The sequence below is a fragment of the Bufo gargarizans genome, chromosome 4 (genome assembly GCF_014858855.1).
Source record: "Bufo gargarizans isolate SCDJY-AF-19 chromosome 4, ASM1485885v1, whole genome shotgun sequence".
Classification (NCBI taxonomy): Eukaryota; Metazoa; Chordata; class Amphibia; order Anura; family Bufonidae; genus Bufo; species Bufo gargarizans.
This window is the reverse complement of record NC_058083.1, coordinates 287,683,368-287,827,546: the sequence shown is the minus strand read 5'-3', so window position 1 is coordinate 287,827,546 and position 144,179 is coordinate 287,683,368. Positions and strand designations below refer to the sequence as shown.

At 43.3% G+C, this 144,179-nt stretch overlaps 2 protein-coding genes across 4 annotated transcripts; one reads left to right on the top strand and one right to left on the bottom strand.

The window, feature by feature from the left end:
- The first annotated feature begins 11,481 nt into the window (after nucleotides 1–11,481).
- Nucleotides 11,482–20,168, top strand: SESN1 (sestrin 1). 2 transcript variants are annotated; one of them, XM_044290150.1, is made up of 10 exons: nucleotides 11,482–11,726; nucleotides 12,821–12,886; nucleotides 13,080–13,280; nucleotides 13,419–13,601; nucleotides 13,725–13,961; nucleotides 14,396–14,543; nucleotides 15,083–15,192; nucleotides 16,314–16,504; nucleotides 17,896–18,040; nucleotides 19,127–20,168. In XM_044290150.1, the coding sequence occupies exons 1-10, from the start codon at nucleotides 11,622–11,624 to the stop codon at nucleotides 19,211–19,213; spliced, it is 1,473 nt and encodes a 490-aa protein (XP_044146085.1). In that variant the 5' UTR covers nucleotides 11,482–11,621; the 3' UTR covers nucleotides 19,214–20,168. The 2 variants fall into 2 exon arrangements, with proteins under 2 accessions (XP_044146085.1, XP_044146084.1); XM_044290149.1 differs by having other exon boundaries at nucleotides 11,484–11,726; nucleotides 15,080–15,192.
- Nucleotides 20,169–28,515: 8,347 nt separating this feature from the next.
- Nucleotides 28,516–126,217, bottom strand: ARMC2 (armadillo repeat containing 2). Of its 2 annotated transcripts, none has more exons than XM_044291401.1 (18): nucleotides 126,121–126,217; nucleotides 124,022–124,291; nucleotides 109,726–109,798; nucleotides 107,699–107,861; nucleotides 103,190–103,364; nucleotides 96,953–97,017; nucleotides 81,177–81,275; nucleotides 72,028–72,203; nucleotides 69,899–70,001; nucleotides 67,463–67,686; nucleotides 66,707–66,852; nucleotides 54,468–54,567; nucleotides 48,395–48,713; nucleotides 44,732–44,854; nucleotides 43,657–43,770; nucleotides 29,731–29,863; nucleotides 29,118–29,278; nucleotides 28,516–28,904 (listed from the first exon to the last, which is right to left on the bottom strand). In XM_044291401.1, exons 2-18 carry the CDS (start codon nucleotides 124,255–124,257, stop codon nucleotides 28,750–28,752), a joined length of 2,565 nt encoding a protein of 854 aa, XP_044147336.1. In that variant the 5' UTR covers nucleotides 124,258–124,291; nucleotides 126,121–126,217; the 3' UTR covers nucleotides 28,516–28,749. The 2 variants fall into 2 exon arrangements, with proteins under 2 accessions (XP_044147336.1, XP_044147337.1); XM_044291402.1 differs by having other exon boundaries at nucleotides 81,177–81,272.
- Nucleotides 126,218–144,179: the final 17,962 nt, after the last annotated feature.

The following is a 144,179-nucleotide window of genomic DNA, read 5'->3' as shown; positions in this document are numbered from 1 at the left end:
ATTTTTAATTTAGGTCTGCAGGGCGCTATTGAGAAAGGGCTGCAATGCTTGTGGGGGACCTCGCCTTTTTAAGGCGCGGCGTGTGGGATTATCGCTCAGCTACAGCTGAGTGGATCGTGTTTTTTAATGGTTAATGGACGGAGTTTTAATGGTTAAATTATTTATGCTAATTTATTGAGTAATAATTTTGATGGTAATTTATTGGTAACCCATAATAAAGCATTGCGGCCTTTTCATCCAACTTTGAGTTTGTGTCGTTATTATATCTCGGTATTGTTAATTATAACGGGGTTTATTGTGTGTAGTGTGCCTCCATGAATGAGCCCTCCCCCAGAGCGTTTAGCTTGGGGGAAACATGGGGGCACATACACATAAGGGGTTAATGATAGTTTTTATGTATTGCTCCTTTTTCTCCCCCCCCCCCCCGCCTTTTTTATTTCTTCAGGTGATTTTACCTCAAGATAAGTTTACCTGGTGAACCGGTTCTGGCTGGTTTAAGGCGGTCCTTGGCAAGTTTGACAGGACCCTCCTGATTGGCTACGGCAGTTGCTGGGGGAGAAATCCGTCAATTTGATTTGACAGGGAGAAAACGGCGGGAAGCTGGCACCTTTATATTGCGGCATTCCGCTGTATTGAGGTGCCAGTTTAAGAAGACTGTGACCTGCGCCCGCCCTCCCTGATTAATGTTTTATGCGTATTGTCGCGTGCTTTATTAGTGGGAGTTATCGCTCAGCTACAGCTGAGTGGATTGTGGTTTTTAATGGTTAATGGACGGAGTTTTAATGGTTAAATTATTTATTTATTTATGCTAATTTATTGAGTAATAATTTTGATGGTAATTTATTGGTAACCCATAATAAAGCATTGCGGCCTTTTCATCCAACTTAGAGTTTGTGTCATTATTATATCTAGGTATTGTTAATTATAACGGGGTTTATTGTGTGTAGTGTGCCTCCATGAGTTTTTATAAGTATATTGAGCTATAGACATACTTATAATCTCTATCATTCATTATGGTTTTCCCAAAAATGTTGGCTGCCCATTATTTTGGAATAAGTTGTCCAGAAAAAAGCTAAATTCTGGTTGGCAAACCTTTTTACCGGGCAAGAAGGAAGAGGAAATAAAAAAGAAGTTGACGGGGCAGAGCAATATAAGAAGAAGTCTAAATGGTCTGACCACATGCAACAGGCCATGCCTCCCCCATGGCAGCCAACTATTTTTCATGTGACCATCAGTTGCCACAGATGGGCGTGGCCTGTTGCATGCAGTCCGCTGGACCACTTGGTATTGCCCTAAAAGTTCTAGGTCTTTCATATTTTTTAAAATTCTTGTCAGCAGTTTAAAAAACAATGTTAAGCATTGACAATGCAGAGCTATCAAGGCGAACTAATGTGTGTAGGTATCTATCATATGATTTCCCAAATTGAATGTAGTCTGCAGGGCAGAGAACTATTAGGCCCCTTGCAGACGAGTGTGTCCGGATTAGGTCTGGATGCGTCCCGGTGCATTGCGGCAAACCCGCACAAGTAGGTACACAATTGCAGTCAGTTTTGACTGCGATTGCGTTTCGTTGTTCAGTCTTTATCGTGCGGGTGCAATGTGTTTTGCACGCGCGTGATAAAAAAATGACTGTGGTACCCAGACCCGAACTTCTTCACAGAAGTTCAGGTTTGGGTTTAAGGTTGTGTAGATTGTATTATTTTCCCTTATAACATGGTTATAAGGGAAAATAATAGCATTCTGAATACAGCATGCATAGTACAATAGGCTGGAGGGGTTAAAAAAAAAAAATAATAATAATTTAACTCACCTTAATCCACTTGTTCGCGCAGCCGGCATCTCTTCTGTCTTCTTTTGTGAGGAATAGGACCTTTGATGACGTCACTACGCTCATCACATGGTCCGTCACGCACAACGAGGAGCATGCTGCGATTTTTACGCAACGCACAAGTGATGCGTGAAAATCACCGCTCGTGTGCACAGCCCCATAGAAATGAATGGGTCAGGATTCAGTGCGGGTGCAATGCGTTCACCTCCCGCATTGCACCCGCGTGGAATACTCGCCCGTATGAAAGAGGCCTTAAGGGGTTCTTATTTGTGTTCAGCACATTGCATATTTGTAATAAAATAAATCAGTGTAACGTGCTAATACTGTTTGTTGCATTGGTCGTCCCTAGGTTCAGTATTAACTGTTACAGAAAGCGGTGTTTTACAGCTACAGTTTGTCTGTAGGCAGGAAAAGTGAATACAAGGCTGATGAGAAGTCTGGTTTTCCAGCAAGCACCAGTTACATTATTTGGCAAGGAAAGGATACACTGCACACCCTTCCTCTGCTGCTCGAGTAATTGACCTTCTGCACAACTTTAGCATGAGAGCAGAATGAAAGGGAAGCACCTTTGGTCTAGTCAGGATATCTAACCCGAGCAGCCATCTAGGAACAGAACATATACCATGTGTTATATTGGAAACCAATTTTGTATGTTGTTTATTCTTAAATGAAATAACAGTGAAAGGTATTTTTTATTTATTTTTAGCGATGGTCCACCTGTCTGTTATACTCATGTAAATGTGGGCACCAGCTGGTTAATACTTGCTCACATAGCTTAAAGGGGTTTTCATTTGCTTGTCCCTGTGGTAGGTCATCAATGTGTGCATTTGACCACCACATAATTAGCAGAAAAAGGGGTCGCGGTGCTTGTCTGAACCCCCACTGTCCATGCAGTATGCAATTCAGGACTTTTCTCATCAATTTAGCTATGTCTGGTACTGGAGCCTCTTCACTTGAACCATGGATGAGAAAGTGCTGTGTTGCATACTGTAGTAAGGAGCAACGGTGTGGAAACATGTGTTTCAGACAGTTGATCTGTTGGCGTTTGACGGTAACTGTACTTTCAGACAGCTTTGCATAAACAGTAGTATAGACCGTGATTATAATAAACTTTGTAATATATCTTAACATAGAAAATGCGTTTGTTATAGAGTCAGCAGCTGTTTAGCCTCCCCCAACTTGCTCTCTGAAATGTATGAGAAATCTGTAGTTATACAGTGATAATATTACAAAGGGATCACAGGTTTCATCTTTCTTTTTATACACCCTAAAATATTATTTGCTTTTGCAGCTGCTGCCTGACATTGAGTATGGCTGCTTAGGTCACATGTAACCAGAATACCCAAGCCCTATTCTTGCTCTATATTTCCCAGTTTTCACATCCACAGGAAGAAGGGAGATAGGGCGATAGGATTCGGGCAGAGTCGGATCCTTCCCTGACTTAGGTATCACCACTACTATGGCCTCCCTCATTGAGGCGGGTAACACCCCCCACTCTCCGTGCATCATTAAACGTTTCCAGCAAATGTGGAAGGAGATCCTCCTGATATCTTTTTATAAAATTCACTTGGTAGGCCATCAGAACCATCCTAAGTTCCTCCAACTCTATGGGCTCATCCAAATAGTGAAGTGATTCTGCCGATAACTTCTGCAGCGAGATACTGGCAAGGTACGTCCTAATATTGCCAGTCTACCGTGAGTTTTGACCTATATAGTTCCCTATAATAGTTATGAAACTCATCCGACGACAGCATTCCCCTGGCAGTTTTAATGGCCAATATTCTAGATGCCCCTGATTGTGAACGGACCACCCTAGCCAGCAAACTCCCCGCGCTTTCTCCCGCCTCAAAATATCTCTGCTGCAAGAAAAAGCATTTGTTGTCCGCAATTTGATTCAAATGGTCCTTTAATTTACCCTGTGCCTCTTTCCACTGTACTTCCCTATTTGGGGATGGGTCTTTTATATATTCCGCTTTCAAGCTTTTCACGTCTTTCTGCAGAGTATATGTTAATCCCCTAGTTATTGCCTTTTTCCGTCTAATTTTTTGTATATAGAGACCCCGAATATAGGCCTTCATGGCGTCCCATACAGTTCCAACTAATGCTGAGCCTGTATTATGAAGGAAAAATTATTTTATATTATCTGTAAGTGGGTCCCTTCCATCTAGCAGATCAATCCAAAATGGATTAAGCTTCCAAATACAAGGGCCACCACGCACATCAGTTTTTACTAATTGTATTTCCACTCGAATAACCGAGTGGTCCGACAAGCTACGTGGCAGATATTCTATCAGCGATATATATGGCATCATTTCCAGGGATCCTACTGGCAGGTCAATCCTGGATAGTGAGCCATGCATCGTTGAGAAGCTGGAGTATTCTCGGGTATCAGGATGTTGAATTCTCCATAGATCATGAAGATCCAACTCCCTCAGTAATTTTGCCAGCGAGGTCTCCCGCACTCCTCTCGGGTGGACCTTTGGCCACTAAAGCCATAACCTGTTTGAGAACTATACAAGAATAGGGTGGGGGTATATATATCGCAACAAGAAAGAGGGGCCTTTTGTAGATAGAACATTGCAGACAAACAAATCTTCCATCTGGGTCTATATTAGTATTATAACATTCAAAAGGTACGGCCCTGTGCACCAAAAGACTGACCCCCCCCAGCATGAGTAGAGAACGTGGAATGGTAGGAGTGTGAAATCCATGGTTTATGTAGCAGCCTCTGAGAATCTTTGGTTAAGTGTGTTTCCAACAAGCACAATATGGCTGGTTGACAACTTTGTACAGCTGTAAACACGGCTTGCCGCTTCCGGCTATCTCTCACTCCCCTATAGAATACAGCACATTTTCTATATTTCCCAGTTTTATTCTATTTAATGTATATTCAGCCAGGGGTGGACTAGGAATTTAAAGTGGCCCTGGAAAAAATACTAAAAGTGGCCCCGTTTTGTAGTTAGGTCCAAATTGATGGAAGGCAGGGCCAGCAATACCATATTGTGGCACATTATACCACCCCAACAGAGCCAAATACCACAGTACATCACAAAATACTGCCAGCAGCACAAAATACATACCCAAAAACTTCCACTGGCCAGCCAGGCGCCCCCCAGGGACATCGGCCCACCGAAAATTTCCCTGTAACGTCTATGGCCAATCCGCCCTGGTATTCAGCCATACAATTACTGTTGACTATGTACATTGCTTTACATTATCAACAATAAATCTGCCATGTCACCATGCTGCCAGCTTATCTAGGTCTTTCTGTAATATTTGACAATCAAGCTGGGTTTTACATATCCTGTTATCTGCAAAACCTGACACTTTCATTTCAATCCCATCCACAAAATAATTGAGGTTTTCTGAATGTTTAATACTGATGACCCATCCTCAGTATCTGGTGGGTGTCCGACTCTCGGTACCCCTGCTGATCAGCTGCTTGAAGAGACACTTCCTAGGCCAGTGAGATCACATTTATCAGTTACATGGCCTAGGTGCAGCTCAGTCCCATTCAAGTGAATGGCGCTAATCTGTAATACCAAACAGTCTGTTAGGGCTCCTGCACATGGCCGTAGTTGTTTTTGCGGTCTGTAAATTACAGATCGGTATGTCCTGTCCTCTGTTAGCACTGCCTATTCTTGCCAACAAAACAGACCAGAATAGGACATGTTCTATTTTTTTTTTTGCCGGCCCTATTGAAATGAGTGGGTCCACATCTGATCTGCAAAAAATGTTGAATGGATACGGACCGAAACTATAGCCGTGTGCATGAAGCCTCATACAGAACAGTGCTTGATAAGTTGTGAGAAGGCCACGGCACTCACCAGAGCAGCCTCTTCACACAGCTATTCGGCAGGGCTGCTGGGAGTCAGACCCCCAATAATCAAATACTGATAACCTATCCAGAAGATAGGAATATGCCCAATCCAAAGATGCACAGTTTATAGTGGCCAGACTTGAGTATAAGGCATCAGTATTAAACACTCAGACAACCCCTTTAAAGAGAATATGGCCTAATAAAGATCCTTGTGGTAACCCACTGCTGACTTTAGCCCATTTTGAGTATGTACCATTTACTGTACAACAATACGCAGTTCAAACATCATGGTTTTATTCACCAGACAAGCTACGTTTGCTTGAGAAACAGAAACAGAAAAAAAATAGCCATGCTTTCAACTGCATATTGGACATGGTACTGCAGTTTTTCCCTTATACTGCTAGTTTAATGGGGCTCCCCAGGCTGGAGCCTGAGACTGTGTCCACCCAGAGTGTTTTATGCTCAAAGGATATACACTACTCACAAAAAGTTAGGGATATTTGGCTTGTGGGTGAAATTTCAGAATGAACCTAAAATGCACTCTAACTTTTACAGGTGAACTTAATGTGGCATTCTCTAAATTTCTCAATGCGCACGTCCAACTGTTCAATGTTTCAGTACTTTTTGCACAACTTGCTGTTCTCTAACGAGCTTAACAGCAAAATTCACAACAGGTGTTTGATCCATGAATCTCCCAATAAATTTCCTGGTTCAATTATAATTGGTATTTAAATACTCCTCATCATGCTGTTCACATTTTAACATCATGAGACCAAGACGGCACCTAACAATTGATCAACAGTACCTCTCCATTGCGAGGCTTCAAGCAGGATGTTCTCAGATGAGTGTCATCAGCTGGTTGCAACAGAGATACAGAAAGACTAGAAGAGTCACAGAAAAGGTATAGAAGTGGACATTCTTTGGCCACATCCCACACTGATGACTGTTTCATTGTGAACAACAGCCTACAGAACTGGACGATGAATGCCAAACAACTCTAAGCACATTTAAGGGAGGTGAGAGGCAGCCAATTGTCACATCAGACCATTCCTTACTGTTTACATCAGCGTGGTCTGCATTCTAGACTACCTGCAAGGGTACATAAACAGGTGTCAACATCTTGCATGGGCCAGGGAGCATCTACGCTGGATGAGGGACCAGTGGGCCTCAAGCTGTTCACTGATGAAAGTCAATTCACACTGAGAAGAAATGATGGCCGCCAATGATGTTGGAGATGTCAAGGAGAGTGCTATGCATCAGCCACTGCTGTCACCAGATGAGCCTTTGGTGGTGGTAGGGTTACAGTATGTCTAGTCAATACAGAACTGCCTACACTTTGTAAATAATACAGTGACAAGCCCATACTACTTGAATAACATAATTAATCCAGTCATTGTGCCTCTGCATGAACAACACAGGCCTACTATAATCTTCATGGATGACAATGCGCCAGCTTATTAAGGTCACATCATTAGGGAACAGCTGCTAAAGACTGGGGTACCTTAAATGGAGTGGCCTGCACTTTCTCCAGACCTGAATCCCATTGAAAACCTATGGGATCAGTTAAGTTGCCGTGTAGAGGCTCGTAACTCTATACCCCAGAACCTCACTGACCTGAGGGCCACCCTTCAAGAAGAGTGGAATGCCATGCCTCAGTAGACAGTAAGTCGACTTGTGAACAGCCTGAGACGACGTTGTCAAGCTGTAATTGATGCTCAAGGCCACATGACAAGTTATTGAGACATTGACATTTGTGGGGGTATACCCACCTCTGTTGTTGGCTTTTGTTTCAATAAATTGTTTGAGATGAGGAAATCACTATTGCATGCTTCTACTTAAATGCCCTACTTTCTTTATATATTATCACTATAGTGTGAACTTCCATAAATTTTACCCGAAAGCCAAATATCCCCAATAACGTGTTGTACATGGGGGAGAGCTAGTCTGCAGAGCTACTACTCTTGCGCAGTTTTCACCAAAATTCCTTTCAGTGAAGCCTACAATGGTGCATGTGCTGTAGATGTGGAGATGTTAAAATAGATATGTCAGGGATATAGCGTTTTAGACACTGGTCTTAATAAGGCCCTGTGTTGGATCCGCTGAAGTAATGTAGAGGCACCGGCTCATGCCATGCCCACTTTTTTAGACCTGGCGTGAGTGGGGAAAAGTCGCAGATTGCGCCGCAAAGTACATTTGCACCGCAAACTGCACCAGAAATACATATTATAAATACATAGGCATATTTCTGTTTAATAAATGACCCCCATAGTTTTCAGCGTATTCTGAAACTACAGACATACTCAGAAGAAGCAAAGCACAGAACCAAGAGACTGGTATAAAAAAAAAAATCTGCAAGTTGTTTTACTAGTTATGACTTTAGAGGAATACAATGTACTTTACAGTTTCATCTTTACCTGTTATTTTGTCATTTTTAGCCACTGTACTTTTGCTATATTTACAGCCATACTGAAAAATGCAGTCGAATAACCAATTCCTTCAGATGTTTTCTGTTTCATATATATAATTGAGGCCAGCACATAAAAGTCACGCAGAGAAATGACACTCTGGAAAATGCATAGAGGTGTGAAGAACAGGAAGTCAGCTGTTATGGGGTGGTAAGGTTTGACCAATCCAGAGTGCATTTGATGTCTTCATTATTTACTTGGTGTATGGGTCATGTTCAGACAAGGAAATATGTAACCAGCAGTTGACAAGATGTTTGCACAGTGAAAAGTGACTCAGGATTGATTAATTTGTGATACAGTCTACAAACCAGTTATGCTGCAGACAGTGTAGGGTTATATTTGCTTCTTGATGAACTATATTGATCTAATGATGCCATTCCTGGTCAAAGCCCTGAGGTCATCTTGTCATTGTCTCCAAGATGGACTTGAAGAGGTTATCCAGAACCAGAAATGGATTGTCTATCCTCAGGATGGTCCACTGGTATGAGACTGGTGGAGGTCTGACTCTTGGGAGCATTGTTTACCATACTGTGGCTCCATTCTTTTGGTAGTGGCTGTGTGTTATCCTGTAGCTTTTTAAATGTCCAGGAGTCAAATATTAACCACTTCCCTACCTCTGTACGACTATATACATCGGCTGTAGGGTCTTTAAAGATGAGGGCCTGAGCAGAGGGGGTGCCATAGCTGCCTCATACAACTCCTTGGATGCAACTATAAAAAAGTTATGAGGATCAGAATATGGCAATGCAAATAAAAAAACATAAAAAAAAAAAAATATATAAGTATTAAAACACGAGAAAAAAATAAAATAAAAAAGGTGGTATTGCTATAATCATACTGACCCATAGAATGAAGGTCACAGGTCAGTTTTATGGAACACAGAATGGCATAAAAATGAAACCCAGAAAACTGTGTTGGAATTGCATTTTTTTTCAACTCCCCTTTGGATTTTTTTCCAGCTTTTACTGTATCATATGTAATATTAAACAGTGACATTAGAAAGTACAACTTATCCCACAAAAAACAAGCCCTCATACAGCTATGAGAATAGAAAAATAAAAAGGTTATGGCTCCAGAAAGGCAGGGAGTGAAAAACGAAATTGTATGGTAATGAAGCTGTTAAAGGTGTTTTCTGAGATTCTAATATTGATAAGCTATCCTTAGGATAGTGAAGGAGAAGCTGGAGTTGATATGTCGAAATTAACTTTATCATCAAGCATCGGATACAAAGTATCCCTTGAGAACTTTATCTTTATTCCAAAAATTGCTGGGTTTCGAGTTTTAAACCTCTTCTTCAGACATAAAGGACGGTGTCCTTTGAATCGCTGTATCTTGCTGCTTGAGCCTTTTTTTTCTGTAAATGTTCACCAGGTAGTAATAAAAAGAAGAACTTCCACACTAGGCTACATGCACACGACCATGCTGTGTTTTGCGGTCCGCAAATTGCGGATCCGGAAAACACAGATGCCACCCTTGTGTGTTCTGCAATTATAGAAATTCCTATTCTTGTCTATTTTTTTGTGGGGCAACAGATGTAATTTGCGGTCCCCAATGCACAGGCAACATCCGTGCGGCGGCCGGGATGGATAGAGACCCATTAAACTTGGATGGGTCAGTGATTGTCCGCACAACAAAAAAATAGAACATGTTCCGTGGGGTTCCGTGCCTCCGTTCCGCACCGCAGCTCCGGATTGCAGACCCATTCAAATGAATGGGTCCGCATCAGTGATACGGCCATGGCCAGGCAACGGCCGTGTGCATGAGGCCTAACCCTTAGGCCTCTTGCACACGAACGTGTGGGCCCTTGGCTGTGCTGCGGGCCGCAATGCATGAACACTGACCGTGGGGCAGCCGCAGTGTATTGCGGACCCATTCACTTTAATGGGTCCGCGATCCGCCCGTTCCGCAACAAGATAGGACATGTCCTATCTTTTTGCGGAACAGAAGTACGGGACGAAACCCCACGGAAGCACTCTAGGTTCTGTTCCGCACCATTCCGCATCTCCAGATTTGCGGACCCATTGAAGTGAATGGGTCTGCATCCGTGATGCGGAATGCCCACGGAACACCGCCCGTGTATTGCGGATCTGCAAATACGGCAACGGACAGCACGCGTTCCTTGTGCAGGAGGCCTTAGGCAGTCTCCTTATTAAAAACACCTGGGTTGAATGGGAGGAGTGCTGACACCAGGAGAGAAAGCAAAAAAATAAAATTGAGGGGACGGAATGCAAATATACCAATCTGTAGAAAAAAAAGACACGGATTGCACATTCATATGCCGTACTGAGCTTTTCAGATCTGTCACATGATCACGCTGGGGGGGCCTCAGATCGTGTCACCTCCAGTGAAGTGCGAGTGTCCCCACGTGTACAAGTGTTTTTTGTTTTTTTATCGCCAGCACTACCAAGGGTGGGGTCCATTATATTTTTATATATATATATATATATATATATATATATATATATGTATTCTATAGGAGCATATATGCTACTGGGGGCTCTATAAGAGGCCATTTATAATACTGGTGGCACTATGGGGGCCATTTATAATACTGAGGACACTGTAGGGGGCCATAATCCATAATATATACTGAGGGCACTTCAGGAGTTTGGATTTAAAACAAAAATAGCCAATGACTCATTTTTAACGGCCATTAAAAACAGATCGACGGCCAGAAAATGGATGCAATATGGCTGTGTATTTTTTTTTCACTGCAGTGTGAATGAATGAGCCCTAACTGTAAAGACTGTGGTGGTGTGTGGAACTGACTCCTATGTGGTAAAAACAGAAATATAAATGTGACAGAAAACACTACCCATTGTGTAAAACAAGGCAGGGTCACTGCGCCTTATGTGCTACCCCAGACCCAGAATATTAATATGTTCTGCTGAGGCCACTGGATTAGGAATAACGCAGTGTTTGTAGCGTCGGTTGGCAGTGAGTGTCGGTACTTTTTAATTTTATTTGTATGGGTGTGAGGTTTTATTTTTCCCATTACAGACAAGAGTTGCTTTTCATCCCAGTGTATGTGCCTGGAGGAGGGCACGGTCGCCAGCACACCGGGGTACAAGTGTGTGGTACAAGCCCACGGCTCTTTCAGCCCTCAACGAGTTAAGACAAAAAGAAAAAAAAAACTGTTTGCAGAGCCTGGTGTTTTTCAGAGCATCTTGTTTTTCACAGCCTGGATTCCCGCCCACATTACATCAGGCTGGCCGAGACGCCCGCCTCATTTCATCAGTGTCTCCGAGCCCTCCTGATTGGCTGAACCTTTAACGCTAGGTGCATTCGCATTGGTCAAGCGTCCCATGGGGGCGTGCCTGGACGCTTCGTCCCGCCCCGCCAGGACTTGTTTATGAAGCTGAGTACAAGGCAGTGTTCGCTGTCTGCGCTGCAGAGAGGGGTGTGAGAGGCTCAGCTCTGCTGTACACGTGATAACAATAGATACGGCGCTGACATTGTTCTCTGCGCAGTGGAATACCTGTGCAAGCTCCGTCCTTTGACAGTGCGTATGTGTGCCACCATAATAACGATGAGGTTGTCACCGCGGGCGGCTGCACCAGTTCCAGAAATCATCTGCAGTCACTGCAGCGGAGTGTGCGACAACAAAGTCAAGGTGAGCGCCCGTCCAGGAGATGATGCCCGCTGTGCTGCGCTACCGGACCGACTTCTAGCAGTGTGCGATTCCGCATGTAGGGTGCCGTGCAGACGTCGCTTTCTAGGAATGCGCACATCGTCCCCGGGATCGTCGCGGCCATCTGCCTAATCTCTGCGCCTCATTGATAGCCAGGCGCCGGCCATTCATTCCCCTTGGATGAGGCGGTCGTCAGATGTCGCAGTGTTTGCACTAGTCCTCTGATCTATACAGGCTGGCTACATGGAGTCCGCTACTTCTGCCTGCTGAGACATGTAGGGGCAAGTCTGGAGAGGGAGGGGGGGGGGGGGGGGAGGGGTTCATCAGGGGCATTGGTCTTAGGACGAGAACTTGCACTGGCATGAACTGGTATCTTGGCATGCAGCATCATAGGTTCCCATTGTAAATAAACATGCCCGACCTTGTACTTTGGTAACTCTCCTGTATGGAAGATTGTGCGCAGGTGGTGTAACCAGTGTAGAGGAGGTTTGCCTGCAGTCCCATGTAAGAGCACAAGGGACAAATACTTGAATGGGTGACATAAATTGGCGCTGACTGATGTCATGGTGCCGCTAAGGTATGAGGAGCCTCAGTGATGCATTGCCTCTGCAGTAAGCAGCGGCTACCTGCTGGGAAACAAAGGAATGTTTACAGGGGAGGCACTGCCTGCTCCTCCGAGTGTGCGGGGAAGACCCGGTATTAGATTCCCCCGTACTACACCTGTATGACGGAGCAGACGGCCACTGTATAACTACAATGATGTGACATCGCAGGGTCCCTCATACTTACCTTTATGGCCACTAAAAAGTCAAGTTGGCTCCTGAAGTTAAGTATTTTTATCCATTATTGGTCATTATGACAGTCATGGTAAACATATCTGGACAATATTTTAACTCGTTAGACCACGGTAAATGTGCTGGCATATTCCTTTTTCTGCTCCATCATAAGGAATATCCCATTTCCGTAGGTCCGCCATTGTCCGTTCAATGAGTTTGGCAGTGATCGGTGAATGGACCTCTATGAAATGGTCAATTAAAGTCTCATCAAGGAAATAATACTTGGCTTGTTTCTTCCAGGAATTGGGTATCCGAATCCCTCGCCCTGTAGGTCAAGGGCCTAGCAGATACATCCCCGAGGAAGAGGTTGGTGTTTTTTTGTTTTTGTTTTTTCTCATCTTGTAATAAGTATCATTCAGACAAGTAGAAACCTGTATGTATTGATCTGAGAAGACTTGTAGGAGGCCTCCTCTGATGTATTGGGCATTGTTATGGATGGTGGTCTCTGCAGTCTGGTTTAAGCAAACAGTCCAACCTTATACCGTTTTGACATCTACAGATTCTACAAGCTGGGATGGAGGATGCAAATATGCACACAGTGTTTGCTGATGCTTTTGCAGATATGGGTCGCCTGGATAATATCACCCTGGTGATGGTTTTCCACCCACAGTATTTAGAAAGCTTTCTGAAAACGCAGCATTACCTGTTGCAGATGGACGGCCCTCTACCTACTTGTTATCAGCACTACATAGGGATTATGGTAAGTCCTCATCAGATGTGCCAATGTCCAGACTCCATAGTCATACCCTCTACAATCCTGAGCGTGTATGAATTCCAGGACACAGGGTTGTTTAAAAGCATGTACTGACAGCAATGTGTCTGTCGCTCTGTCTTCCAGGCCGCGGCCAGGCATCAGTGTTCTTATCTTGTTAATCTTCACGTCAATGACTTTATTCAGAGTGGAGGAGACCAGAAGTGGTTGAATGGTCTTGAAAATGCTCCACTGAAGCTCCGTAATCTAGGAGAGCTGAACAAGCTGCTGGCACACAGACCTTGGCTGATCACAAAAGAACACATTGAGGTACATACTTGTAGGCTCCTTTGTATCAGGCTGGCACTGTTGGCTACAAGGCTTCCAACCAGTTTTACACCATCTATTGGTGTAGAGTGACACATGTATTTATATATTTTTGTGTGTTTGCAGCAACTGCTCAAAACTGGAGAGCATAGCTGGTCTTTGGCAGAGCTGATCCACGCAGTCGTTCTTCTTGCTCACTACCACTCATTGGCCTCCTTCACATTTGGCTGTGGCATAAGTCCTGAAATCCATAGTAATGGTGGGCACACTTTCCGTCCCCCATCTGTCAGTAACTACTGCATTTGTGATATAAGAAATGGCAACCATGGAGGGAATGAGAGTCGCCAGAGAGCAGGAAGCTTGGTAAGTTGGCTAGTTGGACATGTCAGAGTTTGTGCATTGTTTCTAGCCACCGGTCTAGGCCAATATAGTTTATATGCCCCATCACGAAAAAAATTACAACTTGCTGTTCTTTATGGCAACCAGTCAAGATTTTCCAACCTTTGGTAGCTTTGCCCTGGGTAACATGAGTGTTTCTGTATATTAGTGTCTCTGTAGCGCCCATGTTGTCTATTGGCACTAGAAAAGGTTCCTCAGTATCAAGAGCCAATGCATTTTGGAAACCTTAATGATGTCACCTATAGTCCTTTGGCTAGGATACATAGATGTGCCCACTCTCAAGATAAGTCCTGTATAAAAGACTGGAGGCAGTTTCTGGAAAAACAATATATATAGTTGCATATTTAATGTAAACTTGATGAATTTAGATGAACGGGTTTCCTATTTCTTCTCTATAGAGCTCTGATTCTTCTTGTGAAGTTGAAGTTCTTATGGAGAAAATGAAACAGCTTCAAGAATGTAGAGATGAAGAAGAAGCGAGTCAGGAAGAAATGGCTACACGCTTTGAAAAGGAGAAGACTGAGAGCATGCTCACTTTTGCTACAGGTAGGGCAATGCCTGAAAGATGGGCACACTGGACGTTTATGTGACAGTGTGTCCTATGTATTATCACAACACGGGCAAGTTAAAAGGGTGTTTTCCTCTTAGACTTCTGGCATATCCACAGAATATGCTATAAATGTCTGATGCAGGTTTCACCTCTGGGACTCGGCACCTGTCTTTACAATGAGGTCCCCAGCTGCTGCATAAGTGAATAGAGATGTGGTTGGGATTTCGGATACCCGTTGTGCTATGCTGCTTTCATAATGCAGATAGAAGTGAATGAGGGTTCGTTGTGGTAACAGCATAGAACCGTGAGCTCAACTGTTGTTGTATTTCTGAACACCTCTCTGGTCACTCATGTGACAACTAGATGCCCAGGATGGGGTCGGGTAACTCCTGTTCAAAGACTGTGGCGAGTTCCAGAGGTGGGTCCTGCGTCTGTCAGACATCCACAGGACATGCCCTAAATGACTAAAATGATAAAAACCCTCAACAGTATAACCTTGGCCCATTAGATGATTGTCTGTCATTCTCTGTAGAAGATGAAGATCCCCCTCCAGTTAAAGAGGTCTCGAAACATTTTGAAGACACAAGTTATGGCTACAAAGACTTCTCTCGCCGCGGGATGCATGTTCCCACATTCCGAGTACAGGTAAGTCCTCTATATAACCACCCTAGAGGGGTGTATCCTTTAGAAAGGGCCATCTATCGATTATATATTGGATGTACCCTATATGCATGTTTTTTGATACGGAATTCTGTTTGGTAAATCTATACGACGACACATAAGTGACAGTCAGTGTGTGTATACTAACCATTCACCTGAATGGCGATGAAAAACAAAACGTGGTGACAAATACATAGACATTAATGAGATCTGTCATGAACTGCTTTATTTCCTTAAAGCTACAGTAACACGACCATATGTGTTTTGCGGTCCGCAAAACGTGGATATCTGCCGTGTGAATGTAGCCGGCCCTATGATAGAAATGCCTATTCTTTTCCGCAATTGTGGACAAGGATAGGACATGCTCTATCTCTTTTGCATTGAAATGAACGGGTTCGCACCCGTTCCGCAAAATTGTAGAATGGATGTGGAGCCAAAAATACGGTCGTGTGAATGTAGCCTAACAATAAACATACTGGGGGTCATTTACCATGGCTCTACGCCAGTTTTCTGGTGTAGAAAAGTCACAAATGTTTGCGGGGGAAAATGACTTTTTGGCTTTTTCCAAAATACTTGGGAAGAGGCTGGCTAAGGGCCTGACTTTTTTAACGTGTGTCAGAAAAAAGGCACGCATTACACCAGCTCAGTTCTGGCTCGCGGACAGCGGAAGATGCAACAAATGTACTAAGAGGCATGCGCCACTGAATAAATTGGGCAGATCTTCCTCCAGCTGGCATTTTACTAAGACTGCTGTGTGAAACACCAGAATTAATACATGAGAAAAAAATAGTCTCGGGGTACATTGAGAAGGGACATATACAGCATTCTACAGTTCCAGCAAAGTCTTTGAGATCTTAAGAAATCTGATCTGCCAGGTTTATTGACTTCTAATGCAGACTTTAGATCCCCAGCATGTCAATTTATGGTACATATTTCCATCACATTTTTCGCCCTTTGCAGAGCATAGAGGGAAATCTGTGGCAAATCTGCGTATTTGGAAGCATATACGCCACCAATATAAGCAGTGGGGGGGAAACGCATGTCTTTTTGGGTCCTAGCCTAGTATAAGTGCTGCATTATAATTAAACCATGACTTTTATTTGCAGGATTTCAGCTGGGAAGACCATGGCTACTCCTTAGTTAATCGGCTTTATCCAGATGTGGGGCAGCTACTAGATGAGAAGTTTCACATTGCATATAACCTTACTTATAACACCATGGCAATGCACAATGATGTAGATACCTCAACACTGCGGCGGGCCATATGGAACTATGTGCATTGTATGTTTGGAATAAGGTGAGAGATTTTTCTGGTATATCCTTCTTGTGGCTCGTAGTAGTTGAGTCACAGGCAAGAATGAAGAAAATGTAGAGACCATATTTTAGGATTCAGTTTTGTACTAAAGCCAGTTTTAGTAATAAAGGGGTTGTGCCATTAAAAACACTTCTCTCATCCAGATAAGAGATGTGTTTGATCATGGTTGGCCCGATTGTCGGAGCCCCCAGCTATCACGAGAACAGGGGTCTAGAAGTGCCGCCGGACTTAAGGGAGCAGTAGTACGCCTGTGCTTCCTGCTCACTATTTTTTTTTATTTTTTGTCCGGATATGATGCTGGTGTGTTGTGGGGGAAAATGCGCGCTTTTTTTTTTTTTTTTTCTGCTCGAGTGCTAAACATTGTAATGCGTTTTTTTGCACGCGCCTGAAAAATCGGCATGTTTGGTACCCGAACTTCTTAAGAGAAGTTCAGGTTTGGGTTAGGTGTTCTGTAGATTGTATTATTTTTCCCTTATAACATGGTTATAAGGGAAAATAATAGCATTCTTAATACAGAATGCATAGTACAATTGGGCTGGAGGGGTTAAAAAAAATAATAATGAATAATTTAACTCCCCTTAATCCACTTGTTCGCGCAGCCCGGCTTCTCTTCTGTCTTTCTTCAGGACCTGGGTAAAGGACCTGTGATGACGTCACTGCGCTCATCGCATGGCCCGTCACATGATCCATCACCATGGTAAAAGATCATGTGACGGACCATGTGATTAGCGCAGTGACGTCATCACAGGTCCTTTACCCAGGTCCTGAAGAAAAGACAGAAGAGAAGCCGGGCTGCATGAAGGTGAGTTAAATTATTTTTATTTTAACCCCCTCCAGCCCTATTGTACTATGCATTCTGTATTCAGAATGCTGTTTTCCCTTAACCATGTTATAAGGGAAAATAATAATCGGGTCTCCATCCCGATTGTCTGTCTCCTAGCAACCGTGCATGAAAATCGCATCCGCACTTGCTTGCGATTTTCACCCAGTCCCATTCACTTCTATGGGGCCTGCGTTGCGTGAAAAATGCACAAAATAGAGCTTGCTGCGATTTTCACACAATGCACAAGTGATGCATGAAAATCACTGCTCATGTGCACAGCCCCATAGAAATGAATGGGTCCGGATGCAATGCGTTCACCTCACGCATTGCACCCGCGTGGAAAACTCACCCATGTGAAAGGGGCCTTAGGCCCCTATCCACAAGTGTTATTAGTGGCACAACCCCTTTTAATGATGCAGCTTGAAATGCCCATCCTGATGTGTATGATTGAAGCAGAAGCTGAATTGCCTCTATTTTGATAATTATGTGATTTGATGTTTGTCTCATTATGCGGTCATCCTGATATTTAATTTATTATTTTTATTTACAGGTATGATGATTATGACTATGGAGAAATAAACCAGTTACTGGACCGCAGCTTTAAAGTTTACATAAAAAATGTGGTGTGCAGTCCAGAGAAGACAACTAAAAGAATGTATGACAGCTTCTGGAGGCAGTTCAAGCATTCTGAAAAGGTGAGCCATGGTGAAGGCCAGGCGACTGAGAAGAACATTGCTGCTCTTTCTTATATTGGACACTTTACAGCTTTGTAAAACAGAAATGTATTATTTTTACAGTAGGGTAGTGTGTTATGCTAAGTTCTAGATCAAGCTTGCTGTAGTGGCCACTATGGCAAGGCGGTCCACGTTAATGATTGGTTTGAGCTTCATATAAGGCTCTATTCACATCACATCTAAAGGCTGTTTTAAACTGCCAGATTTTCGAGCGCCAATGGGTCAAAACACATCCATCAGTACTCGTTTGCACTGGCCTGATTACACGGGCCGATGCAAACTGAATATGGGATTGCTACCGCAGTCGTTCCTCCTGTATTCAGTTCTATTGATTTTCGGCAGCACATCCATGATTACACGAGGAGATGTGCTACCGATAATTGGGCATCTTTGATCCGGATGAAAGATTCCCATCTGTGACCAACATGGGCTGCTTGATTATACGGGCTAGTTATAGAAAACGAGTTTCCTGATTCATCTGAAAATCGTACAGTCTATTAGGGCCGAGGCTTACATCAGTCATGTGTTGGGAATGTTCACTGACGTAAACCTCGAACAGATATTGCCATTGGCCACAATGTTTGAAAAAATGTATAGTGTGCAGTTTTTTTCTTTTTTTGTGGTGACCTACTCTATAGGATATTGCAGTCTACTGCATTTTCTTTAACAAAAAAAAGGCAGGAGATTCATGCTGATGAGGCTACAAGGACCAATAGAGGTGTCCAGCATATGCACTGGGAGCTTTCCCTGCATTTTGACCTAACCTAAAACATGATTTAAATGTAGCCTAACATTGGAATGGCCTAATATTATGCACAACTCTGCTTTCTGGCTCTTAAATAGTTAAAGCAGAATACTTCTGAATTATCACTTACATTGTATGTGGCAGGGGCAGGTTTATGCTGGGGAAAACACGACTCATAGATGTATACACATTGAGAATATTTAATGTGTATGTTTTGTTGCTTGATACTTATCTTGCTCTATGCTGCAGTGGATGTTTTATGTTGTCGCTGTAAACCTAACAGTTTTGCCTTGTTTCACCAGGTCCATGTTAATTTGCTTCTTATGGAAGCAAGGATGCAAGCTGAACTCCTTTATGCTCTGAGAGCAATCACTTGGTATATGACCTGACTTCTCTGTCTTCAATGACCCACAGTGAATGTTCCACAGGGAAATCTGTCTGGACTGCCGACTTCCCTTGCCTTTTTTGGTAGCTACCTTTTTCAGAAGTCCATTGTGCCATAATTCCCATCATTTCAGCTAGTTGGTTTCCAGTGGGCTGACAGTTGAATGTTGTGAAAGACATGTCGCCTTGCAAACCTGCAACTCGTGAACACACACACAACACTGCTGGGTTCCAGACCTGTGTGTTTTTGCAGTGATGGACTCTTTGGAAGTATTGCGGATGGACTGGGAAACGTGCTCAGTTTCCCACTAAGGACTACAGTGGTGCTGCTCTCCTGGTGACAAGATGCGGACGTTCCCATTAAGCTAAATAAACGCATATGGATACTGCTACAACCTGAGCCTTGTTATAACATAGTGTGCATTCCCATACACTTGTGCATGTCTTCTCGCCACATACAGCAATTCTCAAATCTCCAACCATAACTTGCAGATTTACAGCTAGATCACTGGCTGCGTATATTGCTGTACAAAAAGCTGTGAGATATTACATTTGAAATTTTGTCTTCCTTTAAAGTGTGTGTGTGTATATACATATTTCTCTTCACGCTTTAAAAGTCTGTTCAATATTCTGTGACTACAGGGAATGTGGAATACCTCTTGGTTGTGGGGTGCACACTTGGGAATCACGCTGCTGTGCTCTGACAGCAGTCAGGGTAGAAGGATGCAGTTGGCTTAACTGACCTAGTGATTCACTAGTCGTTCGCTGCTGCTGAAAAACACCCGCGGTTTACAGTTTCAAACTTGATAACGATGTGAATGTTAAATGAAAAAGTAGTTGGTTTTGGAAAACAATTGTATGGAGGGGTTTGTATTACAGAAGTTCAAACTGGTAAATATCTTTTGACGCTTTTTCAGTATTATTGGTATTTTCTAAATAAAAATGAGAAAAAAAGTAAAATGTTTTGTATTCATTTCTAATCCACAATGGCTTCCATAAAGGAGTTGTGCAGGGGTTTATATTGATGACCTGTCCTCAGTATAGGTAATCAATATCAGATCGGAGGGGTCCAACACTTGACACCGCTGCCAATCAGCGGTTTTGAAGAGGAGGTGGCGCCCTATGCAAGTACTGCTTACTCTTCATTATAGTGCGCGTTGTCTCCCTTGCAGCAGTGGTGTAGTACAAGTACTCACTACATTAAGTGATGAAGCGAGTACTTGTAATTTACACCTGCTTTCAAGATGACAGGCAGTGTAATGAAGAGGAAGTAGCGTGTGTAAGAACCCCGCCAATCAGATATTGATGACCTATCCTGAGGACAAGTAATCAATATTTAAAAAATAATAATACTTGAATTAGCCAGGGCATCTATCTGCAGGACATTTGTGTTTACATGGATAGCTCATTAATTGCAGTGGGCACCAGTTCTCTTGTGGTGGCACTGCAGGGGGACTGAACATTTGCTGCTGGGTTTCCCCATATACAGGTGAAATTCAAAAAATTAGAATATAGTGCTAAAGTTTATTTCAGTAATGCAACTTAAAAGGTAAAACTAATATGAGATAGACTCATTACATGCAAAGTGAGATAGTTCAAGCCTTTATTTGTTTGGATGATTATGGCTTGCATCTTATGAAAACCCCAAATTCACAATATCAGAAAATTTGAATATTACATGAAATTAAGGCTGCATGATATGGGAATTTTGTGCGATTGCAATTAGGGGCCCTAAAAACTGCGATTGCGATATTTTAAAGGAATTGTGCTAGAGGTCTATTTGCTTGGATTTTCCCATATGATCCGCTGACGAGGCTGGGTATGACATAGTTGTGGGGGACCTGTGGAGGGCGCTGTTAGATGGGGGACCTGTGGAGGACACATAGGGCCATGAGGGGGGCCAGCTTAAGACATATAGCCTCTTATGCTGGTCCCTCTCATGTGTCCTAAACTGGGCACATAACTGCCTTTTGCGTGTAAAGTGTTTTTACGTGTGTGTGTGGGTGAAACAATCTCTCCTAACAGGTCCGGCCTCTGTACTCACTATGAATGCAATGCACTGCAGCGAACTGACGTCACTTAGTAACGCTCCTGCTTCCTGAAGTGGGAGGAGCGTTACTAAGTAACGAGGTGGCGCGATTCGATTGTTTTTTCGATTTATTGTGCAGCCCTACATGAAATCAATAAAAAAAAGATGTTAAATAGAAAAATGTAGGACCTCTGAAAAGTATAATCGTGCATATGTACTCAGTATTGCATCAATTACTGCCCCAATGTGGCATGGCATGGATGCCATCAGCCTATGGCACTGCTGAGGTGTTATGGAAGACTAGGATAATTCAATAGCAGCCTTCAGCGCTTCTGCATTGTTCGGTCTCATGTCTCTCAGCTTGCTCTTGGCAATGCCCCATAGATTCTCTATGGGGTTAAGGTCAGGCCAGTTTGCTGGCCAATCAAGCACAGTAATCCCATGGTCATTGAACCAGGTTTTGGCAGTGTGGGCAGGTGCCAAGTCCTGCTGGAAAATGAAGTCACCATCTCCATAAAGCCCTTCTGCGGAAGGAAGCATGAAGTGCTCCAAAATCTGGTAGACTGCTGCGTTGACTCTGGACTTAATGAAGCACAGTGGATTGACACCAGCAGATGACAGGGCTCCCGAAATCCACGCAAACTGTGGAAACTTCACACTGGACTTCAAGCACCTTGCATTGTGTGCCTCTCCATTCTTCTTCCAGACTCTGAGATTTACTGAAATAAATGAACTTTGCACAATATTCAAATTTTTCGAGTTTCACCTGTATTACACCTGATTGTCGATTGGTTCTAGCAGCCACACCCCATGTGATAATTTTGTCATCATAAGACTTTTCTAACCAATGGCGATTAACAAAAGCAACACACTAGTTAAAAAAGACTGTTTAATGAAAACTCAATGAAAAAACAGCCCCTAGTCTTAACACAATTTTTTTTGTTAAACTCTACATACACTAATATTTGCTTCTGATAGTGGATTATTGTACAGCAGCGGCATGAAGCGCACGGCGTCATAGCAACCAATGATACCGTGCACTCCTGCTCTGAGGCTGATTTTCTGCTTCTGAAATAGCCATTTACTAGCTTTTTTTAAATGTATTTTTCACTTTTGCATATGTATTTTGACTGCAAAAATGTAAAAACTAAGCCCCAAAAGAACACTAGCTCATTTAGAGAGTATTTTCTGACTGTAATCGACTAATGGGAAATATGCTGCATAAAGCACTTCCATCGCATGGACCTGCACAGATGCATGTATCTTTCAATAAATTTGTTGCATCTGATGCAAGCAGGGAAGAGAATAAGACTAGCGTGTAAATTCATATTTTTTTTTTTATAGATCTCCCTGTACTTATTTTTATCACAATTTAAAAAAATATTTTTAAACAATGATGCATATTTTCTCTGTACTTTGAACACACTTTGCCTAAATCAGTTGTACAGATGAATAGAACACTTAATATAATAATATATTATATATATTAATATAAAATGAATATCTTAGAAAAAAATGCTTCTCTCTCCCCCTACCAGCACATTCCTCCTCCCCTTTCCATTCTGTGGGTAGCATTTAATCCAGGGTTTCTCAACTCTGTTCCTCGGGATCCACCTACCAGTCATGTTTTCAGGATTTCCTTAGTATTGGGCACGTGATATATAATTTGTGCAGTCATGTTTTCAGGATTTCCTTAGTATTGGGCAGGTGATATAATTTGTGTCCATGCATCAGGACTTACCACAGATATTCATTCTGTGGGATATTCTCAAATGCTGAACGGTAGGTGGGTCCCGAGAACCAGAGTTGAGAAACCCTGATTTAATCATATAAGTGAACTGACAGAATGTTAGTTTAGGAGTTGGGAGAAAGGCATTTTTCTATGAACAGATATATATCAAACACGATTGAATGGCTCAAAATTCGATTAGGTCGACAGATTTGATTCGGTTCTGAATCAATTATACCTGAAAGTGCTCCAATTGCCCTATAAATTTGTGTGTGACATTATGAGGTCTAGGAATACATTTTTCCAGCTCATCCCTCATGACAGCACAACAGGAAGTTGTTTGCTCTTTGACCTTTTTGGGACAGTAAACAGAGAGGTTAAAAGGTCCCTCCCACCTCCACCCACCAGTGTTCTTCCTGTCCCTACAGGGGATAGACGCAGAGAGGTTCCCTGCTTTAGGCTGGGTTCACACTTGAGCGTTGCGCAAACGCGCGTTTTACGCGCGTTTTTGACGCGCATTTTTATGCGCGTTTTTGTAATAGTAAACGCGCGTTTGACGCGCGTTTGTGTGATTCACTACAGTGTCCTATGGCCACAAACGCCCCAAAAGTCGCTCATGTACTTTTTGGAGCGTCGGGCGTTTTACAGCGCGATCGTACGCGCTGTAAAACGCCCAAGTGTGAACCATTCCCATAGGGAATCATTGGTTTCTCCTTGTTGAGCGTTTTACAGCGCGTAGGAACGCGCTGTAAAACGCTCAGGTGTGAACCCAGCCTTAGGGTTGAAGAGATTCTACAAGAACTTTCAGGGCCTAAGGGTACTTTCACACTTGCGTTGTTTGATTCCGGCAGGCAGTTCCGTTGCCTGAACTGACTGCCTGATCAGGCAAAATGTATGCAAACGGATGTCATTTTTTCTGACTGATCAGGCATTTTTCAGACTGATCAGGATCCTGATCAGTCAGAAAAATGCCTGATCAGTCAGAAAAATGCATTGCAATACCGGATCCGTTTTTCCGGTGTCATCAGGCAAAACAGATCCGTTTTTTTCATTTTTAAAGGTCTGCGCATGCACAGACCGGAAGGACGGATCCGGCATTCCGGTATTTTGAATGCCGGATCCGGCACTAATACATTCCTATGGAAAAAAATGCCGGATCCGTCATTCAGGCAAGTCTTCAGTTTTTTTCGCCGGAGATAAAACCGTAGCATGCTACGGTTTTCTCTTTTGCCTGATCAGTCAAAACGACTGAACTGAAGACATCCTGATGCAAACTGAACGGATTACTCTCCATTCAGAATGCATGGGGATATGCCTGATCAGTTATTTTCCGGTATAGAGCCCCTGTGACGGAACTCTATGCCGGAAAATAAAAACGCAAGTGTGAAAGTAGCCTAAGACTGGGACTAGGATAGGGGGGGTGTCCGGCCTCTCCTTCCAGGTCTCGAACAGCCTTGCTAATACCTCTCGAGGTAGAGGTCCCTTAGCAGCCCAGAACCCACCTGGCGGAGTCTGAGCCTATAGGTGGGTTCTCTGATGGCCTCCTGTTGTGCGGTCATGAAAGAATCTCTGGAAGCTGAATTACCAGTAATTCTAATTTATATACAGTACAGACCAAAAGTTTGGACACACCTTCTCATTCAAAGAGTTTTTTTTATTATTTTCATGACTATGAAAATTGTAGATTCACACTGAAGGCATCAAAACTATGAATTAACACATGTGGAATTATATACATAACAAAAAAGTGTGAAACTGAAAATATGTCATATTCTAGGTTCTTCAAAGTAGCCACCTTTTGCTTTGATTACTGCTTTGCATACTCTTGGCATTCTCTTGATGAGCTTCAAGAGGTAGTCACCTGAAATGGTCTTCCAACAGTCTTGAAGGAGTTCCCAGAGATGCTTAGCACTTGTTGGCCCTTTTGCCTTCACTCTGCTGTCCAGCTCACCCCAAACCATCTCGATTGGGTTCAGGTCCGGTGACTGTGGAGGCCAGGTCATCTGGCGCAGCACCCCATCACTCTCCTTCATGGTCAAATAGCCCTTACACAGCCTGGAGGTGTGTTTGGGGTCATTGTCCTGTTGAAAAAAAAAAAGATGGTCCAACTAACTAACCATCCCTAACAAAATTAGGGTCACCTACTTTCTTTCCCTGTTTATTAACCTTTTTGTTGTCCCTTATTTCTAGTAAATTGCTTATTTTAGCAACTGTACAGTAGGTAAGCATACCTAATGTAACTTGCTACCGTAAAACTAGAGCAGCATATAACTGTTGTAATGTAACATCCTGATCACCCCCCCCCCCCAATAGATGAGTGTTAATCAGACCTCAGATCAGACCCCCAATGGCTCAGATCAACCCCCAAACCTTTAGCCATCTATCAGCCCCCCATGTCAGCCATTAGCCCCTCATGTCAGCCATAAGCCCCTCATGTCAGCCATCAGCCCCCATTGCAAATAAAATAAAATAAACACTTACCTCTCCTGCTCCTGGTCACCATCGCAATCCTCTTCATTCTGCTGTCGGCTGTGTATAGCGGCGCACAGTGTGAGGTCACAGAGCGACCTCACGCTGTGCGCAGCCCTGCACAGCCGATAGCCGAGCTGTGGACCAGGAGAGTACAGATCCTTCACCGCTTCCTGGTCCTTCTGTACTAATGAAGCGCTTCCATAATGGAAGCGCTTCATTAGTACAGCGTTAAAGACTGCCCTGATCACCGCGGCCCGGGCAAACCATCTTCCAGGGCCCGGTCCTGGGCCGCGGCCCGGCGGTTGGGGACCGCTGTGAGACAACAAGAAAGCGATTCCTCTTTACTATGTTGGTTCCATAGCAGGGACACATTGCTAGTAGAACATTCTCATGATCTGTCATGCAACATGTTTTTCAGAAATGACCATGTAAGGGTACTTTCACACTTGCGTTTTTCTTTTCCGGCATAGAGTTCCGTCACAGGGGCTCTATACCGGAAAAGAACTGATCAGTTTTATCCCCATGCATTCTGAATGGAGAGTAATCCGTTCAGGATGCATCAGGATGTCTTCAGTTCAGTCGTTTTGACTGATCAGGCAAAAGAGAAAACCGCAGCATGCTACGGTTTTCTCTCCGGTGAAAAAAAACTGAAGACATGCCTGAATGCCGGACCGGCATTTTTTCCCATAGGGATGTATTAGCGCCGGATCTGGCGTTCAGAATACCGGAATGCCGGATCCGTTGTTCCGTTATGCGCAGACTGAAAAAAAGGTGAAAAAAATTAATGCCGGATCCGTTTTGCCGGATGACACCGGAACGACAGATCCGACATTTCAATGCATTTTTTCGACTGATCAGGATCCTGATCAGTCTTACTAATGCCATCAGTTAGCATACATTTTGCCTGATCCGGCAGGCAGTTCCGGCGACGGAACTGCTTTGCGGATCTCTCTGCCGCAAGGGTGAAAGTAGCCTAAGTAAATTGTGTACCAAAATGCATACGCAGTATCAATTTAACCACCATCAAGGTTACAGAATAAGAAAAGACATCTAGATGAGTAGGTAATCATTTAGGCAATTGACGACACAAGTGATGTACTGACACAACGCCGATGATAACGACAAGCATGTACATGCAGGAAGTATTGTTTACAAATTTGTTCATATCCGATCGTATACTCGCTTAAGCACTGATCGTTGACTGTCTTCAGAAAGGTCTAGTTTTCATGCATGTTCATCCATAAGCTACTGTTCCTGACTTATCAAGAGAACCTCCACCACTACCTCTTGTACATGCATTGTTGTCCCATTGGTATACAGTCAGGTCCATAAATATTGGGACATCGACACAATTCTAACATTTTTGGCTCTATACACCACCACAATGGATTTGAAATGAAACTAACAAGATGTGCTTTAACTGCAGACTGTCAGCTTTAATTTGAGGGTATTTACATCCAAATCAGGTGAACAGTGTAGGAATTACAATGAGCAGATAAAAGGTCCAGAGTTCATTTCAAGTGTGCTATTTGCATTTGGAATCTGTTGCTGGCAACTCTCAAGATGAGATCCAAAGAGCTGTCACCATCATTAGGCTGAAAAAACAAAACAAACCCATCAGAGAGATCGCAAAAACATTAGGTGTGGCCAAAACAACTGTTTGGAACATTCTTAAAAGAAGGAACGCATCGGTGAGCTCAGCAACACCAAAAGACCCGGAAGACCACAGAAAACCACTGTGGTGGATGACCGAAGAATTCTTTCCCTGGTGAAGAAAACACCCTTCACAACAGTTGACCAGATCAAGAACACTCTCCAGGAGGTAGGTGTATGTGTGTCAAAGTCAACAATCAAGAGAAGACTTCACCAGAATGAATACAGAGGGTTCACCACAAGATGTAAACCATTGATGAGCCTCAAAAACAGGAAAGGCAGATTAGAGTTTGCCAAAACGACATCTAAAAAAGCCTTCACAGTTCTGGAACAACATCCTATGGACAAATGAGACCAAAATCAACTTGTACCAGAGTAATGGTAAGAGAAGAGTATGGAGAAGGAAAGGAACTGCTCATGATCCTAAGCATACCACCTCATCAGTGAAGCATGGTATTGGTAGTGTCATGGCGTGGGCATGTATGGCTGCCAATGGAACTGGTTCCCTTGTATTTATTGATGATGTGGATACATTCTGAAGTGTTTCGGGCAATTTTATCTTCTCATATTCAGCCAAATGCTTCAGAACTCATTGGACGGCGCTTCACAGTGCAGATGGACAATGACCTAAAGCATACTGCAAAAGCAACCAAAGAGTTTAAGGGAAATAAGTGGAATGTTATGCAATGGCCAAGTCAATCACCTGACCTGAATCCGATCGAGCATGCATTTCACTTGCTGAAGACAAAACTGAAGGGAAAATGCCCCAAGAACAAGCAGGAACTGAAGACAGTTGCAGTAGAGGCCTGGCAGAGCATCACCAGGGATGAAACCCAGCGTCTGGTGATGTCCATGTGTTCCAGACTTCAGGCTGTAATTGACTGCAAAGGATTTGCAACCAAGTATTAAAAAGTGAAAGTTTGATTTATGATTATTATGTCCCACTTTTGGCCCCTTAACAAGTAGGAGGCACATATGCAAACTGTTGTAATTCCTACACCGTTCACCTGATTTGGATGTAAATACCCTCAAATTAAAGCTGACAGTCTGCAGTTAAAGTACATCTGGTTTGTTTCTTTTCAAATCCATTGTGGTGGTGTATAGAACCAAAAATGTTAGAATTGTGTTGATGTCCCAATATTTATGGACCTGACTGTAGCTCCTCTTCTCTGTCTTTTTGGTTTGTCTTGGAATTCTCCCCATCTAGGTCCTACAGTACTGGTGCAATAGTGTAAGTACCTGGTTACATGCAGTATGTGTATCTGACAAGATCTTCAATGCAATGTAAATCTGTCCTATTGTATAATGTTAAGGTTTATCTCAATAAGGGATTTGTTCTGATTTGCCAACATTTTCTGTTTAAGAAAATTGAGAGGCCTAATTCTGATGCTTCTGTAACACAAATTCACTTTCAAGACGATTCATTTTTATTGTTCAAATGTGAAAACTAATAAAATATGCGTTTATTTCCAGCTGATAAATGTGCACTTCTTATACACATATTCCCCATAGACAGACACAATTGAGAGCATTGTCAAATCACCATACCACCATTGCTCTGCAATCAATAAATTACTATACAATGTCAGAATCTCAGGATAAGGAAGAAGACACACTTCTGAGGGGCAGCCAAGATGATTCACATTCTTCCAACAAGACTAAACTGGATCTGGCAAGGGCTCCAGATAGGAAGGATGGCCATGAATTTTGTCCAAGAGCAGTGAAGCCACAGGTTTAAATTCTGCTTCCCAGCATTCCCTTTGGTAGTCCATTAAGTCTACATTCCACCGACAATCCAGTGCAACCTGTTCATCTTTAAGAAAATAAAAATGGGATCTCTTTTTATAAAAAGGGAACATACAAAGAAATGTATAACAGAACTGCTTGGCCTTTGCCTTAGAAACATAAAAAAAAGCTGCAAACAAGAAATACAATGACTCCTCAATTAAACAATATGAGGTAACAGATTCTATATGCAGTATTCTGTATATCAGTGTTTTATACCAGGAATTATGCAGTGTCTTACCAAGGTAGGCGGACAAGAGGTCCAAAAGTTTGTTTGTTTCTTCAAATCCAATGTACAGTCCTGCATCTGTTGCACTGTCCATGAAATTCCAGAAAGCCTTGCACACTAGTCCAGCCAGCTGCCAGTCTGAGCATCCAAAGTCCCGCAAACACTCAACCAACCTGTAGTGTAAGAACTTTGCTGATCACTTTCATCTTGCTATAAAATTAGGTGCTTTGGCTGTTTCTGTTTATCACAGAGGCTATAGCATGACAATGTAGACATTTAGGCATATAAGACTGATTGGGGTACTCGAAACCACTTAGGTGCGTAGGTAATAAAAGTGAGTGGGAAACCCCTTTAAAAGGTATCGTCCAGTCAGTAACTTTTTTTTTAGGTTTAGAATGGCATACAAAATTAAGAGAAATGATCATCTATCGGTTCAGTTCTGATGCTTCCTATAGGGGTGACCCATCTCAGCCAGTGATTGACTGAATGGTCATTGTCAACAGGGAATAAGAAGTAGAGACTGGCAGGAGACCTGGCAGGAGGGGACTGGTGAGGTATCATATTTATATCATTCTGAACCTTTAAAAAAATATAAATATAATTTGTAAACCAAACCGCTACTTACTTTTCAAGGGCCCCTTCTTCTTTCAGTAAAGTTTTCTTATGACTGTCTGTAGCCAGATTTATCAGTACCCCACAGGCAGAGAAGCAGACCTCTTGCTGTCCAGAATCCAGTAAGGCAACAATGAATTTATATACTAGATGGTGACACAGAGCAAGTTAATTATTTCATGACACTCTATTAAAAGTCACTTTTAGCAGCCATGTAATGCAAAATCATTAAACGGGAAGGATAATTTGTTTTCACAATCAACGGGTTAGTAGAGGAATGATTCAGACTTCCCTTCAGCATCGGTCTCCATACCTTTCAATCTCATTAATGTATCTTTATATTAGAATGCATGGGCAGCACGGTGGCTCAGTGGTTAGCACTGGTGCCTTGGTCAAATCTGACCAAGGACAACATCTACATGGAGTTTGTATGCTCTCCCTGTGTTTGGCTCCATTCAGACGTCCGTATGAATGGTCCGGATCCGTTCCGCATGTGCGGATCCATTCATTTTCAATGGGGCCGGAAACGATGTGGACAGCACACAGTGTGCTGTCCGCACTTTCGTTCCGTGGCCCCGAACTTCCGTTTCCACGGCTCCGCAAAAAATAGAACATGTCCTATTCTTGTCCGCAATAGTGCTGGCCATGTGCACATGGCCGGTGTCAGTGTTTTGTGGATCCGCAAAACACTTGCGGACGTGTGAATGGACCCTAAGTGCGAGTTTCCTCCAGGTTCTTCCGGTTTCTTCCCGCACTTCAAGACATCTAGGATTGTGAGTTCCACTGGAGACAGCAAACAATGTTAGGCCTCATGCACACGACAGTGAAAAAACGTCCATTAAAAACAAATAAACTGTTAATTTTTAACTGACTTTTTGTTTCACTGATACCTTTCTGAAAAATAGATGTTAAAAACGGACCTATTCAATTGTATGGGGGCGGTCAGTCAGTCAGTAAAAAAACAGAACACTTTTTTATGTCCGTTTTTCACTGACAGTCATAAAAACTGACATGTGCATAACCCCATAGACTACAATTGGTCTTAAAACGGACGTGTGACGGCTGTTAAAAAAAAAAATGTACATCACATCACAGTCATGTGCATGTAGCCTTAATGTCTGTAGTCCGCAACGAGGCACACACTCGTCTGCAAGGTGCCTAAATAAATGTTGGTATGGCTCACACTATTAGGTTCTCTTCCTATCTGCTGAGTCTAGACACAGGGTGTCTCTTAGGGCTATATTACACCAGCAGATTATCTGACCAATGTCTGTCCAATCAGATCAATAGTTGGTGTATAGAACAAAAGATCTGTGTGTGTAAATGGCCATCTGACCAATGATTGGTTAGAAAATTTGTCAGATAATCTGTTGGTGTAATACAGGCCTTAGTTACTGGGGCTTTCTGAAATCTTAAACAATGTTCAATACAAATATTGTACACTAATATGGTATGATTTTTTAAAAGTAAGACCATTATCAGTTATTTGGCAATCTATGTTAAAAGGGCACAAATTGTCAGTGTCATTTTTAAAGGGGTTCTCCGGGCTTTTTAGGAAATCAGTGTTTTCTTCTCTCCTGTGGAAGAAAGACAGTTAAGTTAGTACTTACTCCTCCGTCGCAACTCTGATCCACTCACACAGGCTGCAGACTCTTCTGCTTGGGTCCCAAAGGGATGTGTGCCCTTTTCTTCCTGTTCAGCTGCCTTTACTATTAAGCAACTGAACAGGATGAGAAGGGCACACATCCAGTCATACCCAAGTGGAAGAATACGCAACCTGTGTACTGTAAGTGCAGCAGAAACAGCGCCATCGGTGGTGCAACAGAGGAATAAGCCCCAACTAAACAGGACAGAAGAAAGGATAGATTTCCTAAAAAGAGCGAAGAACCTCTTTAATGATATAACTTCAATATTTTGTTAATATTTCACTATATACTATTTCTGAAGCCACCACCACCAACCTCTTCTGCACGGCAAGAGTGGTATGCTAGTTGGAGAAAGATGGTTACCTTCCCTGTCCATATGATGGACTTTCTCAAACCAAAATACAATGTGAAGATTCCCATAAAGGAGTTTTCCTACAATACAAATGTCTTACCTACAGTATGTAAAAGGTCAACCATTCCCCCCTTTCCTTCTCACCAGCATGTTCATATTTAGGATAGTTTTTTATGGAGCAGTGGCTGAGCTTGTACAGTACACCGCCACTGTGTAAAGTAATTGACACGGAAGAGGACAGTATACTGCTACAGATGGATCTAGATAGATTGGAGGCTTGGGCAGATAAGGTTTAACACTGACAAATAGGGCTGCATCTAACAATTATTTGAATAATCGATAAGTTGTCGATAATTTCGTCGATCAATCAGGAAAAAGATACCAAAATGACAAAAAAAAGGGGTTTATATGATTTTACTTGAAAAATTATGTTCAAAGGCCATATTAAAACAAATTGTGGATGGCACTGTTATGGAGAGTTTCTGTGGGTGACACCGTTATGGAGAGTTTCTGTGGGTGACACCGTTATGGAGAGTTTCTGTGGGTGACACCGTTATGGAGAGTTTCTGTGGGTGACACCGTTATGGAGAGTTTCTGTGGGTGACACCGTTATGGAGAGTTTCTGTGGGTGACACCGTTATGGAGAGTTTCTGTGGGTGACACACTGTTACGGGGGATCTGTGGGCGACACACTGTTACGGGGGATCTGTGGGCGACACACTGTTACGGGGGATCTGTGGGCGACACACTGTTACGGGGGATCTGTGGGCGACACACTGTTACGGGGGATCTGTGGGCGACACACTGTTACGGGGGATCTGTGGGCGACACACTGTTACGGGGGATCTGTGGGCGACACACTGTTACGGGGGATCTGTGGGCGACACACTGTTACGGGGGATCTGTGGGCGACACACTGTTACGGGGGATCTGTGGGCGACACACTGTTACGGGGGATCTGTGGGCGACACACTGTTACGGGGGATCTGTGGGCGACACACTGTTACGGGGGATCTGTGGGCGACACACTGTTACGGGGGATCTGTGGGCGACACACTGTTACGGGGGATCTGTGGGCGACACACTGTTACGGGGGATCTGTGGGCGACACACTGTTACGGGGGATCTGTGGGCGACACACTGTTACGGGGGATCTGTGGGCGACACACTGTTACGGGGGATCTGTGGGCGACACACTGTTACGGGGGATCTGTGGGCGACACACTGTTACGGGGGATCTGTGGGCGACACACTGTTACGGGGGATCTGTGGGCGACACACTGTTACGGGGGATCTGTGGGCGACACACTGTTACGGGGGATCTGTGGGCGACACACTGTTACGGGGGATCTGTGGGCGACACACTGTTACGGGGGATCTGTGGGCGACACACTGTTACGGGGGATCTGTGGGCGACACACTGTTACGGGGGATCTGTGGGCGACACACTGTTACGGGGGATCTGTGGGCGACACACTGTTACGGGGGATCTGTGGGCGACACACTGTTACGGGGGATCTGTGGGCGACACACTGTTACGGGGGATCTGTGGGCGACACACTGTTACGGGGGATCTGTGGGCGACACACTGTTAAGGGGGATCTGTGGGCGACACACTGTTACGGGGGATCTGTGGGCGACACACTGTTACGGGGGATCTGTGGGCGACACACTGTTAAGGGGGATCTGTGGGCGACACACTGTTACGGGGGATCTGTGGGCGACACACTGTTACGGGGGATCTGTGGGCGACACACTGTTACGGGGGATCTGTGGGCGACACACTGTTACGGGGGATCTGTGGGCGACACACTGTTACGGGGGATCTGTGGGCGACACACTGTTACGGGGGATCTGTGGGCGACACACTGTTACGGGGGATCTGTGGGCGACACACTGTTACGGGGGATCTGTGGGCGACACACTGTTACGGGGGATCTGTGGGCGACACACTGTTACGGGGGATCTGTGGGCGACACACTGTTACGGGGGATCTGTGGGCGACACACTGTTACGGGGGATCTGTGGGCGACACACTGTTACGGGGGATCTGTGGGCGACACACTGTTACGGGGGATCTGTGGGCGACACACTGTTACGGGGGATCTGTGGGCGACACACTGTTACGGGGGATCTCTGGGCGACACACTGTTACGGGGGATCTCTGGGCGACACACTGTTACGGGGGATCTCTGGGCGACACACTGTTACGGGGGATCTGTGGGCGACACACTGTTACGGGGGATCTGTGGGCGACACACTGTTACGGGGGATCTGTGGGCGACACACTGTTACGGGGGATCTGTGGATGGCGCTGTTATGGGGGGGATCTGTGGATGGCGCTGTTATGGTGGATCTGTGGATGGCGCTGTTATGGAGGTGATCTGTGGATGGCAATGTTATGGGGAGGGGGATCTGTGCACTGGTATGGGGAGGGGGATCTGTGTATGGCACTGTTATGGGGAGGGGGATCTGTGGATGGCGTGTTATGGGGAGGGGCATCTGTGGATGACACTATATATCTTCTTATGCTATATGTGTCATCCACAGATCTCCCCCATAACAGTGTTTGCCAATACACCGGCCCCGCCGCTCACAGCAGTATAATATCTAAAGAGTATTCCTTAACTGGCAGTAACTTTTAATTGAACTTTAAATCAGCGCTATGATCTTTATTACCTTACAAATACAATGAAGCTCCGTTAACAGGCAGAGCGGGCGGCGGCGTAACGTCACTCACGTGACGCGCCTGCTCCGCCCACTTTATGAATGAAGCAGGCGGAGCAGGTGTGTCACATGAGTAAGTGAGGTTACGCCGCCGCCCGCTCTGCCTGTTACCGGAGCTTCATTGTAAGGTAATAAAGATGCGCTGATTTAAAGTTCAAGTAAAAGTTACTGCCGGTTAAGGACCCGCAGGCATAGCGCCTGACTGCCCACTCCCGCCCGGATAGCAACGAATCGGCAGATTATTCAATAATGGGATTCGTCAACGAATCCAGTTATCGAATATTATCGATAACTTTGATTAATCGTTGCAGCCCTACTGACAAATGTAAGGTTATGCACATGGGAAGGAATAATGCAAGTCACCCGTACACTCTAAATGGTAAAACACTCGGTAACACTGACATGGAAAAGGACCTAGAAATTTGAGTGAGCAACAAACTAAGCAGTAAAAACCAGAGTCAGGCAGCTGCTGCCAAGGCCAATAAGATAATGGGTTGCATCAAAAGGGGCATAGATGCCCGTGATGAGAACATAGTCCTACCACTTTACAAATCACTAGTCCAGTGGTTCTTAACCTGGGTTCGATCGAACCCCAGGGGTTCGGTGAGTCAGTTTTGCGGGTTCGGCCGCCAGCCCTGGGGGGCCGCTTTGATAGGTGGCTGCCACAAGACAGGAAAATATTTATTTCTTGTTACTCAGACTCCTTTTGCGCCCGCTGCGGCTCATGATCGGAAGAGCCGAGCGAGCGCAATTATTTTGCTTCCGCCAGCCGCCGGATGTGAGCGGCATATGACGACATGACGTCATATCCGGCGGCTGCGCGGCGGCGGATCTAGTGACTGCACAGCATGGTGGCGGCGGCATCCTGTCCCTCCTGCACACAGACACCGGCATCACTGAGCTAAGCTGACCTGTTGTACTACAGGTAAGAGTAAAGGGGCTTGGAGGACCTATTGTGTATTGTATTTAAGGGGTCAGCATTGTATTGGAGGGGGGTTAGCAGTGTATTAGGCAAAGGAGGGATCATCAGTGTATTAGGGGAAGGGTTTTATTCACTTTGTGCACCTATGTATAAATATATACCTATGTTTTGAATTTGAAAAAAATCATATTTAATTTTTCCACTTAAGAAGGGTTCGGTGAATGCGCATATGAAACTGGTGGGGTTCAGTACCACTGCACTAGTCAGACCACACATGGAGTACTGTGTACAGTTCTAGGCTCCTGTGAAAAAGGCAGACATAGCAGAGCTGGAGAGGGTTCAGAGGAGGGCAACTAAAGTAATAACTGGAATGGGTGGACTACAGTACCCAAAAAGATTATCAAAATTAGAGTTATTCACTTTAGAAAAAAACAAGTGAGGGGAGATCTAAAGACTATGTATAAATATATCAGGGAACAGTAGAGAGATCTCTCCCATCATGTATTTATTCCCAGGACTGTGACTGTGACGAGGGGACACCCTCTGCGTCTGGAGGAAAGAAGGTTTATACACAAACATAGAAGAGGATTCTTTACGGTAAGGGCAGTGAGACTATGGAACTCTCTGAGAAGGTGGTGATGGTGAACTCACTAAAAGAGTTCAAGAGGGGCCTGGATGTATTTATTGAGTGTAATAATATTACAGGCTATAGCTACTAGATTTCTCAAGAAGGTTTATTGATCCAGGGAGTTTTTATGCCTGACTGGCATTCCCCCTCCCCCCCCCCCCCTAAAATTAGGAAAATTGGCTTCAACCTCATGATGTTTGTTTTTTTTGCCTTCCTCTGGATCCACTTTGCAGGATAACAGGCTGAACTGGATGGACAGATGTCTTTTTTCAGCCTTACAAACGATGTTATTATGTAATCCTATAGGAGTTATGTAACTCAACCTTATGCTATCAGACACAGAGTTTTGAAGTAGTGGCACTCACCTCAGACATCACAACTGTATTTAGAGACGTTAATTAAAAATTTCCATTAAATTGTATTATAACGGGATAATACTACTACTACTACTAGCAACACACTTTTTTCACAGGAAGTTGAAAAGATGGTCATGTTTTACCAACCTTGATTGTGTGTCTGTTATGCTGACACCTATTGGCTAAAAAGAAAATAGCAACAGCCAAAAAAAAAAAAGTATACATTTTAAAAATGTATTTGAATTAAAGGTTTAATAAATATGGCAGAGAAATCTAAAGGGTAACCAACGTACAACATTTGAAGGATCAGATCAGTGAGTATGTAGTAGAGTATAGGGTTGCACCGGGTATGGAAGTATCCCTACTTTTAGCCCCGGATCCATACGATACCAGGTTGTACTATTTAACTATACTAGGCTGTGCTGCTGTTAGAGAACATGGCGCGCACCGCTCTCAGGGCGCACCATGTTCTCTTCAGCAGCACAGTGGAGAAGGAGGCAGTCTCTCCCTTCCTCGCTCCCCACTGTGCCGCTGCCACCAATGAGAAGATGGAGGGGCTGTGGCCACTGCGCCACCAATAATTATAATTAACCCCTTAATTTAAGTGTAGGAAGCAGGTGCCGGTGGTATCACATACCCGGCCTCAACAACCGGGTACAGTGATCCCGCAAACCGCGGCAATTAACCCATCAGGTGCCGCAGTATTATAAATTATAATCATTGGTGGCGCAGTGTGCCCCTCCAGTATTCTAAATTATCTTCCTTGGTGGCGCAGTGCACCCCCCCTCCCCCAACCCCCTGAGTATTAAAGGGAGTCTGTCACCAGATTGTGACCTTATAGACCGCTTACATAGCGCTCTAGCATATTAGTCTATGATTCTAATGGTACCTTTGATGTGTGCTTCTGAAGTTCCCCCAAGGCAAAAACAGACTTTTATTCAAGGGATCGCAAGTGCCCAGGGCAGGGTTCACCTCGTTGGAGCCCAGGCTGTTCTGCCTCTTTTCGTCATATCCCCGCCCCAGCCTCTTCCTCTGCCCGCCCCGCTCTTCCTTTGCGTCCTCCTTCTCTGCAGCCGGATCCCGCGCCTGCGCTATCCATTGCTTGGCTGGGGCATGCGCAGTAGCTACTACGCATGCGCCGGCCAACGGCGAGAAACAGCGGCGAGGAGGCGGACCAGAGACACCCACAATGGGCATCGCAGTGCGCATGCCCCGGCCAAGCAATGGATAGCGCAGGCGCGGGATCCGGCTGCAGAGAAGGAGGACGCAAAGGAAGAGCGGGGCGGGCAGAGGAAGAGGCTGGGGCGGGGATATGACGAAAAGAGGCAGAACAGCCTAGGCTCCAACGAGGTGAACCCCGCCCTGGACACTTGCGATCCCTTGAATAAAAGTCCGTTTTTGCCTTGGTGGAACTTCAGAAGCAAACATCAAAGGTACCATTAGAATCATAGACTGCTATGCTAGAGCGCTATGTAAGCGGTCTATAAGGTCACAATCTGGTGACAGACTCCCTTTAACGTCATTAGTGGGAGTGGCCACAGGGTCCCCTCCTCCCCTCTTCATTGGTGGCAGTGGCAGCTTCCGATCGGAGCCCCAGCAGTGAAATCGCACCTTGGCTGCCATGGTAAGCCCCCTGCAGCTGTGTGCACAAAGCACAGGGCAGCAGGGACAGTGTAAGATACTATTCACCCTAATAGATACCCAAAACAGGCCGCATGGCCCAAGAAAACCCCAATAGAGTGCACATCCACTAGATATAAAAGCAATATATAAATTTTATGCTACAAAGACACATAGACATGATTAAAAATTGCATACAATATACCATGTGCTGGTACAAAATAAGACCAGACACCAACTCTGCTCCCACCAAGAATCACAAATGCGGGCACAATGTATATAGTCCAAAATAGCAATAACCACATGGTACAAAGCAAAGATGCAACCTAAAATCCACAATAAAAAAATAATAATTTGACATCAAAATGCCTGGTAACTGAATGAGATATAGAATATAAGCTCAGGACTATCTGGGTGGGCCTGAGTGAAAGAAGTGAAGCCCCACTCGTATCGCTGGTAAAGTCCAGCTTTCTCAGGGGTAAATACCTATGTGCTCCAGGGTCTTTGATATATACCATAATAATCAATCATAATCAACAATGTATGAAAATCACCTGGAGAAGAAGTATGCCTGTTGTGCTTCTGGCATCCATAGCAGCTCACCACGCCTGCGCCGGTGGCCGCTTTGAGGAGGTGTGGAAAAGTCATGTGATCAGAGATCACATGAAACAGAGACACACCCCTGCTAGAAGTAGAACGCAAATGTGCTCCATGAGCAAAATGGTGGACTGTAGGTGCGCATGATCGCAGAACAAAAGTCCTGTGATACAGAGGCGAACGTATTGTGACCTAATGGGATGCAAATGCGCTCCACTCGGGGGACAGATATACTATTGAGAAATGGTGATGTACCAACGTAAAAAAAAAAAAAGGGGGGAAAGGATATACATAAAAAGAGAATACGGTATGTGTAATAACATAATTATCTGTGAATTGATAAATGTGAATCCAAGGGGCTCCAGAAAAATTCGCCTTAGTCATTATGTTAATTGTCGTACCCGAAATGTCATCTATGTTCTTATCTATAAGTGTGGGAAAACATATGTCGGCCAAACTGGCCAAGAACTACGCAAAACGCATCCAGCAACATTTATCTAATATTGCTTTGCACGTCGCGATAGGATCAAGGGAGAAAAACCATTGACCTCTGTAGCCGCGCATTTTTTGGATGACCATCAAAGTAGTACTACAGGCCTACGAGTTGTTGGATTAGGCTGGGTACGCAACAACCTCAGGGGGAGCCCTATTACTCCACAGCTTCTCCACCTAGAATCCAGATGGATCTCTGATGTTGATTCTTTGACACCAAATGGTATGAATGAAGAATTCACGTTCACAGTTTTTTGCAGATTCAAGCTTTGTCTTATGATGGGCATTGACCGATTCTTCACTTCTTCAGCACTTATGGATACACACTATGTTTACATCGTATATGGATATATATTTTTAGTTTTAATTTCACTTGTTTTTGGTTTCCGTTAGGTCCTTCTAGAATATTTATTTATTTTTACTTTATGTTTTGGTCTTCTGACTAATATATATATCTTTACAAATAATGTACAACTAGCTACTTTCACACTTGCGTTCGGGTGTCCGCTCGTGAGCTCCGTTTGAAGGCTCTCACAAGCGGCCCTGAACGCAGCCGTCTGGCCCTAATGCATTCTCAGTGGAGGCGGATCCACTGAGAATGCATCAGTCTGGCGGCGTTCAGCCTCCGCTCCGCTCAGTGAGCGGACACCTGAACGCTGCAAGCAGCGTTCGGGTGTCCGCCTGGCCGTGCGGAGGTGAGCAGATCCGTTCCGACTTATAATGGAAGTCAATGGGGACGGATCCGCTTGAAGAGGACACCATATGGTTCAATCTTCAAGCGGATCCGTCCCCCATTGACTTTCAATGTAAAGTCTGAACGGATCCGCTCAGGCTACTTTCACACTTAGAAATTTTTCTAAGTTATAATGCAGACGGATCCGTTCTGAACGGATGCAAACGTCTGCATTATAGGAGCGGATCCGTCTGATGAAACATCAGATGGACCCGCTCCGAATGCTAGTGTGAAAGTAGCCTAATACTGGAAATCATTGTGTATATACCTTTTTTTTTTTCTTCCCTGTTATGCTTCTGGCGTTGCAGCATCTTAGTGCAGCATGTTTTACATGTGCTATTGAGGCTTTTAATTTATGATACCCACTATTGATTATGGTGATATTGATTTGCTATTTATCATTACATATGAATAGATTTTTATTCTTTATTACATATGAATGTTATTTATTGCTTTTTATGGTATTTACTGGCCAATAAATCATGTTTTGGACATTTAACACATTATTACCAGGTGTGATGTCACATTATTATCTATTTATTGTGGATTTTAGGTTGCATCTTTGCTTTGTACCATTGGTTATTGCTATTTTGGACTATATATATTGTGCCCACATTTGTGGTTCTTGGTGGGAGCTGAGTTGGTTCTTGGTGGGAGCTTGGTGGGAGCTGAATTTTTAATCATGTCTGTGTGTCTTTGTAGCCTAATATTATTATTTTTTATATATTGCTTTTATATCTAGTGGATGTGCACTTTATTGGGGTTTTCTTTTCTCATTTCACTTGTAGTATGACCCCCTAATTCATTGTTTATGTATTTTACATATGTTTCTTTTTTTAATGTTTATATATTTTATATTACATATCGCCACGCCTGGAAAAGTGCGAACTATTAAAATATAAAAAAATATCTACTATTCGGTGAACGCTGTAATAGGAAAAAAATAAAAGCGCATGATTTGCCATTTTTTTGTCACCTTGTCCCCCCGTCCCCCTCCCAAAAAAAAAGGATAGGACTGTTCTATTATTGGCCGGACGTTCCATAAAATGTAAAATTCGAGTATACTTTTTTGCGTCAAAGAAATCGAATCAAAAGCATCAGTTTCCACTAAAAATAACAGATGTCTTTTTTTGGGCATCAGTTATTAGTTTGCATCGGTTTTTGTCACCTAAAAATAACCCCTACCCCGATAATAAGCCCTTGCGCTATTTTGCAGGGTTTTTGGAGTAGGCTTAAAATATCCTACTCCAAAAATAAGCCCTAGATACAGCTGTATTTTTTATATAAAGGGAAGGTGGGGGAAATGTGCCGGCTGCAGCAGCGCTCACTAATGGCTCCTGAGCTGCCATGAAACTGTGGGCGGGCGGGTAGCGCAGGCTTCAGTTAAGGCTACTTTCACACTTGCGTTCGGAACGGATCCGTCTGGTGTCTGCACAGACGGATCCGCTCCTATAATGCAAACGCTTAGATCTGTTCAGAACGGATCCGTTTGCATTACCATGAACAAAAAAAAACCAAAGTTTTTTTTTATTTTTGTTCATGATAGTGCAAACGGATCCGTTTTGACTTTACATTGAAAGTCAATGGGGGACGGATCCGTTTGAAAATTGAGCCATACTGTGTCAACTTCAAACGGATCCGTCCCCATTGACTTACATTGTAAGTCTGGACGGATCCGTTTGCCTCCGCACGGCCAGGCGGACACCCGAACGCTGCAAGCAGCGTTCAGGTGTCCGTCTGCTGAGCGGAGCGGAGGACAAACGCTGTCAGACTGATGCATTCTGAGCGGATCCGTATCCACTCAGAATGTATTAGGGCTGGACGGATCCGTTCGGGGCCGCTTGTGAGAGCCTTCAAACCGAACTCACAAGCGGAGCCCCGAACGCTAGTGTGAAAGTAGCCTTAGCTGGCGGCTTCACTAAATGTTAAATTATGCCGACAGCCCGCGCTTCCCTTCACTTTCACGTTGGGCAGGCTGGCGGCTTCTCTGTATGCCCTGTACTGCCTCCAGTCCATACATTCTTACTTACATGAAGGAGGCAGCAGGAGGATCTCTTTCTCCTCTCTGCTGCCTGGAGGAGCTCCCTACATCTCTCCCGTGCCGTATCCGCTTTCCCTGGTATCGTAGATTGCTGCCTAGGTCCCTTGGGTAAGGACAGCTCAGGGGCAATATACGGTTCACACTGTTCTTGCAGTATGGTGCCATAGAACCAGTAATAGAAAAATAGGTCTTCAAAATCCAAAATGTGCTCTAGTCCAAACAAGTTATAAAAAGCATATATGGGGTATCATTCTAAACAACAAAAGTATATAAATGTGTGGTAAATTGTGTTTTTTCAAGGCCACATGGTAATTGTGAAAAATAAACCACTGAATCAATGCATTTAAGAAAATAATGCTATTTTTATTTTCTCCACCTGTTTCTATTCTATTTCCCCCCCCCCCCAAAAAGCCAAAAGCTAAAAATGTCCTTATTTCCCCATAATGAATACCTTAGGAGGGCAAAATTTTTAAAAGTTGTCACTTTGTGGGTGTTTCTAATGTTTTGGTAGTGTCCGACATCTGTTCTGGCAGTGTGGTGCCATACAACCAGCAATGGAAAAATAGGCCTCCACAATCCAAAAGGCTAGGTCCTTTCAAGTCTTCTCGTGAGCCCAAACGAGATGTAAAAAGCACATTCAGGGTATCATTCCATATGGCAGAAGTATATGAACAAGTGTTAATGTGTGTGTTTTTCAGGGCCACATAGTGAATGTGACAAATAGGCCACTAAACTAAAAAAAAAAAAATCTCCACCTAATAAAAAAAAAAAAAAAAAAAGCCAAAATATCCATATTTCTCTAGGATGAATACCTTAGAGGGGTTAACATTAAACAATAGTCACTTTGAAGGCATTTCTAATGCTTTGTCACAGTACAACATCTGTACTGGCAGTATGGTGTTATAAAAGCAGCAATAGCAAAATAGGCCTCCAAAATTGCTCCACTCATTCAGGTCTCACAGTCAACTCATTTAAAGTCTCGTGGTGATCCCAGTCACTAGGTACACTGCACAAATAACATACATTTTCACAGAAAAAACATACGGTAAAGGTTTTAGAAATGTTTTGTCTTGAAATCTTTTGTAACAAAAAAAAATTGATAAAAGGAAACATTTATTTTTTCATCATTTTCACAGTTTTTCCTTCAATATTTTTTACATATTATATATGTCATCTAATGACAAAAAGAAAGGCTTAATGTGTCTTGTGAAAAATAATATAAAATACATGTAGGCTGGCTCAAAAATTAAATAGCTATTTGCAGTTAAATAGGCCCATTGCTAAAATTTCAAAATTAGCCCGGCAAGAAAGGGGGGCAAACATTCTGATAATGAAGTGTCTGTCCAAACTACAGAAAAGGAAACGTAAGCCTGTAATGATAGTCAGTGTGAACCATATTTATATGTGTATAAAGATCAGTGATGGCCAGTTCGCAGTGTTCGCCCGCAAACACATGCGAGCTGCCATCTTAAATCACAAGTCCAGCGAGGCACAGGTAAGTCCTTACCTGTGCCTGCACCGCGAGCCGGTCTGAAACAAATGCGGTCACCGGGAGCAGGCAGTTCCGAGAACAGCCCGATGAAGGCCCACGGCGGCTGTTCTCGGAACTGCCTGCTCCCGGTGACCGCATTTGTTTCAGACCGGCTTGTGGCGCAGGCACAGGTAAGGACTTACCTGTGCCTCGCTGGACTTGTGATTTAAGATGGCAGCTCGCATGTGTTTGCGGGCGAACACTGCGAACTGGCCATCACTGATAAAGATATATGTTAAAAAAAAAAAGGATCAAACATAGTAATATTTGTTGGCAAATGACACTGCTGCTCACCATTTTGCTCCAAAATGAAATCCTGCACATCCTGGTATTGAGACAGATTGCCGTAAACTCGAGTAGCTTCAAGTATTCCCTCGATGTTGCTAGACAGCATCAATTGTAATAGCACTGTTAAAAACACAAAGATGGTTTATTACAATATCTCCTGTTGAACCAGGATTGCTGTGAAAAAACAGCAGCATCCACTAAATCAAGTGAAATCCAGTAATGACAACATTGATCATGATTCTCTGCTGTAAAATATATTTCCTGCTCCAATTACAATTTCTACCAAACAAAACAAAACTAAGCTCCCTTAGGCAAAGTTCAAATGTTGCTGCGAGTTGCAGAATCACCACTACTGTAATAGTGAACCACACATAAATCGGAGGTGTGGATGCTCACAGTTCTCCTGGTACACTCTGAGTCACTCAAATCCTAATGTGGCTATGCTGCTATTCAAGTTTTTTGCAGCAGGGGAATGAGATTTTCAATAATTCCACTAATTTCAATACAGATATGAACACTGAGAATCCTGCCACATCTGAACTGTGTATTTTAAAGTTGTGGAGGGTTTACATGTGGTGTATCTCACAGATGAGTCTTCTTTAAAGGGGTTCTGCACTTTGTTTAAACTGATGATAAATCATCTGGATAGATCATCAGCATCTGATAGGTGGGGGTCCGACACCCGGGACCCCCGCCGATCAGCTGTTTGAGAAGGCAGCGGCGCTCCAGCAGCGCCGCGGCCTTCTCACTGTTTACCGCCGGCCCAGTGATGTCACGACGAGTATCACTTGAACGGAGCTTAGCCGCACCCACGCTAGTTGATACTAGCCATGACGCCACTGGGCCGGCAGTAAACAGTGAGAAGGTCGCGGCGCTGCTATAGTTCTGCTGCCTTCTCAAACAGCTGATCAGCGGGGGTCCCGGGTGTCGGACCCCCGCAGATCAGATGCTGATGATCTATCCAGAGGATAGATCAGTTTAAACAAACTGCAGAACCCCTTTAAGTCTAACAATAAAAGGGGTTAATCAGTAGCATTTTAAGTTTTAAAAGAGTATTCAGAAAAAAAAAAACACAACTTACAATTAGAAATCTCCATTCTTCTCTTGGTAATTACAGAGGTGTCATTTTGATAGTAAGATAAATTGCCAAATGCTGCCAAGGTATCGATCACCAGCTCCTCACATTCATTAATTGACTTATATTCTAATTTCAAAGAAGAGTCAGACCAAAAATTATGAAATTAGTACATTGTGGAGTTTTAGTCATAAAAGTGAAAACAGAGAATGTATACGAGTATACAATATAGAATCATATTCTATAGTATGTATGGTACAAGTTACATAGAGAAAGCCTGGGCCTCATGACACATGAGCTTTATGCATCATTACGGCACTTATTTTGTCACATGATTATGTATGGGGTCATTTTAATTGCATATATGATTTATTTGATAATGTGATTTCATAATACCCGCAGGGATACCAATGGTTTTTGGAGAAATATAGAAGTGTTGTTATCATAAATGTATTTGATTTGACCTATGGGTTATGATCTATGCATGCTTTAATGTTTATATTTTGGAGGATAATAGTATGGTGTCTGCAATGACTTGCATATTTCATTTGTTATCTCTGCTTATTTTCTGACATGGATACATACCGGGGTTTAATCCCCCCTTTTATATGTAAACATTCCTCTAATAGGTAATCCGTGCTTTAGTAGATTTAATTCCCCCTCTCCCTCACAATCGCAGGACGTTCAGACACATATTGCGGACACTTGATGTTCTCATGTGACCGCTTTACGAATAATACATGCACATAGACAATACGGCAGCCATATTGGATACTGGCATTCACCCAACATCAAATAGCGCAATGTTAGGCGCGCAAGTAATTGCACCAATGATGGTCCGCATAGGACAGTGATGGCTAACCTTGGCACTCCAGCTGTGTTAAAACTACAACTCCCAAGATGCCCCCCTTGCTTGGCTGCTCTCCGAACTCTGTAGAAATAAATGGAGCATGCTGGGAGTCGTAGTTTCACCACAGCTGGAGTGCCAAGGTTAGCCATCACTGGCATAGGAGATCATGTGAGGGAAAGATGGGAGGACACTTGGGGATGTGGATACGCGATCTATGCTAGGAATAGGACGCAGATGCCACACAGGTGATTTTAATTACTTTTGGTATATATAGAACCATTCCACTATCCCTCACTTCCCCTGACGAAATGCGTTGGGTAAGTGAGGGACAGTGGTATGGGAGATTTGGTTACACTTTGTTATGTGAATTGGTAAGCTTCCTCTGTAATTATTTTGTCTCTCCTCTATAATACTACATGTGATTTCACAACAATAGACTGGATATATAACATTTTTATTATTACATTACCATTTGTGATTTCACAACAATAGACTGGATTCCACTTTATGCACAGCCTGTAGTGGAGACCACCACCCCGATTTGTGCCTTTTTCTTACCCCTTTCTTTTGGATTAAGCGCTTCAATTATGTAATTTGCATGTAACTAGTTGGCAGAAACTTTTGCTAATCTTACCCTTTTATACATATAATAAATTATTCAGCCTCATCCCAGTTGTCCCTCTTTTATGTATTTCTGTCCCACTGAATGGTGGGGACTCCATTATATATGTTTTTATGTATGTGTATTAAATAAATACTTTTTTGCTTATAAAATGGTTGTTTGTAGTCTGATAATCTGGCTATACACTATGTCTATGTAGGTATTCTATAGTATGTATGGTACAAGTTACATACAGAAAGCCTGGGCCTCATCAAAATTCGGAAAACATATTTAAAGAAAATAGTGTTATTGTGACCTCTGAATGGTTGCTATAGGCAAAAATGTGATACATGATGTTACAGCAGTGGCCTGTGGCCCCCCACCTCTATGGTCACCAACTTCGGCACCTCCGGGTTTAGCAACTTGGACCCAACGGCCTCTCTCTCCTCATACCTAGGGCCCCAGCCCATAGGAGGTACTTAAGGCACCTTCCCCTGTGAAAGGGTGCCTGAATAATAGGTTCTAGTACACTAGTGTCCTGCAAAGCTGTGCTGTTCTACATTCATCTGCCCATATACTAACTTCTGCCTGTTTCCTGGATTTGACCCTTCTCTGCCAGACCTGTTTTAACCCTTGATTTTTGCCTGATCCCTTGGTGCTCTGCAATGGGTGCCTGGGTGGGTCAGCCGTCTTTGAACCGAGACTACTCCAAGAAGTACCAACCTGGTGGTTCCTCTGCAGGGAAGTCCAGATCCCTGTACAGGGGTTAAACGGTGAAGTCCAGGGGGACCACACAGATAACACCCTTAGTGGTAGCACTAAGCCAAATCTGTTCAAGAGACACAGCGGATCCACATCTACTTCATAACACCTGAGGACTCCAGTGTTATGAGATTACTCAACAACACTGAGGTATTGACAGCATAAAAATGAACATGAAAATTGATTTAACCCTAATATTTCTTGCTCGGCCAAACCAAATGTGTATATGTGTGAGATAAGGTAATCCTTTAATAGTCCCACCTTAGTGAAATTTGAAGTTAGAGCAGCCCAGAGTGCACAAAAACTCACAAATAAAGGCATTACAGTGACAGTAGGGTACAGATAAAAATGCAAAAATTAAGGGATACAGATATCACAGCCTACAGAATTCAGTCTCTGGATGGAATGATATCCACAGGAACACGTAGGCGTTCAGTGCAGTCTATCTACACTTGGGTCAGTGTTGGTTGTACAGCCTAACTGCAACAGGGAGGAAAGACATCCAACAGCGCTCTTACACTTGGGGTGAAGCAGTCAGTCACTGATGGTACCGCCCAGTGCTATCACTCTGTCATGAATGGGATGGAAGTTATTCTCCAGTATGGAGATCAACTTGGATAGTATCCTTCTCTCATCTACCACCTACACTCGGTATAGGGGCTCCTCTGGATGCAGCTGGCCCTTCTAATCAGTTTGTCAATTCTTCTCCTCTCTGTTTGAGATGCTGCTACCCCAGAAGGCCACTCTGAAGAAGATGACTGATGCCATTAGAGTTGAAAAAGGCCCTAAGACATGCCCTCTGCACTCCAAAAGCTCTCAGCCTTCTAAGGTGTTTCCGCTGGAACCAATCCACTGATTCTGGGTCTACTATTGCCAAGTCATCAGATAACTTCTGTAAGTAGTGGCTAGATGAATTGTACCTAAAGTCTGCTGTGTATATTATGAAGAGGAAAGGAGCAAGAACTGTGACCTGTACCCTGTACCACTGTAGCCTGAGGTATATCAGCCTTCAAGTGGTCATGCAAATCACAGCAAGAATTACTTTGTTAGACTGTGTTCACATTTGCATCACAGTCTCCATTCATACAACAGATCATTGCGTTGTGGTTTCTATTATGAATACAGAGCCATAGGTGGTAGCTTTATTTATTCCACATCCCCACACCAAACATCATTTTAGATGAGTAAAAATAAGAGAAATCTATCTAACATGTAGAGTCGTTTAGTTTATATGCATAAGGCCTTATTCACAAAGTCAGTGCTTGGTCAATGATTTCCATCAGTGAATGTGATCCAAAACCAGGTGAGGCTCTAAACACAGAACAGGTGTAGATGTTTCCCTTATATCTTATGTCTGTGGAGGCTCCAATCCTGGTTTTTGCTCATAATCACTAATGGAAATCACTGATCAAACACGGATGTGTGAATAAGGCCTAAGACAGGAAATAGCACTTACCTAGAATCTGCATTAGGTGTAAGACACAATTCTGGTCAGCTGCCAGGTCTTCCCCAACTTTCGGATGGACAGACAGGTTAGCCAGAAGACGTATTATTTTAATTAAGACATCTTCCACTTCAGTGGGCTGTTTTTGGCCCTTGGGTTTTTCCTTTGCAGAAGACACAGCACGCTGTGTCTTTTTGTCAAGGTCACAGTAAGCGTGCAGTAAACGTAAAAGAGTTTTAATACTTCCTTCCACTTCATAAAATTGTTTACGAGCCGTATCACTCTTAGCTGTAAGATTCCCAAGTGTGAAAATTATGCGCACAAGAAGGTCCTAAGGGAGATGCAGATTTAGAAATAAGTGACTGAATTAAGCTTTGTGTATTAATAAAGACATATAAAAATGAAAGAAAACAAGATAATTAGAGCATATCACAAACATTAAAGGGTTGCCCATGATTAGAACAAAAAAGGGTCTGCTTTTTCAAGAAACAGCTCTTTTGTCGTTTCTGTTGGGAATTACAGCTTATTCCCACTGAATTAATCCCAAGCAAATGGGGCTAAACTGCAATACCAGACACTGCCCATAGGTAAGGGAAGTGTTGTTTTGGGAAAATAAAGCAGACATTTTTTCTGATCCTTGAAAAACCCTTACAGCAGGTCTCTTACACTGGTCAATTTCTGGGTCAATTATCAGGAACAAGAGTTCATAGGAATGCTCATTCCAGGCAACTTACCTGTGTATATGCTGCGGATCAGCCAACAAACAATCAAACATGTGTTTGTCGGCTGATAGCATTTTTGATTTAGAATAATAGACAACTGTCGGCGGCACAACGGCCTGTGTAATCAGGGATTTGCTGCCGATAGTCAATAGAACTAAATGATGGAGGAAAGACTGCATGGGCCTGTGTAATAAGATGATGCAAACTTGTGCTGATCCCAGCGCTTAACATCCATTAATCCTCATCCTGCTTGAACATCGGGGAGTGTAAAGACCCCTTTAGACTGCCGATGTTCAGGCAGATTATTGCTAACGAGTGTTCGTAGTATAATCTGCCTATGTAAAGGTGCCACTGATTACCCAATGAACGAGCGAAAAGCTTGTTCATCGGGTAATAGGATCGTTCATGTGAACACCTAAGGCAGAAGATCTTGCTGTCTAAGAAACAATAATTCTGTATTGAGATAAGCGATGGCATTAGAGATCACGCCTCTCCATACAGTGGAGGAGATTGCGGCATGTAAAGGCAACAGTAACCACCACTGACGAGCAGGTGATTGTCGGGAAGGAATGCTTCCTTCCAGAAAATCACTTGGTACATTGGGCCATGTAAAGGGGGCTTTTACCTTTAGAAATAAAGCCAATAATAATAATGAGACTCATTAGTCAACCAAATCACTTGAGTTTAGCTATACAAGACATACTACTAGCCATATGCAAGAAGGTGCACTAAGCTGAAGAGGAACACCACAGGTAAACTGATAAGAAGTGTTTAGGATTTTAAATACCATATTTTCGCCCCATATTACGCACTCCCCCCCCCAAAATGGTAGAGAAATGTCACTGCGTTTTATGGGGTGAATACTAATGAGCGCTTCCATTATGGAAGCGTTCATTAGTACCGGAGGATCGGGAAGCAGTGAATGCAGCGCTCCCCGGGCTCTGTACTCACCGCTTCCAGGTGGTTGCACAAAGCGTAAGCCCTGCATTCATCAAATTCTACACCATTTTCTGGCATATTAGAACACGTGGTCAGTCACATGCTCAAATCCATACATTGCTATCTTTATATGCTCATATACTACCCCAGTGCACATATTCTTGGACTCCTAAGCCATAAATTAAATGAATAACACATGCTCTCCAACCACAAGTGCCAACACGCCTAGGAAAATTCTGAACTCAAAAGTAAAATGTCAAGTGCTCCATGTTTCTTTAACCCATTAAATAATTGTTAAGATTTTTTTTTGTTATTTTGTGGGCAGCCATAAAGGGTTTTCCAGGATTTTAATCTTGATGGCCTCTCCTCATTGAAGTGAATGGAAGCAGCATCGCAGTTACCAGCTCTGTCCACTATTACGATACCAAATTTATATTTCTTATGTTCTAATACTTTTACACCATAAAATCACTTGGCCTTTCTGTAGTTCAGTCTCATTCAAGGAAATGGGACTGAGCTGCGATATCAAGCACTCTGCCGATATACAATATATGTGCTTGTTATTCTATAAAGAGGCTACAGTGCCCCAGACCATGACGCTGCCACCAGCAGCTTGTGTTCTTCCACTAATGGTAGAAGGGTGTTTGTTCTCTGATATTTCTTGCCTGACGTGACAATGTCCATCCATTACATGATGTAGAAAACATGACTCATCAGCAGAGGCAGTGGTCCAATGGAAGCCTTCTCTGCCAATGTAACTTCTTTAGAAGAGGTGTAGTGACCATCTCTCTGCTTCATGCCCCATACGCAGTAGGATTTGCTTAACTGTTGTTTTAGATACAGGTCCGGTAGCCCCTTGTTCATTTTGGTGGTGAGCTGCTCCACTGTAGCATGTTGGTCCGTCCTGAAACACCTTCATAGCCGACATTCACCTCTCACATCAATGGCACGTGGTGCACTGCAGTTTCCACTTCACTTATTCACAATAGTGGCATTTGTCCACTCATGATACACTTTGACCACAACAGAACAGTTCACAAACTGTACAGTTTCAGAAATACTGCCACCCTTGGCCCAAAAGCCAATAATCATCCTTTTTGCTCTGATAGATTGCACGATTTTAAGTTCTAGCATGCTGTTTTCCATTAATATGCATAACTGCTCTCAGCATTCTGCTTTGTCCTTAAAGAGGTTGCCCACCTTCAGTGGTTATTTGGCCAGATTGCCCCATATCACTGGAGCTGCGGAGGGAAAAATACTTACCTCCCACCACTGGGTTCCGGCTCCTTCTCTCCCCCACTTTGGGCCCGGCTGGTAAACTTCCTGTTTGATGGAGTTCAGCTGGCCACAGCAATGACATGTCCTCCATGTGTAACGTCAAGAGTGACGTGACATGCGGGGCAACACACGGCTGCAGCCAATGATTGCCTTCAGCAGCCACGTGACCCCCATCAAACAGGTTTATCAGTGGGACCGGAGCACAAAGGAGCGAGTACTCAGCAGTAGAGAGCAGGTATGTATGCTTTTCTCTGCAGGTCCGGCGACGTGGGGCAGTCTTGCCGAACAGCCCCCCGAAGGTGGACAACCTCTTCAAAATTAAACTGTGGTTTTGTCTATACTTCAGCATCAAACAGTACTCAGCAGCACTGAGCAGTATGACAGACAACCGATTAGTGGTTCTACATTTACTTATATTGTATTAGATGGTTATGGACACTGATCTTAAATGAGAAACAAATTGCACTTGTTTCATTGTCTTCCTCAGATTTTTTTTTTTCCCTTTCTGTACCTTGTTTTCCATGTTTAAATATTAATAAGGAGTGTATAAAATTATTAAAAACGATTAGGCTAGTTTTAGAACAGCCTTATTAGCTCTGGCAGGCTATTCTGGTAGAGAACAGCCTGTCGGACCTCTCTGGATTCAGCATAGCCGGATGTTGCCGCAAAGCCTGCCGGCCCCAATAATTATAATGGGATTTGGCCGCTACCTGGCAAATATGGCGCGCAGGAGCCAACAATGAATAACAATGATGTGAAAGAAGCCTAAGGCTGCTTTCATACTAAGGCCTCCTGCACACGACCGTTGTGTGCATCCGTGGCCGTTGTGCCGTTTTCCGTTTTTTTTCACGGACCCATTGACTTTCAATGGGTCCGTGGAAAAATCTGAAAATGCACCGTTTGGCAGCCGCATCCGTGATCCGTGTTTCCTGGCCGTGAAAAAAATAGGACCTGTCCTATTTTTTTCACGGCCAACGGTTCACGGACCCATTCAAGTCAATGGGTCCGTGAAAAATCACGGATGCACACAAGATTGTCATCCGTGTCCGTGATCCGTGTCCGTTTTTTCCTATCATTTCAATGGCAAACTTGACTTAGATTTTTTTTTCATTTTTCATGTCCGTGGATCCTCCAAAAAACAAGGAAGACCCACGGACGAAAAAACGGTCACGGATCACGGACCTACGGACCCCGTTTTTGCGGACCTTAAAAAAAAAACGGTCGTGTGCATGAGGCCTAAGTGAAATAGAAAAAACGATTCCAGGACCTATTTTTCTTCCCATAAAATCTTTCTCTTTATTCAATCACATCATATGAGGGACAGTATCACAAACAAGCTGCTTGTTTGTGATACTGTCCCGCATATGATGTGATTGAATAAAGAGGAAGATTTTATGGGAAGAAAAATAGGTGCCGGAATCGTTTTTTTCTATTTCACTTTGTCTACGCCCAGGAACTTGCTGGCTTGACTCCGCGCACACGGGATATTACACGCATACCAGGTGAGCTGGATAACATTACCTATATACTTTCATACTAGCGTTTTAGTTTCCCGTTATTTAGATCCGTCATAGAGGCTCAATACTGGAAAAAAAACGCTTCAGTTTTGTCCCCATTCATTGTCAATGGGGACAAAACTGAACAAAACAGAATGCTCCAAAATGCATTCGTTTAGTTGTGTTCCCATACCGGAGAGCAAACCGCAACATGTTGTAGTTTGCTTTCCGTCTTGGGAATGCGGAGCAAGATGGATTCGGCATTACCCCAAATGCAAATCAATGGGGACGGATTTGTTTTCTCTGCCACAATAAAAAATGGATCCGTCCTCCATTGACTTTCAATGGAGTTCATGATGGATCAGTCTTGGCAATGTTAAAGATAATACAACCGGATCTGTTCATAACAGATGCAGACGGTTGTATTATCAGTAACGGAAGCGTTTTTGCTGAACCCTGCCGTATCCAGTAAAAACGCTAGTGTGAAAGTAGCCTTAGTATAGCAAACTTTTCATTTATATGATAAAGTTTAGTTTTCTTTTTTTAGAATAAAGGAACAGTGCGTATTGTAGCTTGCTTATGTACAGTATATCGCTTCTTACTCTCTGCAATACCATGCATGATATAAAAAAAATCCAACGCAGGGGACGTGAAATCTACGAACACCCACGGACTGCCTAAATGTCAACAGCTGCCTGTTGATCTCTCCACCAGTGACATACCGAAGAGACGGCAATGACTCCAGGCTTTTCTGCAGGAGAAATGACATATAAATATTTATTACACTAGCTACAGATGTCTCGCCACCACAGGAATCTTACCATTTCCTTTTAGGTTAAAAACTTGCTTGGAAGAAGTAAATTAATAGACAATTGCTGAATATGACTTTGATTGGTATGGCAGTAAAGCAGGCTCGCAAGGCCTGAATAGAAATCCACACTGCACTCCGATTTCTAAGAAATGTTTGTGTCTGTCTCCTCCGCTGAAGAAAAAAGGCTTTTCCCAGGGGGATATATTCCATCTTGCTTTTATTAAATGATGGCAGACACATGTTTTCCATGCGTTCCTTAATGCTGTTGTTGTTGGGACGCTCAGTGCTTGGGTGTGGAATCCTTGTGGGAATAAAAGCTAACCATATGAAGACTTTATTGTATCTGTAAACACATTATTGTAGCTGTAAACTGATTTCCTGATGGGCTAGAGAGGAACATAGAATATGAAGGAACATTGTACATAACGGGAAAATATGATTATATCCATACAATCTTTAATCCAAGTAAGGATATGCAGCGTGTGCTAAGAAACGACAGCCAACATCCATTTTGGTGTGTTGTTCCTCTCAGGGAAGCAAATTTTCTCAAAGAAAGAGCAGATTCTGACAGACAGCAGAAAAAGCAGCAAGCACTTCTATAGTTCTATTACATATTTTATATATAAAACCTATAAAAGCAACAAGGCAAAATCAATAAAGATACAGAGACATGAATATAGGGAAGTGCATCGCTGGCTTTCTTCAGTGTCACAGCAGCATATTCTGGGTACATGTACTAACCCCAGGAACAGGATTTCAGCCCCGTCCCGCTCAGATGAATAATGTCATATGATGTTTATACACTATACAGATTTACAATGGGAACAAAAGGAACAAACCTGTTTATCTGGATGTTTGTTTAGTACAGACAAGAATATGGTATAGCAGTTGGAGCAATCTGCCAAAGCCATGCAGCAGTCGTGGTAGAGAGAAAGTTTGCTAAAAAAAAGAAGAAAGACATCAGTGAGATACACTAGATTGATAGATAACTATGAGATAAATATATAGACATAAAGATACACAGCTATGAGACAGATAGATAGATAGACATAAAGATAAGATAGATAGACAATAGACAGATAATAGATAGATAATAAATAGATAGATAGCTATGAGATAGATTATTATTATTTATTATTAAAGCACCATTCATTCCATAGCGATGTACATATGATAAGGGGTGCACATACATAATACAGACAATTGCACTAATCATAAACAAGACAAGTTACAGACTGGTACAGAAGGAGAGAGGGCCCTTCCCACAAGGGCTTACAATCTACATGGGATGGGAGAAGGACACAGTAGGTGCGGGTGAAGTTGGTCATGGCGGTATAGAGGCAGCAGGGTCACTGGTTGTAGGCTTGTCTGAAGAGGTGGCCAGACAGATAAATAATAAATAGATAAATAAATAGGTAGCTATGAGATAGATAGATAGATATGAGATATATACGGTAGATAGATTAGATAGATAGATATGAGATATATAGATAGATAGATAGAAAAATATTCAACAAATGTGAACAGCACAGCAGTAATCGGTGATAACGGGTGCCAGCGGCTGATGAAGCAATCCAGGCTTCCAAAAATAATAATCCCAGGAAATCCACGGCACTTCCTTTAGTAAAAGTGTATAGTTTATTCACCAGAAATACAACTATAGATAGATATGAGATAGATAGATAAATAATAAATAGATAATAAATAGATAAATAAATAGATAGATGGACTAAATAGACTATATTAGCGTCTGGAGAAACGACATCCGAACATCATAGAAGCTGATAGTATACCAGAGCCTGCACAGGGAGTACAAACTGGCCCCATATCTGGAGAAACTCCCCAATCCAAGAGACCGACAGATCCTGAGCCGGTACAGACTGAGCGCCCACAGCCTGCTCATTGAATCCGGGCGTCACCGACAGAGGTACATGCCCAGGGAGAGCAGACTGTGCCAGCAGTGCGACCAGGAGGCCGTGGAGGATGAGGCTCATTTCCTGCTGCGGTGCCCCAAATACTCAGCAGTGAGGGAGACTGTATGATCTCTGCCCAGACTTCACCTCCATGGAGGAGGAAGAGAGACTCTCCATACTGCTGGGGGAAGAGGAGAACACAGCGGCCACAGCAGCAAAATATATTCCTGCCGTCCATAGATTAAGAGGAGCCTGATATACCATGGACTCCCCACCCTGTATATGTCCCCAACCCTACCCAATTATTTCCCACTTGCTTTGGCAATGCTAAAATGTATTTAGTCCTGCCAATAAAGCTGATTTGAAAGCTATGAGATAGATAGACAGGTAAATAATACCTATAGATAATAGATAGGTATGAGATAGATAGATACATATGAGATAGCTAGACAGACAGATAAATAAGAACTATAGATAATAAATAGATAAATAAATAGGCATGAGATAGATAGATCTATAAATAGATTTCATATTGTAATATATTCAGCAATGTAAAAGATATGGGTGTTAATGTAGATTATTTCTTAAAGTAGCCCTTTTATTGCACAATACATAAAGCAATAAAAAGCATTGAAAAGCTGATAGGTAATACTATATATGCTTTCTAAAAAAAATACTGCCATTTTTTATTCTTAAAATGAGATGTATGATGCAAGGAAGAAAACACAGAAGCACTAATTACGTAACTCATTAATATGACAGTAGTAAAGTGTTTGGCACCAAGGCCAATCCATATATTAATCAGTGTATGCATTCCATAACCGTCCTGTACATTATAGCTATCACTCCATAGCACAAATCAGATGCAAATATTAAAATGAGGCACTGTTCAAATTAGAGTCATTTACTTCTAGAGGTTCCCATGCTGTCACTAGCAGACATTCTTCATGTACACTGCTTGTCCCAAAAAAAAAAAAAAAGTCGCCACCCCCAGAAAAAAGGTCACACACTCTAATATTAAACATAGCCCTGAGTTCTACTGTTGTTTTTCTTTGATTTGATTTCAAACATTTAAGTGGTCGCCGATCACGATCATTTAGGATTTTTTTCCCGCCACATTTCTTCCTCGAATACAATGGGTCCCCACTATCCTTCCAGTTTTTAATAATGCGTTGGGACAGTTCTTAACCCAATTTTAGTAGTTTCTGCAATCTCCTTAGATGATTTCTCCGCTTGATGCATGCCAATGATTTGACCTAACATCTTTTCCACGACCACGAGATGTGTCTTTCGACATGGTTGTTTAACCACTTAGCGCTACGCTAACGCCGAAAGGCGTCATCTCTGCGGCGCTCCCAGGCTACGCTAACGCCAATAGGCGTCATCTCGCGTGAGCCGAGATTTCCTGTGAACGCGCGCGCGCTCACAGGAACGGAAGGTAAGCGAGTGGATCTCCAGCCTGCCAGCGGCGATCGCTCGCTGGCAGGCTGGAGATGTGATTTTTTTTTAACCCATAACAGGTATATTAGACGCTGTTTTGATAACAGCGTCTAATATACCTGCTACCTGGTCCTCTGGTGGTCCCTTTTGTTAGGATCGACCACCAGAGGACACAGGCAGCTCAGTAAAGTAGCACCAAACACCACTACACTACACTACACCCCCCCCCCTGTCACTTATTAACCCTTTATAAACCACTGATCAGCCCATATAGACTCCCTGATCACCCCCCTGTCATTGATCACCCCCCTGTAAGGCTCCATTCAGAGGTCCGTATGATTTTTACGGATCCACGGATACATGGATCGGATCCGCAAAACGCATACGGACGTCTGAATGGAGCCTTACAGGGGGGTGATCAATGACAAGGGGGTGATCACGCATATAGACTTCCTGATCACTTTCCTGTCATTGATCACCCCCCTGTCATTGATCACCCCCCTGTAAGGCTCCATTCAGACGTCCGTATGATTTTTACGGATCCACTGATACATGGATCGGATCCGCAAAACACATGCGGACGTCTGAATGGAGCCTTACAGGGGGGTGATCAATGACAGAGGAGTGATCACCCATATAGACTCCCTGATCACCTCCGTCATTGATCACCCCCCTGTAAGGCTCCATTCAGACATCCGTATGATTTTTACGGATCCACGGATACATGGATCGGATCCGCAAAACACATACGGATGTCTGAATGGAGCCTTACAGGGGCGTGATCAGTGACAGGGGGGTGATCACCCCATATAGACTTCCTGATCACCCCCCTGTCATTGATCACCCCCCTGTAAGGCTCCATTCAGACGCCCGTATGTGTTTTACGGATCCACGCATCCATGGATCGGATCCGTAAAAAACGCATACGGACGTCTGAATGGAGCCTTACAGGGGGGTGATCAGGGAGTCTATATGGGATGATCACCCCCCTGTAAGGCTCCATTCAGACGTCTGCATGTGTTTTACGGATTCACGCATCCATGGATCGGATCCGCAAAACGCATACGGACGTCTGAATGGAGCCTTACAGGTGGGTGATCAGTGACAGGGGGGTGATCACCTCATATACACTCCCTGATCACCCCCTGTCATTGATCACCCCCCTGTCATTGATCACCCCCCTGTAAGGCTCCATTCAGACGTCTGCATGTGTTTTACGGATCCACGCATCCATGGATCGGATCCGCAAAACGCATACGGACGTCTGAATGGAGCCTTACAGGGGGGTGATCAGTGACAGGGGGGTGATCACCTCATATACACTCCCTGATCACCCCCTGTCATTGATCACCCCCCTGTCATTGATCACCCCCCTGTCATTGATCACCCCCCTGTAAGGCTCCATTCAGACGTCTGCATGTGTTTTACGGATCCACGCATCCATGGATCGGATCCGCAAAACGCATACGGACGTCTGAATGGAGCCTTACAGGGGGGTGATCAATGACAGGGGGGTGATCACCCCATATACACTCCCTGATCACCCCCCTGTCATTGATTACCACCATGTAAGGCTCCATTCAGACGTCCGTATGTGTTTTGCGGTTCCGATCTATGTATCCGTGGATCCGTAAAAAACATATGGACGTCTGAATGGAGCCTTTCAGAGGGGTGATCAATGACAGAGGGGTGATCAGTGACAGGGGGGTGATCACCCCATATACACTCCCTGATCACCCCCCTGTCATTGATCGCCCCCCTGTAAGGCTCCATTCAGAATTTTTTTGGGCCCAAGTTAGCGGAAATATATATATATTTTTTTTCTTACAAAGTCTCATGTTCCACTAACTTGTGTCAAAAAATAAAATCTCACATGAACTCACCATACCCCTCACGGAATCCAAATGCGTAACATTTTTAGACATTTATATTCCAGACTTCTTCTCACGCTTTAGGGCCCCTAAAAAGCCAGGGCAGTATAAATACCCCACATGTGACCCTATTTCGGAAAGAAGACACCCCAAGGTATTCCGTGAGGGGCATATTGAGTCCATGAAAGATTGAAATTTTTGTCCTAAGTTAGCGGAAAGTGAGACTTTGTGAGAAAAAAACAAAAAAAAACAATTTCCACTAACTTATGCAAAAAAAAGGAGATTTTTGTATAACTTACCAGTTAAATCTCTTTCTCGCTCTTCCTTGGGGGACACAGACCTTGGGTATAGCTCAGCTCCCTAGGAGGCGTGACACTAAGTAAAACTGTTAAGCCCCTCCTCCATCAGCTATACCCTCAGCCTGGAGATAGAGGCTACCAGTTGCGTGTCCAAGTAGTGAAAGGATAACAACCAATAACGGAAACAACCAGCCAGCAACCCAACGGGGTGCCAGACCATAACCCTGTAACAAAACACAGAAGGGTGGGTGCTGTGTCCCCCAAGGAAGAGCGAGAAAGAGATTTAACTGGTAAGTTATACAAAAATCTCCTTTTCTCGCCCATTTTCCTTGGGGGACACAGACCTTGGGACGTTCAAGAGCAGTCCAAGAAGGGAGGGACCACAAACCCAAGGCGGACCACCACCGGAGCATCAGGAAACCGCTGCCTGCAAAACCAGGCGGCCCAAAGCAGCATCCGCTGATGCATGCGTATGCACTCTATAGAACCTTGTGAAAGTGTGCAGAGAGGACCAAGTGGCTGCTTTGCACAACTGTTCAGCCGAGGCCCGATGCCTCTGCGCCCAGGAAGCTCCGACTGCTCTGGTGGAATGAGCAGTGACGCTGAAAGGCGGAGCTCTACCCTTGGCTCGATAAGCCTCAGACACCGCCAGTTTAATGAAACGGGCAATAGCCACCTTGGAGACCGCCAAACCCTTGCGCGAACCCTCCGGAACCACAAACAGGGAGTCCGTGCGCCGAAAGGATCCGGTGACCTCCAGATAAATCTTCAACGCCCTGACCACATCCAGACGGTGCAGTTCCCGTTCTCTGGGGTGGGAAGGAGAGGGACAGAGCGACGGAAGGACGATGTCCTCATTGATGTGAAAGGCGGAGACCACCTTTGGCAGGAAGGACGGGACAGGCCGAAGCACAACCTTATCCTGGTGGAAGATCAGGAAAGGTTCGGAGCAAGAAAGAGCCGCTAACTCCGACACCCGTCGGAGAGATGTGATGGCCACAAGAAAAATGACCTTGCAGGACAGAAGGCGAAGGGAGACCTCCCGTAAAGGCTCGAAGGGGGCTGATTGGAGCGCCGAGAGCACCACATTCAGGTCCCAGGATGGAACTGGAGGGCGGTACGGCGGAACAGAGTGAGCCACCCCTTGTAAGAAGGTCTTAATTGGCCCCAGAGGGGCCAGGGGACGCTGGAGAAGAATAGACAGCGCCGAAATCTGTCCCTTCAGAGAACTGAGGCTCAGCCCCAGGTCCAGACCCGACTGGAGGAAGGACAGGATCGTGGGAAGAGAAAACCGGAGAGGTGGGATGCTCCGGGACTCACAGAACCCCAGATAGGACCTCCAAACCCGATAGTAGATCCTAGAGGACACGGGCTTACGAGCACGGATCATGGTGCGGACTACGTCCGCGGAGAAACCCCGTCGCGTTAAGACGGCGGTCTCAATAGCCACGCCGTCAAACGTAGCGAGCCTAAATGCTCGTGGAAGATCGGTCCCTGAGAGAGAAGGTCTTCCCTGGAGGGCAGTGGCCACGGTGCGTCTGCCAACAGCAACATTAGGTCGGCGTACCAAGACCGGCGGGGCCAATCCGGGGCGATCAGAATCGCGGGAACGCCCTCTGCCGCGATCCTCCGAAGAACCCGTGGCAGGAGGGGGAAAGGAGGAAAGACGTACAGAAGGGAGAATTCGCGCCACGGAAGGACGAGCGCGTCGGCGCCGTACGCCTTCGGGTCCCGTGCCCTGGCCAGGTATCGGGGGACCTTGTGGTTGAATTTGGAAGCCATGAGGTCCACGTCGGGGCGACCCCAGCGAAGACAAAGGGCTTCGAACACCTCTGGGTGCAGGGACCATTCTCCCGGGTCGATGGTGGACCGGCTCAGGAAATCCGCCGCCCAGTTGTCCACCCCCGGGATGTAAATTGCGGATAAGGCCGGCACATGCGCCTCCGCCCAGAGGAGAATGAGGGTCACCTCTTGCATCGCTGCAGCGCTGCGAGTGCCTCCCTGATGGTTTATGTATGCCACAGCCGTGGCATTGTCCGATTGGATCCGAACAGGGTGGCCCCTCAGTAGATGGGTCCAGTGTCTGAGGGACAGAAGAATCGCCCTCAGTTCCAGAATATTGATTGGAAGTCTGGACTCCGATAGAGACCAAACGCCCTGGACGGACCGGGGAGGGAAAACCCCCCCCCACCCCCGTAAGCTGGCATCGGTGGTAATCACCAGCCAGTTCAGTGGGAGGAAGGACCTCCCCCGTAGAGGGATATGCAACCACCAGCTGAGGGAAGCCCGAGCCAGGGGAGGCAGAAGAAAGGTCCTGTCCAGACTCCTCGGTGATTTGTCCCAGGCCGACAGAATTGCCCTCTGAAAGGTGCGGGATCGGAATTGTGCGAACGGCACCGCTTCGAAACAGGCAACCATCTTCCCCAACAACCGCATGCTGGATCTGAGGGAAGGGCGGTGATGACGGAGGAGACCGCGAACAGACCCGCAAAGGGCCAGACGCTTGTCCGACGGGAGGCGGACCTCCGCCAACTCCGTATCCAGGAGCATCCCCAGGAAGATCAGCCGTCTGGAGGGGGTAAGAGAAGACTTGGGGTGGTTGATGATCCAACCGAACCGCGTCAGGGTCTCCAGAGTGAGTCCCACACTGCCGGATGCCTGAGAGAAGGAGGGTGCCTTGACCAAGATGTCGTCCAAGTAAGGGAGAAGAAAAACACTTCTGGAACGCAGAAGGGCCAAGACAGGGGCCAGGACCTTGGTGAATACTCGAGGAGCCGTCGCCAGACCAAAGGGAAGGGCGACGAATTGGAAGTGATCGTCCCCCACCGCGAAGCGCAGGAAGCGGTGATGACATGGAGCAACCGGAACGTGGAGGTATGCATCCTGAACGTCGATTGAGGCCATGAAATCCCCTCTTTCCAGGGAGGCCACTGCGGACCTGAGAGACTCCATCCGGAATCTCTGCAGTCGGAGAAAACGGTTCAGGCGCTTTAGGTCCAAGATCGGTCGCACTGAGCCTTCCTTCTTGGGAACCACAAAGAGGTTCGAGTAGAACCCCCTGAACCTTTCCGTCGGAGGCACGGGGGCGACGACACCCTTGTCCATTAGAGAGCGAATGGCCGTGAAGAAGGCGGCCGCTCGTACGGGATCCCGCGGAGGACGGGACCGGAAAAAACGGTCTGGCGGAATGGACGCAAATTCGATCTTGTATCCGCAAGATACAATCTCGAGCGCCCATGCGTCTGAGATGTGGGCCCGCCATACGTTCCTGAACAGTAGAAGGCGGCCCCCCACCCGGGTGGGTGGGGGCGCACCTTCAGGCAGAGGGCTGCTGGCCTGAGGGAGCCCGTGTGGGCTGGGGCTTGCGCCAGGTAGATTGCGTCCGAAAAAACGGCTTCTTGCGTCTATCCTGGGCTGGGCCAGAGGAAGAAGAACCGGCCGCGGGTCTAGACCCGGTGGGCTTGCGAAAGGACCGAAAACGGGACGAACCAGCGCGACCGCGGGGGGCGCCCCTCGGCCTGGACTGGGGGAGGTGAGTACTCTTCCCACCCGTGGCCTCAGATATAAGTTCGTCCAGACGGGTTCCGAACAAGCGGGAACCCGAGAACGGTAGGCCAGCCAAAGAGCGTTTGGAAGCGGCGTCCGCCGCCCAAACCTTCAGCCAGAGTTCCCTCCTGACAGAAACTGCCAGGGCAGAGGAACGGGCAATGAGGGCACCCGCATCAAGAGAGGCCTCACAGACAAATTTTCCGGCCTGGACAATTAGTTGGGCTAAGGAACGGAGGTCCTGTAGAGGGACGTCCGACCCTAACTCCCGTTCCAGTTGCAAACCCCATTCAGAGACCGCTTTACCAGCCCAGGCGGAGGCAAAGACCGGTCTAAGGGCCGAACCAGAGGCAGTAAATATGGCCTTGGAGAGGGATTCCGTACGACGGTCCTCAGCAGACTGGAGGGAAGATCCGTCTTGTACAGGAATAGTAGTGCTTTTGGACAGGCGAGCCACGGGAGGATCAACCTTAGGCGGGGACGTCCACGTGGTCACAGAATCCGCTGGAAAGGGATAACAAATGTCCAGCTTTTTGGGTGTAACAAAGCGGACGTTAGGCCGGGTCCAAGCCTTGGACACCACAGAAGAAAAATCTGCGTGGATGGGAAAGACCTTGGAGGCCTGTCTGGGGCGAAGAAAGGACACGCCGGCCTGTTCAGAGTTGGGGGGGTCATCGTGTATGTGAAAGGTATCACGGATGCTAGTGATAAGATGCCCCACCGCGGACGCCAATTTGGACGGAAGCTCTGAGTCCATGTCCACGTCCGAATCCGCCAGTTCTCCCTCAGAAAGCGTATCCCTTTGAGAGGATAGACTTGACTGAGCTCGCACGCATGGCGGAGAGAGCGAAGCATCTGGAGAAGATGTGCGCTCAACCCTTGAACGTTTCTGAATATGCCGGGCCCTGGAAGATTCGCTGGGAGGCAGGGAATCAGTGGGGGCGGCAGAAACGGTAGTCCCAGCGGGTGCGACAGGGATTGTGGCAGCCTGCGGGAGAGGCGGTCTATCCACGAGACGGCCCACTACGTGTGTAAGGCTTTCCACCGCCTGAGACAGAGACCTAGCCCAGTCAGGGGGTTCAGAGGCACCGGGGGGCGCAGCGGGAAGCGGGCCCTGCACCGGGGCCTGACATGCAAGGCAATGCGGCTCAGATTGCCCCCGCGGAAAAAGTTCCTTACAGGCGGTACAGGCATGGTACCAGGGTTTGGGGTACATGCTTGCCGATAGGGACAGGGTATGGGCTGGAAAAGCCATCTCACCTGTCTTCACCCTCAGTTCCTTCCAGCAGGGTCGCCCCTTCAGCTACTGGCACCGCAGTGGCAGGAAGCTGGGAGAGGGGCTTTGCGTGCGGGCGACCCCCTAGCTGGCGGGATGTAGGGGAGCCATTGCTGCCCAGATCCTCCTATTGCTTCTGTGGGGGAGGCAGCAGTGCAGATAAGTTGGCACTGGCGCAGCTCACCCCGGGAGAGCAGAGAGGCCCAATGCGTCTCTGGTATCTCTAGGAAAAAACAAAAATAAAATAAAATTACAACAAGGAGAAAACAGCCCTGCAGTAGCAGGGAGTGTCTTGCCTCCTTGGACACTAAGCTAAAACTGGTAGCCTCTATCTCCAGGCTGAGGGTATAGCTGATGGAGGAGGGGCTTAACAGTTTTACTTAGTGTCACGCCTCCTAGGGAGCTGAGCTATACCCAAGGTCTGTGTCCCCCAAGGAAAATGGGCGAGAAAATAAAAATTCTATGAACTCGCCAGGCCCCTCATTGAATACCTTGGGGTGTCTTCTTTCCAAAATGGGGTCACATGTGGGGTATTTATACTGCCCTGGCATTTTAGGGGCCTGAAACCGTGAGAAGAAGTCTGGGATCCAAATGTCTAAAAATGCCCCCCTAAAAGGAATTTGGGCCCCTTTGCGCATCTAGGCTGCAAAAGAGTGTCACACATCTGGTATCGCCGTACTCAGGAGAAGCTGGGGAATGTGTTTTGGGGTGTCATTTTACATATACCCATGCTGGGTGAGAAAAATATCTTGGTCAAATGCCAACTTTGTATAAAAAAATGGGAAAAGTTGTCTTTTGCAGAGATATTTCTCTCACCCAGCATGGGTATATGTAAAATGACACCCCAAAACACATTCCCCAACTTCTCCTGAGTACGGCGATACCAGATGTGTGTCACTTTTTTGCCGCCTAGGTGGGCAAAGGGGCACATATTCCAAAGTGCACCTTTCGGATTTCACAGGTAATTTTTTACACATTTTGATTTCAAACTACTTACCACACATTAGGGCCCCTAGAATGCCAGGGCAGTATAACTACCCCACAAGTGACCCCATTTTGGAAAGAAGACACCCCAAGGTATTCCGTGAGGGGCATGGCGAGTTCCTATAATTTTTTATTTTTTGTCACAAGTTAGCAGAAAATGATGATTTTTTTTTTTTTCTTACAAAGTCTCATATTCCACTAACTTGTGACAAAAAATAAAAAATTCCAGGAACTTGCCATGCCCCTCACGGAATACCTTGGGGTGTCTTCTTTCCAAAATGGGGTCACTTGTGGGGTAGTTATACTGCCCTGGCAATTTAGGGGCCCTAATGTGTGCGAAGTAGTTTGAAATCAAAATCTGTAAAAAATGGCCGGTGAAATCCTAAAGGTGCTCTTTGGAATGTGTGCCCCTTTGCCCACCTAGGCTGCAAAAAAGTGTCACACATCTAGTATCGCCGTACTCGGGAGAAGTTGGGCAATGTGTTTTGGGGTGTCATTTTACATATACCCATGCTGGGTGAGATAAATATCTTGGTCAAATGCCAACTTTGTATAAAAAAATGGGAAAAGTTGTCTTCTGCCAAGATATTTCTCTCACCCAGCATGGGTATATGTAAAATGACACCCCAAAACACATTCCCCAACTTCTCCTGAGTACGGTGATACCAGATGTGTGTCACTTTTTTGCCGCCTAGGTGGGCAAAGGGGCACACATTCCAAAGAGCACCTTTCGGATTTCACAGGCCATTTTTTACACATTTTGATTTCAAACTACTAACCACACATTAGGGGCCCTAGAATGCCAGGGCAGTATAACTTCCCCACAAGTGACCCCATTTTGGAAAGAAGACACCCCAAGGTATTTCGTGATGGGCATAGTGAGTTCATGGAAGTTTTTATTTTTTGTCACAAGTTAGTGGAATATGAGACTTTGTAAGAAAACAATAAAAATAAAAATAAATCATCATTTTCCGCTAACTTGTGACAAAAAATAAAAAGTTCTATGAACTCACTATGCCCATCAGCGAATACCTTAGGGTGTCTACTTTCCGAAATGGGGTCATTTGTGGGGGGTTTCTACTGTCTGGGCATTGTAGAACCTCAGGAAACATGACAGGTGCTCAGAAAGTCAGAGCTGCTTCAAAAAGCGGAAATTCACATTTTTGTACCATAGTTTGTAAACGCTATAACTTTTACCCAAACCATTTTTTTTTTACCCAAACATTTTTTTTAAATCAAAGACATGTAGAACAATAAATTTAGCGAAAAATTTATATATGGATGTCGTTTTATTTTTGCAAAATTTTACAACTGAAAGTGAAAAATGTTATTTTTTTTGCAAAAAAATCGTTAAATTTCGATTAATAACAAAAAAAGTAAAAATGTCAGCAGCAATGAAATACCACCAAATGAAAGCTCTATTAGTGAGAAGAAAAGGAGGTAAAATTTATTTGGGTGGTAAGTTGCATGACCGAGCAATAAACCGCTAAAGTTGTGGAGTGCCGATTTGTAAAAAAGGGCCTGGTCACTAGGGGGGTATAAACTTGTGGTCCTTAAGTGGTTAAGAAATGAGAAGCAACTCATTGCACCAGTTGGGGTTAAATAACTTGTTGCCAGCTGAAAGGTAATCGCCCATGCAGTAATTATCCAATAGGAGGCTCATAACTATTTGCCTAGTTAAATCCAGGTGGCGACTTTTATTTTAGACAGGCAGTGTATGTTGCAATTATGAGAAGTAAAGATACATACCTTAGTATCCGTGAAACATTGGTGCATATATCTTTATCATGTAAATAATGCTCCAACAGGACGCACAACTCCATGAAAGCATTAGTTGCAAGAAACTTTGGACGTGATTGGGCAAGATCAGCGAGGTTCCTTAGTGTTGCGGTCAGCTGAGTGAAGGTAAAATAAATGTTGTTGTTTTTTTATAACAGGAACATTGGGGCAGATTTACTAATCCTGTCTAATATAATATCGTGCCAAATTTATCACAGTGGCTCAGCCTACTGATCTGTCACAGTTTTTTTTCCACCAGATTTTGACACTTTTTCGATTTTAAGGGCGCATTCACGCGACAAATTTCAAAACTGTTGTTCACTTTAGAGGCTGCAGATCCGCAGCTTAACTCCATTGAACGGACAGCACCACAACATGGATCATATCCCTTCTTGGCATGGTTGCGGCTTTAAACTGCTGGCCCAAAACAATGGGAGGCAAACACCCCCAGCCGCTGGCAGAATTTTGGCCTGGTGTCTGCACCAAAGTTCCGCTGGTAATTTCCTGTGAACAGGCCCTTAAAAAACATCTCAAAACTGCTTCTCATTTATGGGAGTCTGCTTTTAAGTCAAAATCAGCTTGTAATTCAAACATTTGCCTCCAAGATCACCTTGGAAGACGCACTAATAACACAGTAATTATCTAGGTTCCCATAAACACGTACACAATAGTAGGCTGATATGAAGACTATCAAGCCAAGGTAGTAATGTTTAAGAGAGAACAGACCTGAACTAGCAGATGGCTCATATCTGAAGAAGTATTTTTCGGAACGGCGTTGAATTGGATGATCTGCTTCATTAACTCTACTAGTATTTCCACTGCTTGTTTTTTGAGTAATTCATGGAGCAGCACTGTATTCCCAGACAGGAATTTGATCGTCCCCAAACAATACAAGAAGGCCTCACTGTTCGCTTGTGCATCTTCATTCTGCAGGACCTCTAGCAGCACACCTGCACGAAATACAGGCATGAAGCAGCTTATAAAGCATGAAAACATATTTATTCATGCATTGCAATACATACATATCTGCTATGGTTTAATAGACGGCTGGAAAGACTCTGATAACACTAGGTTTACACCAGCATTAGAAGATCCAGCAGCCTTTTGTGGCATAAATGCTGACTGTCGGCTAGACAAAAAACGCTGTATGTACAGGGGCGGATTGGAAATTTAAAGTGGCCCTGGAAAAATTACTAAAAGTGGCCCCATTTTGTAGTCGGGTTCAAATTAATGGAAGGCAGGGCCAACACAAGTAGGCAGGGCCAGCAATACCGCCCTAACAGAGCCGAATACCACAGTCCATCACAAAATATTGCCCCCACGAACACAAAATACATCCCCAAAAACTTTCAGTTGCCGGCCGTGAGGATGGCTCAGGCGGCCCATCGGGAGATTTCCCTGTAAGGTCTATGGCCAATCCGCCCCCGTGTATGTAGCTGTATTTGTCTGGCCAAAACCAGAAAGCAGCAAGATCTCATCACAGTCAATGGGGATCCGGTGGTTCTCGGCACTATCCGGGTATGCCAGATACGGTGAACTCCGGCAGGCTGTTCCTCTGCTGGAAGAGCCTGCCAGATTCCAAACCCCGATGTAAATGTGCCCAAACTTGAATCAATCTATATCTTTATACATAAACATGCATAAATAAATATGGGTTATGCTACATAAAATGCTTTCTACTTGTATCCAGTTTAGGCTGGGGCCATACTTTGGGAGGGGGGGGTGAAGGAGTATCAACACTGGTGTTTTATATACCAGTCTTAAAGGGGTTGTCTTAAATCTACTCCAGCTAGGAAGTTGGTATAGAGTCGCCAACTCCTCCCGTCCACTTGTAAAAGTGGTGAGGGTTGCAGACATAGTTAAAAATTTGCACATTTGGGAGAAAAATGGCACTTAAAGGGGTTGTCCAGGTTCAGAGCTGAACCTGGACAGCCCTCCATTTTCACCCCGGCAGCCCCCCTGACATGAGCATCGGAGCAGTTCATGCTCCGATGCTCTCCTTTGCCCTGCGCTAAATCGCCCAGGGCAAAGGCATTTTTCAGAGTTCCGGTGACGTACCGGGCTCTCCATGGGGCTCACAGGAACCCCGGTGACGTCACCGGCACTGATGGGCGGGATTTGGCTCTGCCCTAGCCAGTAAAACGGCTAGGGCAGAGCTAAAGCCCGCCCCTCAGAGCCGGTGATGTCACCGAACACACTGCTGGGCGGAAGTTACCGCCCGGCAGTGTGTTATTAAAAACAAAAGAGCCTGTGCCCTGCGCGATCTAGCGCAGGGCACTGGAGCGCATCGGAGCATGAGATGCTCCGATGCTAGGCTTAGGGGGGCTGCCGGGGTGAAAATAAGGGTATGTCCGGGTTCAGCTCTGAACCCGGACAACCCCTTTAAGCAAAAATTTGCGACTTTATTATGCCAGAATGATACATTCCCTCCTTAGACTTTTTGTAGTGCTTATTGATAACGGTTATATCAGTAGGGGTCTTAATGCTGGGATCCCCAACAATTATGAGAGCGGGGCCCCAACATAGCTGAGTACAGCACTTTGGCAGGTCCAATAGAGATGAATGGAGTGGCAGTGTGCATACCCGACCTGAGTGCTGTACTCAGCTATGTTCCGCAATGCCATAGAGTGCTGTTTCATATGCTAGTCTTAAACTGGTATGTTGCAGTAAAATGCCCCAAATTTATTAAGCTTTGCATGCCTATTAATACATTTGAAGAAAATTGGGCTGTCCTGAAGACACAAATTCAAATCTATGCCTGCTATGAGAAAAGCCGCAAACTGGCAAAACACTTTTAATAAATCCCCTCTCCTCCTATCTGTTACATATTTTATCACAAACAAGTGAAAGCATGTGCCTGGAGTACTGTTATGTTTTTATCACATAATTAGTATTAATACTCATGTTAATTCGGTTGGCTTGATTCAGCTTGGGGCCAGTAATAGAACTGTGTGTGCATTGCTGGCTTTGATCTTGGTTCTACAATGGCATATTCATTTTCTTTAATCAGGTAAAAGGTTACATCCCAATGCTCTAATAAGCAAGATGTTCACATATAAAAATGTGACAAAGGCTATATCATACAATGTTAAAAAAAAACACTGCCATGCTAGCATTTCTGTGGAAAATAGAGAAGCATAAAACAGGAATAAATGATCTCACCCATCATGTTATCACTTTGGAAGAGGCAATCATTGTTCTCACTTCTGCTTATTTTAAATACAAGTTTGCAGATGTTTAAGAGGTTTTTGCCACTTACTCTCAGCTGGGCCAAAAGAAACAAAAAGTTAAAATCAGAATAAGCAAAAGCATCAGAAATGTATACGTGTGAAGCCAATGACTAATCAGCTTTTGTTGTACTGACTGACTCCTTACTAGATAATAAACTTATCTTGAGACAATTTTATAAGTTAGTCTATGTTCACGTATCTGGTTTTAACCTTCGGTAGTCTGTTCTGGCAGGGAACAGACTACTGGAATTCACAGTAACTGGCATAGCCAGACACGGTTGATCTCCGCTGGATCCCCATTGACTATAATGAAATCCGGGGAGGATTTGGCTGCTTTCCGGCATAAATGTCAGCTTTCAGCCGGACAAAAAGTCCTGCATGCAGTAGTTTTTGTCCAGCCGAAAACCGGCATTTATGTCAGAAGGAGGCCAGATCCCCACCGGATCCCATTATAGTCAATAGGAATCCAGCAGGGCGCAGCAGTCTCAGGTTCTCTGCCGGAATAGACTACCAGAGTTTGTAAACGGATAGCCTTCCACAATGGCCCACATTTACTAATACTGTTATGGTGCTTGGGTGAGCGCTGTAGCTTCTTTATTGCTTACATTGGTCTGGACAATGTTCATACTGCCGAGTCCGACCACCACTAATTTATTATTCTAAGGACAGGCCATCAATTTCAGAAGCCAGGATAACCCTTACAAAAACACATTTGATTTCTCATGTAGGTTTTCTGAGCCAAAGCCAGATATAGCAGGTGGAAAAGTGTCAGTGTTTCCTTTAATCCCCATTCCATCTGATTATACTCCCGGTTTTGGCAAAACACAAACAAACATCAAAACAGCACTAAAAACTCTCTAAAAACTTCATGTGTCATTTCAGGAAGCTTGCTGGGTGATCAGCTTAGTGGGGGAAAGCTGCCACCAGGTTCACTTTTCTGCAAGAGAAATATAGTAATACAGAGTGCCTAATACAGTCAATAGGCAAGCATGTGATATATTAACATGCCTAGCCCTATAGAGTTAAAGTTACTTCAATGTGGTAAATTTAAATAACATTTAAAGGGAGTCTGTCAGCAGATCTGACCATAAAAATCTACTGACAGCACTACCTAGGGAAGAGCAGGATCAGCAGACATTTTGCATAGCTTTTATTATCAGGAGAGGTGCGAATATGAACATTTATTCTTCCTGGTACTGCTCCTAAAGTGCACTGAAGGTGAAGCTTTACTATGAATTGCACTCTGCGCTCTGCATTTAGCTGCTTTAAAGCTCCTCCACTGTGTCCAATTGCTCTGCTAGATTATCTTCATGCTAGCAGCTCAGGGAGTGTGTCCTTTCTGCTGCAGCTCTCTCCCTGTAACAGCTTCTAACAGAACATATGGCTGGTAGCAGTTGAAAATTTAAACTGAGCGCGTTCGACCAGCTCAGTGAGATGGACAAAACAAAACAGCAAGTGGCGCTATACAGATACATTTTCATGAATCAGTGGCTATACTAAATTTGTAATTACATGCAATTACAAAAGTATTCAGATCAAGGTGCTGGTTTGAAAAACATAGAGTATATTTAGTGACACAGCCTCTTGAAGGAACAGAAACTGGTAGAATAAAAGTTTATATTCACAGTAATAACTTCTGATGATAAAAGCTCCACAAAAAGTATGTTTGTTTTGCTGAGTGATGCATATGATCTACGTTTTAACTGACTTACTGTCAGGGGGGATATATCCATGTATGACAATGCATAGAAATACTGCTCCAAACAGGGATATTATTATTATTATTGGGAACAAACAGAAGAAGACTAAGGCCTTGTTCACACTTACGATACAGCTTGGTAGTGACTGGCATATTATACTAACTGTGTAGGTTTTGCTGTTCCCTAATTAACTTCCAACACATTAATTGATCTGAACGGTATGAAAGCACACAAAGAATATGACGTTTTTTTTAACTGGAGAATTTTCTATTAAACCTTAACTTTTGTAACGCATCCAAAAATTTGCCTATTCACAAAATAGTTTCAGATACTTCAAGGAGCTGAAAGCTTGTATGCTTACCTCTAAAATTAACTTAGCCAAGGTAAGGCCAAGTCTATCTGAACCAACATCAACCAACTTGTACAAAGTCTTCAAGATGTGAGATCGCCTTTTGCATCTCTTTCCTAACATGCTGCCATCATCCAAGGTCTTCCACAACTTGACGCACAAGCTGCACAGGTCTTCATGGTTTGCATCTATCAGAGGAAGAAGAACCAGAATAAGCTCATGAAATATGGGCAAGTGGTTTAGGAGAAGTAAAATGTAACTATAATATAATAACATATAATATTTTAGGCATTCACATGTAAGAAAGGAGCCTTTAAATTGGGCTGGTAATAAACTCATGTGCCTGTCATATGATATAACACAACAGGTAAACGGACTGAAGCTCTCAATGTATACTAGTACCACAGCCACCCTTCCTTTGTGCCTATAGGCATGGCTTAGGCTATCACACACCTACTGAGCCTCCAATAGCAATTTGGGGCTAAAATCTTCTTTATTCTAAAAAAGCAAGAACTGTAAACTACATGATCTGTTAATTTCTAGGAATTCTAATCCTTCGTTAACATTTCTTTTTTCCAGCATAAATACATCTTCTAAAGCCAAGCCTTCCTATCATATAATCAATACCAGACATCGGAGTTCTCCGTTACATATCTACAGGCATTTTTCCAATTCTCATACTGCAACGTAATACATAAAAGAATAGGAAACTCCTAGAACTGTAAAATGAACAGTACCCAAGCCGAAGGAGAACATTAGCCGAACATTAACAGAAGGTAATAAAATCTAAGGAACGCTCACATTGCCTAGATCTGATAATGTTTCATTTCTCGTTAAAAACAAACTGGACCGGATTGATATTAATGAAGGCTGCACCTACTACATACTGCAACTTGTTTTACATATGCAGGTTCTTTATCAGTCAGCATACGCTCCACAGAGCTGGCGGGGTAATGAGGGAGTATCTCAGATGTCATGTGTCTTTCTAAAGCTCCTTTTGAACAGGCACAGGTAATATTGAGGATGAGCATTGTTACTATCGCTCATTCCAGATAAATGATCATGCAGGATCCAGACAACTGAAAGATTGTATTAACGATTGATCAGACTCATTCGGTCCCTATAATTGCTGCATGTAACGAGCGGGCAATGATCAGGAACAGATGTCCATAGGAACGTTCGTTCTCGATTATTGCCCACTCTCTTAGCCCTTGTAAAAGGTTTTTGATGTTATTAGCCTACCAATGCACCCTGTGGCAAATCAGTTTCGATTTTCAGCTGCTGTTGGTTACCAGTGATGGCCAGTTTGCAGTGTTCGCCAGAGAACACATGCGGGCTGCCATCTTTAGTACGGTAGACTCACCCGTCCGGCCATGCACAGGCAAGCCCTTACGTGTGCCTGTGCCAGGAGACGGTCTGAAATTAAACTCAGTCACCGGGAGCCGGCTGTTCCGAGAACAGCCCGATGAAGGCCCCCGGCGGCTGTTCTCGGAATTGCCTGCTCCCTGTGACTGCGTTTGATTTCAGACCGGCTGCCAGCACAGGCACAGGTAAGGGCTTACTACCTTACTAAAGATGGCAGCCCGCATGTATTCGCTGGCGAACACTGCGAACTGGCCATCACTGTTGGTTACGTCCTACATTGGAGCCTTATAATGTAGGATGTAGGAAGCCTCATTAGTTAGGACAAGGGGTGCAGTTAGTGTCACATGATCTGCTGGTGTCTGGACACATCTTACTGCCCTAAGGTATGAAGGCACACCAGTCACATGACTAACCAGAAAGTAGGGTCCAAAGTTGGGGGATAAGAGAAAACTGCAAATGAGGTAAATTTGAAAAAATAAATCCAAGAAGGAATGAGAGCTACAGTAACTGGTGAAAATACACTTTAGAGTGAAAAGTAGTTAATGGCACAACCCCTTTACAAGTGCTGATCTTACACCAATCCCTGCAATTTATCAATATGAAATGATTGAATTTTTTATGCAGGTTTTGAAGTCAAAGTCAGGATTGTATCATGAACATAGGCCACATATAAAGGAAAGGGGGGGGGGGGGGGGGACACGAAATGTATCAAGCTGTATTCTAGTGTTATGAAGCGGGCAGGAGGGGGTAGGACACAACACAACACATTATGTGCATCCATCCGGCACATTTATCATAATTTACATACGAAAACTGGTGTAAATTATACCTGAAATCTATGCCAGCCCATAGGTAGCATACATTTCAGCCCAAAGATGCAATACACTTATTACAAGGTGTTAGTCTCTTAATACATTTGGTAGATGACCAGACTTTTTATTGAAAGTGACAGAAAGCGCCAGTCTTAGTAAATCGGTCTTCTCATTATAAATTCACTCCTGGCTTTAGCTTCAAAAACTGCTTAAAATATGAATGTGGACCTGAGCCATAAACAGAGCTAGAAATCAATTCTAGGCAACATGTAAATCTGCAAAGTGTCTGATGTGGTGGGTTTGATGCCACTGGTTTCCAGAACCAGATGTGTCTGCAGAAACAAGATTCTAGTGAAGGAGATTTAGAAAAACCCTATTGACACCGTGCTGCCTGTGACCCTCCATGTGAAATACTTATATTAAATACATTTTTACTGTATGTTACTCTATCTCTGTACCTCGAAAATACTTTTGATATGTCATAACAACATATCAATGGTTTTGATTGGTGGGGGTCAGAGTACGGAGACCACCACCAATCAACTCCATTCTGTCTCCCGCAGTGAGGATAGAGAGCTCTCTATGGGAGCATTTTTTGCAGATCAGATGCGGACCCATTAATCTCAATGGTGCAGCCAAAGATGCGGGCGGCACACCTATGTGTTGTTCACAGCCGTAATTCTATTCTGCGGCCCCACAAAAAAAAATTGGGGACAAGGATAGGACATTTCTGCAGGTTAGAAAATGGCGCCAAAGCTCTTGGCTGGTATCCGTGTTTTGCGGATCCTCAATTTGTGGACCGCAAAAACGCATACAGTTGTGTGCAGGAGCCCTTAAAATGTGATTTCCCTTTAAAGTACCTGGCTATACTTGTCTCCTGTAGGAAGCACTTTCTTATGACTATACTTCCTCCTCAAGGTTCTTCATATAGCTACACCGGAATTAAATAGGTTCTTATCCCACATTTTAAAATACCAAAATGGCTTTAGTAGAGATCATGTAATGGTTAAGGGTGTAACCCTCTAACTGTCACATTAAACTCTCCTGAAAAGGTCACTTCATTATTGTGCAGGATATGCCCCCAATGTCTGGGGTTACTATAGGTGGTATTACAGAACCTGGGGACGCTAGAGTGGGCCATTATAGATTATGGGGGCACTGTGGTGGTGTACAGAGGGCAATGAAGGGGTTGGGATGCTAAAAAAACCAAAAATCATTAATTTTTTATAGCTATTTTTAGTGTCCCCGAGCATTAATAATGTCTCCCAGAGTGGTCCTTCTAAAACACACTGCTATGAAATTTACATTTCACAATTATAAATGGAGTCACAGCTAGAAGAAACGTTGTGAATAAGATAAAACTTAAATAATTTATTAGATATACACTAAAATAGGGAGAGGTGTGCAAGTCCCTAAATCTACATACAAACAAAAAAATGTATGTGGACACTAGACACTCATAAGATGCATTTAGATCCCACCAGTACATATGGCTGTACGAAAGGTGCGGAACCACTTACTGCAACAGCTAGTGACAAAACATACGTATGAATGCTGGGTAAAAAATGGTAACCTAACGTGGTTATTGCACCTGTGAAAAAACTACTGTAGCGTGCTCTAGTCACAGGCTAACATGCGCTATATCAACGAAATGAGGGTATACCATATCTAGGACTGTATACTGCCAGGGGGAAGGGAACTATCAACCTTAACATGAGTGATCCTCATTAACTGACCACCAGGTGAATAAATAATCCCTAAACGCCATAAAAGTTTCGCCATATAAAGGCTCATCAGGAGCTAGGTCAAGTACAGGACAAACAAACATATAGGTGCCATATGCCTCAGGTGGTGAGGAAACAGCTTCGGCGCTATGATGGCCGTAATACGGCAGCCAATCTCTACAGTTTAAATAGGGAGAAAACCCCTCCAATAGCTGGGCAGATCAAGCGGCAGCTGACGAGTCACGTGGGGTGGGTGTGTGAGAGACCCGCCCCTCTCCACGCCACGATCCTGCACGGAGTGTCAACACACTCAAGGATATTATGCAGGGAACAATCGGCGATTCTTTTAAACAAATTGTCAGGAAAAATCACAGATGGGACAGATGAGAATGGTGCTATATACATAGAATACGCACATAAGCAATACATGTATGGATAACACATACCGCCGGCCATATATACATATACCAGAGCACCTTGTAAGAAGAATTAACCCCATATGGGCTGTAATAGCCATACATATAAACTCCGGAATAATGACTACATCCACTTCAGACATAAACCAGGGAGAAGGACAATTAGGTGTGTTGGAACCGTAGTATATTTATATATAAATACCAAGGGTATTGTAATGGGGACCAATGTATGGTTACAAAAAACAGACGTATGATATATGTTCATTCAGGCCTTCAGGACGCACAGTGCGCAGCCTGAATGTCCACTCTGCCTCCTTTTGTAACAGTCTCCTATCATGGTCTCCACCTCTTAAAGTCCTGTTAACCACTTAAATACCCTGGAACTTGACGGCCCCCACATTGCCAGCAAGCATGTTTGATGGAAACATGACGTGCGAAGGTAGTGTCCGCACCATTGCAGATATCATTGAGGTGCCTTATCTATCCTCCGCCTAAACTCCCGTACCGTTTTGCCCACATATTGAAGACCGCACAAGCACGTGGCTAAATAAATGACCCCGCCTGTCCTGCAATTGATAAAGGATAGAATTGTGAATTGTCTCTGTGTCACGCCTCACAGGCGACGCAACCACTGTAGCGAAAGGTCCCCCTAGGTTGCCGATCAAGCCACGTTACTGGCTGTGGGGTTTGTAAAAAGCTATGAACCAGCCTATCCTTCAAAATTACGGCTACGGCGGAATGTGATAGTGGGAGTAGTCCCCACCACATGTCCCAGATCTGGGTCTGATTTCAGAATACCCCAGAACTGAGTGAGAACATCTCAAACACTTTGATGTGCTTCATCAAACGTGGCAATGATACGGATTTGATTTGACTCATCCTCTCTAGCCCGTGGCTTCAGTAGTATATCCCGGTTAGCCGCCAGCGAATGCTGGTACGCACTTTTCAGAACCTGTCATGGGTATCCCCCCTTTTCAAAATGACCTTGGAGGTCCCTCGCTGCCGCCTGAAAGTCTGTGAGCCTAGAGCAATTTCTGCGTAACCTCAAATATTGCCCTTTTGGTATACCTTTTTTCAAGGCCCGGGGTGGCAGCTATCCCATTGAAGGAGGCTGTTTGTGGCCGTAGTTTTTCGAAACAGACGTGTGCAGAGATTCTCCTCCATATCCCTAAATTTTGTGAGGTCCAGGAATGTAATCCGATTCCTCTGAATCTCAGATGTAAAGTACAGTCCCCGGTCATTCTTATTGAGGTAGGTGACAAAGTTCTTAGTCACCCTCACTCCGTGACCAGAGGATCAGCACGCTGTCGATATAACTTAACCACAACCCTATATGTCGGGTCCATTCATTTGTTTCCTCCGCAAAGACAACCTCCCGTTCCCACCAGCCCAGGTAGAGATTGGCAAAGGTCAGTGCACAGGGGCTCCCCATTGCCACTCCCCTGAGCTGGTGGTATAGTTGGCGGTCAAACAGGAACTCGTTATGTTCCAAAATGAACTGCAGCAGTTGTAATACAAATTCACCGTGTCACCACAAATATGTACCTCGCTCCTGTAAGAAGGTCCCCACAGCACCACACCCTTTCAGATGGGGTATGGAGCTGTAGAGTGCCTCCACATCCAGGCTAGCGAGCAAGGTCTGATCGTCAATCTGGATACCTTCCTGAAACAATAGATCTCCCTTTCAAGGGAGTAATCCCTTTATGGATTTTGGGGAGGCTGTAGAAACAGGGAACCACTGAGTGTTTGGGGAGGCTGAAAATCGAATTCCGCTTGATTAATGAAATTCTCCACCAGGGCTGACATCAGAATATTCCTCAGTTCCCTCCTAAAATTATCAGTAGGGTTGGTTTCCAACACTCTGTAGCAACTGCTATAATTCAGAATGTTGAGACACATAGTCCTGTATTGTTCCCATCCCATGATTGCGATATTCCCCCCCTTGTCGGATTGCTTCATCACAATGGATGGATCACGCTCAAGTGATAGCAGGGCATCTATCTCAGAACGAGAGAGATTGGACTTCCCAGTTCTGCGTCCCTCTAGAGTCCTTAACTGATCGGTGGTGACTTTTATGAATATGTCTGTAGGCGTATTATCACCCAAGGGTGGATTTTTGGTAGATTGGGAATTAAGGTCAGTGAAAGGCCCACAAAGAAATTAGATGAGGAAGCAAAACTAGTGTTCTCTGAATCAGCGCTACCACCTGAAGCGAGTACTCAGTCTGTCTGGTTCCTTCAAACAGTTAACGAACACATACAAGGATCACGTGAGGGGTTGGTGGGAGACGCAGACTCTGGATACATATATTAAAAATAAGATCGTACCGAGAGGGCTTTGCATCCCATTCCTCCCCACGCTCAGGGTTCAGTCACCAGTGTTTAACAAAAAATGGGAGAGAGAATCCATTGATAGCTCACTAAGTCTGATGATATTGCTCCTAGAAGAGGAGAAAGTGATTCATGAGAAAAATATCCGTCTATTACATGAACAGATTGAAGCTATTAAAAAATTCTCCGATAGTCCAGAGTTTGCCCACAAGGAACTAGTTCTCCAACAAACTATTGAGCGGTTTGCGTCACAACTTAAGACACGCAAACACACTCAATATTTACGTGATACCTCAGATTTTAAGGAGGGATGTATTTTGGACTCTGCGGGCAAAACAACAAAGGTGATAGAAGGTGAAACTGAACCCTCCTCTTCTGAATGGGAGACAGAACTAGAGGGTCCTTCTCAGACCACCCCAGCTTTCCCCATATTCTCTACATCCAGGGGAAGATTTAGGGGCAGGGGCGGCAGAGGAAGATGATCACGCCAACGGGGAGGTTTTTAAGGGGTACCGCCGACAACGTACGCACTCAGGGACAGAAAGAACCAGTAGTGCCAGGTCACAACGTGGGGTCCAGTTGGTCAGGGATGGGGGGGGGGGGTACAATGTCATATGAGACCAGACCCTCAGATGACATGCAAATTAAAAATCTATATGATAGACCCCTCAATGTACTGGAGACACGGGTCCTAAAAAGAAGGTTTATCCTTTGTACCGACCAATAAATTCAACCTCTTCAAGTGGGTCAAGGACTTGACTCTCTTTGTAAGAAAGTTGAAGTGGCGAATTTTTTTTGCCACACACGACAAAGAACAATGTATGGGTCTTGGAATTAACCCAGATGAGTTGCAAGATGTACGCATTCTAGCAGGATTGCTGGAAGAGGGTGAGAGCCACCCGGGCGAAGGGCCTTTCACTGACATTAAACCCCAATCTACAAAAAATCCACCCTTGGGTAATAATACGCCTATGGACATATTCCTAAAAGTCACCACCAATCAGTTAAGGACTCTAGAGGGATGCAGAACTGGGAAGTCCAATCTCTCTCGTTCTGAGATGGATGCCCTGCTATCCCTTGAGTGTGATCCATTCATTGTGAAGAAGCCATCCGACAAAGGGGGGAAAATCGCAATCATGGGATGGGAACAATACAGGGCTATGTGTCTCAACATTCTGAATGATAGCAGTTGCTACAGAGTGTTGGAAACCAACCCTACTGATAATTTTAGGAGGGAACTGAGGAATATTCTGATGTCAGCCCTGGTGGAGAATTTCATTAATCAAGCGAAATTCGATTTTCAGCCTCCCCAAAATCCATAAAGGGAGACATATCGTTTCAGGAGTTGGTAGCCTTACGGAGGGCATCAGTATATACATGGACAAAATCTTACGACCTTTTGTATTGGCCCTTCCGTCGTATGTGAGGGATACAATGGATGTGATCAACAAATTGGAAGGTATCCAGATTGACGATCAGACCTTACTCGCTAGCCTGGACGTGGAGGCACTCTACAGCTCCATACCCCATCTGAAAGGGTGTGGTGCTGTGGGGACCTTCTTACAGGAGCGAGGTACATATTTGTGGCGACACGGTAAATTTGTATTACAACTACTGCAGTTCATTTTGGAACATAACGCGTTCCTGTTCGACCGCCGACTATACCACCAGCTCAGGGGAGTGGCAATGGGGAGCCCCTGTGCACCGACCTTTGCCAATCTCTACCTGGGCTGGTGAGAACGGGAGGTTGTCTTTGCGGAGGAAACAAGCAAATGGACCCGACATATAGGGTTGTGGTTACGTTATATCGACGGCGTGCTGATCCTCTGGTCAGGGAGTGAGGGTGACTTTAAGAACTTTGTCACCTACCTCAATAAGAATTATCGGGGACTGTACTTTACGTCTAAGATTCAGAGGAATCAGATTACATTCCTGGACCTCACAATATTTAGGGGACAAGTGATGGCATTAGAGAACGCTCCTTCCCATACTGTGGAGGAGATTGTTGCATAGAAATGCAGTGGTCTCCTTTACTGACAAGCAGACACTTGCCGGGAAGGAATGCTTCCTTCCCGACAATAGTCTGCTATATCTAACTGAAAACGTAAGAAGAAATCTGTCTTCTTATGCAGTGATTTAGCTGCAGGCAATATATTGTTGCATTTTACCTTTAGGTATCTGTTACATCAGGGTGACATAACTGTACCATTCTTATGTGAATAAAGCTGTAATAGGGTTCCCATTGAAATATCTGTACCCCCCAATTTCTTATATAGCCCCGCTTACTTCCTGCACTGCTTCCCCCTTTTACAACCCATGAGAGATCTCGTCTAATTCCCCCTTCCTCTCCCTGCAGATTCTGCTCATATCAGCCTGTGTGATTCAATTCCCTGCAGACTGCAATACACTGTATGTCCTCATCTACAATCTAATTTAGTACAACCTGTGTGATCTACAATCAATGAATACTTGGATATACAAACTCCTCCTAAAAGGCATTAAAGTCATCCTTACCTTGGTGTGCTGCCTCTAGAGCCTGCAGAATTGGTGAAATTTTCTCATTCCAGTAACTCCTCTCCCATTCACTTTCTGATTCATTTGCTGTTGATTCTGCTTCCAAGTGGAAAGAGAAACAATGGTAAGGATTAAACAAACTGAGGTCTGATACAATAACCACAATGATTTACAGACGTGGACAAAATTGTTGGTACCCTTTGGTCAATGAAAGAAAAAGTCACAATGGTCACAGAAATAACTTTAATCTGACAAAAGTAATAATAAATTAAAATTCTATAAATGTTAACCAATGAAAGTCAGACATTGTTTTTCAACCATGCTTCAACAGAATTATGTAAAAAAATAAACTCATGAAACAGGCATGGACAAAAATGATGGTACCCCTAGAAAACACAGAACATAATGTGACCAAAGGGACATGTTAATTCAAGGTGTGTCCACTAATTAGCATCACAGGTGTCTACAACCTTGTAATCAGCCATTGGGCCTATATATATGGCTCCAGGTAATCACTGTGTTGTTTGGTGATATGGTGTGTACCACACTCGACATGGACCAGAGGAAGCAAAGGAAAGAGCTGTCTCAAGAGATCAGAAAGAAAATTATAGACAAGCATGTTAAAGGTAAAGGCTATAAGACCATCTCCAAGCAACTAGATGTTCCTGTGAGTACAGTTGCACATATTATTCATAAGTTTAAGATCCATGGGACTGTAGCCAACCTCCCTGGACGTGGCCGCAGGAGGAAAATTGATGACAAATCTAAGAGACGGATAATCCGAATGGTAACAAAAGAGCCTAGAAAGACTTCTAAAGAGATTCAAGGTGAACTTCATGCTCAAGGAACATCAGTGTCAGATCGCACCATCCGTCGTTGTTTGAGCCAAAGTGGACTACATGGGAGACGACCAAGGAGGACACCATTGTTGAAAACGAATCATAAAAAAGCAAGACTGGAATATGCCAAACTACATGTTGACAAGCCACAAAGCTTCTGGGAGAATGTCCTGTGGACAGATGAGACAAAAATCGAAGTTTTTGCCAAGGCACATCAGCTGTATGTTCACAGACGAAAAAATGAAGCATATCAAGAAAAGAACACTGTCCCTACTGTGAAACATGGAGGAGGCTCTGTTATGTTCTGGGGCTGCTTTGCTGCGTCTGGCACAGGGTGTCTTGAATCTGTGCAGGGTACAATGAAATCTCAAGACTATCAAGGAATTCTAGAGAGAAATGTACTAGCCAGTGTCAGAAAGCTTGGTCTCAGTCGCAGGTCATGGGTCTTGCAACAGGACAATGACCCAAAACACACCGCTAAAAACACCCAAGAATGGCTAAGAGGAAAAAATTGGACTATTCTAAAGTGGCCTTCTATGAGCCCTGACCTCAATCCTATTGAGCATCTTTGGAAGGAGCTGAAACATGCAGTCTGGAAAAGGCACCCTTCAAACCGGACACAACTGGAGCAGTTTGCTCATGAGGAGTGGGCCAAAATACCTGCTGAGAGGTGCAGATGTCTCATTGACAGTTACAGGAAGCGTTTGATTGCAGTGATTGCCTCAAAAGGTTGCGCAACAAAATATTAAGTTAGGGGTACCATCATTTTTGTCCATGCCTGTTTCATGAGTTTATTTTTTTACATAATTCTGTTGAAGCATGGTTGAAAAACAATGTCTGACTTTCATTGGTTAACATTTATAGAATTTTAATTTATTATTACTTTTGTCAGATTAAAGTTATTTCTGTGACCATTGTGACTTTTTCTTTCATTGACCAAAGGGTACCAACAATTTTGTCCACGTCTGTAATTCATGTTTATACTGTAATATCACTTTTTAAAGACCCTAAATGGAGGACAACAATGATTAGAATTGAAAGTTTACAGTTTTGGCTAATAAAAACTTTATGTATGCAAGACTGCATATATTGAACCAAGCCTTTTAAAATATGATCAGTAAGACACAAATAGATGTTTTATATTTGTGTGTCAAGTGCAGGCCAGGATGTGTGTCCACGCCAACAAGTGGGAGGCAGTGCTAACGAACTGAAGACATCCTGCAGTAACACACTTGGAACCATTAGAAACCACAGGCAATACTGAAAGAAGCACTTGAGAGCTTAGACAAAGAGAGCTCCTTTTGTCATCCAGTCCCCAAAACAAGATGACTGCCCTCCAAAAGACATTACTTAATAAAAAGACAAAACTAATTTTTTTCCATTAAATTCCCCCCCCCCCCCCAATTCAATAAAACTGAACAAACATTAAAAAATTATAAGTAATTTTTATAACTCTCTATAATGCATTTAACATTAGAAAATGATTGTGAGTTTTATGCAACAAACACTACCCAATAGAACCCACCTAACAATTTAAAGGGCATGGTGTATCTCATATGGCACAAGCTGGGCACAGCATTGTGGGGACTGAAATGCCAAATCTGTGGAAAAGTTGCAATTGTCATTTTGTATAGCACCCTGTTCAGTAATTTCGGCAAAATACCTGTGATGTCAAAATGCTCACTCCACCTCTTGATAAGTGACCTTAGGGGTGTAGTTGCCAAAATTGGGACACTTATTGGGAGTTTTCACTCCTTCCTTTCTGAGCCCTGCCATGGGCTCATACAACAGTTTACATCCACATTTATGGCATTTCTGTATCAATTAGAACCTGCCTATGAGTTCATCAATGGCACCAGCTGGGCAGAACAGATGGCACCAGCTGGGCACAACATATTAGGCACTCAACAACAATTTTAATTTTGCATGGTCAATCATGCATTCATTTCTGAAAAATTCCTGCAGCGTCAGAATGCTCACTCCACCCCTTAATAACAAGGGTCACTTCTTGGGGGTTTATTTATTATATCACCCCAGAGCATCTACAGATGTCAGTACAAGCTGCGTAAATAACCATACTGGAATTAATTATTGCAAAACACCTGTGGGGTCAAAACGCTCACAAAACCCATTAGTAAATTCTGTGAGGGGTGTGGTTTCTAAAATGGGGTCTCTTCTTGGGGGTTTATTTTTTCTTTCACCTCAGATCCTCTGCAGTTGTCGACAAGTGCTGTATAAATCATCAAACTAGGCCTCAAATGCACATGGTGCGACTTCTGAACCCTGCAGTGTGCCCAAACAGCAGTCTGTGACCATATAGGGGGTGTTGCCGTACACAGGAAAAATTATGTAACATTATTTGGGGTGCTTTTTTACCTATTACACCTTGCTCAAATAAAACATTTGAGGCTCCAACCACATATACAGCGGCATGGTGGAAACACCTGGTCAAAATTACTGTTACTGCGAACAGTTAGGGTGCATTCACACGACTGTATTTTTGGGTCCGCATCTGTTTCGCAATTTTGCAGAAAGGGTGCAGACCTATTCATTTCAATGGGGCCGCAATAGATGCAGCCAGCACACAGAGTGCTGTCCGCATCCGTAGTTCAGATCTGCAGTCCCTCAAAAAAGAAAGCTAGAGCATGTCCTATTCTTGTCCGCAATTGCGGACAAGAATAGGCATTTCTGTCATAGGGCCAGCTACATTCACAAGGCTGGTATCCGTGTTTTGTGGACCGCAAAGCATATACGGTTGTGTGAATGTAGCCTTAAGCAAGTTGAAGATAATCTCCAAAAGGCATAAAGTTAAAGATGAAACTTGGCTTTTGTAAAATTTTTGAGTAAAACAATGAAGGTTTCAGACATTAAATACCCTGTCAAGGGTCAAGGCATGTGCACAATCATGGTTAGAAAAGGCCAAATGATGCAAATTTCAAAGCTTTATAAATACCCAGTGTCCTCTAACCTTGTCCCAAAAAACAGCAGCCATGAGTTCTTCTAAGCAGCTGCCTAACACTTAGGCCCAGAAAGGATAGCAAAGCGTTTTCAGGTTCCCATTTCGTAAGTTCAAAATGTAATTAAAAAAATTGCTGTTACAGTAACAGGAACAAGTTCTGGAAGATCCAAAAAAATTTCAGACAGCTGCTCGTAGGATTTCTAAAAACGCACTCCCTACTTGACTGCAAAAGACCTTCAGGAAGATTTAGCAGACTGTGAAGTTGTGGTGCATTGTTCGACTGTTCAGTGACACCTGCACACATATGGCCTTCATGGAAAAGTCATCAGAAGAAAACCTCTCTTGCGTCCTCACCACAAAATTCAACGTCAGAAGTTTGCAAAGGAACATCTAAACAAGCCTATTCATTTTGGAAACAAGTCCTGTGGACCAATGAGGTTAAATTTGACCACAATGAGCAAAGGTATGTTTTGAGAGAAAAAAAAAAAGAGCACAGAATTTCGTGAAAAGAACACCTCTCCAATCATTAAGCAGGGGGGTGGATCGATCATGCTTTGGAGTTGTGTTGCAGCCAATGGCAAAGAGAACATTTCAGGGGTAAAGGGAAGAATGGATTCAATTATATAGTCCAGCACATTCTGGAAGCAAACATAACACCAGCTGAAAAAAAGCTGAAGCTGAAAAGAGGATGGTTTCTACAAATGGATAATGATTCTAAACACACCTCAAATTCCACAATAGACTACATCAAATGGTGCAAGCTGACATTTTTACTATGGCACACACAGTCCCCTAATCTGAACATCATTGAAAATCTGTGGTTAGAACTCAAAAGAGCAGTGCTTGCAAGACAGCCCAGGAATCTCACAGAACTGGAAGGCTTTTGCAAGAAAGAATGGATGAAAATCCTTAAAACAAGAGTTGAAAGACTCTTGGCTGGATATAAAAAGCATTTACAAGCTGTGATACTTGTCGAAGGGGGTACTACTAGGTACTAACCATGCAAAGTTTTTTTCCATTTTTATTATTTTGAAAATGTAAAAGATTAAAATAAAAAATTGTTTTTGCTTATAACAAGGTGAATTTGTCATCTTTAACTGTATGCCTTTTGGAGATCATTTCATCTTCAGCTTGCATAACTGTTCACAGTAACAGTAAATTTTGACTAGGGGTGCCCAAACTTTTCCATGCCACTGTAATTGAAGTACAATGTAATTTTTCATTTTATGTCCCAATCTTAAATTCTGTTAAGCAACTGTGGGGTCAAGCCCTCTATATTTACCTCTAGGTGAATTCCTTGAAAGGTTTAGTTGGAAAAATGGGGTAATTTTGGGGGGTTTTGCACTGTACTGGTACCTCAGGGCCTCTGAAAATATGACATGGCACCTGAGAACCATTCCAGCGAAAACTGCCTCCAAAAACCTAATGGCTGTACTTCCCCCCCCCCGAGTCCTGTGGTGTGCGCATACAGCAGTTTACAACCACATATTGGGTGTTGCTGTATTCAGGAGAAAATGGTTAGAAAATTGTGGTCTGCTTTTTCTATCGTTATCCCTTGTGAAAATAAAATGTGGGGCTAAAGCAACATTTTATTGGAAAAAATGTAATTCTTAATTTTCACAGCCAAGTGTCTAAATTCTATGAAACGCCTGTGGGGTCAAAGTGCCTCTAAGCCTTCTAATGTCGTAAAAATAATAAATAAAATGACATATACAAAATGATGCCAACATAAAGTCGACTTATGGGGAATATTAGTTAACTATTTTAACTCTCATATTCCTCAGCGCTTTACAGACATTATTGCTTGCTGTTCCCCATGGGGCTCACAATCTAAGTTTCCTATCAGTACATGTTTGGAGTGTGGGAGGAAATTTGACTATCCAGAGGTAACTCACACAAACACAGGAAAAACATGCAAACTCCATACAGATGTTGGTTGGATTCAAACCTCGGACCCTAGTGCTGCAAGGCACCACTGCTAACCACTGAGCCACTGTGCTGCCCTGAATAACCTGTTAAATGAGTTTTTCAGGTTATTTGTGTATACTTAATAAGTGGGTTGTTTTTTTGCTTTTACCTAATACATGCACAATAAAATATATTTTATGTAAAATTGCTTACCTGTAGTTATTATTTTTCTAAGCTTTTTCATAAAAAAAAATATTTAATTAAATCGTGTATAGATTTTTTTTTTTAATCCCATTATGGAATTACTGTCTTAACAAATGAATTTATACTTATAATGTATTAGCATACGAATGTGTCTCTATGGCACAGGCTATGGTTAGGGCAACACTAGTTTGCGCTAACAGGAGGATTAATAAGCCTACAGTCCTGGGGTACTTTCTAGTCCCCAGGGCTGACTGTAGAGGCCTTATCCAACCTCCAATTAGATCACTGGGACCCAATCAAGGAAGGAAATTCCTTTTCAGCATGGTATAGTCACATTTTTTGCAGTCTGAGCATGCGCAGACCGCAATGCCGGATACGTTTTGCCGGAACACTTGGGGCCGGATCTGGCATTAATGCATGTCAGAGGGAAAAAATGCCAAGTGTTCCAGTATTTTGGACAGAGATAAAACCGCAGCATGCTGCGGTATTATCTCCGCCCTGAAAAGTAAAAAAGACTGAACTGAAGACATCCTGATGCATCCTGAACGGATTGCTCTCCATTCAGAATACACTGGATAAAACTGATCAGTTCTTTTCCGGTATTGAGCCCCTAGGACGGAACTCAATGCCGCAAAAGAATAACGATAGTGTGAAAGTACCCTAAGTGTTCACATGTTCAGCCGATCATCACCCAGATTAGAAGGTCCCTTAGACCCTGTTAATGAATGCCTTCTGAGTTTGTTCCATTTTAGAGGGCAAGAAAAGTGCAGCAGGCAGCATTATCCTTATCAAAACTACAAAAACCTTGACAGAACCTATAATAAGCCAACATGAGTCTACAGCCTATAAAGTACATTATAGTCATTGTACATGAACGCCAAAAAATGTTATGTCTTTGCATAATGAGCGAAACTGCAGCAAAAAAACAAAAAACAAAAACACACGACATGCCAGGACAGCCAATATAAAACAACACATTTATAATGTTTATAAATTCAGTTACTGGAATATGATGGGTTAATACGGTGTGCAATAACATAATAAAATGTATGGAATTTTGGACAACAGATGGCCACCCATTTTGAAGCTGTTTTTAGTTAAGATTTTGTGCAATTCTACCAAAACCAAGTTATTACTTTTTGTCTATTTCAGAATATGTCAATAGCCTTCTATGGGTTTTAGATAATGAACAGGAAGCTTGAAAAAAGAAAAACACACACACACAAATGAGTATTGAAGATTGTTGAGATACTGCGGTCTCGGTGGTGTACTCACAACACACACATAACTCTACTGGTCACACAAACACTACCCAGCCTTCAGCGATTGGCTCCTGTTTTTAGCACAGGGTTTCAGGAGCCTTAGCAACACTGCAGCAGTTTAAAGCCTCTCCCACACATACTTAAGTCGTACACTGTTCTTGATTGTCTCCTCAAAGTGCTCACCGCAACAGAAAGAAATTATTTCATAAACAAATCTAAAAGCCTGCTGAGACATAATTGTAGTATAAATATGGCAAACTGGGAAAAGACACCATGGCAAATAAAGCAAGGTGTAAATAATATGTTGGTCGTATGACTACTGAGCACTGCACAATAACACAAAAATGACAAACACTAAAAGACATAAAAAAAACAGCCAAATTATATTCTGAAATAATTACGTTTAATACGAATGCAAACCCTGATTTTTCTTTACACTTATTGTGCCATCGGGAGAGAATTCCCGCGACAGTACGTTTCTCTGTAATATTTTAATTGAAACAAATAAAAATGTAAAATAAACAACATGGGCCTTATTTACCTAAACTTAAAAACGGGTTTTGTTGCTCCTAATGTTGAGCGAATTGAAGTTAAACAAATTGACTTCGATCTCAATTTCAGGAAAATCCAATTCGCCACGAATCTGAATTTCCTGGTGCTTTGCAATTTTTCCTGAAATAGTGGTACAAAAAAAAAATAAAACACTTAACTCATCCATTTGCTTATGGAGAGGCCGTTGCGGACAACTCCATAGAAGAAAACGCGTCCAATCTCTCGCACACTGACGTGTGAGGTCACCAGGTCATTACGCAATAGTCTCTCCGTGAGCAAATGGATTGAGTATTTTTTAAACCTCTCATTAACCCCTGAAAAGCCTCAATATGACTGTCAGATGCCACGATCAGTGTTGAACGGAGCAACTGAGGTGTTCAATGACGGATGGCGGTGCGATCGCCGTTCCCCCGTCATTGCGCCTACTACATACAATGGAATGCGATTTGTGACAAAGTAATTCGTAACAAAAAAAATTCCTTTGTGAACTGCCTTGTGAAACAGCCAAATCACATTTTTAATAACTTTTTTACTCTCTACTTCTAGCAATCAATCAGAGCTCAGCTTTCAGGGTTGATCCTGTCCGTAGGATCAACCCTAATAAAGCAGGCATACTGTCGAATAGGGTTGATCCTGCCAAATAAATGATCCCTGTCTTGTAAAAAAAAAAATGTTGTGGCGTTCCTGAGGAAAATGTTTTTTTGTTCTTTATGCAAATGAGAGCTTCAGTGCACCAAGGGCGTGGCCAGCCCTGGAGAGCTGAGGAGCCCCACCATTTGCTGCACTGAAGTACCTATTTGAATAAAGAATACTTTATTTTTATTTTTTTCGGGCATTAACCAACCGATTTTACCAAGACAGGTATGACTGCGATAAGCAGGATCAACCCTACCAGGAAGCATGCCTGGTTTAATAGTGTTAGTCCTACTAACATGTGATCTTTAAGACAAGAAAGGAGCGCTCTGATCAGTTGCTATTCCTCTTCATAAACCAATAATTCAACCTATAAAAACTCTTGCGTCCCCCGACATTCACCACCCAGAAATATCTGCACCCGGGGGTTTTTCTGTAGACAGAAGTTTTAAGCCCCAGTGCCCAGTTTGCTGCAAATTGTATTGGTGTCAGATTTTATGATAAGAATACTAGTTAGTATTAGAGCGTGATACACTTAATGTAATGTTTGATGCGTTTGTAATGGGTTCATTTCTTACTGCATTTTAACTATCTGGAACTTTTTTTGCGAGATTTTAATACTGATGACCTATCCGACACCCGGGTCACTGGCAATCTGTCTGATAAGGCACCGTCACACTTCCGTGAGCACTGCAGCCTCCTCACAGCTTTCCCTGGGCCAGTGACATCACTTTTATCGGTCACGTGACCTAGGCGCAGCTCAGCCCCATAGAGGCGAATGAGGCTGAACGCGATACCAAGCACAGCCGCTATACAATGTACAGCGCTGGTAAGCTGTGAGATGGTGCTCACAGGAGTGCTGGTTCCTTCTTGAACAGCTGATCGGCGGGGGTCCCCGGAGTTGGACCCTCAGTGATGAGATTCTACCAAACTGGTAGAATCAATTCACTCATCCTTATTGTGAGCCCACCCTTAGTATGAAACATTTCTCAGTGCTAGTCCTGCAGAACTAGAAATGTCGATTTTTATGCTCACACAACAGGAAGCTGATTACCGTTCCTCACACGTCAGATATAGATCGCGGTACAGAATGCTATTGATACCAATGACCAGGGCAAACAAAAATCTCTCAAGGAATAGACTTAAAGGGGTTGTCCCACAAAGAATATTCTACATTTGTCAAAGCAGCACCTTGATCTGAATACTATAATTGCATGTACATATACACTTTGTAAAGCCACTGAGCTTTTCGATAAAATTTATCTGTATGGCTTCACCTGCTGTTCCTTTCCTTATTTTTCTGTCCACCTTGCTGAGGTAGACACACATGCTCAGTTCCATCCTTCAACTCCCGCCGGACATAGCTTCCATTAGAAGCTGTGACCGTTATAGGGAAAGAGCTACTTCTGAAAGGACACGCCCCCTGAGCTGCCAGCTTGAAATAAATCTAGCAGAGCAATTAGAGCAAGGAATGGGGAGATCTCTGGACCCATAGTTCTAGCTTTATTAGAAAGAGACTGACATGTGCTATATGAAGGCTGATTTAAAGTTTTACATCAGTCATGGGAGAACTCCTTTAAGTATGGTCAAACATGGCGTCAATGCTGCCGATTCTTTGCCGCAGAATATTATACAGAAAATTCTGTGCATTTACAGTACAAGCAAAGTAGATGAGATGTTAGAAAACTCATCTATGTACTGTTGAGAAAACCCACAGTGTAAACTGACAAGCGCGGATTTTCAATGTGCAGCATGTCAATCTATGCTTCAGGTGGCTTTATACCTATGCAATGCAAAGCCTGAATGTAGTAAATCAGGGATGCTCAATCTGCGGCCCTCCAGCTGTTGCAAAACTACAAATCCCAGCATACCATAATACTTATAGGCTGCCCAGGCATGCTGGGAGTTCTGGTCTTGCAACAGCTGGAGGGCTGCAGGTTGGGCATCCCTGTAGTAAATGATTTACTGTAATGCCGGTATAATGCTGCTGCAAAAAAAAAAAAGGCAGATTGAGTGTTTTTGCTGCAACAGTTTTCGGCCAGAACTGCTGCAGATTTTCAACTACGAAAAGTCTGCAGTCGAACGCCCAGTATTCCCTCTAAGTGGCAATGCCCCCATTCAAGGCCTCTGCAGGCCCTCTCAACACAGGCCCAGCCTCCAGTGCCTCTAGTTCTGTGCTGGGCTCAAAGCTGGTGTGGCCTACTCCCTCTTGCCGTGCCGTTGCTGCTGGAAGAAAAAGAAGGCACAGCAGCAGCACAGCTAGAAGGAGGAGGAGGAGACGCCAGATTCAAGCCCCATACATTGGGCTGCAGGTACCTCTACTACATTATCTGTACTCAAAGATGTATCACTGTGTTATCTGTAGTGTTACATAGGACTGCAGGTACCATCTACTACATTATCTGTACTCAAAGATGTATCACTGTGTTATCTGTAGTGTTACATAGGACTGCAGGTACCATCTACTACATTATCTGTACTCAAAGATGTATCACAGTGTTATCTGTAGTGTTACATAGGACTGCAGGCACCATCTACTACATTATCTGTACTCAAAGATGTATCACCGTGTTATCTGTAGTGTTTCATAGGACTGCAGGTACCATCTACTACATTATCTGTACTCAAAGATGTATCACCGTGTTATCTGTAGTGTTACATAGGACTGCAGGCACCATCTACTACATTATCTGTACTCAAAGATGTATCACCGTGTTATCTGTAGTGTTACACAGGACTGTAGGTAAGACTTTCATGGCATATCCACAATTCTCCTAAAGAAGTAAATGGAGAGAGGCACAGATGTGGAGCCACCTCTCCATACACTGCAGTAGACAAATGAAGCCCTCCTCTGAAGTTAGAGTCCGCGTCTCTCAGACTTTTATGGTATATCCAAAGAAAATTCAGAGATTGGACTGCCCCTTTAAATGATGTTTGCACAGTACTGCAGTTTTACCACGTGGGTGCTAAATGGGAATGCACCCTTATTAACAAATTGCCCACTTTTCACAATGTATCGCCCAGTTTCCTAACTTCTCCTCCTGCAACTACAAAGGCTTAGAGGGCACATTGGACCTGCTAAGTGTCTCTGTACCCTAAAGGTGCCCAAACACTTTAGATGGTGGTCATCTGAACATCTCTGGCAGTTGCCTATATCCTATGGAAACAAAAGATCGGGCATGCTGACATCCATCATGTTCAATCCTACTGTACTCTGAGATCTGCTGTCAAGGAATAACCCCATGCACATAAGTTTGTTGGTCCCTTGTGTCATCCAGTATTCAAAGCTCTGGTATAATCTGACGGTGACTGACATGATTTATCTCATTGTACTTAATGTGCTCTGAGCTTTTAAGATCAAAACAAATGGTGCACTCCAAAAACCAGTGCAATTTTATAAAAAAAATTCCAGCCTATACGATTTGTTTAGCCAGCTTCTTTTTGATGCATCATTTTTTAATTTGTTGGATATGTTGCAATACAAGATTATAAATGGTGCATGTACACCACTATATTCAGGAAAATAATGAATAAAATATAAACGGCTTATTGTTTTTCACTTTGCTATGGACTGCACATGAAATTTCATCCCAATGATAATCCACCTAATGATGTCACAATCCATCAAAATAATGCACAATGAAACAACAGAAAATGGGTAATAAACAGTGATGTTGCAGTACTTCAATAATAAATACAGTTAAAGGGGATGTCTTGTTCAGCAAATGACCTTTATCATGTAAACATAAATATTACAAGGCACTTACTAATGTATTGTTATTACGCATATTTCTTCCTTTGATGGCTGGATTCATTTTTCCATCACATTATACCCTGCTTGTTTCCACGGTTACGACCACCCTGTAATCCAGCAGTGGTGCTCGTGCTTGCACATTATGGTGCAGTGTGCAAGTGCAGCTGGATTACAGGGTGGCCGTAACCCCTGGAAACAATCAGTGTATAATGTGAAGGAAAAATGAATCCAACCAGCAACGGAAGCAATATGGACAATCACAATACATTGTGGCTTGTATTAACTTTCTGTACAGGATAAATGCCACTTGCTGAAGTAAGAGAACCCCTTTAAGTACTGTCACATGAAAGGAATCCAATAATATGGATAATAAATGGTGTAAAGTCAAAGGAAACAAGTATAGTAATCATGGTAACAGTGTGTCACAATACAGGGATAATGCACAGTGTAAGAATAAAAATTAGCAATTTCACAGTACACGAATAATAAATACTGTGATATAGCAGGAGAGGGCCACACAGTGATGTCACAGAACAAGTATAATAAACAGTATCACACATAATTGTCAAAAACTGCAGTAAGGTTACAGCATCATAGGTTAAGGCTCACAATGATGTCACAGTATATTCAATAATAAAGCTGTGATATTGCAGGACGGGGATAATAAAAATTATAATAAAGATAAGAAGACAATGAACACAGTTATGTCATAGTAAATAGATCATAACCAGTGATAACACAGTACAGAGATGGGACACCCACTGAAACCCTTGAACCAAGGAGAGACTGTAACTTCTGCAGCCTTACAATTACAACTATGGCAAACAGGTGAATATTAATGTATTTTACTAACATTACACTGTGGACCAGTATGCCAAAAATCAAAAGGCAGGCACTACTATATGTCACAGAGATGCTCAAACTGCTGCACTCCAAAAAGACGCACCCTTAAAGGGGTTCAGTAATAATGCCATTTGACCAAGTGCAAGAAACCTGTCCAACCAAGCTAAAGGAATCATACTTATCTGCATCCCACCGCACCAATCCTCTCTGGTGTCTCCATCTACCAGTCCCCTCACTGTTTTCTTCCAGAGCTGCATGGGCATGGTTACGTGCTCTGCTGCAGCCAATGACTGGCTTCAGCAGTGACGTGGCTACATGCAGTACATCAATGCAGAAGCCAGTCATTGGCTGCAGCAGAGCATGTAACCATGCCCATGCAGAGCTGGAAGAAAACAGTGTGGGGACCAGAAAATGGAGACACTGAAGGCAGCCAGAAGATCGGAGTCACAGGAAGTAGGTAAGTATGCTTAGTGGGGCAGGCTCCTGGCACCGGAAAACCCTTACGGTCCATTCACACGTCCGTTGTTTCTTTCCTGATCTGTTCCGTTTTTTGCTGAACAGATCTGGACCCATTCATTTTCAATGGGTCCTGAAAAAAAATCAGACATTGTGCTGTCCGATTTTTTTCAGGCCCCCATGAAAATGAATGGGTCCAGATCTGGTCCAGATCTGTTCCGCAAAAAACGGAACAGATCAGGAAAGTAACAACGGACGTGTGAATGGACCCTTAGGATGTGTTCCCAAGTCTTAGTGTTCAGCTGTATAACAGTGCTGAGCAGAGGGACCCATCTGTACATTTGCTCGATGGGTATGTATTAAATCAAGCTATCTTTCTTTCACAGGGTAGAAGAAAAGAGGAGTTTTATCAAAAGTTCAGAGAACCCCTCTAAGGCTACTTTCACACCTGCGTTCAGGTGTCCGCTCGTGAGCTCCGTTTGAAGGGGCTCACAAGCGGCCCTGAACGCAGCCGTCCAGCCCTGATGCATTCTCAGTGGAGGCGGATCCACTGAGAATGCATCCGCCTGCCAGCGCTCAGCCTCCGCTCCGCTCAGTGAGCGGACACCTGAACGCTGCAAGCAGCGTTCGGGTGTCCGCCTGACCGTGCGGAGGCGAGCGGATCCGTTCCGACTTATAATGGAAGTCAATGGGGACGGATCCGCTTGAAGATGACACCATATGGCTCAATCTTCAAGCGGATCCGTCCCCCATTGACTTTTAATGTAAAGTCTGAACGGATCCGCTCAGGCTACTTTCACACTTAGAAAATTTTTCTAAGTTATAATGCAGACGGATCCGTTCTGAACGGAGCCACCGTCTGCATTAATATGAGCGGATCCGTTCAGAACGGATCTGCTCGAACGCTAGTGTGAAAGTAGCCTAAGAATGTAAAAATAGCAGGCCTAGGAGCCTTTACAAGGTCCCAGGCTTGAATAGCAACTGATTGGAAGAATCCAAATAACAGGAGAAGAACCTCCAGGTAACATGATTTAAGAGTTTTTTAATAAACAAAATTATTAAAAATGTTGCTTCATGTGGCTTCTGTTTCACAGTACATGGCAGCTGCAAAATGCCTTTCTGTGATAAATCTGTCAGTCTGGTTCTCTCTTTTACCATCCCCTCCCTCTCCGCTCCTGAACCATCCTCTACGTTGACCTATGACCAAATAAAATTTCAACTTTGATTTGTTCATTAATCAGCTTGAAGGGCATCTGTCAACAGATTTGTACCTATGACACTGGCTGACCTGTTACATGTGCGCTTGGCAGCTGAAGGCATCTGTGTTGGTCCCATGTTTATATGGGCAGCATTGCTGAGAAAAATGATGTTTTCATATATGTAAATGAGCCTCTAGGAGCAACGGGGGTGTTACCATTACACCTAGAGGCTCTGCTCTTTCTGCAACTGCTGCGCTTTCTGCACTTTGATTCACGGGGCCAGGCAATGAAAACGTGACCATGCCTGGCCATGACTTCTCCTAGTCGATCAAAGTGGGGAGAGCGAGGCACCTGCATAGATAGTTAAAGGGGTTCTGCACTTTCAATTAACTGATGATCTATCCTCTGGATAGATCATCAGCTTCTGATCGGCCGGGGTCCGACACCTGGGACCCCCGCCGATCAGCTGTTTGAGAAGGCAGCGGCGCTCCAGCAGCGCCACGGCCTTCTCACTGTTTACCGCCGGGCCGCCCGCCCACTGACGTCACGACTTGTATCAACTAGAGTGGGCGCGGCTAAGCTCTGTTCACTTGAATGGAGCTTAGCCGCGCCCACTCTAGTTGATACAAGTCGTGACGTCAGTGGGCGGGCGGCCCGGCGGTAAACAGTGAGAAGGCCGCGGCGCGCTGGAGCGCCGCTGCCTTCTCAAACAGCTGATCGGCGGGGGTCCCGGGTGTCGGACCCCCGCCGATCAGAAGCTGATGATCTATCCAGAGGATAGATCATCAGTTAAATGAAAGTGCAGAACCCCTTTAAGTCTCTAGGAGTAACAGCACCGCCCCCGTTGCTCCTACAAACTCATTAGCATATATTAAAACATAATTTTTCTCAGCATTGCGGGCACATATGAACATGGGACCAACACAGATGCCTTCAGCTGCCAAGTGCACATGTAACAGGTCAGACAGTGTCATAGGTACAAATCTGCTGACAGATGCTCTTTAAAAGCTAGTTCACAAGAGAGAAAGAGGAGCTGGAGACCCAGCCATCAGACACCTAGTCTGATTATTTAATAAGTTTGAAACAGAAGCCATAAGAAGCAAAATACAATTTGTTTTACCCCAAAATACTTTTAAAACCCATTAAAAAAAATCTCTACTATTTTACCTCTGTGTACGGACTTCTTGGAATCATTTGGAGATGGAGATTTGCTCTTGTTTCCGCCAATGTCCCTAAGTAACCAATAATAGATGAAAAAAAAATTAACCAATCAAGTGGTTGCTTCAGGCAATTCCTTCCTAGCCATATATATAACTGGATATGAACCAGCAACTCCAACAGATGGGATGTGGGATTTCATCAATGGCTTTAGGCCAGTTTAAGGTGCTAGTCACACTACCATATGTCTTTTGCGGTCCGTGTGCATCTCGCACTTTTTGAGGGCCCCATTGAATAAGAATAGGACATGTTAAAACTTTCTTGCAGGGCCACAGAATGGACATACGGATGAGCACAGCTCACGATGTTCTGTCAGTATTTTTTGCGACCCCATTGAAATGAATGGGTCCACGTGTGATCCGCAAAAATGCGGATGGAACGCAGACCAAAAATACGGTCTTGTGAATAACTAGACTGTAGACTAGTGGACTGTAGTATTCAGGTTAAATTGTCGTGTTGGCACTTTGCCATAAATGTGGGTTTTGGGTCACAGTTTGGGCCCTCTGTCTCTAAAAAGTTCACCATCACTGGTGTAGACAGTTCTTTTCTGGCACACTGACAACCAATAGCGATCAGGGGAGTAACCCCACTCCCCTGACGAAGCCACAAGCAGCGGTGAAACATGTCGGGAGGGGTAGTGTTTGCTGTTGTATTTTAGACAGGGAATAGCAGAGGGCACCAATTGGAATCGATAGGGAAAATTTAGATGGATAGAGTGTTGTGTGTGTAGTGAAGTGTGTATGTGACCAATCCGCTCAGTGCTTGAAATCACAATCCACATAGCATATGTGAACGAGCAGAGCGCATGTAATAGCGCACTTAGCGGTGAACACCGCAGTAGCATTATACTGTGAGTCTCTCACCGCCATAGCACAACGTGTCATACATTCCAAGTCTAAACAGGCTGCAAATGTCAATACATTAAAAGGCCACATGTGGGGGTGTTGATATCACATAATGATAACACACTGTTCGTCCCTTGAAAACAGTGTTTATTAACAAAATAGTCCTATAAAATAAAGCACTGAACGGACTACTGTTATACTAACATAGTAGTGGATTACAAATGTGTAGGTGATAGTACATCAAACGATCAATATCGCAGTTGAATCACACTGCTAATAACCACCCCCATAATAACCACCCCCAGAACATATTGTTGCTGTTCCCAGCAGCACATTACACTATACACCGCAATACCATATAGGGTGCAAAAGTGAATATACAAAGGTTATATATGGAGGTGTTGATATTATAATAATAAAAAAACTACACACCACTCCGTTTTCAACAAGCAGTATGTATTATTACAACAACAAGCACATATCATAGTACTGCCATACACTGGTGTTAAAACTGCTACCCTCTGCTTAGTCCTGATAGTTTTAATCATACACATTTTCTCTTTTCTATAATAGCAGTTTTAAGTGAATATAATAAAAGATGGTTTTAGATACATACTGTATATAGTTAGGACCCCTAAAGGGATTTCTTGGTCAGAGGACAGTTTTGTTTGTTGTCAGTAATTATCTCGAGGGTCCTAGCAAGGGCCCAAGTGTGAGAGTATACCACGTACCTGCAACAACCTGTCAGAGTTGGAGCATAAGGGTTCCACTTAGGGGAGCATTTTGATCAGGCAGATAAAAATGTAGTACACACACTCTTAGAATTACAGGGATGCGAGTTTGACCATCAGCAAGATCTGTCTAGTGTGAATAAGCGCTTCATGAAAGGAGTCAAATCCACTTTCACTTCGCCCTTGCCCGCCGGTAGTAGTTTGGATCTTTTCCAAAAACAGGTACTTAAGGAAATTAAGCCTTAATTTATCCGCAGTGTAAGTCTAATCTTATTGCGGGTGAGCAGGCGGCCTTTATATGGCTCAAGCAGCGTAGTGACCTGGTAATAAAACCGGCGGATATGGGTGGTACTATAGTGGTGATGAACAGGGATGCATATATTGAGGAGGCAGTTACACGATACTGACACGTAACTACTAAACAGAGCGCTTTGTGTGTGGCTCCTAAAAATAATCAAAAGCCGCAGTCCCAGAATCAGGGAGTAGATCCGTTCTCCCTTTAATAATAGCACATAAAAATGAAGTTTGGGTCCCTGCTGAAGGAGGGGTATTCCCATCTTAATGATCACTGTTAAATCTGTTAATGATTTGACAGTGATCATTTTTCTAAATACATTTTATTACCCAATTCCCACCCTTTTTGAGAAAATAATCTCCTCTTACCTGATGTTGTCTTTCGTCTCCCCTGGTTACGGCCACCTCTCCTGTTGAATCCCGCAGGGCCGCGCTAGCGCAGAAGACTGAAGAGTCTCTCCCGGGCAATGTCCTGAACGCGCATGCTGCCCCGCATGCGCCATGACAACTTCTTCTTGGCCAGTATAGTACAGAGCCGCAAACGCGCACGCCGGCTCTGTACTATACAGGCCAGGAACAAGTCACCATGGCGCATGCGCGGCGGCGTGCGTGTTCAGGACACTGAGCGGCCCGGCCGGGAGAGAATCTTCAGCCTTCTGCGCAAGCGCGGCCTGGCCGGGAGAAGACTTCAGTCAAGCAGTGCCGAATCCAGGAAGTGAACGTCGCGCTGGACAAAGGTAAGTATGAACACTGAAGATGGGAATACCCCTTTAAGTAGAGGTCAGTTCACACACAATCCCTCTTCCTCAGTCTCTGGTTTCAGCCCCCTCGATCTCTGAACCAACCGGCAGCAGAAACAGTTGTTATCCCTTCAAAGGAAAAAAACATAGTGCAGACCCGCAAGTAAAAGGATTCTCTGTGTTTTATTATACTTACAAAGTCTGTTCTTTTAACATCGCACATAAAAAATGGTATTCCGTATTTTTATGTGCGATGTTAAAAGAACAGACTTTGTAAGTATAATAAAACACAGAGAATCCTTTTACTTGCGGGTCTGCACTATGTTTTTTTCCTTTGAAGGGATAACAACTGTTTCTGCTGCCGGTTGGTTCAGAGATCGAGGGGGCTGAAACCAGAGACTGAGGAAGAGGGATTGTGTGTGAACTGACCTCTACTTGAAGCACCTTCAGCGCAGACCCAAACTTCATTTTTATACACGATACTGACACATATGAGCCCCTCCAATCCAACCCTACTTTGAAATACCAGCAGCAATTGAGATCCTTATTTTTTGGAGCGGCAAGCTGTAGTTTTATAATGGTACCATTTTGCAGTACATACAACTTTAAGTTCACTTTTTCTTCAATTTTGTGGCCAGCGAAGTGACAAAAGAAACTGCGAATTGGACATTTATATTTTTTTCCTGTCCAGGATAAAAAAATTAAAAAATTATATTTTAATAGTTCAGGCATTTTGCAGACACAACAATATCAATTAGGCTACATGCACACAACCATTGTTTTGGTTCGCATCTGAGCCTTTTTTGCAGCTCGGATGCAGAACTATTCACTTGAATGGGGTTGTAAAAGTGCTGTCCGCATCCGTTGCTCTGTTCCGTGGCCCCGCAAAAAAATAATAATAATAATAATAACATGTCCTATTCTTGTCCGTTTTGCAGACAAGAATAGGCATTTCTATAATGGGCAGCATGTTCCGTTCTGCAAATTGCGGATCCACAATTTGCGCACCGCAAAATATGGCGCGGTCGTGTGCATGTAGCATAATCCTTATTTTCTTATTGTTCATTTTTATATGTAAAATTCGGAAAGGGGGTGATTGGAATTCATATTTTTCATTTTATTTTTTTCTACTTTTATTTTTAGTCCCCTAGAGACTTGAATATTCTTTATTAATAGGAAGACTACAATGACAGACTGTGAAGCCTTCATAGGGCCCCAGACTGCCATTAGTAGCCAACCAACTATGGAGGGAAAGGGGCTAAGCGATAAGGAGTCAGAAGGAGCAACCTTACTCTAACCAGTTAGATACAGCAGTTGGTATTGACAGCAGCATCTGAGGGGTTAAATGACCAGGATCAATGTTTTTTCAGATCCTGGTCACTGTGGGTGAGCGTTTGCTGTATTACATAGATGGCAGTTGAATTATGCAGATGTCTTGTGCTGCAATTTTTACTTTTCTGAGCTTCCAATAGTACATGGAGCTGTGATTAGTTATTAACCCTGCGCTCTAATGATAATAAGATGACAGTACTGGCCAGGCCTTGATCTACAAAGCTGAGAAGTGAGCTAGAGAAGACTGGAAATATCAGCTTATTGTGCTTGCCCTAATGGGAAGTGTGAAATCAGAATTTTCTAGTCTCATAAAATATTTAGTAAAAACACCAAAAGTTTTAAAAAGATATGTTTGTGATAAAAATCAGAGTTGAAATAATATGAATTAATACATTTTTGTAATAAATTGTTATACCTGTCCAATAAAAATGAATACCACTATGTCTATGGAAAGTTGGCACCACTGCTATACTCTTTTGAGCAAGAATAGCTGGCAAGTTTCATACACTGAAACTTCACTTAAAGTCTTGTATAGAGCATATATGGTCCCTGGTAGACTACACTCAATCTATCCAGATGTTCCAGATCAGTGCTTTAGGGGTTGTTTGGAAAAAGGCTCGCATCGACATATTTGGTGGCCCTGCCCAATAGTAAAGAGATTCTGGAATAGGATCTGCCACCTTATACATTCAGTTATAGCTACCCCTTATCTGTATTGCTGTTGGGAGACTAACCCCCTAAACTCACTAACATATTATCATGGCAGCCCGTATCCATATAGCACAACAGTGGGGACAATTAACCCTCTGTCTCGAAGCAGTCATTGGACAGATTAATAAAATAACGCTCTATGAGAAACTTACAACCATTCGTGAGGATAGGGTAATGCATTCTGAAAAAATATGATCCCCCTGCATGTCATACTGTGCTGTTCCAGACCTACACTATTATGTTCACTGTGATAGGTGTTGAAGTCATACACAGTCACTTAGGACTATATTCTGTATGAATATATCAGTCTGTATATTTGACTAGATATCACATGATTTGTTCTGCTCTTTATTGTTTATTATATCCTGTTTCTATCTTTTATGTATTCCCCCTGCGAGGGATGCATTGGCAGTATGTTGCCGATATCCACTGCCTTAAAATCCAATAAATACTTTTTGAAACATAACTGTACAATAAAAGCTAAAACTTTTTTATTACCACTAGAGGTCTACCTTTCCAAATAAGAGCTGTAAGCAAAGAATTTATGAATTTCTAAACTACGAGACTGGAAATTGGCAAAACAATATACACATTAAAGTAATTGACCAGTGAAATTAGATACAGTATATAAAATAAATGTAGGGAAAATCTTAACATAGTTCAGTACATTGCCAAAAGTATGTGGATGACTATGTGCGATTTTTAAACCAGGAGAATTAATACGAAGCTTTCTGTTTGAAATTTTAGTTCTAAAATGTTCTGAAAAGAGTAGACAGGTCAAGCGAAGACAAAAAAACAAAGATGGATGGGATCAAACAGAAATGTTCTGCATCAAACATCACTGTGCCATCATCATTTATAAAACATACAATCATAGCATAATGCAAATTAGGATCACAATACCCATATAAGCTGTTATTATCGGACCATTACTGGACCAGTGATGATGTCAGCGCTGGTCCTTACATAAGGACATGTCTAAGACTTTCCAACAGCACTGTAGAAGTCTGACAGTGTGGCAGCCATCTTGAAAATAATCCAGAGGGGGACATAAAAAACAAAGTCAACATCGGGGGAGGGTACCAGGTATGTTGACTACCATATATATGTATGAGTCATGTATAATCAAATTTTAGGTTTGCACTGAAGAGTCACTTTAATAATAATAATAATAATAATACCACCAACTCCATCCTCTATACCAGTGATGATCAACCTGTGGCCCTCCAGCTGTTGCAAAACTACAACTCCCAGCATTCCCAGACAGTCTAAAGCTATCAGCCTACAGCAGGGCATGGTGGGAAATGTAGTTTTACAACAGCTGGAGGGCCGCAGGTTGAGCATCCCTGCTCTATACAATGGATGGAGCTGCGCCGGAGCCACAAGGAATCAGCTTATCGGCAAGGGTGCGAGGTACTGCACCCCCACTGATCTAATATTGATGTCCTATCCTGAGGATAAACAATCAATATGAAAAACCTTGACAACCCCTTTAAGTGCAGTAAAATATAAATAAGTAGTCGGAACACAAACCTGCTCTTGTTATCTTGTGGGGTTGATGGCTCTTCAGCTCTTCCTTGTGCTTCTGGGTTACCATAAATATTGGAGCCAAGCTGGTTTGGGGGGTTATTTAAGGAGAGGGACATTCTGTCTTCTTCAGAGGTATCCTTCAACAACAGAGTTTCTTTTGAGCCGTTCAAGCTCTTTCCTTTATGGGTAAACATTACAACAATAAGAATCATCACTTAGCAGGTCAGATTCAATAAATTAAGGTCATATAAAATTAGCTCATTTTGTTGCATTAATTAAACTCTCTGAAATTATGGAAATGCACAAGTCATACATCAGCCTGAATTTATTTCATTTACACATCAGTTCAGTGGTTCTCAAAATCGTGGGCAAGAATAGGATTGACTTGTCCATCAGTATGATTCCAACAGCAAGAGCCATGTACTAGGCACCAATGCCTGAATATTGCTCCAAGCGTTATGAGCCAAATTTGCTGCAAATAACAGTGATTTTTAAAGTGGAACAACTGGCCACTGTCTAAAGACCTGCTGAAGAACCTCTTGAGGCATGTCTGTTTTAGTATGAATCTGCACTCCCTATGTAATAACAATTCAGGAACGTTGTTTCTTGTGATTCTGTGCCATTCCTCTATTATTCCTTCTACACGTTTATGGATGATTTGCCAACATTCTGTAATAAAGATCCTGATGGGTATTACTATATGTTACAAAAATTGTAATTACATGGGGAATGCAAGTACTTACTAAAACAGACTTGTCACGAGAGGAGACAGGTCCCCTTTAAGGCCACGTTCACAATTCTGTTATTCACTGACTTGTGCTATCCGCATTTTCCACAAACAGCACTTTTTTTACCGACTGTGGGTCAGTGAAAAAAAACTTGAGACATGCACATTTTGGTCCGTGATGCGGAAGTCTATGGCATCCACGTTTGGTCTGTTTTTCACTGACCAGTGGTAGGAAATAGTCTGTAAATAATTTTCAGCTGAGCAGCATCCGTGGAATATGGATGACAGAGGGCAAAAATCAGGGATCCTTCACGGATAAAACAAAGATGGATTTTTTTTCATCAACGTCGAACGGACACAAATGTTTAAACTGGCCAATATTTGTCACACTTTGCTTGTTTCCGAGTGATCGTATCAACAAATTCTAGCATTTACATTCTGCCACTATAAAAAAAAACTGTTATTTGCAGCATAATTGGCGCATGACTTGGCTTGTATCAATTTTTAGGCATTGTTGCCTAGTGCATGGCTCTTGCTGCTGGGATCATACTGATGAAGGAAGTCAATCTTATCCCGGCCACAATTTTGAGAGCCACTGATTGTTTGTTTTTTGGGCGGATGAAAAATCATGTATGAAATGGACCTTTGGAAAATGCTAAGCTGGTTGATGTACCACGAAATACATAAATTAAAGTAGACAAACAGTAAAACTTTCCTGCTCATATATTTATTGCATTCAGGCCATCTACGGCTCCATTCACACGTCCGCAATTGTGCGGACCCATTCATTCTATATGGGGACGGAATGGATGCAGACAGCACACAGTGTGCTGTGCGCATCCGCATTTCTGGAGCGCACCGCCGATCTTCTGGTCCGCAGCTCCGGAAAAAAATAGAGCATTTCTATAAGAGTGCCGGCCGGGTGTATTGCGGATCCGCAATGCACTACGGACGTGTGAATGGACCCTTACATGTAAATATGGGAATGAGGTACTAACCATGGAGTGGTTTTAAACACAGCTCGTTAAGGGTGCAGCCGAGCCAAGGTAATTGCATGCAGTTTACCACTAATTGCTGTGGTTTTGCTGCAAGAAAAAGTGAAGCAAGTAAAAGCCATGTGATTCACCTCTACTTGCCTTGAAACCATGACAATTAGTGGTAAACAACGTACGATTACTGTTGCTTGGTCACTCCATGTATGGACACCTTTAACTCTTTGGATGTCATTTTGCACCTCAATTTTCAAAGTTTCGACAAGTACAAATAAAACCTAAATTACAAAATAAAATAAAAATAATACTAACTCCCCCATATATTTTCTGAAAGTAGATACTTGGTACATTGTCAAAATTCCACTCGGCCCTGTTTACACCCATACACCTTCGTGCAACTTTGCATCAAAGTGTAATTTTTCATACAAATTGCAAAATGTTGACATTTAAGTGGGTAAAAAGTATAACCTAAGCAAAAGGTTATACAGACCACACCTCTTAGAAATAAACATTCAAAATAAACGTTCATACATACAACTTAGGACTAAATTTACAAGCACATATCTTCATAAAATCACCAGAACTCAAAAGCTGGAAATTAAAACAGCTCAATACAGTAAAAGCAAAGTGAACGAGATTTGACAAATCTCATGTACACAGCTTTTTTTTTCCCCCCATGCGGAAACTGACCAAATTTAGAAATCCAAGGTATTAACAAATTATCAATACTTACCTGCCGAAATTTTCTGTTGAAGGCCGCTGTCAGGTGGCCGTAATATGGCCCCATATAAAAATACATTGTGCCAAGAGCGAGATTGACTCAAAATAAAGCAGAGATCCCATTCCCCAACAGCTTTGTTCTGATAAGTATCTGTTCTTGCCACAAAATACTATATCTACAGCTCCCTCACTACGTTGCATTAAGGTTGTCTGGAAATGCCCTTAGGTTGTATCTTCAGACACCAAGATGACAACAACATAAAAGTGGCCAGCATGACCAGCTGGCTACTATCAGATCTCATCTTCTTTTAATAAAGAGTGTCATTAGCCTACAAGCAATCCTGACAACAAGATATTTCCAAAGATCGCAGCTCACAGTTACTATGCCTCCTGCTATCAGCAGATTTCTATTATCATGCGAAAATGCAGACTTACTCTCTACTTGGTGAGCGTCATGTAACAATGCAGACGTACCCTCTACTTGGTGAGCTCCATGTAACAATGCAGACATACCCTCTACTTGGTGAGCTCCATGTAACAATGCAGACGTACCCTCTACTTGGTGAGCTCCATGTAACAATGCAGACGTACCCTCTACTTGGTGAGCTCCATGTAACAATGCAGACGTACCCTCTACTTGGTGAGCTCCATGTAACAATGCAGATGTACCCTCTACTTGGTGAGCGTCATGTAACAATGCAGACATACCCTCTACTTGGTGAGCTCCATGTAACAATGCAGACGTACCCTCTACTTGGTGAGCTCCATGTAACAATGCAGATGTACCCTCTACTTGGTGAGCTCCATGTAACAATGCAGATGTACCCTCTACTTGGTGAGCGTCATGTAACAATGCAGACATACCCTCTACTTGGTGAGCTCCATGTAACAATGCAGACGTACCCTCTACTTGGTGAGCTCCATGTAACAATGCAGATGTACCCTCTACTTGGTGAGCTCCATGTAACAATGCAGACGTACCCTCTACTTGGTGAGCTCCATGTAACAATGCAGACGTACCCTCTACTTGGTGAGCTCCATGTAACAATGCAGACGTACCCTCTACTTGGTGAGCTCCATGTAACAATGCAGACGTACCCTCTACTTGGTGAGCTCCATGTAACAATGCAGACGTACCCTCTACTTGGTGAGCTCCATGTAACAATGCAGACGTACCCTCTACTTGGTGAGCTCCATGTAACAATGCAGACGTACCCTCTACTTGGTGAGCTCCATGTAACAATGCAGACATACCCTCTACTTGGTGAGCTCCATGTAACAGTACAGACGTACCCTCTACTTGGTGAGCTCCATGTAACAATGCAGACATACCCTCTACTTGGTGAGCTTCATGTAACAGTACAGACGTACCCTCTACTTGGTGAGCTCCATGTAACAATGCAGACATACCCTCTACTTGATGAGCTCCATGTAACAATGCAGACGTACCCTCTACTTGGTGAGCTCCATGTAACAATGCAGACGTACCCTCTACTTGGTGAGCTCCATGTAACAATGCAGACATACCCTCTACTTGGTGAGCTCCATGTAACAATGCAGACGTACCCTCTACTTGGTGAGATCCATGTAACAATGCAGACGTACCCTCTACTTGGTGAGCTCCATGTAACAATGCAGACGTACCCTCTACTTGGTGAGCTCCATGTAACAATGCAGACGTACCCTCTACTTGGTGAGCTCCATGTAACAATGCAGATGTACCCTCTACTTGGTGAGATCCATGTAACAGTGCAGACGTACCCTCTACTTGGTGAGCTCCATGTAACAATGCAGACATACCCTCTACTTGGTGAGCTACATGTAACAATTCAGACATACCCTCTACTTGGTGAGCTCCATGTAACAATGCAGATGTACCCTCTACCTGGTGAGCGTCATGTAACAATGCAGATGTACCCTCTACTTGGTGAGCTCCATGTAACAATGCAGACATACCATCTACTTGGTGAGCTCCATGTAACAATGCAGATGTACCCTCTACTTGGTGAGCTCCATGTAACAATGCAGACATACCCTCTACTTGGTGAGCTCCATGTAACAATGCAGACGTACCCTCTACTTGGTGAATTCCAGATTCAGCCAAAATGTTTCCATGAGATCTCAACAAGTGTGTCCGAGTTCTACTAGGCCTTCTAGACGGCACTGCGTGCGGAGGTGGCTGAGGAGCTGCTGGTGTAATTTCATCTTCTGTTTCTAGAGAGGGAAGCTTAGGTTTCTAGGAAATTAAAAGATAGAGTTTAAACATATCCTGGAATTCAGCTTGATTAAAAGTACTGTATACAAGTAGTCTACAGGTAAAGATAACCAATGGCAGGCTCGGGATCTGTCAAAGGACAGGGAGCCTAGCATAGCTCACTTGCCCCTTCCAGTTGAGGGATGTGCAAAGCGCCTAAAAGGAAGACTATATACACTGCATGCTAAATCTCCTTATAACATGGTGGGTATAACCACAGATGCCTATGGATAGATGTGAATGAATATGATATTTTGATAAAGCTGTATCTGGTCTTCATGGATTATTCCTATTCCTATCTTGTATGGATTACATCTAACATTATTTTTATAACATTTGCAGGACAGTTGTATTGCATTGTAAAAATAACGGAGCACGGGCCTCTTCTAAATAAATGGAGAAAAAACCCTCTCTCCTAGACCCCAGTATCAAACACAGGAGCCTCTGCTGCAATTCTACTTTTCGTTGAGCCTCACAGAAAGACTAATGTGCTAAATCTGAGAATTTATTGTATCTGGCGGTATGGACAATGGGAAGTCTGTGCTGCTTTATCTCTGCCTAAGAAAATTTGCTTGTAAAATATAGAAGAAATTACTACTTAAAAAATAAGCTGTGCAAAACGTCAATTCGGATATAGTTATTCTTAAACTCATGGCCACGTCCAAACTATTTTATGACATTAGGATCATATATATCACATTCACAGTATATTCCAGAACTAAAAAAACACCTACTCAATGACCGGCAGCGATAGGACCAGGCAGCCCCCTGCCTAGTGAACGATCAAAATTGTAGGTTCATGTACCTACATCATATTATCTGCACATTAAGGCTGACATACACATTCGGACACCTCTGGCAGGAGAACAAAAGAATGGCGCAAAAATATTCACTTCACTAAATCCTACTCTACCCAACATCCTCTGTTGGGGAGAGACTGGAGTGCCCCATACATATTAGGCTACTTTCACACAAGCGTTCGGCTGTCCGCTCGTGAGCTCCGTTTGAAGGGGCTCACGAGCGGACCCGAACGCAGCCGTCCAGCCCTGATGCAGTCTGAATGGAGCGGATCCGCTCAGACTGCATCAGTCTGGCGGCGTTCAGCCTCCGCTCCGCTCGCCTCCGCACAGACAGGCGGACAGCTGAACGCTTGCAGCGTTCGGGTGTCCGCCTGGCCGTGCGGAGGCGTGCGGATCCGTCCAGACTTACAATGTAAGTCAATGGGGACGGATCCGTTTGAAGATGCCACAATATGGCTCAATCTTCAGGCGGATCCGTCCCCCATTGACTTTACATTGAAAGTCTGGACGGATCCGTACGAGGCTATTTTCACACTTAGCTGTTTTTATGCTAAAATAATGCAGACGGATCCGTACTGAACGGAGCCTCCGTCTGCATTATTATGATCGGATCCGTTCAGAACGGATCCGATCGAACGCTAGTGTGAAAGTAGCCTTAGACTGTTGGCTGAACCTGCCTTTCTCAGCAGATTGCTGACAATTTACTCATGTATATGGAGGCCTTATCACCCACACTGATTTGGTGAATTATTATGTGGGCAGTACTGTTCCATTTAAAAGGGTTATCAAACCCTGAAAATGTCCCCCCAAATGCCAAATGTCTGGGCCCCTGACACAGATTGTAGAGGGGCATTTTTGGGGTTGGGTAAACCCTTTTAAATGCAAAATGACTGCCAAAATAACATGTTAGCGTACAATGCACTAAAATGTCTAATGGAAATACACATAGAAATCAGCCATAATTATGGCTGGCTTCTCAGACGGTAGACTTATCTTCCTTTATTTAAGAAATCTGTATAGATATTAGGATGTAGTGAGATACTCACATGCGGCAAAGGGCTTAAACGTGTTCCAGACAACGGCCTTGATTCAGGAGATTCAAAGCTACAGGAATGCAGGCTGGGAAAAGAGAAGAAAGATGCGATTGTACATGCCATGGATGCGAGTAGGAATGCTTTAACGTCTTGGTAATACAACATTTATGTTTTAAGAGAAATCATCAGAATGCATTAGGTGCCTTAGCACATTCCACATGGATTAATGGCGTAGCCTTAGGGCTCATGCACACGACCGTATGCATTTTGCGGTCAGCAAAAATGGATCCGCAAAAAATGCAGATGATGTCCGTGTGCATTCTGTATTTTGCAGGATGGAACAGCTGGCCAATAATATTCCTGTCCTATCCTAATGCGGAAAATAATAGGACATGTTTTTTTTTTGCGGAACGGACATACGGAAATGGATTGCACATGGAGTAACTTCTGTTTTTTCTCAGACACATGGAAATAAGTGGCTCCACATACGGTTCACAAAAAAAAATACGGAACGGACACAGAAAGAAAATAAGTTTGTTTGCATGAGCCTTTAAAAGCAGGACAGTGCAACATATGATTCTCCCTTTACGAAAAAATATATAAAAAATGTGAAAATGAGTAAATACTAAGAAACAGGTGAAGCAAGGCAGGGTTCAGGGGAATGTAGTACTAATCTTATAAGATAACCACCAACAAATGTAAATGATTTCCAGCCACCGGTGTTGGTAAAATCCATTCAGTTTTATTTCTTCTCCATTAAAAAGCAGCTACAAAATGATGGGTACAAACCAGGCCTTACATCTTCCTGACGCGTTTCCGGTGCATGTTTTTAGCACCCTTAATCATAGAGTCACTAGATGACTACATCAGTCAGGCTATATAGTGGAAAAGGTGGGAGGGGACACACCCAGTAGGTGGCATTAGAGAGTACAAACCACTCCCGAATTAACTCCTTAACCACTATAGTAAGTCGGACTGTGTGTGAACAGGACCCTAAAGCAACATTGCAAAATTAACATAAAAATATACAAAAAAAAGTTTTAATTTTGCAATGTTGCTTTAGGGTCCTGTTCACAAACAGTCCAACTTCCTATGGTGGTCAAGGAGTTAATTCGGGAGTGGTTTGTATTCTCTAATGCCACCTACTGGGTGTGTCCCCTCCCACCTTTTCCACTATATAGCCTGACTGATGTAGTCATCTAGTGACTCTATGATTTAGGGTGCTAAAAACATGCAACCGAAACGCGTCAGATGGATGTAAGGCCTGGTTTGTACTCACCATTTTGTAACTGCTTTAATGGAGAAAAAAATAAAAATCAATGGATTTTACCAACACCGGTGGCTGGAAAAAGTTTACATTTGTCGCTGTGTGAGTGCAGTCCTGCACTATCCGTGCCCCGGAGGTCCAAGCAGAAAATACCATGTATACAAATAAATAAAGCCATGTATTACAACGTGTAATGAAAAAACTGCTACATATAAAAACATTAATGGAAACGGATACTATACAGAGACGCAAGCTCGGAAGCTGTGGGGGCTGGTTATACGGTAGTGTGCATGAGGCCTGCTACTGACACGAGTTTTTATGTATTTTTCCATTTTCATTACATATACCTCAGGCTACTCAAGTGGTGCATGACAATTTTATTATAGAAAGAGGAAGTGAATGCATACATAAATATAGCACAGCGCTATGCAATATTTAACCAGTGTAGGGAAGTAACAGACCTTGTACTCTGGTATGGAACGTGTCGCATGGATTTTTGACTAGAGTTTAACAAGTCCAACCTATGCAACTCTTGTTGACAGCTGTTACTTGTAACTTTAATAGCACCCCAAGGCCTCTTTCAGACAAGCGGGTCCAGTGAGGAAAACATGTTCCATGTGGGAGCATGATTTCCCGTTGTAGACGCTGCTCGTTTCACAGGATCGCACGGCATAATAATGATTTATAATGTTGTGTGTTACTGCATGACCTTACCTCTACAGAATTATACTGATCGCTTTAGGTCAGTACAATTCAGTCCTTAAACTGACAGCATTATGGCAGTATAATTCTGTAGAATTAAGGTCATGCAGAGAGACACAGCATTATAAATCAGTATACTGTCACGCACAACGAGTAGTGTCCATAACGGAGAATAACGCTCACACACTCGTTTGTAAGAGGCATAAAGCTGGACCAGTGGTGATTGGCAGATCAGCAGGTGAATTTTAAAAAGAGATTGCCTTGATTAGACAAATTCTTTCTTACCAAATCCGTCTCAGACTAATTAAAACAGGGTTTCTTGATGAAACAACCCCTTTAACGTGTAACCGTGATGGTTTCATCAAAAAATCTATTTTAGCATATGTTACTGCTGCAGCAGCATTATGCATGAAGCAATCTTTAGTCTCTTCACATACCACGGTTTTCCTTGAGTTTTTCCTTTAGTTACAGCTTTTTAAACATTTACAATATGAGGACCTTCTCAAGATGGCTCCTCTGCCAGTTCTGCTTTTCCTCACTTCCCATACACACTTGCTGTAGCCAGCAGCTCCCTGCCAGCCAATCAGATTGGATTACTGAGAGACACGCCTCCTCACTCTGAAGCCTAATGCAGGCATGCAGCGTGAAGGACCGCCCCTCCGTCTTCCTGTCTTCTTAGGCTACTTTCACACTAGCGTTCGGGGCTCCGCTTGTGAGCTCCGTTTGAAGGCTCTCACAAGCGGCCCCGAACGCATCCGTACTGCCCTAATGCATTCTGAGTGGATGCGGATCCGCTCAGAATGCATCAGTCTGGCACAGTTTGTCCTCCGCTGCGCTCAGCAGGCGGACACCCGAACGCTGCTTGCAGCGTTCGGGTGTCTGCATGGCCGTGCGGAGGCAAACGGATCCGTCCAGACTTACAATGTAAGTCAATGGGGACGGATCCATTTGAAGTTGACACAATATGGCTCAATTTCAAACTGATCCGTCCCCCATTGACTTTCAATGTAAAGTCTGGACGGATCCGTCTGAGCAACTTTCACACTTATAATTTTTTCTAAACTATAATGCAGACGGATTCGTTCTGAACAGATCCCATCGTCTGCATTATATGAGCGGATCCGCTCGGAACGCAAGTGTGAAAGTAGCCTAAGTCGGAGACAGATGAGCCATAGCAACTGTCTTTTAAGGGCGCAGTGGAAAGGGACAGAGGACATTAATAAAAGCTGTTATTATAAGGTAATTACAGATCTTTTGACAATCATTGACAGACTAACTCAGGTATACCTGCCTAGCTCTAATAAACCACACAAGTCCAAAAGTTTGGACAGACCTTCTCATTCAAAGAGTTTTCTTTAATTTTCATGACTATGAAAATTGTAGATTCACACTGAAGGCATCAAAATTATGAATTAACATATGTGGAATTATATACATAACAAAAAAGTGTGAAACAACTGAAATATGTCATATTCTAGGTTCTTCAAAGTAGCCACCTTTTGCTTTGATTACTGCTTTGCACACTCTTGGCATTCTCTTGATGAGCTTCAAGAGGTAGTCACCTGAAAAGTTTTCAGTTGTTTCACACTTTTTTGTTATGTATATAATTCCACATGTGTTAATTCATAGTTTTGATGCCTTCAGTGTGAATCTACAATTTTCATAGTCATGAAAATAAAGAAAACTCTTTGAATGAGAAGGTGTGTCCAAACTTTTGGTCTGTACTGTATATTAGATAGATACATATGAGATATACAGGTCCTTCTCAAAAAATTAGCATATTGTGATAAAGTTCATTATTTTCTGTAATGTACTGATAAACATTAGACTTTCATATATTTTAGATTCATTACACACCAACTGAAGTAGTTCAAGCCTTTTATTGTTTTAATATTGATGATTTTGGCATACAGCTCATGAAAACCCAAATTTCCTATCTCAAAAAATTAGCATATTTCATCCGACCAATAAAAGAAAAGTGTTTTTAATACAAAAAAAGTCAACCTTCAAATAATTATGTTCAGTTATGCACTCAATACTTGGTCGGGAATCCTTTTGCAGAAATGACTGCTTCAATGCGGCGTGGCATGGAGGCAATCAGCCGGTGGCACTGCTGAGGTGTTATGGAGGCCCAGGATGCTTCGATAGCGGCCTTAAGCTCATCCAGAGTGTTGGGTCTTGTGTCTCTCAACTTTCTCTTCCCAATATCCCACAGATTCTCTATGGGGTTCAGGTCAGGAGAGTTGGCAGGCCAATTGAGCACAGTGATACCATGGTCAGTAAACCATTTACCAGTGGTTTTGGCACTGTGAGCAGGTGCCAGGTCGTGCTGAAAAATGAAATCTTCATCTCCATAAAGCTTTTCATCAGATGGAAGCATGAAGTGCTCCAAAATCTCCTGATAGCTAGCTGCATTGACCCTGCCCTTGATAAAACACAGTGGACCAACACCAGCAGCTGACATGGCACCCCAGACCATCACTGACTGTGGGTACTTGACACTGGACTTCAGGCATTTTGGCATTTCCCTCTCCCCAGTCTTCCTCCAGACTCTGGCACCTTGATTTCCGAATGACATGCAAAATTTGCTTTCATCCGAAAAAAGTACTTTGGACCACTGAGCAACAGTCCAGTGCTGCTTCTCTGTAGCCCAGGTCAGGCGCTTCTGCCGCTGTTCCTGGTTCAAAAGTGGCTTGACCTGGGGAATGCGGCACCTGTAGCCCATTTCCTGCACACGCCTGTACACGGTGGCTCTGGATGTTTCTACTCCAGACTCAGTCTACTGCTTCCGCAGGTCCCCCAAGGTCTGGAATCGGTCCTTCTCCACAATCTTCCTCAGGGTCCGGTCTAGGGATCGACCGATATTGATTTTTTAGGGCCGATACCGATACCGATAATTTGTGAACTTTCAGGCCGATAGCCGATAATTTATACCGATATTCTGGGAATTTTCATTTTTGAAAAAAAAATTAAAATTCCCACAAATCTGCTGAAAATTAATGTTTATTGTTAATGTGTATTTTTATTTTTTTTGTAAATCTTTCTTTTTCATTTATATTTAATATTTTGGTGTTTTTATTTTTATTACTTTTTTTTTTAACTAACTTTTAGCCCCCTTAGGGACTAGAACCCTTGTCCTATTCACCCTGATAGAGCGCTATCAGGGTGAATAGGAGCTCACACTGTCCCTGCTGCTGTGTGCTTTGTGCACACAGCAGCATGGAGCTTACCATGACAGCCAGGGCTTCAATAGCGTCCTGGCTGCCATGGTAACCGATCGGAGAGGAGAGGGGAGAGGGAATCCTGTGGGGGGCGCACTGCGACTGGGGTGGGGGGGAGGGGGGGCGCACCACTGTTTAATACTGGGGGGGAGGGGGGCGCACTGCGCCACCAATGCTTAATACTGGGGGGGCTTGGGGGGGAGGCGCACTGCGCCACCAATGCCTAATATTGGGGGGGGGGGGGGGGAGGCGCACTGCGCCACCAATGTCTGATACTGGGGGGCTTGGGGGGGCGCACTGCGCCACCAATGAAGCTTAATCTCACATTTATTCATATACAGGAGGCGGGAGCTGGCTGCAGGATCACATAGCCGGCTCCCGACCTCTATGAGCTGTAGCTGCGATCCGCGGCACCTGAGGAGTTAACTACCGCAGATCGCAGCTACCGCTCATAGAGGCCGGGAGCCGGCTATGTGATTCTGCAGCTCCCGCCTCCTGTATATGAATTAATGTAAGATTAAGCTTCATTGGTGGCGCAGTGGCCATAGCTCCTCCCCTCCTCTTGTCCCCTGTCCTCCCATTGGCTGGAGCGGCAGCAGCAGCACAGGGGGAGGAGACACTGCTCCTTCTCCCCTGTGCTGCTGCTGAGGGAACACGGAGAGCGCTGTCAGCAGCGCGATCTGTGTTCCCAGGACGTTATCGGAATATCGGCAAAATAAATGCCGATACCGATAACGTTCAAAATCCTGAATATCGGCCGATAATATCGGTAAATCCGATAATCGGTCGATCCCTAGTCCGGTCACCTCTTCTCGTTGTGCAGCGTTTTCTGCCATACTTTTTCCTTCCCACAGACTTCCCACTGAGGTGCCTTGATACAGCACTCTGGGAACAGCCTATTCGTTCAGAAATTTCTTTCTGTGTCTTACCCTCTTGCTTGAGGGTGTCAATGATGGCCTTCTGGACAGCAGTCAGGTCGGCAGTCTTACCCATGATTGCGGTTTTGAGTAATGAACCAGGCTGGGAGTTTTTAAAAGCCTCAGGAATCTTTTGCATGTGTTTAGAGTTGATATGCTAATTTTTTTAGATAGGAATTTGGGGTTTTCATGAGCTGTATGCCAAAATCATCAATATTAAAACAATAAAAGGCTTGAACTACTTCAGTTGGTGTGTAATGAATCAAAAATATATGAAAGTCTAATGTTTATCAGTACATTACAGAAAATAATGAACTTTATCACAATATGCTAATTTTTTGAGAAGGACCTGTAGATAGAATATAGATAGATAGAAGATATATCGATATGAGATAGATATTGGATAGATATGGGATTGATATTAGATAGATATGGGATTGATATTAGATAGATATGGGATTGATATTAGATAGATATGGGATTGATATTAGATAGATAGATACAAGATGGATAGATTGATGATAGATATGAGATAGACATGGGATAGATATTAAATAGATATGAAATAGATAGATAGATACAAGATTCATAGATTGATGATAGATATTAGATAGATAGATAGATATGAGATAGATAAATAGACAGACAGATGAACTATATATATATATATATATATATATATAATGTGGCAAAAAGATATATATATATAAAATAGGAGATATATAGATATATAAGAGATAGATGATAAATAGATAGATATTTCATAGATAGACTTACATGTTTGTACTGTACTGATCACTTTATTTTCTGTGAACGGTAATAATCTTTATTCATTGCTGGTAATGGGAGTCATCATTAGGGAGCATTCACACGACCGTGTTTTTCTTCCATGTCCATTCTGCAATTTTTGCGGACAATGCACGGACCTATTCATTTCTATGGGTCCGCAAAAACTGCAGAGTGCCTTTCATTGTCATCCGTGTGCTGTCCGTTCTGTGTGTCCGTTCCTTTTATTTTAGAACATGTCCTATACGTGGCCCCATAGAAAGTCATTGGGTCCGTAAAAAACAGATAGCACACGGAAATGCATCCGTATGTCATCCGTTTTTTGCGGACCCCTGGACTGAAAACATTCTAGGAAACCCCATTTCATTTTTTTGCGGACCGTGAAAAAACGGATGACACACGGAAGCACCACGTCCGTATTATACGGACTTACGGAACGATAACTGAATACATACGGAACACACGGATCAGTGATTTGCAGACCGCAAAACCAACACAGTCGTGTGAATGCTCCCTTATGCTGACTTGTCTGTGATGAAATGACACCTGAGGTGCTGTTGTTACTATGGTATCATAGTTGGCCAGGGATGTCATGTGACCACTCCTCTGAGGATGCTTGCTGTGATGCATGCTGGGATATAACTTTCACTTTGCAGCTGCTCCGCCCACACAGGCTCTCATCTATGGGAGCATACTATGCTGAACACATTAGAAAAATTATACATACACAGTATATCTCTCATTATACTAATACCTCTTGGCTTTAGTTATTATCTGGGACTATTTATTTATTTTTTTGCGTATGGTGGCCAACCCCTTTAAGGACTGGGTCTATTTTGCCCTATAGTACCAATCCTTTTTTTTCCAAGAATATAGTACAGAAAACATGCTGCATGAAAAATGTAGGCTCAATGTTATATACAAACCGGATTCCAAAAAAGTTGGGACACTAAACAAATTGTGAATAAAAACTGAATGCAATGATGTGGAGATGGCAAATGTCAATATTTTATTTGTAATAGAACGTAGATGACAGATCAAACGTTTAATCCGAGTAAATGTATCATTTTAAAGGAAAAATACGTTGAGTGGCAGTGTCTCTCAGAAGCCAAGATGGGTAGAGGATCCCCAATTCCCACAATGTTGCGCAGAAAGATAGTGGAGCAATATCAGAAAGGTGTTACCCAGCGAAAAATTGCAAAGACTTTGCATCTATCATCATCAACTGTGCATAACATCATCCGAAGATTCAGAGAATCTGGAACAATCTCTGTGCGTAAGGGTCAAGGCCGTAAAACCATACTGGATGCCCGTGATCTCCGGGCCCTTAAACGACACTGCACCACAAACAGGAATGCTACTGTAAAGGAAATCACAGAATGGGCTCAGGAATACTTCCAGAAACCATTGTCAGTGAACACAATCCACCGTGCCATCCACCATTGCCAGCTGAAACTCTACAGTGCAAAGAAGAAGCCATTTCTAAGCAAGATCCACAAGCTCAGGCGTTTTCACTGGGCCAGGGATCATTTAAAATGGAGTGTGGCAAAATGGAAGACTGTTCTGTGGTCAGACGAGTCATGATTCGAAGTTCTTTTTGGAAATCTGGGACGCCATGTCATCTGGACCAAAGAGGACAAGGACAACCCAAGTTGTTATCAACGCTGAGTTCAGAAGCCTGCATCTCTGATGGTATGGGGTTGCATGAGTGCGTGTGGCATGGGCAGCTTGCATGTCTGGAAAGGCACCATCAATGCAGAAAAATATATTCAGGTTCTAGAACAACATATGCTCCCATCCAGACGTCATCTCTTTCAGGGAAGACCCTGCATTTTTCAACAAGATAATGCCAGACCACATTCTGCATCAATCACAACATCATGGCTGCGTAGGAGAAGGATCCGGGTACTGAAATGGCCAGTCTGCAGTCCAGATCTTTCACCTATAGAGAACATTTGGCGCATCATAAAGAGGAAGGTGCAACAAAGAAGGCCCAAGACGATTGAACAGTTAGAGGCCTGTATTAGACAAGAATGGGAGAGCATTCCTATTTCTAAACTTGAGAAACTGGTCTCCTCGGTCCCCAGATGTCTGTTGAGTGTTGTAAGAAGAAGGGGAGATGCCACACAGTGGTGAAAATGGCCTTGTCCCAACTTTTTGGGGATTTGTTGACACCATGAAATTCTGATTCAACATATTTTTCCCTTAAAATGGTACATTTTCTCAGTTTAAACTTTTGTTCCGTGATTTATGTTCTATTCTGAATAAAATATTAGAAGTTGGCACCTCCACATCATTGCATTCAGTATTTATTCACGATTTGTATAGTATCCCAACCTTTTGGGAATCCGGTTTGTACATATCCGTGGCCACATTACAGATGTAAAAACCTGGACCATTTTGCATCAGAGATTTGCATCTGCAAAAAGTCTGATTTCAGTATGTGTATTAGTGGCTTCTCACCATGGTTGACCCATTTTTGACATCCACAATAAAAGGTAAACTCCTTTTCCATAGGGGACAAAATATGCTAAGAACACCGCTAAAAAAAGTCATAAAAATTGCATCCGGTATGGAAAAAACACAAGCGGTTTCTACAGAATTTTTTCAGCACCAGCCAAGGTAAATAGCCTCCCTTTCATTTCATTGAGAAACAGCACTTGCTTTTTTTTCCCATGTGGAGAAAAGAGGCAGCATGGCCTATACTGGCACAGAAACTGCTCCGCATCAAGTGGAAAAAAATGTGTCGTACGCTATGTACTCGTGCCTGCGGTTTTTTCGCGTTGTTTTTGCGGCAGATCAGCGCCAAAAACCACCAGCAAAAATGCAGATTCGCATTAAAGCGTACACTCCAAACAACACACAAAAACGTATCAAAAACAGCACCAAACCTGCACATAAAAAACTCCACTTTTAAAATCAGTGAAAATTAAGCACTGCATGTTTTCAAAATGCATTGAGTGAACATACCCTAACCCTCTGCTCTAACCCTAACTAAGCTCCCCTTGTGTTCAGACCCCTCCTAGGTTTTTCTGTTCTTCTAATTTTTTAACCTGGCGGCGCCTACTGGAACCTGGCGGCGCCTACTGGATGTCTTCACCAGGCTGCAGGGAAAATGGGTGGTCCAGTACCGCTTGGCACATGACTGCCTATTTTCCTATGACAAGCTACAGTTCCCAGACGCTCATACGCACTGCCGACATATGCTGCTAACTTCTTTTTAATATAAAATCTTTTTTCCCTTTTCATCACTTTTTTATGTGAAAATGTGGGTTATGTGGAAAGAGGTATAACTGACAAATTTAGCAATTCTAAAAATGGATACGCCAATCTTAGAGAGAGTTCACATTTTTCTGTTCTTCTGATTTCTGTCTAAAAAAAAAAAAACTGATCTCAGATAGAAATGGCTCAAACGTATGCCAAATGTGCAACAGGATCCGTTTTTTTCTTTATTTTTCTGCTCTTCTGATGGATCAGAAGAACGGAAAGCTAAACGATGATGTGAGCTCAGCCTTAATAAGTCTGCCCCATTGAGTTCATGCACTGCAGCATTGTTCATTTCAACACTAAAGTGAATTTCGGAGATAAACATGACTAGCTATCGCGCACAGAAAACAAGAACATGTGGGAGTTCTAGTAATATCAGAAATTACTAAACTGAAACCATATGCTTTAGTAAAATAACAACAGATCTCCGAGACGCTTTCACTCCGCAGTTGGCACAGCCGTTCGTTGTTTGCTCCTTATGGATGACACTGAAAAGCTGTGATTTCTTTTCCTTTAAAGTACTTGTGACTACTACATACCGAAATGAAATGAATGTGAAAGGCCAAACAAAAATTCACCTTTGACGAAAAACTAAGTAAAAACTTCTTGAATTATGGGGGAATTTATCGGAAAACTGACTTAGTTGCCCATAGCGACCAATCAGATTCCACCTTTCATTTTTCAGCATTCAGAGTGAAAAAAAATTAAAAAAGAATGGTTGCTATGGGTTCCTTTATGTTTTTGATAAATCTCACTATATGGATGAGGAAAGAAAGAGTTGCGGTTCTGTGAAGTGACCCTAGAAAGTAAAACGCAACGAGCACCAATAAGAAATAACGTTTCATGATTTGACCCCATATTTTAAAAGTGATTTTACGCTCTCTAAAGCCATTCCATGGCCCAGAGGGGGAACAATTATCATCATGATCTGTGTGACGCATTGCAGAACCACCATCCATTAGCTCATGAACGAATTTTGTTTTTGTGCTGCCATACTCAGAGAGCCGTAACTTTGTATTTTTCCATTAACAGAGCTGTGTGAGGGCTTACTATTTGCAGGATGATTTGACGCCAATATGTAGAAAGGCGGTCGGCACTGCCCAGAGCGAACCATATACGTATGTGGACTACTCCTGCGTACATTTGTTTGTGATCTCCAGCGGTGCTCAGCTGGCCCACAGCTTCAACTCTTGAATCAACATGTAGATGAAAGAAACAATGGCACTCACCAATATTCTTATATTGATCCATTAAAACACTGTGGATGCGGGGACAGCACAGCAAAAGGCAACAGCCGTTTCGTGCTTCCTCAGGCCTCAATGTGACGACGCTGGCGCATACACGTAAAATACCCTTAAGCCAGCTACATCACCATCACTACATAAGACAATTCTACTAAAATATTGCTAAATTGTTCTTATCATTAAACCCCATAGGACCCACTGCCTTTGTCTTGATAACCCATGAAGCTTCTCTTTGTAATAGTATACGGTTTCTGTCCCCACCACGATCTAGGACTTGCACTCTCTCTATTCCTGCACATGCTTCATGTACATGGTCTATCAATCTAGATGCTCCTATTCTTGTCTCTATGGACCTCCTATGTTGCCTAAATCTCACATGCAGACATCTTATGGTTTTTTCCTATATAAAATCTACCACAAGGGCATAAAAATGACATATACCACAAATTGTGTCTTACAGGATATGAAGTGTCTCACCACATCCTATCTGAAGATACTTACGTCTGCACATAAATCTACACATGGAGCAACGCCCACAACTACCGTATTACCTTGTGGGGTATATTTCCCTAGCCAATTCAAGGCCTCTTCTTGGAAGCGACTTCTTACTACAAATTCCTTAATAGTTCTACTCCTCCTAAAACTGATAATGGGATTAAATTGGGTTTTCACCTTTAAGGACTCATCCTGGGCCAATACATGCCAGTTGTTTAAAATGGCCTTTTTAATAAGAGGAGCCATTGGGGTGTAATTAAAAGTAAAAACCGGTCTCTCACTTTTGTCTTTACCGCTAAACTGTTTATGTTTTAATGAGACCCCCTAGTTCTCGTGGAAGGGCCTTCCTATAAGCAGAGTCTATCACATTCTTGGGGCAGCCTCTCTGCAAAAAAAAACTTTGACGGGGATGAGTTTATTGAACAATCTAAGGAGTTAGTTATTATCTTTCTAAGGCGCATGAACTGTCCATACGGGACTGACAATTTCACATCGGGCGGGTGGAAGCTACCATAGTACAAGAGTGAATTTGTGGAAGTGGGTTTCCTATAGACAGTAGTACATAGATTACACATTCAGATATTCCACAAATTCATCGATTTGTGCCATGGTATCTGTCTACACTATAAAGACATCGTCAATGAATATCACAAATACCTTAATATATGCCACAAAAGGATTTCTCACCGTAAATACATATTGATCTTCGAAAACTGCAGGAAACAAATTAGCAAAAGTACAGGAGACCGGAGTCCCCATGGCTGTCCCCGTTTTTTGTTTATATCACTTTTTGCCAAACATAAAGGCATAATGGGTTAAAATAAACTGCAATGCTCCAGTCACAATATTCCACATACCCATGAGTTTTACCTTGCCTCACAAGAATACTGCGGATACACTGGACCCCCAATTGTTGTGGTATCCTGGTGTATAGGCTTTCTACATCAATAGATGCCAACAAATATCCATCTTGCCATTCTAAGTCCCTAATCGCCTCCAAAAATCACTGGGTCTTCCAAATAGGATTCATTGATGATGACAGGTACCATGGACAGGTACCATGGTGCAATTGGATGAATTTGTGGAATATCTGAATGTGACCAATCACATGAATATGCAATTTACCAGTAAGATAGATATTGAGGAGTTGGAGCATCTAGATTGATGAAGCATGTGCAGGAATAGAGAGAGTGCAAGTCCCAGATCATGGTGGGGACAGAAACCGTATACTATTACAAAGAGAAGCTTCATGGGGTATCAAGACAAAGGCAATGGGTCCTTTGGGGTTCAATGATGAGAACAATTTAGAAGTATTCGTATAGTTTTGCTTTAGTTTTTGTACTCTGTTTTGTTTTGAGTCGTCTTATGTAGTGATGGTTACGTAGCTGGCGTAAGGGTATTTTATGTGTATGCGCCAGCGTCGTCACGTTGAGGCCTGAGGTAGCGCGAAATGGCTGTTGCCTTTTTCTGTGCTGTACCCGCTTTGGATCAATAAAAGCTGCAGAAAGAATATTGGCGAGTGCCATTGTTTCTTTTATCTACATGTTAATACAACTTTTTGATCACTTTTTATTCAATGTGGGTGGGTGGTAAGGTGACAAACAGCATTTTTTATTTTTTATTTTTAACAGTGTTCACCATGCAAGCTAACTAACATGATCATTTTATAGTGTGGTTCATAAGGGACATGCCAATACCAACTACTTTATTGTATTTTTTTAAAACTTGATGATCTATTTTTACTGTGCTTTTTCTTATTTTTCAACATTGTATTTTTTTTATTTTTTATTTATTTTTCTTTTAGTCCCATTAGTACATTTTCACCATAGGTCAGGAAGGGGTTAAACATCCCCAAACTCCAGAGCTTTTATGCCCCAGTAATGAGACGAGCTCCTGATTTGTGCTTTCTGGCTCTCAGCATCCCCCGCTGATCAGCGGTTTGAACGAGCTGTTTGCCCAGCTTCCACCACACCCCATAGGGAATACCATAAAAACAAAACCCAGAAAATGATGGCAGAATTGCATTTTTTTCAGTATCCCACTATAGTGTATGTATTATTAAATGGTTCTATTAGAAACAAGCCCTTATATGGCTATGTGAACGGAAAAGTAAAAAAATAAGCTATGGCTCCGCGAAGGCAGGGAGTAAAAAATGGAAACGTAAAAAGGGAAAATCGCTACGTCATGAAGGGGTTAATATAGTATACTTTACTTATATCAAGTATTTATTTTTTACCCATCAAGGATATAAGCCATATGACAACTAGAGAATACAATCTTCCTTCAAAACTATAACAGGATGCTGCATGGGGAAACAGGTACGTGGTATAAAAGATGCTAGATACGGCAAAATAGTGAACATTATTCAGCATTTTTTAGGATGGATAAAACACTGAACGGGGCACTAACCTGAATGAGGAAGGTGGTCTGTTGTCTGGCGTCCTGGACGATAAAGGACCAAACAGTTTTCTTTGATCTTCTCTTGGTGTGAAAGGTCTTTTGGTTTTCAGAGTCCGAAGAGAATTTCTGGCTTCATTTATTATTTCTGCGCTGGTCTTCTGGACAGAATTGGGGGGTTTATAAAAAGGGTCTGATCTCTTATCACGGGAGGAAGACATCTTCTGTAAAGACTTGGATTCTTCCATCCGGTCACAATAATACCATTACCAGCAGCACCAGCTAAAAGACAATAAAGATAATCAAGCAGAGAAATGCACTTCCAGGAGAACGGCCTCTACACTTAGGCCCCTTTCACACGAGCGTCACAGGATTAGGTCCAAATGTGTTCAGTGAAACTCGCACTGCTTTGGAAGCAAGTTCAGTCCGTTTTGTCTGCGATTGCGTTTAGCTGTTCAGTTTTTTCCGCGCGGGTGCAATGCGTTTTGATGCGTTTTTCACGCGCGTGATAAAAAACGGAAGGTTTACAAACAACATCTCCTAGCAACCATCAGTGAAAAACGCGTTGTGCCCGCACTTGCTTCTGGATGCAATGCGTTTTTCACTGAAGCCCCATTCACTTCCAGGGCTGCGTGAAAAGCGCAGAAAATAGAACATGCTGCGTTTTTCACGCAACGCAGAACTGATGTGTGAAAAAACACTCTTGTACACAGACCTATTGAAATGAATGGGTCAGGATTCAGTGCGGGTGCTATGCGTTCACATCACGCATCGCACCCGCGCGGAAAACTCGCTGGTGCAAAAAGGGGCCTTACAGATGATACCAACTTAGGGAGAGTTTGAGCCATTTCCATCTGAGATCCGCAAGCAGGACTTTTTTTCCCCCATCTAAAAAAAAAAACTGATCTCATACCGAAATGGCTTAAACGGATGCCAAATGTGCAACAGAATCCGTTTTTTTTTTGGATCCTGTTTTGCTTTTGCCTGGTGGCTTCTGCTGTGGAATACCCTGTGAATCCGCCATGTGAACAGGCTTTTAGGCCTCTTTCACATGAACTATACGGATTGGCTCCAGATGTGTTCAGGGTGAGTTCCGTGAAACTCACACTATTTTGCAAGCAAGTTCAGTCAGTTTTGTCTGCAATTGCGTTCAGTTGTTCCATTTTTCCCGTGTGGGTGCAATCAGACTGCATCCAGGTGACATCCGGTCGCAATGCGTTTTTCACTGAAGCCCCATTCACTTCTATGGGGCCAGGGCTGCGGGAAAAGTACAGAACGTAGAACATGCTGCGACTCTCACACATCACAGAAATGACACAGACCGACTGAAATGAATGGGTCAGGATTCAGTGCGGCAGCTGTGCGTTCACGTCACGTATTGCACCCGCGCGGAAAACTCGCTCATGTGAAAGGGGCCTAAGGATGAGTTCACACAGTTGCCAAAAAAAGACAATGCTGAATCCACTTCCACAGTCTGCACTTTTTTTGGCGTGTTTTTTGATGTACCGGTGAAATCAATGGGAGGTGGGCTGCACGTTTTCTGTGCGGATTTTAGGTGCAGAAAACGCCACACAAAAACTCTGCCTGAAGTTGGTTTAGTTCCTGTGGCTTCAGTGGTTGGCACACGTATGGAGGCATCTGTGGCTGCCCCCTCAACCACTCTGGGGGCACACCAGCGGCTCCCCAACTGTTATGCTGGCATCTAACACAGGGTGATCTGTGGCTGCCCCTAGGCACCTGCCTATCACAGGGGCATGGGTCTGGGTTGTGTCATTTCTAAATATCGGACTGTGCACGGTAATGATACACGTCAGGAACACTGGTCATTCTCCAGCTCTTACTAACTTATACAGACCAACTCGCCACCAAAATAAAGTTTCAGTCAAATTTGCTATGATGGTGAATAATTCAGGAGCAGCTGCAGGGGCACAATGCGCTGGCAGAGCACGTGCATCAATATGTAATGTGACGTGCCCAGAGAGCAGCGTGACAGGTCACCATGGTAACCAACACTTCCCCCGCTTACAAAGCAGGGGGCTCACTACAACTACGAGGCCACAGTAGCGGCCGACACTGAGAGAAGACCGAGCCACCACACCGGCAAAACTCACCTCGGTGCAGAACGACAACCGACCACTGTGCAACTTGTGGCCGCCGCCGCCGTCTCCACGGAGCAGGGCAGCACTGCGCCTGCGCACTGGCCGGACGAGAGGGGCGGAGTCTGCTGTGTTGTTGTTACCTGTTGTGAGGCGGGGGACGGTGACGAAAGCCATGTGTGAACAGGGTTTTGGATTTTCAACATTATAGTCAAAAACACCGAAAGGAAATGTTCCTCAAATCTGCTATGGTTTAAGGAATAGGCGGTGTATTATACAGCTGTTCTTTAGAGGCGTTACTGATGCGACTTCCTATGATATTATTGGAGGGGCTCCCTATGATGCAGGCTTTGTGGTGCCTGGCCCCATACGCTAGGGTTGGGGCAAGGAGTTCGCTTGCAGTGCCTGCCATACAGTACTCCTTCTGATGGAAAGCGTCTAAGTAGGCATGAGCCAACTTCAATTTTTAAAGTTCGGGTATATGCTGAATTGCGTTATGGATTCCGTTATACATTCCATTATGATAGAAGTCTAAGGCCTGCATAATGGATATGTCCGGTTTCCGTTATGCAGAAGCGGACTCCTGCATAATACCTCTAAAAGCGTTCCGTTATGCATGCCGTCCTTGAGCAGGGGTGCACCACCAATGAGGCCAGGTGAGGCGATTGCCTCAGGCAGCACCAGGTAGGGGCAAGAGGGGAACAGCTGCTAGGCCTGGTCTGAGAGAGCGATCTTTACTAGCCACAGGAATGGGGGCGGCATGAAAGGAAGGGGTTGTGAAAAAATTACTGGGGGAGGGGGGCCCCCCATTCAAAAATATGCTGTGGGACCCAGTAATTTCTAGTTACGCCACTGGCAGGGCATTAACTAAGCACTGAGAGAAGGGTAAAAGATATACAGAGGGCACAGCACTATTGCTGTTAGGTTGGGTTCACAAGAGCGTTATCACACTCTGGTCTTCTGCTTTCACTGGAGCAGAAGGACAAATATAATGGAAGTGCTAAATTGAGCACAAATCTTAAAGTAATAGAACAGAGCAGGCGCCATTAACTATAACGGGGTCTGCTCAGGATGCTGCTTCTTTACCAGAGGACCCGACAACGCGGATGTGGATAGATAGTATTAAATCAAAGTATAGCATCAGATGCATATCTAGCACACAAATGCAGTGCTAGAACTACATAATTACAATGCTGAAACTAAGCACAGAATGTAGATACAGCACTAGAACAAAGCTCATAACACAAATACTACACCATAACCAGGTTCACTAAATAAATGCAGCACCAGAATTAAGCCTATGAGTCAAATACAGTGCCAGAACCAAGCTCACTACAGAAATACAGCACCAAAATTTAAAATATCTTTAAAGTCATCAATATGTGATCTGCAGGAGTCTTACTTCCAGAATCTCAGCCTCGTCCTCATCTTTTAATATCATATCCATTGGTCACATGGCCTTTTTGAAGCTCAATCCCATTACAGTACAAAAATATCCTCTTATGTGTGCCAATACAAAAAATGCAGCACAAAGTATATGAACTGTGATGTCACACGCAAGAATAAAGCACATATGCTGTCACAGAGCAAAAATATGCAAAAGTAAAGCTTAACAAAAGAGATATTGCAAACAGCAGAAGTAACCATGAGGCTCCATTGAAACACTGAAAGAGCATTCACACGACCGAATTTTCGGTCCACATCGGATCAGCATTTTTTGCGGATCAGATGGGGACCCATTTATTACAGTGGGCCCTGCAAAAAAAAAAAAAAAAAGAGCATGTCCTATTCTTATCCGTTTAGCAGACAGTAATAAGCATTTCTAACAAAGGGCAAGACGTGCTGATCCACAAATGCGGAATGCACAAGGCTGGTATTCATGTTTTGCGGATCTACAATTTGAGGTCTGCAAAATGGATACGGTCGTGTGAATGCTCCCTTAGAAAAGGTCATATTAAATTATCCCTGTATATGTTTTTACTAGAGATGAGTGAAGTTTTCAAAAATTTGATTCGGACGCTTCGCCAAATTTTTCCAACAAATTCAATTAGAATGAATTAGTGATTAAGTGCGTAAAAATCAGCTATTTGCCGGCTGCAGAGTGCGTGTATATGGGTGTACATCACTGTGCATTGCATAAACATTCATAGCTAGTCCGCTGTGCATTCGTATGACAGTCAGTTGACAGGCGTCACTCTTAGAATCAGTTTACACTTGGAATCAGCCTTACATGTCAAGGACTTAAGCTACAGTGGCCCAAGATTCTACTATAGGGTGAAAGAGCCCCATCTTTTTACACCGTCTGCTGATTCCATATAGATTGCTAGAGAACCAGTTCTGTTACACGCTGATACAAATATGGCCCCCATGACAGAGTGGAGAGGGTGTCAGCAGTAAGTTTGTGTTGACGTCACTGTTTATTTTTCCAGCATTTGGTCAGTAATTGATCAGTATTGCTAAGGCCAAAAGAAAACAGGAGTGGGTCCAAAACAGAGTTGACTTGTGATTGGAATATTTGCATGTCTTCTGTGTTTTGTACCCACTCCTGCTTTTAGCTTCCAAATCATGAGCCTTATGGATGCTCCAAAGACAGAATCTGTTGTGTTTTTCATTTTTCAGTTCTTCTGACAGATCAGAAGTGTAAAATCTGGGTATTTTTGATATCTCTTTATAGTTTTTTCCAAAAAGATGTCATTTATAATGCCCATAAAATGACAACCACTGCTTACATGTTGTTTACTTATATAGAAAAATCTATCCTTGCCATTACCACGCTCTTCATGTCACTTCCAGAGATTGGTCTGGTCACCACCAAGAAGTTTCCCATCCTCTATTATCTAATATTAGTTATAATAAGTTTCCTACAATGAATGATAAATAGACACGGACACATTGTTTGCTACCTCATCTGGTGACTTTTATTTATTAAAAGGGCAGAAATTTTGAAATGGCCCTGTTGATGGAAAACCCCTAACTCACAAAGAGTCGTCCTTCAACACTCAGGAGAGGAAAAACCCCCAGTGGAGGAAACCTCTAGGGGGCCATGGCTGAAGGACTGCCCCTCCCCTGGGCAAGGGGGTAAAAAGTCAATATTTTATGTGAAGTAGCTCTGGACAATCAGGTAAATGCCATGTCCAGAATTGAGAACAGAGACCGAGCCCGGAATCTGTCTCTTGATGCAGCAGATTAAATATACATCTGACTGCGGAAAGTCCGGTAAGTGTCATATCCAGTAGCGAGAACAGAGACCAAGCCTGGAATCTGTCTCTTGATGCAGCAGATATAATATATACAGTCATGTGAAAAAATTAGGACACCCTTTGAAAGCATGTGGTTTTTTGTAACATTTTTAATAAAAGGTTATTTCATCTCCGTTTCAACAATACAGAGAGATTAAAGTAATCCAACTAAACAAAGAAAACTGAAGAAAAGTCTTTTCAAGATCTTCTGTAAATGTCATTCTACAAAAATGCCTATTCTAACTGAGGAAAAAGATAGGACACCCTCACATGTATTCCCTCTTAAATTGGCTCAGACCTCACACAGGTATATCACACCAGGTGCACATAATTAGTAGATCGTTACTCTGCATGTTGAATGAGGCTTGCCCTATTTAAACCTCAGACATTTAGTTTGGTGTGCTCCTGACTGTTGAAGTGAGAGTGAGCACCATGGTGAGAGCAAAAGAGCTGTCAGAGGACTTCAGAAAAAAGATTGTAGCAGCCTATGAGTCTGGGAAGGGATTTAAAAAGATCTCAAAAGATTTTGAAATCAGCCATTCCACTGTCCGGAAGATAGTCTACAAGTGGAGGGCTTTCAAAACAACTGCCAACATGCCCAGGACTGGTCGCCCCAGCAAGTTCACCCCAAGAGCAGACCGCAAGATGCTAAAAGCGGTCTCCAAAAACCCTAAAGTGTCATCTCGAGAACTACAGCAGGCTCTGGCTACTGTTGATGTAGAAGTACATGCCTCTACAATCAGAAAGAGACTGTTTAACTTGCATGGGAGGTGTGCAAGGAGGAAACCTTTGCTTTCCAAGAGAAACATCGAGGCCAGACTGACATTTGCCAGAGATAAAGTTGACAAAGACCAGGACTTCTGGAATAATGTTCTTTGGACAGATGAGTCCAAAATTGAATTATTTGGACACAACAGCAGAGGACATGTTTGGCGTAAACCAAACACAGCATTCCAAGAAAAGAACCTCATACCAACTGTGAAGCATGGAGGTGGAAGTGTCATGGTTTGGGGCTGCTTTGCTGCAGCAGGACCTGGTCAGCTCACCATCATAGAATCCACGATGAATTCTACTGTGTATCAGAAGGTGCTTGAAGAACATGTGAGACCATCAGTTAGAAAATTAAAGCTGAAGCGGAACTGGACCATGCAACATGACAATGACCCAAAACATACTAGTAAATCAACCAAAGATTGGCTGAAAAAGAAGAAATGGAGAGTCCTGGAATGGCCAAGTCAAAGTCCAGATTTGAATCCCATTGAGATGCTGTGGGGTGACTTGAAAAGGGCTGTACGTGCAAGAAACCCCTCAAACATCTCACAGCTGAAAAAGTTCTGCATTGAGGAGTGGGGTAAAATTTCCTCAGACCGATGTCGAAGACTGGTAGATGGCTACAAGAACCGTCTCACTGCAGTTATTTCAGCCAAAGGAGGTAACACTCGCTATTAGGGGCAAGGGTGTCCTATCTTTTTCCTCAGTTAGAATAGGCATTTTTGTAGAATGACATTTACAGAAGATCTTGAAAAGACTTTTCTTCAGTTTTCTTTGTTTAGTTGGATTACTTTAATCTCTCTGTATTGTTGAAACGGAGATGAAATAACCTTTTATTAAAAATGTTACAAAAAACCACATGCTTTCAAAGGGTGTCCTAATTTTTTCACATGACTGTATCTAACTGCGGAAAGTCCGGTAATTGCCATGTCCAGTGGTGAGAACAGAGACCAAGCCTGGAATTTGTCTCTTGATGCAGCAGATAAAATATATATCTAACTGCTGAAAGTCCGGTAAATGCCATGTCCAGTGGTGAGAACAGAGACTAAGCCTGGAATCTGTCTCTTGATGCAGAAGATAAAATATATATCTAACTGTGGAAAGTCCGGTAAATGCCATGTTCGGTATTAAATCCAGCAATGTCTAGATGGTTTTAGTTGTCTTCCTGGCACTCCGCCCCTGGTTCTTAACCTTAGATTTTATTGGGGGTTTTCAGGGTCCTGGGTCTTTTTCCTCAGAACGATGGAGATGCCTTCTCGGGACAACTCTAATGACAAACACTGAGAATAAAAGAAAAGGGAAATTTATCATGAAATGGCTTTCTTCAATATATTATCATTAAACAGCTTACTGGGTGCATGAGACCTTCATGTATAATCTGCTCACCTGAAAATCTGTATAATTCATGGCAGGGTAAACTGTCAAGCCGAAGAATCCCGTCCACTCACCCACCAGGCCTGTTATAGAGAAGATCTGCAGAAGAGAGAGGGATGGAATAGAAGATATTAGTGCCCAGCAGTACTCACCAGTGGTTCTGGTATAGAGTTGGGTGGGAGGATCACAGATCCACCAAGAGTTTCTATATGACTATTACATAGGACACATGTGGTTACTTAAGATGGCAAATAGAGACATAAACTCACCTCTTTACAGCTATCAGTGGTACATAGAAGGAAGACCTACAGCAACTGGAAGGAGATGTTAAGGAGAAGTAACAGAAGTCTATTAATATTGTGTTTTCTATACTGTCATGTCTCATCTATGCTGCAATAAAGTCACTGGAAGCAGATAATCACCAGTGTATCCAGCACACAATATTAAGATGTATATTGTTATCCACTTGGAAGGTCTTAGGGAAATCAATATGGATATACTAAGGCCAAAACGCCAAAAAACTCCCGCTTAGGACCAACCAAAATGTTATTAAAATGTTACTTGTATTTCTTAATAACTTAAAATGCAAATATATCTACACAAATAATTGTACCAGCCGGCTATAAAAGGATACAGATTAGCAGTGCCACAATGGTCACCAAGGTTGATGCCAGTCTAATGTGGCACATGCAACGACTGCTGAGGGATCTCTTGTACAGGCATATAGATTGACACAGGTTATATATGGCAAAACTGAAAAATGCCACTCCTGCGCTGATCCTGTGGACGAGGGGATTGGTCTTTATCTACAATGTAGAGAGAGATATAAATGTCACAATGAGCTCGTTATGGAGATCTTAGAATGCAGAAGAGCAGAGTCCGCAGGTGGAGTGCAATTACACAGGGGCAGTAATACCTAAGGATAGTTACCAGGGGGTATCATGGTAATGTATGCTTCATTTGGCACTATGCCACTGAGCATCAGACACTATAGGGGAGATTTACTACTAGTGTCACAATTTACACTAAGAATACGAATTACATTCTTGTTATTAGACAAATTTACTATTCTGGTGTATGGACCCAGATTCAGGGCAGAAATGTGTCTTATACTTTATAGTTTTACTTAAAAAAATTGTCAAGATTTTGGTGCGTTTTGTCGCACATGAAGATGCATTTAGGCCACACCCCTTTCCTTTAGGCGACCCTCCTCTTTATCGGACAAGGCATATAAAGCTTAGCAAAGTGTGTCAAACACTTGGCAAATGTGATACTACACATGGACACCAGTTTTTTGGTGCAAAATGCACATTTTGAAATAGAATTTCCGCCCCTATGTTTTCTATGGAACAAACACTAAATGGGGCCCCAGCCCAGTATATATGTAACCCTGGGCCCAGGTATTGACCCCCCTACATGTAATTGTTCTGATTCCTCTGTGTATTTATACTTTATATAAAATCTGACTAACCGAAAATGCACCGGTCAAGGCTGTCCCAATACATGCCAGCCATCCCATGGCATAGAGGATTCTCTGGCCAATGATCTGTCGCTTCTCTGATGGCTCAGAATGAATGATCATGAACCTGTATTTGACGGAAGCGATGCCAGCTCCTGAAATAGACAATACATGTTATCAGTCAGAGATTTCCATAGGTCATTTCTATAAACACTTGCAATAACCTTCAGGAGTCAATGATGATTACAATCTCTAGTGATGGCCACCGCTCAGTGCTGGATAGTGATCATAGATCTGGAGATCTTCATCATGTAGTCTCCCTATAGGAAGCTGCATCCACTTATATCCTACAATGGATATAACCATGAAGACGACTGTGAAGACCACCGATTCGGGGAACTCTTCTCCCGTGTTACTGTGAAATAAAGCAAAATATTGGAAGTTACTAGGACATGAGTCGGAAATGTCTCATCAAGAGCAGAGGAGAATTTATGCACTTTTACCTGCCCTGCCATATATCTATTACTTCCCCAGTACACCCAGTGATATGGTCCCTGCGGAGAAGCAGAGGAACTGGGTAAAACTCGTTAAGAAATGAATAATTATTACTATCATCACCACCATTATTATTATTATGACATTTATAGTGGACACATTGATGTTCTATAGACTTATAGTCATTGTGATATTTCCCACATGAACAATAAGATGGAGCTTATTAATAATCCACTAGTAGTAATTCTAATGTAATAATACCCTCCCAGGAATGATACCGCAGTAATGCTAATAATTATACTACACAGTCAGGAATCTGGCCCCCGTCCCCTCTTACCTGATGTATGGATATTTTGAATGGCCTAAGATGACAGTAATGGTGGTCGTGGAACAGAGACCTAATAGCATCCATATGGACAAGAAGATAGGCAAGAATGCCAAACCCTGGATCTCCATGATGCAAGGAAAAGATTTGCTCAGCAAAAGCAAAAGCCAATCTGTCTCTCTGTATTCACAGTTAATTTGGCCAAGGTAAAGTCAGCCAGTGGTTTTCCTAGGCTCAGAACTTGGTGATGTCACTAGCTTCTGTGATGTCATCACATATGCTTGAATCTGATTGGTCCTCAGGCTCCTCACTAGTTTCTGTGATGTCATCAATGTTTTCTCATCATCACACATGCCTGAATATGATTGGTCCTCAGTATTATATACTTTATAAATGGCAGAATCTCTTAGTTATACAATGACAAATCACACACTACCATATCACTAGGTGACCAACCCTGCTGCCATATCTGCCCCTCTCCCTTTTCCATTTAGTAAATGAAGGCACCATGAAGGTATCTGGGTTCTGCAGATGGCACTGGGGGTGAAATTGTTACCTGTCTCATCTCCGCTCTCCAGAGGCAGACTGGGAACTTAAAGTGGCCCTGGAAAAAATAAGAAAAGTGGCCCCGTTTTGTAAATGGGTTCAAATTGATGGAAGGCAGGACCAGCAATACTATATTGTGGCACATTATACCACGCTGCTCCTTAGTCTTCATGTTATCACACAAGCTGGTAAGTATTACAACAGCAAAATCTCCTCAAAACCATACAATATACTGAACCAATGAGGATATGGAGTAATAATAATAAATAAATGAGGCTCAAACGATTAACCATAAATTGGTGATAAGGAAAAAATTTGATCCTTGCCACCTCTGGCGTGTGTTGCTGATTCTTTCTTTCCAAGTCTAAAGGGGTAGTAATTATCCAGCAAATCTTGCGTCACAAACACAGAGCACCCGCTCCGATAGGAGTGACCTTGTCTGGAACCTGTCCTTCAGTGACCGTATTCCTAAAAAGCCCTCACTCTATTCCCATGGGGAATAGAGTGACTGTCTGTGACAGTGACTGTCACACTGTCACATTTAGGACAGAAATACAGATTTTTGGTTAGGGTGAAAAAACCCTCTAATATACTGCACATCTGGGATTACACATGCATAAGTGACTGTCACATTTAGGACAGAAATGCAGCTTTTTGGTTAGGGTAAAAAAAAAAACTCTAATATACTGCACATCTAAGATTACACATGCATAAGTGACTGTCACAATTAGGCCATAAATACGGCTTTGGCATACTGGGGTGAAAAAAGCCTCTCATATACTGCACATCTGGTTTACACATGCATAAGTGACTGTCACATTTAGGACAAATACAGCTTTTTGGTTAGGGTAAAAAAAACACTAATATACTGCACATCTGGGATTAGACAAGCATAAGTGACTGTCCCATTTAGGCTATAAATGCGGCTTTTTGGTTACTGGGGTGAAAAATACCTCTAATATATTGCACATCTGGGATTACACATGCACAAGTGACTGTCACATTTAGGCCATAAATACGTCTTTGGTATACTGGCAGGGGCGTAACTATACGGGAAGCAGGGGAAGCGGCTGCTTTGTGGCCCTGACCCAGAAGGGGCCCATCCAGGAGGAGGAGGACTAAAAGATTTTGTCAGGGCCCCCTCAACAGTATTACACAATGAAATAATATACAGTGACAGTATAGATAGTGTACAAAATAGATGGAACAGCTGCCGGGCCTGGTCTGAGAGAGCGATCTTTACTAGCCACAGGAATGGGGGCGGCATGAAAGGAAGGGGTTGTGAAAAAATTACTGGGGGAGGGGGGCCCCCATTCAAAAATATGCTGTGGGACCCAGTAATTTCTAGTTACGCCACTGGCAGGGCATTAACTAAGCACTGAGAGAAGGGTAAAAGATATACAGAGGGCACAGCACTATTGCTGTTAGGTTGGGTTCACAAGAGCGTTATCACACTCTGGTTTTCTGCTTTCACTGGAGCAGAAGGACAAATATAATGGAAGTGCTAAATTGAGCACAAATCTTAAAGTAATAGAACAGAGCAGGCGCCATTAACTATAACAGGGTCTGCTCAGGATGCTGCTTCTTTACCAGAGGACCCGACAACGCAGATGTGGATAGATAGTATCAGATCAAAGTATAGCATCAGATGCATATCTAGCACACAAATGCAGTGCTAGAACTACATAATTACAATGCTGAAACTAAGCACAGAATGTAGATACAGCACTAGGACAAAGCTTATAACACAAATACTACACCATAACCAAGTTCACTACATAAATGCAGCATCAGAATTAAGCCTATGAGTCAAATACAGTGCCAGAACCAAGCTCACTACAGAAATATAGCACCAAAATTTAAAATATCTTTAAAGTCATCAATATGTGATCTGCAGGAGTCTTACTTCCAGAATCTCAGCCTCGTCCTCATCTTTTGATATCATATCCATTGGTCACATGGCCTTTTTGTAGCTCAATCCCATTACAGTACAAAAATATCCTCTTATGTGTGCCAATACAAAAAATGCGGCACAAAGTATATGAACTGTGATGTCACACGCAAGAATAAAGCACATATGCTGTCACAGAGCAAAAATGTACAAAAAGTAAAGCTTAACAAAAGAGATATTGCAAACAGCAGAAGTAACCATGAGGCTCCATTGAAACACTGAAAGAGCATTCACACGACCGAATTTTCGGTCCACATCGGATCAGCATTTTTTGCGGATCAGATGGGGACCCATTTATTACAGTGGGCCCTGCAAAAAAAAAAAGAGCATGTCCTATTCTTATCCATTTAGCAGACAGTAATAAGCATTTCTAACAAAGGGCAAGACGTGCTGATCCACAAATGCGGAATGCACAAGGCTGGTATTCATGTTTTGCGGATCTACAATTTGAGGTCTACAAAATGGATACGGTCGTGTGAATGCTCCCTTAGAAAAGGTCATATTAAATTATCCCTGTACATGTTTTTACTAGAGATGAGTGAAGTTTTCAAAAATTTGATTCGGACGCTTCGCCAAATTTTTCCAACAAATTCAATTAGAATGAATTAGTGATTAAGTGCGTTAAAAATCAGCTATTTGCCGGCTGCAGAGTGCGTGTATATGGGTGTACATCACTGTGCATTGCAGAAACATTCATAGCTAGTCCGCTGTGGTAGTGAAACAATTATTGTGCATTCGTATGACAGTCAGTTGACAGGCGTCACTCTTAGAATCAGTTTACACTTGGAATCAGCCTTACATGTCAAGGACTTAAGCTACAGTGGCCCAAGATTCTACTATAGGGTGAAAGAGCCTCATCTTTTTACACCGTCTGCTGATTCCATATAGATTGCTAAAGAACCAGTTCTGTTACACGCTGATACAAATATGGCCCCCATGACAGAGTGGAGAGGGTGTCAGCAGTAAGTTTGTGTTGATGTCACTGTTTATTTTTCCAGCATTTGGTCAGTAATTGATCAGTATTGCTAAGGCCAAAAGAAAACAGGAGTGGGTCCAAAACAGAGTTGACTTGTGATTGGAATATTTGCATGTCTTCTGTGTTTTGTACCCACTCCTGCTTTTAGCTTCCAAATCATGAGCCTTATGGATGCTCCAAAGACAGAATCTGTTGTGTTTTTCATTTTTCAGTTCTTCTGACAGATCAGAAGTGTAAAATCTGGGTATTTTTGATATCTCTTTATAGTTTTTTCCAAAAAGATGTCATTTATAATGCCCATAAAATGACAACCACTGCTTACATGCTGTTTACTTAGATAGAAAAATCTATCCTTGCCATTACCACGCTCTTCATGTCACTTCCAGAGATTGGTCTGGTCACCACCAAGAAGTTTCCCATCCTCTATTATCTAATATTAGTTATAATAAGTTGCCTACAATGAATGATAAATAGACACGGACACATTGTTTGCTACCTCATCTGGTGACTTTTATTTATTAAAAGGGCAGAAATTTGGAAATGGCCCTGTTGATGGAAAACCCCTAACTCACAAAGAGTCGTCCTTCAACACTCAGGAGAGGAAAAACCCCCAGTGGAGGAAACCTCTAGGGAGCCATGGCTGAAGGACTGCCCCTCCCCTGGGCAAGGGGGTAAAAAGTCAATATTTTATGTGAAGTAGCTCTGGACAATCAGGTAAATGCCATGTCCAGAATTGAGAACAGAGACCGAGCCCGGAATCTGTCTCTTGATGCAGCAGATTAAATATACATCTGACTGCGGAAAGTCCGGTAAGTGTCATATGCAGTAGCGAGAACAGAGACCAAGCCTGGAATCTGTCTCTTGATGCAGCAGATATAATATATATCTAACTGCGGAAAGTCCGGTAATTGCCATGTCCAGTGGTGAGAACAGAGACCAAGCCTGGAATCTGTCTCTTGATGCAGCAGATAAAATATATATATCTAACTGCTGAAAGTCCGGTAAATGCCATGTCCAGTGGTGAGAACAGAGACCAAGCCTGGAATCTGTCTCTTGATGCAGAAGATAAAATATATATCTAACTGTGGAAAGTCCGGCAAATGCCATGTTCGGTATTAAATCCAGCAATGTCTAGATGGTTTTAGTTGTCTTCCTGGCACTCCGCCCCTGGTTCTTAACCTTAGATTTTATTGGGGGTTTTCAGGGTCCTGGGTCTTTTTCCTCAGAACGATGGAGATGCCTTCTCGGGACAACTCTAATGACAAACACTGAGAATAAAAGAAAAGGGAAATTTATCATGAAATGGCTTTCTTCAATATATTATCATTAAACAGCTTACTGGGTGCATGAGACCTTCATGTATAATCTGCTCACCTGGAAATCTGTATAATTCATGGCAGGGTAAACTGTCAAGCCGAAGAATCCCGTCCACTCACCCACCAGGCCTGTTATAGAGAAGATCTGCAGAAGAGAGAGGGATGGAATAGAAGATATTAGTGCCCAGCAGTACTCACCAGTGGTTCTGGTATGGAGTTGGGTGGGAGGATCACAGATCCACCAAGAGTTTCTATATGACTATTACATAGGACACGTGGTTACTTAAGATGGCAAATAGAGACATAAACTCACCTCTTTACAGCTATCAGTGGTACATAGAAGGAAGAAGCTGCCCAAACCTACAGCAACTGGAAGGAGATGTTAAGGAGAAGTAACAGAAGTCTATTAATATTGTGTTTTCTATACTGTCATGTCTCATCTATGCTGCAATAAAGTCACTGGAAGCAGATAATCACCAGTGTATCCAGCACACAATATTAAGATGTATATTGTTATCCACTTGGAAGGTCTTAGGGAAATCAATATGGATATACTAAGGCCAAAACGCCAAAAAACTCCCGCTTAGGACCAACCAAAATGTTATTAAAATGTTACTTGTATTTCTTAATAACTTAAAATGCAAATATATCTACACAAATAATTGTACCAGCCGGCTATAAAAGGATACAGATTAGCAGTGCCACAATGGTCACCAAGGTTGATGCCAGTCTAATGTGGCACATGCAACGACTGCTGAGGGATCTCTTGTACAGGCATATAGATTGACACAGGTTATATATGGCAAAACTGAAAAATGCCACTCCTGCGCTGATCCTGTGGACGAGGGGATTGGTCTTTATCTACAATGTAGAGAGAGATATAAATGTCACAATGAGCTCGTTATGGAGATCTTAGAATGCAGAAGAGCAGAGTCCGCAGGTGGAGTGCAATTACACAGGGGCAGTAATACCTAAGGATAGTTACCAGGGGGTATCATGGTAATGTATGCTTCATTTGGCACTATGCCACTGAGCATCAGACACTATAGGGGAGATTTACTACTAGTGTCACAATTTACACTAAGAATACGAATTACATTCTTGTTATTAGACAAATTTACTATTCTGGTGTATGGACCCAGATTCAGGGCAGAAATGTGTCTTATACTTTATAGTTTTACTTAAAAAAATTGTCAAGATTTTGGTGCGTTTTGTCGCACATGAAGATGCATTTAGGCCACACCCCTTTCCTTTAGGCGACCCTCCTCTTTATCGGACAAGGCATATAAAGCTTAGCAAAGTGTGTAAAACACTTGGCAAATGTGATACTACACAGGACACCAGTTTTTTGGTGCAAAATGCACATTTTCAAATAGAATTTCCGCCCCTATATTTTCTATGGAACAAACACTAAATGGGGCCCCAGCCCAGTATATATGTAACCCTGGGCCCAAGCATTGACCCCCCTACATGTAATTGTTCTGATTCCTCTGTGTATTTATACTTTATATAAAATCTGACTAACCGAAAATGCACCGGTCAAGGCTGTCCCAATACATGCCAGTCATCCCATGGCATAGAGGATTCTCTGGCCAATGATATGTCGCTTCTCTGATGGCTCAGAATGAATGATCATGAACCTGTATTTGACGGAAGCGATGCCAGCTCCTGAAATAGACAATACATGTTATCAGTCAGAGATTTCCATAGGTCATTTCTATAAACACTTGCAATAACCTTCAGGAGTCAATGATGATTACAATCTCTAGTGATGGACACCGCTCAGTGCTGGATAGTGATCATAGATCTGGAGTCACTGAGATCTTCATCATGTAGTCTCCCTATAGGAAGCTGCATCCACTTACCTACAATGGATATAACCATGAAGACGACTGTGAAGACCACCGATTCGGGGATCTCTTCTCCCGTGTTACTGTGAAATAAAGCAAAATATTGGAAGTTACTAGGACATGAGTCGGAAATGTCTCATCAAGAGCAGAGGAGAATTTATGCACTTTTACTTGCCCTGCCATATATCTATTACTTCCCCAGTACACCCAGTGATATGGTCCCTGCGGAGAAGCAGAGGAACTGGGTAAAACTCGTTAAGAAATGAATAATTATTACTATCATCACCACCATTATTATTATTATGACATTTATAGTGGACACATTGATGTTCTATAGACTTATAGTCATTGTGATATTTCCCACATGAACAATAAGATGGAGCTTATTAATAATCCACTAGTAGTAATTCTAATGTAATAATACCCTCCCAGGAATGATACCGCAGTAATGCTAATAATTATACTACACAGTCAGGAATCTGGCCCCCGTCCCCTCTTACCTGATGTATGGATATTTTGAATGGCCTAAGATGACAGTAATGGTGGTCGTGGAACAGAGACCTAATAGCATCCATATGGACAAGAAGATAGGCAAGAATGCCAAACCCTGGATCTCCATGATGCAAGGAAAAGATTTGCTCAGCAAAAGCCAATCTGTCTCTCTGTATTCACAGTTAATTTGGCCAAGGTAAAGTCAGCCAGTGTTTTTCCTAGGCTCAGAACTTGGTGATGTCACTAGCTTCTGTGATGTCATCACATATGCTTGAATCTGATTGGTCCTCAGGCTCCTCACTAGTTTCTGTGATGTCATCGATGTTGTCTCATCATCACACATGCCTGAATATGATTGGTCCTCAGTATTATATACTTTATAAATGGCAGAATCTCTTAGGTATACAATGACAGATCACACACTACCATATCACTAGGTGACCAACCCTGCTGCCATATCTGCCCCTCTCCCTTTTCCATTTAGTAAATGAAGGCACCATGAAGGTATCTGGGTTCTGCAGATGGCACTGGGGGTGAAATTGTTACCTGTCTCATCTCCACTCTCCAGAGGCAGACTGGGAACTTAAAGTGGCCCTGGAAAAAATAAGAAAAGTGGCCCCGTTTTGTAAATGGGTCCAAATTGATGGAAGGCAGGACCAGCAATACTATATTGTGGCACATTATACCACCCCAACAGAGCCAAATACCACAGTATATCACAAAATACTGCCAGAAGCACAAAATGCATCCCCAAAAACTTCCACTGGCCGGCCCTCTGGGCATCGGTCCACCAGGAAATTTCCGTGTAAGGTCTATGGTCAATCCAGCCCTGACTCCCTCCTTTCCAAATTTCTCCTAACATAAAGCCATAGATTGAGGTTGTAGGCATTTATTTTTACACTATATCTTGGGGAGGGGGACAAGTGTTGGTATTTTTTTTTTGTGCCAGAGTTGATTTTTTTTTTTTATGCAAATCCGGCACTGCCAGTGTTATGCTGCTCCTTAGTCTTCATGTTATCACACAAGCTGGTAAGTATTACAACAGCAAAATCTCCTCAAAACCATACAATATACTGAACCAATGAGGATATGGAGTAATTTAAACATTACTTTTACTAGTTCCAAAAATAAAATAAATGAGGCTCAAACGATTAACCATAAATTGGTGATAAGGAAAAAAATTGATCCTTGCCACCTCTGGCGTGTGTTGCTGATTCTATCTTTCCAAGTCTAAAGGGGTAGTAATTATCCTGCAAATTTTGCGTCACAAACACAGAGCACCCGCTCCGATAAGAGTGACCTTGTCTGGAACCTGTCCTTCAGTGACCGTATCCCTAAAAAGCCCTCACTCTATTCCCATGGGGAATAGAGTGAGTGACAGTGACTGTCACACTGTCACATTTAGGACAGAAATACAGATTTTTGGTTAGGGTGAAAAAATCCTCTAATATACTGCTGTCGCAACCAGACATCTGAGAAGATCTGACAGATGCCTTTCAGAACCTCCTCCTTGAGCTTTCTTTGTTTTGGTTTTCAGTTCCTCATCTCGTTAGCCTCTCTCAGCTGTCTTGTAGTTGGACTGATTGCATCCCTTTAAATTTCTCCCCATAATGCATTAGTGTGCGGTTTATACAACTTCCTGGAGTGTGTGTGCATGCTGATCCTATTTCCCAGTCTTCTACAAGTTAGTGTTGTACATTCATTTGTGATTTTATGTTTGCTGGATCCCAGGTGACCCTGACTCCCTCCGTGTCTAGTGTAGGGAGCTGGTGGTCGTATCCCCTCACTATTGCAGGGTGTTCAGGTGTTATATAGTCGAGGTACGAGGATATGCGATCATCCACCACTGGGGTGTTCGCATAGGCTGAGCAGAGTCAGGGAGAGTGCCAGGTCTTATGCAGGGGTCTCCCTTTTGTTCCTTAGTTTTGGATCCAGTGAGTCATATATTTATTTTGCATTGTCTTGTTTCCTGTACACCTTCCGTGACATTATAAACTGCCGAAACTGTCTCAAGCCGAAATCCGGTTTCACTTTTGACTGAACGCTTCGAGGGTCTTTCATTGGAGGTAGCTGATCTCCGTAAGACTGTTTCTCAGTTTCTAGTGACCGGTTCAGCTTGCGTTCAAGGAGTTTGTTCTGAGCCTAAGATCTCGCTCCCGGATCCCGGTTCTCCGGGGGTAGTGAGAATTTTGTGCGTTTCAGAGAGGCTTGCAAACTCCATTTTCGCCTTCTTCCCCATTCCTATGGTGATGAGGAACAGAGGGTGGGGATCATTATATCGCTGCTCAGGGGTAATGCTCAGTCGTGGGCCTTTTTGCTGCCGGTGGGGGCACGGCCCCTCCGTTCAGTGGATGAATTCTTTTTAGCCTTGGGTCAGATATATGATGATCCGGATCGTGTTGCTTTGGCTGAGTCTAGACTACGTCTGTTATGCCAGGGTAAACAATCCACAGAGAGATACTGCTCAGAATTTCGGAGATGGGCAGCTGATACTGGTTGGAATGATGCTGCACTCCGAAGTCAATTTTGCCATAGTCTTTCAGAGGGATTGAAAGATGCATTTTCCTTTCATGAGAGGCCTATCTCCTTGGACGCTGCTATGTCTCAGGCCGTTCGTATTGACAGGCGTCTTAGAGAGAGAGGAGAGACCTCTCCTTCCTGTCATACTCAGTCCCAGGACAGTGCAGCGGTCTCATTCTGTGCGCAGGGGTCTCAGTCGCTGTCAGCCCCTTCTGAGTAGGAGCCCATGCAGCTGGGGTTGATTGCCTCTGACAATAGAAGATTCAGCCCACATGGGAAGGTTTGTTTTTGTTGTGGAGGTATAAATCATTTGGCAAATGTTTGTCCCTCTAGGAGATTCAGGCAGTTTTCTGGGAGTAATAAAGAAACAAAAAGGAAAAAATCATAAAAAAATGTTCCATCTGTTACTATTGGCAGGGTTGAGGCGGAAATTGAAGGTTTTCCGTTTGCTTGTAGTTCCCGTTTTGTCCTGCCTGCCAGGGTGGCGCTAGAGAGCAAGAACATTTTTTGTGAGATTTTTGTAGATAGTGGAGCAGCTGTCAATCTCATTGATAATCATTTTGCGATAACTCATGGTTTCCAGGTATGCACTTTGGGAAAGGATATTCCTGTTTTTGCTATTGATTCCGCTCCACTTTCTCAGAAATCATTAAAGGGCATAGTTCATAATATTCGTTTAATTGTGAGTGATGCTCATGTTGAGGATGTGTCATGTTTCGTCCTTAACGGACTACCTACTCCTCTTGTGTTGGGGCTACCC

What these genes read in the sequence shown, in the direction of transcription:
- SESN1 (XM_044290149.1), top strand. Translation starts at nt 11,622, where the DNA reads ATGTGTGCCACCATAATAACGATGAGGTTGTCACCGCGGGCGGCTGCA. An exon ending in TCACAAAAGAACACATTGAG is followed by an intron (nt 13,602 to 13,724) that starts GTACATACTTGT and finishes GTGTGTTTGCAG; the next exon opens with CAACTGCTCAAAACTGGAGA. An exon ending in CATTGTATGTTTGGAATAAG is followed by an intron (nt 16,505 to 17,895) that starts GTGAGAGATTTT and finishes TTTTATTTACAG; the next exon opens with GTATGATGATTATGACTATG.
- ARMC2 (XM_044291401.1), bottom strand. Translation starts at nt 124,257, where the DNA reads ATGGAAGAATCCAAGTCTTTACAGAAGATGTCTTCCTCCCGTGATAAG. An exon ending in AGACCACCTTCCTCATTCAG is followed by an intron (nt 109,799 to 124,021) that starts GTTAGTGCCCCG and finishes CTCTTTTCCCAG; the next exon opens with CCTGCATTCCTGTAGCTTTG. An exon ending in TGGCTAAGTTAATTTTAGAG is followed by an intron (nt 70,002 to 72,027) that starts GTAAGCATACAA and finishes CTTTTGGCCCAG; the next exon opens with CTGAGAGTAAGTGGCAAAAA.